Genomic DNA, 144179 nt, shown 5'->3' on the forward strand with positions numbered 1-144179 from the left:
CGACAAAGGTGCCGTCCTTGGTCAATAAGGATTTAAAATGCTTTTATATATTACAGGGGATATTACAACTTTCTGCTAAGTAATTATGTACTACCAAAGAGACGAATTGTTTATTTTATATCTTCAATAAATACATCACATGGTGGAGTTGTTTTTGTTAAATATCGAAAAGCCTAATGAAGACTAACTTACTATTATTTAGAAGTTTTGAAGTCAGAATGAAATATATCGCACACTCCAACCTAAGAAATATAAGAGGGTATTACAGTGTTATAAAAGCCTTATTTTGACTTTCTTAAATCCTAACAAGTAGTTCGAAACGCACGAGTCGTTTTAATATGCACAATAAGGAATTACAAAACTCTTTATAATCAATTAAAAAGACCCTATCGAGACTATCAAATCATGAGGAAATTATAAAAGCTTGTAAGAGTTTATTAAAGTCATATTTAAACTAAATTTGGAGTTTAAGCTCAAATTAGGTATTGAAAAAGAATAATCAGGATATTGTTCATTCAACTATACGTTTTAATATAGTCTTAATAAGATTTCAGTTTCATGATTGGTCTAAGTTGAACCTTCTTACGAGGATTTGTGCTGCTAAGCAGCAATTAACAAATTCAAATTTATTTATAGAATTCTTCATGTCAGTAAAACTTTTTTTAAAGTCAATTTAAATTGTTGAAATACCAAACTGAACAAATAAAAGAATTTTAAAAAATCCTAAGTGATCAAGTAAAGATTCTGGATATTGAGGTTTATTCTTAACAGATATTTCATTTCATTTGTGTGCATTAATAATACAATAAGGAGTTTCCCGAATCCATGGTAATTTTTTTGTACTCAATTATCGTGAAGTATTGAAGTAGTACAAATACTGTTCATTGTGAATTTTGTTTATAATGAACCACAAGTTAATATATTAGGTCTGTTTAGAAAGAATCAAAATGGCAGACATTAATCCCTGCTGTTTTTAAGTGTTTATTGTATTAAAATGTTTAAATGTTGAATCAATTTTTGCAGAGGGCATGCGATAAGTTTTTCAATGTCAGTGATCAAACAGAAAATATCAACTTAATGGAAATGAGATGAAATAGGATATAGCACTTTTATTATATCACTCCTTTTAACTTTTATGATTCATAAACATTCAAAGAGCTGGACAATTTTACAGTTCAAGAGGTACAATTGTATGTATTGTCAATTATAAAATTAAAAATATCATATCTTACTGAGCAGACATATTTAAGAAACCCAATATGTTACCAGTTGGTCCGTATTTTAATAAATGCATGCAACCGTAAACTTATTAATGAATTTAAATTGTTACTGTATACCCAAAGTGCACAGTACGACTGTTTAAGATATTTATCGTGAAACTCATATTTAACAAAAATCAACAAGCTTGTACACTGTATTAAAAACTATAAGAAGCAATTGTCTAAAGAGCAATTTCATTTAGCCACAACGTGCAATAAGACTATAGTTAATACAAAAATGAATTTCTGTTAGAAATGTAAACGAAAATCTGCTTGAAACTTATATAATAAAACATAATTATCATGAACGTTTATTATCATTGCACGATTATTAAGAAGGAAACAAAATGAAATGCACTGACTTTAATGATTTTATTTATTTCTCAAATTTAAGTTTTTTACAACTCCTGCGTTATTGACAATCATCCTGTAATTTTAAAAATAATTTTCATTCAATAATTTAAAAACGCGAATTACTTGCAATACATGTTATTACATTGCAATTGATGCGATATACGATACTCATTCTAATGGTTAAATACATGTGCACATTCAGTTCTATAGAGGTCAACTATAATAAGAACGAATTGAGCATTGTCATTAATTATTATTTCATAATAACGCGAAATCACGTAAAAACACTTTTGTACAGCTTGCTTTGCAAAACCGTCAATATTTAATTTAGCATTTAACATTTGATTTGATAAACAGAAATAACTGAAAATATCACCAAATAAAACTAATGCAAAACCTCGTCTTTTACCTCAAGTATAGATATCCAGCAAAGCGTTTAAAGATGTAGAAATTCTAACCATTGGACGGACACGTCAGTTGTATTCTTCAATATCTGCTTGTTTGCTGGTCGTGAACAGGTATCAGATCCCGACACTGCAAAATATCCGATACACCCTTTATGAAAGGTAAGTCTTAACCTAATGTGCAATATGAAGGTATATTTATCTAGTGAATAATCAAATGTGTCCATTGATTGCCATATCAACAACAAAATTTAAATGCACCAGTAAAAATGCAATACGAAAACAGTTTTCTTTAGAATGTGACGTTTGCATCGCTCATTATTATCCATCGAACACGTTTCTTAAAACTACCTCAAAAATGTGCCAGCAATAAAATGAAATTCAAAGTCGTTGTAATAAATTTATCTTTAAACTAATAAATATAATTCAGGAATCAATCGTTGAACGTTGAATAATCATCATTTATTAATATATGTTTAGTATGTTGCTAATTTGGGCAATGTAACCATGTTGTCTTACGTTCGTATTAGTCTTCGAAAGAGGTCATTTTGTCGTAATTTTGTTGTTTTTTTTCGTCGGGTGCCTACAGGGAGCTTGAGGCTTGCTGTACAATCTTAAAAAGTGAACAGAAACAGGTTTGAAATCAGGCGTCATTCTTGAATTTCAAAATAGAATAGTCTGTAGATTATTTCTTTATGCATTACTAAATAATGGGGCAGATATGATTTCTGTGATTGCTTTGAATAATATTTTGTTCGCAAATAAATTGAACACAGTGCTTATGAACTTATGAACATGGGACAAAGAATGAAAATATATTGCCCAAAAGAAACTGAATCTCAGTGACTTGCATATCCAATATAAATGTTATAATGACAATAGAAGCCAAGAAGGTCGTGTCCAATTGAACGAGTTATACCTTTTATTATTATTCAAAAGTGTCAAAGAATTTATACGAATTAGTATTTTAAGGACAAAAGTGTATTATATCCCGTTATTAGTATTATTATTATAATAATAATAATAATAATAATAATAATAATAATAATAATAATAATGAAACAATAAAATACCCCTCCCACTGTACGCACGGTAAATAAGTTTCATCCCCGCCATGCTTTAAAAGCCTTTAATGTTTCCGATAGTTGGGACAGATACCACACATTTCTGCTATAAAATGATATGTGTCAACAGATGTCACTGAGTCATAAAAGGATATTAGAGTATGTTACCGTATATTGTTACTCCGTTTGGTGTGATATTTGTTTGTTATGCAATAATCTAGCGTAAAACATACGGGTCTGAGAAAAAAAAGCCGATTCATGACACCTCGACATTCCTTTTTTAATAATCTAATAATCAAGGCAGGGAGTTCATTTACCTGTAAGGGACTATTTTTGCTTCATCAGCGGCTTTAAAGAAAAAAAATTTAATTTCGTAACAAGTAAAAAAGTTTCATAAAATGTTTGACGTTACTTTGATTTTTTTTGACATATGATAGACACGTATCTTTAGATATAATGATGAAGTATATATTCCAAAAGTGTATTAACAAAACAAAATATAAGAAAATAATTTGATTTTAATATGCCAATTTTAATTACACCATTTCTGTTCAAAATCAAGTGTTTACAAAGGACTTTTTACAACGGAGATATTATCTCTCAAGATCAAAGACATTTTCAAAGGGTAAATTAAATAGAATAATACAAATATTAATCGCTTAGTTGCTCTCTTTATTTTTTAAGATTTTATTTGTTTTATTTTCTGTCGCTATAATGTGGCAATCAAAAGTGGTATTGTTTACGTCCCATGAAAAATATCAACGCAAAGAATCAACGCAAAATAGTGATTTTTGGCAATTTCGAGATGTCGCCTCGTTGCTATGGTAACAGGAAATATAAGCCTGAACATGTTGTTTCAAAGGCAATGGTCCAGTCAACATTTGTGCTAAGTTTGATTAGTATTGAAGCGGTTTTTATAGTTTTATAGCAATTTGAACTTGTGACGGAAGACTTTTCAATGAAAACAGCCATTTTTCACAAAATGCTCATGAAGTAATGGGTTAAAGAAAAATATAAAAAATTCTACAAAACATCATATTTTTTCTTCAAAAATTATATGTTAGGCCATGTTTACAAATGAGAAAATGCGATTTTGGGTAATTTCAGGTATTTTAATCATTTTCTGTTAACCCATTACCAGATAAACACGTCTTTTAACGCCTTTTCCACCCACCCCTCCCCTTTTTGTTGTCTCAAATGGTGAAAAATGCCTTATTTAGGCCCCCAACACTTGTTTTTCTTTGAGAAATTAATGTTGCTTAAATAAGTGACCACTTTTTCGGCGCAACCCCCAATCCATATTATGATAAGATACATCAGGGGGTTGTCAGAAGAGGGATTTTTTCAACCGCAACAAAATAAAAGCACGAAATGGCAGGAATCTGACACCATAGTTTTGTCAGAACATTATTCACCATCAATTGGCAAAAAAGTACTTGAACTATCTATTCATATAAACGTAGATCTGTAAGGCAAAACAAATAGAAATTTATTAATAATTTGAATTGACATTTTTGTTTGTTAAAGAAACGTTTCGTTCCATTTTCACATGACGATTTATGTAATTTTAAGATGCATATTTACGTTATGCTGATCTTTTTAGTTATCAAGCTTAAATAGAAAATATATATTTCAACAGATTGATTGTTGTAATGGTATTCACCAAAAAAAAATCATAAATCAATTATTTAGTACCAAATTTCTAACGTCACAGAGGAGAACAAGACTGTGTAAAGCTGGTTTAGATAAATAACAATCCGATAAAATAGGGACCTCGTAAAATATATGCAAAAAGCATAGAGAAAAATTACGAATTAAAAATATTTTCTTATGAAAATCTTTTTGTTTCTTTTTGCAAAACAAGAAAACGACAGTCATTTAGTTATTATAGCCTACTGCTTTTAAATCAAATTTTGTAAAAGAGTGTAGACTTTGATACCATCAACTTAATAAAGTGAGGGATGGCAACGAATACCAAAATCAATACTCGAGTACTCGGTCATTTTCCGATCGAGTACTCGGTTACTCGGATGATTTCCAATGATATTTAAAGTTTTATCACACAATATCAACACCGTCTGCATGCTACTTTCGTTTTTAATTTTAATTCATAGAATTCGTAACTATAAATAGGACTGCTAGAAATACATATATAAATATAAACATAAGAAATGTCAATGACACCTACAAATTTTCTCCCTAAAATACAGGATGAACCACTTCAACGCGCAAATACGCTTCAACGGATAGAAAAGTCCGTATTATGTTAGTGACAAATACGGTACCATATATGGCAGTGCCGGACTATTTTTAACATTGGTTCCGATCTGAGCTGTGTATAAAGGTAGCATTTTGAAACGGAAACCAAAATTATAAAAGGCGTGGCCGGTTTTGCAAAATTTACGTATTCATCCGTCGGTCATAAATTTATTTCTTGACAGCTACATTTAATTTTCTGAAATTTCTTATAGAAGTGTAGTATAATGAAAATCATTTTATTTATAATTCAAACAAAAAGATGTATAATAAATGGAAAATTATGTTGTAGTAGCTTTCTAAGCCTATGCATTTTTCTACTCGCAATGTAGGAAAATTGATATTTCGCTCGACCTTCGGTCTCGCGAGATATCAATTTTTCTACCGCTGCTCGTAGCAAATTACAAAGCTACAACATAATATTCCGTATATATTTACGTTTTTATAAGTAACAAGTTTCGGCTACAAACTGTCTGATAATTAAAGGTGATTAAATATTATAAGAGGCCGAATGACATAAACGACACAGGACTGTGTTCAATCCCATACCCGTGTCAAACTGCTGATCGCCTCGTTAAATCTAAGATATCATTTTCACACCTCTGCAAGGATGTTTTGATTGCATTTAACAAGAATTTATACAGATACGTGTACATTTCCGATTTTCTGAACTAATCTTTCTAAATCGCAAAAAAAAGTAGAAAAAAAAATATTTTTCCGAGTAATCGAATATCAATTGTGTAAACCGATATTCGGACGTTCGATCGAGTACTCGGTTAACCGGTTACTCGTTGCCATCCCTTCTGGTTATTCAGTTGATACTTATTTCAAATGCACAACCAATGAAGTTGGTATATATATAAAGGTTATTGACAGTTGATATCTTTCTCTAAACATTGATCAGAGGCTCACATAATATTATTTTATACAATTTTGTCAATAAATGCATTATAAAATCTACACTCATAAGATATCCTCTATAATTATTAAATATGTTATTTGACTTAATTGACTGTCAAGCAGAGAAGAGATCAGAATATTATGTCCTGAATCTCGACAATAAAGCAGGTATCCCTTTAAATCCTTATACCTTAAATAGAGAATATTTGTTACCAAGTTCTACGTACTTTTCACACTGCAACCCCTAGGTAAAAACAACAACAGATTAGGAAGAAAAGTGGTAAACGAACAGTTGTCATTTAAAAAAATCTATTCTTTAAAAGAGCAGTTAAATTAAATAGCACTTACTTCAAGCAATATAATCAGACAGAACTTTGAAATGTTATCACACGATCGTGATGTATTTGTTATCGCAATTTAAAGTTATCCTATTTAATTTTGAGATCACTGTTAAATTAATCCATGGTTTACAAAAGTAACTCTTGTATTCCAGTTTAATTTCATATTTTCCAAAGTCAACAACTATACAGTTTTGAAGGACGTAGACTAACAAACGTGATTAGGAAACACATTATGACAAAAATAATAAATACAAAGGTATATCGTAACAATTGTATGTGATTAAAATGTAATATGATTATTCCTCCCTTTGTCTAAAGCTATAACAAGTGAAAACATATCCCCAACAATACTAGTATATTGTCTTTATGATTGATTTATGGATTTCACATGAACGACCAACGGGTAAATAATCTTAACTTATACTTTTCTGCCATGTCAGAGGTGGGCTATTCATTTCTAAAAATTTTAAATCTGCCAAAATATAAAACATAAATGTGACATAGAGGCCCGTACATTTAATCTTTTAGATCACTTAATATCGTTCAGCTCGACATTATTGCTGTGTGTGCATGTTTATGGTGTTGAAGTTCATTCCAATTGCTCCTTTTTTCTGGATGGGTGGTTCCAATATGTTCTTACATGAGTACTGTTCAATCATCCTTAGGGTTTTTGTTCTTTTTTTAATTTGTCTTGTGAAGATTTATCTGTGATATGCAGGCTTCATAACATCAGATCTTCTTTCAAATTCCATTTTGTTTCGTTCCGCTCATTGTTTTTTCGTTTTGGGAAAGAACATACATGCATTCTTTTACTTGGGGACCATATACGCCGCTTTTCATGGAATGGCACGAAAGTACTACATTGAAAGTACCATGATAACGGCCATATGATCACATGCGAATGTTTTGAAACTAAAATTTTTTCTATTTCCACGTTTAAATATAGAATTCTGCTTTAGCCAGTGCTAGGGGCGTAGACGGTTGCTAGAACGTTCCAGTACAGTTAATGAACATGCTGAATCAAACCGAGCCTGCAATATTTTCAATTTTGTTGTTAATGGTGTTCTTTGGGGATTTTGGTTTTCCCTATTTTAATACATAACGTAACGTGAATGATGTCAAGGATATAACGGGGACTGTGGACAAACAGCTAGTTGCCAAAAGAGATAAAATGGTGTTTTTTTGTCGTCCAGAGGCCGTCTTATATCAGTTTGATATATTGTAAAATTTACAGGAAAAAACTGCATCTAAGTAGAATTCATCTTAATTGATCATTCCAAATTTTTAAAATTAATCTTATCGGCTATGAAAAATTATGAAAATGGTTCCTCTTAAATAATATATACGGCTTATTCTTAGTTAGTCAAAAAGAATTGAGAAAACAAACTTTTTTATGCTTCTCAAAGTTTTGAGTTCTTCCAAATTCTAGTTCAGTTTCCCAGTTTTATAAGTTCTGTTTAACTATGTTTCCTCCTACGAATTATTTTACACTGCTTTTAAAACTTATAATTGAGTCATAAATTTTGTCACAAGTAACGAGACCACCAATGACGTTGACAACCCCGTTAAAGATGAGAATAATAAGCAAGGCCAGGCAACATTAACCGAACGCAGCTCCCGAAACAACTAAACCACAACAGAAGGTCACCCTGAAGGCACCGAACCAAAAACAGAAAAGGATAAATGGGCAGCGATGGAGGGAAGGAACACGTAATAAGTGAAATAATAAGAATTTAAAGAGCTTATACGAGCATAAAAGGGAGAAAGTGTGACGAAAGAAAAAGGGGAGGCACAGAATTGGGCATACGGTGAATAGAAAGGAAACTCATGCGCGTGAAAATATCAAGAAACATCTTAAACGAATTTATCCGGTACTCACAGTTATTTCAAATAAGTGATTTATATGTTCAATCGGTATAAAGTCTATAATTTTTAAATATATTTTGCATATCAATGAAATATACCGCACGATATTGCAGTTTAAAGATTGGATGTCTAAGTTAGAACAACAAATTGTATATTGTTATTTGTGAATGCAAATTACAATTCGGAAATGGTCCAACATGCACAACATGCATTATGCAGTTCATTTCAATAACAAAGAATCGGAGGATACTTTTATTTGGAAGTATCAACACTTATTTATTTATTGAGAAGCTCCTGTGACAATAATTCTTGCTGCTGTTTCACTCGCTTGATACTACCCCGTAAGTAACTACATCATTACCAATACAGCAAAAACATGATATATTCTTTCCTGTCTTTTTTATATGTAAGATGAAATGACTGCATTTAAGCGACAGTGTTTGCAGTCAGAACCAGGCAAATTACAAGGTTAATATAACAAGTACTTTAACTCCAAACATGTTTGGCGGTGTGTATGTATCTAATTCATTCCATGAAAAGCGGAGTATGGTCCCCAAGTAATAAAAGATGTGTGCCTTAAACGAGAAAACAATGGGCGGAACAAAACAAAATGGAGTTTTGAAAGGGGATCAGAGGTTACGAAGCCTGTATATCACAGATAAGACATCAAAAGACAAAGTTAGCAAGCAGGTCACATATCTTATTCCCCTTAAAGTATATATAAAAACAAAAGGACAATACAAGACTTTAGTACAGACTAAAGAAGACACTTTTTGAATACCTTTGCGGGGGTATTAACGTATCAATCAGTAAAGTATCACACATAATTTGATATTATATTTTGATAAAACAAGGTAATGTTACGCGTATTGATTTCTTGTTAACAAAAGTAAATCGTTTTGAATAATAAAGAATTCCTATTTATGTCACTATTAGGTTGTTTTTTTTTTTTTAATTAAAATACAATAAGAAAAATTAATGTCAAACGGACAAACAGTCCGCTCAAATGTTCTTATACCTTGAAATTTAAGCTTTAATAGAAAAACACGCTATAATAATTAACCTTAAAGAATGACATACGGTTATAATACGAATAATTATGACAATTTATTGGCACAGAAAAAAAACTTTTATCAGATATCTTCACATGTCAAATATTTGTATAATTCAGTGAAGACCAGTGTCGGCTAAAGATCTTCGATACACCTTTTGTAGTGGTGAAAAAGTTTCGGTAACAGGAACTCATTTTGGAGGAGTAGGACAACTCCATAATTCTTTTAAACCCTTTTCTAAAAGTACATGTAATGTTTCATAGTAAGCAACCGACGCATACAATATCACAACAATCGATATCCAAACGAACAGAACAATTATAGTTGTTATGATATGGGAGACAAATCAGTTATATTTACATGTGAACATACGTATGAATTACTGTTACCGGGCTTTATATGCAGCCCCTTTGACAATTATGTACGCGTATATGATATTTTCTGAATATACATACAAACCGTACTATTGGTTGGTTAAAACAATATTCATTTCTTCATCGATATTTAAAGACAAAATTATAGTATATACATTGCAATTAGAATTGAGTAGAAAGCTTAAAGCTGATATGTAATGTTCTTCTTTAATATTGGTCGCCATATCTTTTAACACAAAAGAACGGTGTCAGAAGAAAAGGAAACTCACAGTGGATAAAACGATTATAACTTATTTCAAGGAGTTAAAATCGATATGTCAAACTGTATTGATTCTGTGAGACAGGTGTAAAGTGACATTATCTTCCTTTTTTTTCGCCCCCAAGTTAAGTTAAATTATATAATTGTTTCAAAATATCTACTATTATTTTGGTGATTGAACAATGCGTTATGATTAAAATGACTTGAACTACCTTATTTTTAAAAGGACTGTCCTGCACTTTTTTTTGATAAAAAGAACGTTACCATTCATTCGAAACGATATTTATATAATTTTCCGTGGGTCAGGTGGATTATTTATTATTTTTGCATAGTAAACATTATTTGAACACAATTATTTACAGAAGTAAAGTAATTTTGACTTTAACCTGTACAATTACTATTTATTTACACTTTGATAGGCATAATGTCACTTTAAAAAAGGTATTGAGTTACATAACGGATTAAAATCTAGAACGAATTGAGACTTTGCCGAAACAATCAAACGCTTTAAAGGACACGACAGTTTTTGTTTGTGCGATTGATCCAAAACCAAATTTAACAATCGAGATGTTATCATATAAATAGTGTACGAAAACACTAAATATATTATCACGAGGAAATACTTTAAACTCAGGCGTCTGCCTCTTACTCATGGCGACGTCAGTGCACGAAAAAATGCAAAATAGCATAAAACATTTATTATATTAATATAAGCAATAACGTAATGCACAAGTAATATACATGTATTTAGTAAATAAATAAAAAAAAACAAGAAAAATTAAGTCATTTTAATTTTGAATTTATATGAAATAAATAGTTATAATTTAAGAAATAAAACAAGAGAGTAAAAGAAATCACTAACTTGTAACAACAAGAAATACAAGTTCTTCTAGTCCACATTAACTTGTAACTAACCAATGTTGTAACTTTTCTAGTCTGCATACACTAATAACTAATGTTTATGTTTTTCGCCTAAATACTAAAATCTTTCTCCAAATGATTTTCAAATTACTCACAGATATATTACTAATGTGTAATGTTATTTTATTGTTTAAAATATATGAGATATTTATATTAATGATATGTGTTATTGTTTAAGCTTCCCTCGACAGCTGTTAACAAGTTTTATTGTTTTTCATTGTTCAGTTATGTTGACGATGATGTTAATTGATAATGTCATAATGACTTAACCTGCTTTTATTTTAAAATATGAAAAATGGAAAAAATATCCTAAAAAAATGAGTTGCCTGTTTGTACGTGAGGACCTTTATTTGTCACTATGTGACACCTTGACGTATAATTATGTCTTTATTTTTTTAGGTTTATTCGTTGAAAAAGAAGTAAAGACTTTAGTACAGACTAAAGAAGACACTTTTTGAATACCTTTGCGGGGGTATTAACGTATCAACCAGTAAAGTATCACACATAATTTGATATTATATTTTGATAAAACAAGGTAATGTTACGCGTATTGATTTCTTGTTAACAAAAGTAAATCGTTTTGAATAATAAAGAATTCCTATTTATGTCACTATTAGGTTGTTTTTTTTTTTAATTAAAATACAATAAGAAAAATTAATGTCAAACGGACAAACAGTCCGCTCAAATGTTCTTATACCTTGAAATTTAAGCTTTAATAGAAAAACACGCTATAATAATTAACCTTAAAGAATGACATACGGTTATAATACGAATGATTATGACAATTTATTGGCACAGAAAAAAAACTTTTATCAGATATCTTCACATGTCAAATATTTGTATAATTCAGTGAAGACCAGTGTCGGCTAAAGATCTTCGATACACCTTTTGTAGTGGTGAAAAAGTTTCGGTAACAGGAACTCATTTTGGAGGAGTAGGACAACTCCATAATTCTTTTAAACCCTTTTCTAAAAGTACATGTAATGTTTCATAGTAAGCAACCGACGCATACAATATCACAACAATCGATATCCAAACGAACAGAACAATTATAGTTGTTATGATATGGGAGACAAATCAGTTATATTTACATGTGAACATACGTATGAATTACTGTTACCGGGCTTTATATGCAGCCCCTTTGACAATTATGTACGCGTATATGATATTTTCTGAATATACATACAAACCGTACTATTGGTTGGTTAAAACAATATTCATTTCTTCATCGATATTTAAAGACAAAATTATAGTATATACATTGCAATTAGAATTGAGTAGAAAGCTTAAAGCTGATATGTAATGTTCTTCTTTAATATTGGTCGCCATATCTTTTAACACAAAAAGAACGGTGTCAGAAGAAAGGAAACTCACAGTGGATAAAACGATTATAACTTATTTCAAGGAGTTAAAATCGATATGTCAAACTGTATTGATTCTGTGAGACAGGTGTAAAGTGACATTATCTTCCTTTTTTTTCGCCCCCAAGTTAAGTTAAATTATATAATTGTTTCAAAATATCTACTATTATTTTGGTGATTGAACAATGCGTTATGATTAAAATGACTTGAACTACCTTATTTTTAAAAGGACTGTCCTGCACTTTTTTTGATAAAAAGAACGTTACCATTCATTCGAAACGATATTTATATAATTTTCCGTGGGTCAGGTGGATTATTTATTATTTTTGCATAGTAAACATTATTTGAACACAATTATTTACAGAAGTAAAGTAATTTTGACTTTAACCTGTACAATTACTATTTATTTACACTTTGATAGGCATAATGTCACTTTAAAAAAGGTATTGAGTTACATAACGGATTAAAATCTAGAACGAATTGAGACTTGCCGAAACAATCAAACGCTTTAAAGGACACGACAGTTTTTGTTTGTACGATTGATCCAAAACCAAATTTAACAATCGAGATGTTATCATATAAATAGTGTACGAAAACACTAAATATATTATCACGAGGAAATACTTTAAACTCAGGCGTCTGCCTCTTACTCATGGCGATGTCAGAGCACGAAAAAATGCAAAATAGCATAAAACATTTATTATATTAATATAAGCAATAACGTAATGCACAAGTAATATACATGTATTTAGTAAATAAATAAAAAAAAACAAGAAAAATTAAGTCATTTTAATTTTGAATTTATATGAAATAAATAGTTATAATTTAAGAAATAAAACAAGAGAGTAAAAGAAATCACTAACTTGTAACAACAAGAAATACAAGTTCTTCTAGTCCACATTAACTTGTAACTAACCAATGTTGTAACTTTTCTAGTCTGCATACACTAATAACTAATGTTTATGTTTTTCGCCTAAATACTAAAATCTTTCTCCAAATGATTTTCAAATTACTCACAGATATATTACTAATGTGTAATGTTATTTTATTGTTTAAAATATATGAGATATTTATATTAATGATATGTGTTATTGTTTAAGCTTCCCTCGACAGCTGTTAACAAGTTTTATTGTTTTTCATTGTTCAGTTATGTTGACGATGATGTTAATTGATAATGTCATAATGACTTAACCTGCTTTTATTTAAAATATGAAAAATGGAAAAATATCCTAAAAAAATGAGTTGCCTGTTTGTACGTGAGGACCTTTATTTGTCACTATGTGACACCTTGACGTATAATTATGTCTTTATTTTTTTAGGTTTATTCGTTGAAAAAGAAGTAAAGACTTTAGTACAGACTAAAGAAGACACTTTTTGAATACCTTTGCGGGGGTATTAACGTATCAACCAGTAAAGTATCACACATAATTTGATATTATATTTTGATAAAACAAGGTAATGTTACGCGTATTGATTTCTTGTTAACAAAAGTAAATCGTTTTGAATAATAAAGAATTCCTATTTATGTCACTATTAGGTTGTTTTTTTTTTAAATTAAAATACAATAAGAAAAATTAATGTCAAACGGACAAACAGTCCGCTCAAATGTTCTTATACCTTGAAATTTAAGCTTTAATAGAAAAACACGCTGTAATAATTAACCTTAAAGAATGACATACGGTTATAATACGAATAATTATGACAATTTATTGGCACAGAAAAAAAACTTTTATCAGATATCTTCACATGTCAAATATTTGTATAATTCAGTGAAGACCAGTGTCGGCTAAAGATCTTCGATACACCTTTTGTAGTGGTGAAAAAGTTTCGGTAACAGGAACTCATTTTGGAGGAGTAGGACAACTCCATAATTCTTTTAAACCCTTTTCTAAAAGTACATGTAATGTTTCATAGTAAGCAACCGACGCATACAATATCACAACAATCGATATCCAAACGAACAGAACAATTATAGTTGTTATGATATGGGAGACAAATCAGTTATATTTACATGTGAACATACGTATGAATTACTGTTACGCGGCTTTATATGCAGCCCCTTTGACAATTATGTACGCGTATATGATATTTTCTGAATATACATACAAACCGTACTATTGGTTGGTTAAAACAATATTCATTTCTTCATCGATATTTAAAGACAAAATTATAGTATATACATTGCAATTAGAATTGAGTAGAAAGCTTAAAGCTGATATGTAATGTTCTTCTTTAATATTGGTCGCCATATCTTTTAACACAAAAGAACGGTGTCAGAAGAAAAGGAAACTCACAGTGGATAAAACGATTATAACTTATTTCAAGGAGTTAAAATCGATATGTCAAACTGTATTGATTCTGTGAGACAGGTGTAAAGTGACATTATCTTCCTTTTTTTTCGCCCCCAAGTTAAGTTAAATTATATAATTGTTTCAAAATATCTACTATTATTTTGGTGATTGAACAATGCGTTATGATTAAAATGACTTGAACTACCTTATTTTTAAAAGGACTGTCCTGCACTTTTTTTGATAAAAAGAACGTTACCATTCATTCGAAACGATATTTATATAATTTTCCGTGGGTCAGGTGGATTATTTATTATTTTTGCATAGTAAACATTATTTGAACACAATTATTTACAGAAGTAAAGTAATTTTGACTTTAACCTGTACAATTACTATTTATTTACACTTTGATAGGCATAATGTCACTTTAAAAAAGGTATTGAGTTACATAACGGATTAAAATCTAGAACGAATTGAGACTTTGCCGAAACAATCAAACGCTTTAAAGGACACGACAGTTTTTGTTTGTACGATTGATCCAAAACCAAATTTAACAATCGAGATGTTATCATATAAATAGTGTACGAAAACACTAAATATATTATCACGAGGAAATACTTTAAACTCAGGCGTCTGCCTCTTACTCATGGCGATGTCAGTGCACGAAAAAATGCAAAATAGCATAAAACATTTATTATATTAATATAAGCAATAACGTAATGCACAAGTAATATACATGTATTTAGTAAATAAATAAAAAAAAACAAGAAAAATTAAGTCATTTTAATTTTGAATTTATATGAAATAAATAGTTATAATTTAAGAAATAAAACAAGAGAGTAAAAGAAATCACTAACTTGTAACAACAAGAAATACAAGTTCTTCTAGTCCACATTAACTTGTAACTAACCAATGTTGTAACTTTTCTAGTCTGCATACACTAATAACTAATGTTTATGTTTTTCGCCTAAATACTAAAATCTTTCTCCAAATGATTTTCAAATTACTCACAGATATATTACGAATGTGTAATGTTATTTTATTGTTTAAAATATATGAGATATTTATATTAATGATATGTGTTATTGTTTAAGCTTCCCTCGACAGCTGTTAACAAGTTTTATTGTTTTTCATTGTTCAGTTATGTTGACGATGATGTTAATTGATAATGTCATAATGACTTAACCTGCTTTTATTTAAAATATGAAAAATGGAAAAATATCCTAAAAAAATGAGTTGCCTGTTTGTACGTGAGGACCTTTATTTGTCACTATGTGACACTTTGACGTATAATTATGTCTTTATTTTTTTAGGTTTATTCGTTGAAAAAGAAGTAAAGTATCGACGAATAATGCTCTCCTTATAGCATTTCTTTCATAGCCGTATACGACGTAAATTAACTAAAGAGGCAAGCCTTTCTCATAACTTACCACTTATTACATCAAATTAAAAAAAATACTTGAATGTTCTTATCAATATTTATCTGCATAAATTTTAACCCAATGACACTTATGTGAAAATAAAACAAAATTCTTAAGATTAAAGGTCTCAAGTGTTTACAAGATATGAGATATATTTTAAATGAAGTACAACATAAAGTTATTTTCTGAAATGATGTAAACATAGAGACCTACTTTAGATAGTTTATATACATGTATCAGCCAAAATATGCCATTTGAGGGTATCCATGGAAGAAAACTGTATATGACAAAAACGTATAGACTTTAAATAAATATGTGAGAGATTCTTAAAGCTTAAAGGTGTAAAGACATCATAAATATGAAACGTTCAGTTGAATCGTAAGAAGATAACTACTTTAGATTTGCATACGAAATCAACATGTTAAGATTATTCATTCACATTATATACACAGCATGGTGTACGCACATGTATATCATATGCGTATAAACAATCCAAAATGACAATCAACTTACGTCCATGTACAAAAAGATCAATTCAAAGCGGATTGGGTCACAGACATTATAGTATAGTTAAATGTATGCACACTGCTAGTAAAAAGAGAGCAAATAAATGTCGTCAAAACAGAAAAAAGTGAAACTATTTGCTCTGTTTGTAGAGCTTAAGCAAAATCCATATACATTTATATAATATACAATGCATGTATATGATATGGTTAAGATTGAACGAAATTATGTTTACGGTAATAATTGAACAATGCAATTTCGATATTTTTCTATTTGAATGAAACAAAAATGTCCCTTACAACACAAAATAAACATTACGAGCCTTACATAAAACTAATTAGTAACCTTCTTATCAGACACATTCGGAATAACAAAGGAAAAGTAGTTTTGTAGGTTACATAAAAAAAATTCGTGTGAGCACATCTGCGGCTAAAATTCACCATTTTCGTGTTTTAATTCGGCTTAAATCGGGGTAAGAATGTATTGACGGTAGCTTGCAACATCAATTTTGTCCATGAACAGAATCAACTAAACCGAAAAGGCAACATTTCCAATTCTTTTCCGTTTTGGGCAATTTATTGGATTCCTATTTGCTCTATTTATTGGCGTCCGCGCCGAAGCGCGGCGCTCTTATGGAATGAGATCAGATTTTGTGAAAGGGCGACAGCAACTTCTCGAGCCTTTTAGTCGGTCATAATAAAAGCCGAAAATTCCGATCGGTATGAGGGTGCTTGATTATTAAATAAGAATGAAATGTCGCGATATGTTACAATGAATGTTCGCAAAACAAATGAAATAACCTTTTCCGTCAATAAATCGCGCTCTTCGGGATTTTTTATTTATCATTTTGTAGTACACAGTCGGTTATCATGTCATGGTATGTTATTGTTGTACATGTATCATAGAATGATCAGTTGATGACCTAAATATTCCAAAAACCTATTTATAGATATATCTTTTTATCACTCCTATCGGTAAATGCCGGTCTCTCCCGGTCTATTTTGACCAGGATTTACTAGTGACCGGCGAATAGTACCACACGTTTATTGTCCGGTCTCTCCCGGTTTTGGAGTAGATGTTTGATATCGTTACAATTAGAAACGCCAAAAACAACAATAGCATGTTTCATTTTATCTATATGAGATAAAAACAATAAATATGTACACGGATTTATATGTAATATAAATCCGTGATATGTACAATAATTGAGAAAAAGGTACATTTTTTATGGTATTAAAATGACATTATCAACTTTGAAACATTTTATTTAATTATTCAATTTGTTATCCGTGTTTAGTAAAGATGCCGAGGAATTATTCAAAGTTACAAATTAGATTTTATGAATTATTCAATTGATCGATAATTTAAAAAATGATAAAGAAAAATACAATGTACATGTACATGGTTTAAGAATAAACAATATTATATATTGAAAGATAAACCATAATTTACTGACCTTTTCCAGTTAAGCTTTGACTTATAATCGTCGGTCAATATAAAATTTATTTTACAATTTTAATAAAAAAGATTAGTAAAAACTCAGTATTAAAATAGCACATAAAACACAAAAAAGAATAAAAGAAAACAATATTCATAAAATTTGTATTTTTTTTTAAATTAAAATTAATAGATATTACAATTATTGTATAATAAACAATTATGCTCAACATGATCAACATTGTTATATAACCAGTGTCATATTTTTACTAACTTAAAGTGTGAACAGATACCTTAAGGGGGTCTTCGCTAATAGCGATAACATGTACATAATAAGGGACAAATGTGTGGTACGTGTTGATCATGCGTTACACATATGGATTATAAATGATTGCATACATGTATATCCGTTGCTATTAATAACCACGATCATAAAGAAATAACAAGTAATATTCTAATCTCTAGCATGCCAATCAAAGTTCATATTGAACAATGTCTTTCGTCCGCTCATTCATAAGTGGTATACATTTCTGGTAGTTTATAAGAATATCTTGTCATCATATGTGTACTTGTTCATCTTCACTTGCTGCATTTCTTGCTTGGACGCCCTTTGATGCTTTGCATCAATGCTTTTCTTGTTACTTAATGGTATAGCGTTTGTAAATTGTGCTGTAAAATGCCGGTTTAGTCTATTTATAGGCTCCCGCGTAAATTCAATTATTAAATACTTTACTTTGGCAATCAGTATATGAAACAAGCTCGTGGTAAACAGTAATATGTCAGAATGAGAAAATCAAGACAGATTATTTAGTTAGCTGAATTAAATGGGGATTCACTGCATAATATTTCCGTATAACAAAATAAGAAGACAAATGTTTGAACTCCTCAAGAAAGTGTGCATAAACTTTAAGTCATTTACATTTTATTTCAATTTTGAAACACGGGCATGCAATTTTCGTTTGCATTTAGTGGCTAATAAGTTGAAATATATCATCAGTACACTAAGTGGCATTCAACAGGTCCTGAACTTCAGACTCCTTATTTATGAGTCCACCTACCAATGAGCCACAGCTTGTCCTTGAAATAGCTAGGGTACTCATACTCTTTTAAATATATTTTTTTATCAGTTCACGAGCAGAAATAAAATATTTCGGGAAAAAATGATTCATTCGAACAAATGTTTGAAACTAGACTTGTTTTTAGTTTTGAGTTTTTTTTTGTTCAATTACACTATCACTTCTTAACTTAAAATAACTGTTTAGTGATTCGTTTGAATCTTGCTATTTCCGCTAATTTAAGACTAGTTTGCAATTTCAAATCGGTTAACCGCTTGTCATAAAAGAACACACTTTGAGATCAGTTTACAGTCTAAGTGACGTTACCCCTTGGAATTTTTATCGCATTCAAATAAACACGCCACATCCAGGGAGTCGTGTACATTGCTCAAATTAATCAGAAGTACAACTCATTATTGTGTACTGAACACTGAAGGCAAAGTCTGCTCGCATAGCTCAATAAGAAGAGCATCGGACAAATAAAGGGTCGCTTGTTGTGTCCTCGGGCGAGGCAAATTTTCTTGTGACAATTTATTGGGGACATTTAGTCTGACGGGCATTTGTCTCAGGAATCAGGTGAGGTTATTTATCGGTCAGTTGAGAAGAAATTGGAAGAAGATATCAAGAAAAGTCGGCTGGGCGGATCAACCTCCGTGGTATGAGCAAAATTTGTAACCATAGGCTTAAACGTTAGAAGAACAAACAAACTGAACTCAAACTGTCAATTAAGTTGTCAGAAAAAAAAATAAAAAGTAAATTAATGCTACTATAATCGATAACATTTCTAATCACATGGAAGCGATAACAACCTTTTCTTCAAGTTCACTTAGTACATAAACTTGTTAAGAGCATACAATAACATATAAAGGTTATAAACATGTAGATAAATAACAATTACCACATCTATTCACTATGAACTGTGTCTCAATTTCGCGCACTCATCTTTTAATTACATCTTTATATGTTCAGATTAGAAGCGATGTACATATAACAATATAGAAAGGTTAAATATGCTGAATGTCAGTGACCATCTACCACATCATAGTAACCACTTTCACCTTGTTGCAATGGAAGTTGCTCCCGAAGACGTTTTTTCATCAATTCTATTTGCTCATTTATCGGCTTTGCAGCATCTACCTGGACTAGATGCTGTTCTAACATGTTTTTATGAATTTCCAAGTCACTGTTTCTAAAACAATGTTTTCCCATTCTTGATACTTTATCAACTACCGCAAATGTATCATCAACCATGTCTTTCTTTTTCTCAGGCGAGCATCTTATATTTTCTAATTTAACAATCCTTCCTTTACACATTTTGACTATTTCCTTTAGTTTACCAGTCTGGTAGAATTTCTGAAAATCCGCATCAGACCTGAACCTAGCTGCATTCGTTATTACAATAATTGCGTGATTCATGACCTGCTGTCCAAAGATAAGACGAAGCATGTCAACAGTTTGCATTATTCGTTCGTCCGTCTGTGCGTCTGCTTTAAACACAATTAAAAAAGCGTGAGGTTCTTGACACTCTGTAACTGCATTTTGTATTTCCAATGCACGCTCTGCAAGGACACTGTTTGGCTCAAACATTCCTGGAGAATCCACCAGCCAAACATTAACTGACCCCATATGGATAAAGCAGGTTTCACATCGAGCGGTGCGTGCTCTATTCGCTCCGATAAATATTTCTTTTTCAAGAATTGTGTTGCATGTTAAGCTTTTCCCGTTTCCATTTTCCCCAACAACTATAAGTTTTCTTGTGTATCTATCCATTTGAAAATCTACAAAAATGTGTATATCTTTTGACTAAAACAAATGTCAAATGTTGTGTCTGAATCGATACTTTTATAAATAAAATGAATATTAAATATAATTCGAATGTGTATACGAGTGCATGTTATTAGCAAAGTAAAATTAAAATAACTTTATGCACCAAATTAAAAATATTGTAGTAAGATTAATATTTAAAAATTAAATTAGATTTTTTAAAGAACAATTTAATATTAATAAATTGAATTTTACCAAACAATCCAAACGATTTTTTTCAAAAACAACTGTGACTGTCTGATCTTATATCTGTGTCCAAGTGAATTAAGTACATTTTTCTGATATATTCCTTGATACTAAATATATTCTGCCAAATTTAACCTTTATCACAACGTAAACAAAACTTGCCATAAAAGACATTTCATTTTATTTATTCTTTAAGATTAACGTAATTTATGTTTATCAGCAAATATAATAAAAATGAAGGACTTTAATATAAATTTCAATTTAGCTTACCTCATTGATATGAAGTATCTTGTGTGTTTTTGTGAAGAGGGATGTGTTATCCTACTTTTGAATATTTGAAACCATAAATAAAAATACAAAAGCAGATGTTCAATACATGATCAGGCAATGTGTTGATATTTTTTTTAAACTTTACTACAACAATCAATACCGCTACATATGTGCTACACAATTAAACTAATATATGTTGATTAAAAGTATCGGCGAGTCTTAAAGGTAAAAACGCAGTTAAGCAATAAAATAATTTATGTTGAATTTAAATATACTTCTCAATATGTTTTTATGAAGATACATACGAAGTATATCAAGGAAGAATTACGAGTATTATGTGGGGAAACAAAGTAAACTGTTTTACCAAGGTTTCTTTTATTCAATTGGTGCACAAAAATGGAAGAATTGACAAGAGTCAATCAAGAAATTTTGTTCTTAATAGAATCAAAATCTAATTGCATATGCCAAAACAAGCAAAAAAACAATGTACGTTAAATTCAATTATACTTATCACTATGTTTAAAAAAAAGCTTTCTTATATTTTGCTATACAACATGATATGTATTACTTTTTGCGTTTCTTTTACTATACTGATTTTATATATTGTTGGTTTTCATATCTAATGAGGAAATAAATCCTTTCACAAAGGCATATGCTTAAGCAGTGCTTCGAGAAAAACTCAAGTGATTAATACGGAGACGTTACTGACTGAAAAACAGAGTGGTAAAGGTATAATAATGTAATATAAGTCACTTGTAAGGAAACAACTAGCATTATTTTATATAATTAATCAATAATTTAATGCTTATGTCCACGTACATTGATAAGCATGGTACCTATACAACCTGACTTTTTGTGATATCTCTAAATACAAATACAAAATGTATTTGTTATTATAATAATTTCTTATTACTATTTGTATGGGATAAAGTGCAGAGCCGGCAAATTCTAGGGTATTACTCTAGCATACGCCGTAGCATGTTTCTTTGGCAAAATAATTATTTGATTTCGTAAGAGAAATCCGATTTGAAAGGTCTAACTTTTCAACTTGTATTTACTATTGCAGAGTATAATGTTTTACAATAAATTTAGTTGACTTGAAAATGAATAATGAAATATGATTCAAACCATTATTTTAATTTTGTACAATAGGTAAAGGTTCAATTTAAGGAATTTGGTTCTTTCGCCGTCTTATATAAAAGGAAATGTTAACTCAATAATAAATTTTATTGGTTTGAGTACAACGTATATGTATTTAGATCCTTTTTAAAATTTAGTTTAATGTAATGTTCCTTATTTCAACGATCAACAAATGAATGATTTTATGCCAGATAGAAGATTAATCTAGTCTGAACATAGAAAGTGTTGACCATGACATGAAGGGACCTCAAACCCATCAATATAGTATAAAGGCAAGTTATGAAGATACATACTAATCAAGTGTATTAAATAAGGGAAAATATGATTATGTGGGGAAACAAAGTAATTTATTTTCACAAAGGTTTCTTTAACTCAATTGGTGCACAAAAATGTAAAAATTGACAAGAGTCAATCAAGAAATTGTGCTCTTATCTGAATCAAAATCTAATTACATATGCCATAAATTTCAATGCATTGCATCGCTTTTCATTTATAGATCAGTTTGCACATTCGCACATGTTTTTTTTTTTTTTTCTGGAAAACCCGAAGTGAGCGAATGATATGAAAGTATGCTCGAGAATAACATCAGATAGTGCACAAATATCGGACGACAGGTAAAGGGCAATTGATCATTAACGTTCATCATGAAGTGAGCACTATATGTTCACTTTAGCCAAAAGGCTAGTTGTTTTGTTAGCTTCAAATATTGCTTATTAGGCTCCGGTCCACGTGTGCCATTGGTGGTCTAAGGTTTATTTCCGACATTGTTGTTGGAATATAGCTTTCACATGATGTAGACATTGTTTAAGCCTTTAAACAGGCATTGTGGTATCATCAAACTTGAAATTTTTACATGGTAGAACTGGAAAACAGAGACGCATTGGTGTAGCAAGCAAGGTCATCACTGCTCCGCCAAACCCAGCAAATTTGTCTGTTAAGACATATTAAGAGTGTTCTATTTCTATTCAATAACGTGGTGACCGAAAAAATCTCAGGTCGGTATAAACAGGCGATTATGATAGATTTTAATGAAAATTCCAGACAAAGCTTAACGGGTCACTTTTTTAAATAAGTTGCTCTCAGTTTATCTCCCTTTAAAAACATGAGATCGGTAACACATTAACCATTGTGTATATACAAGGGGTTGTTTTATTAGTAATGTGTATAAAGAAAATGCAATAATAGACATTCTTGTGCTGATGATACGTTTGGAAATTCAGACCTACTACCATGTTTAATTTTGTTCCCAATTTTTCTGACTTGTTCAAAATAGTAAACCTTTGTTTAACCACCAGTAACAGTGTTTGCAAATTGTCTTTGATTAGGTTCGGAGCATTTAAACAATTCCTAAGCGGTTTGTACTCGTACCCTTAGTTTGGTCATCTGTCAATAAATGTGAAATTCATCCTCCATAAATGATTTGCACTTTCAAATTACGCTTTAAAATAAAATGAGCCGGCAAAAGCGATATGCAAACAGATTTGGCAATATCACGAATTCTCTACTTTTCATCATTTTTAATAATTTCTTTGACTTTTCTGACGTTTACTTTTGACAGAAAGTCAGACATTCTGTCTCCACAAACGAACTGTCTCACGAATAGTGTTTATCACACACACAATCTTTCCCCACTTCAGTACAGATCTGCATTACCGAATGACCGGGTTTTGATCGAACAATACTATATTCAGTTCTTATTTCTTTAAAATTCCAAATCAGTTTCTCACCCATTGTTATAACACTTGTCAACGACTGGCTCTATTAAAATTGCAAAATTGCGATTAGCTTACACATGTGATAAGCTGAATGGTAGTGTTTAAACTGTTGGAAAAATATTTAATAGAGCAATTCTGCATATCATCCACGAAATCTTGCAAAGTGTCATCTCGTTGCGGTAAAATACCGATTAATAGTGAAAAATCTTCGTAAAGGTATATGACTCACATGGCACATTTTCTTCTTGTATTTTCTGAAATGTTATCTGTTGTAATAGGCCTATCTGTGAAACGTTTCCGACGTTTTTGGACAAACAATATTTCATCAAAATGCAAAATTAATTTAACAGAATATAATTATATCTTTCTTGTGTCAAAGGACTTAACGTAGCTTTAATCAAACAAGGAACATTAAAAATCAACAACATACCTGATAGACTCACCAGAATAAAAAAAATATGACCCATTTTCGTAAACAAATTTCATCTCATATGCCCTTTGCAATTTTTTGTCTGCCTTGGTAAATTTTTATCAAGGTTACAAATGACAAAACCATTCCGATGCAGTATAGAACTTTCGCTTGCACAATGCCTGTGTAATCAAGATCTACACAAAAAAAAGATAAATCTATAATAATCAATTTCATTATTTAAACTTTTCGGTTAGACTTGTCATGTGATACAACACAAGTTTTATGTAAGATATATAGAAATAGTGAAAAACAGAATCCTTAAAGAAAGCCCAACACGGCAAAATTGTAAAATGTTGCACTCGGTTTGATTGAGCCTATTCATGGACGGTAATGGAAATTGCAAGTTACCGTCCACGCTCCCTAGCACCGGCTTAAGCAGAATTCAACATTTAAACGCTAAAATGGTGAAATTTTGAATTTAGAAACAACTGAAGAGATGTATTCATACGGCGGTTATCCTGATTATAATCTCAACCTTTTTTATCAAATTTGTTTTTACTTAACTTAATTCACTTACTCGGGAATTTTACATCTTATCATGGATGAACATACATTTTACATTTATATATTATAGTTTCGTGATTATGTGGAAAAGATTTTTACGTTAGATATACTATTTGGGTTCTCATTTAGGTTCGCACCTGGGCTACCATCTAAATCAACATTTGGGTAAATACTACATCTCTTTTAGTCCTGATTTAGATTTTCTTAAAAAGTATCACATAAGAAACTTATTGTGTTTGTCAGTATTTAGTTGTCGGCAACTCTTTCTTTCCCTCTTGCGCATTAACCTGGCAATAAACTTCAGTTAGTTGAAGGTGGCCAGTATACTGAAAGAAGAAGAAGAAGATCTGGGAGAATTTACATAGGGACATATTCAATCATATAAATATTTGATAACAAACAAATGCTGACCGCTAATGCGTTTTCCATTCCCCAAATATAATGTCCGTCTTATCTTGAATTCAAAACACTTAATTCACATTGCTACCATTTCGGCAACTTAGTTTTAATAGTGAGCTCGATGAGTTAGTCCTAAGGGCCTGCTCCCAAATATTTAAGTGCTTGAAATACAAAGAGACGGTCCCTCTTTTCATCATCTGAACGTGATATATACGTTCAGAAGTATATCTATACAACTGTTTATGAGTAACGCGGGTAACTGTTCAGTTCACGAAGAAGAAAACAAAATTTAAAACAATGGAATACAATTTTAGTGTTATCTGTGAACTCACCACTTGCACTAAGATGGGTGCATTGCCATTTAAAGTCGTGGATAATCGAGTGTGTCAGTTGATTGCTATAAACAACAACATAAACCTATAACATTCTACTTTTGCTAAGCACCATAAGTTAATTTTTATATTATCACAGATATGAAACAGATTTCTTTCCAATTTTTGAAAATTCTGATTCAGCAATATTTTGTGATAGTCCTCTGACGTGAATCCGTGTTGACTAATCCGTTACAACTCGTCTAGGTACCATGGAAAGCATCCACCCCGATGTTTACATGGGGTGTACAATCACATGTCTCTTGTTAAACGGCGACATTGCCGGCTTTTTGTCATACAGTGGCTTTAATTTCTTACATCAGTCTAATCGATATGCCGAATGCTAATATTAGGCAGCATTTGAGAGAAGCAGAGTTATGGAGGGCTTTAGGGATGGTGCAGCAGGTGGCCACCTTCCGCCAGGTTGGTGCGGCGCTTATTGTACTCCACACCGTCATCACCAGAGCCTGGAAGAGATACCGGCTACATGGTACACCCGCCAAGAGGCATGCTGGAGGTCGACAAAGTGTCACAACACCAGCTCAGGATCGGTTTTATTTATTCAGGCACGTCGTGCAAGGTTTTCGACAGCAACTTCTCTTCGAAATGACCTCGTTGTGCTAAATAGAGACACATTGGCAAGTTAGCGATACATAGATGACATCTTAGACAACCAGGTTAGGTTGTATGCTGGAGCAAGCGGCGATCAGTTCATTCTCATGGACGATAATGCTCGCCCCCATAGGACCAGGATGGTCTATGACTACCTAGAGAGGGAGTCTATTAAGCGAATGGACTGGCCAGCTCGCTCACATGACTCAAATCCAATATAACACATCCAGAAACCTAATAAGGAGTTTTCTATTTGAAAGACCCTGTTGTATTATATATAGTTAATTATAACGGTCAATAATTTTTAACCATACAAAGATGCCTCGATAATACGTAGTATATACAATTATCTTAAATCAGAGTAAACAGGAAAAATTAAAGCAAAATGAACAAGACTAGTGGTTGGTATATGAGATCAGATATCTTTAAAAAATACATGTACACTGTATAATAGGACCGCTGTGATGTAAACAATGTCCGCCATGCGGAGCTAAATGCACCATAGAACAATTAATCACAACTTCTGAATGTAAGTTATTTAGTGTCAATAAGAGTTATCTTTTTTTCCAAAATGAAGACTTGGTTAAGTCTGTTATTTTCAATATCTTTCAAATGTTATTGACACGTACATGTATGTAAATAAAATGAAAATAATTATTAACTGCGAAAAAAATCAAAATTAATATCTCAACGCTTGAAACCAGCAAAACATATTCTGTTTGAAAGATCTGCTGTAGATAATATAAAGTCTTAGAAAACAAACATTAATTTTGAACAATCGAATTTATGTCAATGAGTTTAACATCGTGTATATATATATGCTACCCAGCCTTAAAATGATGCTCGAAAAAGCATGTAGTCAAGTCATTTATGCTCGGAATCAAATCTAAAAAAAAGTAACATATACCTTTAATATACCAAAAGAGGTTTCAAGCAAACATTTGATAAAATTATAATTCGGGACGAGGTAAAATCAGAAAATAATATTATATTAAACATGTATAAAATAAACTTTAATTACATTGTAGGTTACAAGTATGTATTTGCTTCTTATAACTTGATTTTAAAGCGGTCAGATTCAGCTGTGCAGACTTAATCAGTCTTTTCATGATTCAGAAAGAATATAAATTTTGAATTTTTATATTGTACCCCCAATTTAGGTGTTATATTTTAAAAGCATGTGAAAACATCTAGCTAATTCTGTAGCAACATGAACATTTACAATGTATGCATGATATAACACATTATAACCGTTACAGAAAGACACGAATGATTTCAAATAGAGAATACTATGATGCCATATGTTATCTTTAAATGAATTCTCTTCAGTTTTGAAGATTTCTGAAGGTTAAATTGTGTCTCTGTGATGTCTGCAGTAGATGTGTTTCGTGCACTCGATATGGAAACTATTTAGTGATGTTCACACTTTACAAAACCGTTCCGAAGATATCCGAATATTAAATTTTCGCGGAAAAAATAATCAAAACAGAAATGTTGGAAAAAGAACTAAAATCTTTACCTTCTGAGACAGTAAGATTAATCGGCAGTTCTCAAGTCATTACTTCAATCTTCAGCGTCGTAAAAGAATTAGTTGAAAACGCGTTTGATGCAGACTGTACAAATTTGGAAATTAAGTTGGTATGTTGAGTTCGGATAATAAAATTTTCGGATAACCTTTTTTTCTAGTGAGTTTATAAAAGCGCAATCTCCAACACAGTGAACGTTGAGCCATGACGTCTGGAGGAATTCAGCCCCTTAAGTCTTCTGGCTGTCTGTCTACCCACAGACACTTGGGGTTTGGAGCTCAAAACGCCATTAAAATCCAAATAAAATGCATATTTGTCAATCCCAGCACATGTACTGATCATATATATCAAAAAAACTTAATATAAGCCGTTTTGAAAAAATTTCATATTTCAACATCTATAATAATACTTATTAAAATATGAAATTTTTTCAAAACGGCTTATATTAAGTTTTTTTGATATATATGATTGTATTATTATAGATGTAAATCATGTTGAAATATGAAATTTTTTTAAAACGGCTTATATTAAGTTTTTTTGATATATATGATCAGTACATGTGCTGGGATTGACAAATATGCATTTTATTTGGATTTTAATGGCGTTTTGAGCTCCAAACCCCAAGTGTCTGTGTGTCTACCTATCTATGTATAGTTGAGTATTGTGCAGGTGTATGATAGGATTTCATCATGTATTGATTTAAAAAAAAATCCATTCCTACATATAAAAATATATAGTTAAGGATTTTTTAATCAAACTTTAGGGCAATTATTGAAAGAATTTCAAGCTCCTGTGATTGATACATACGACCGCCATTACTGTTAATTTATATGATGGCATTAGTTGCTAGACTACAGTATTTGCTGTGTACATAAATGTAATCTAGATTTCAGGTTGTTGTTTTTTTGCTGATTTTAAAGCTGATATATGGTTATATTCTAAATCGAAAATAGTATCTTTTTTCCCAATTCACACGCAAAAATTCCCAATCAAAAGTTAAAAAAATAAATTATTGATCAGAAAAGTTGTTATATATATGTCCTATAAATATGACGTTGCTTTGAGATATTTTTGCTTCTGGGCAAAGCAACGTCATATCGAAATTGCTCTAAAACTCATAGCATGTTCCGCCAGAAAATCAGGCGGAACGAAAAACCTATTTATGAACAAATCTGAAAAATAAATACCTTTTGTCAAAATGATTAAACTGTCACATCCGAAAAATCATGATTAAATCCTCTCATGAATGTAATTAAATTCCTCTTACAGCCAATAAACAAATGGCGGCCATACAGTGCGAGAAATCTGATTGGCTAATTCAAATGCAAACGTTTAACTGAGTCAGAACAATGTAACGGAATATTATTTTAACGAAATAATTGCCCATGCACCGTCAGTGTGTTTGAATATATTTTTCCGTTCAAAAATTTGGATCATCTGTAAAGCACCTTGCTTAACCAGTATGGCTGATAGACAAAAATAGATTGATGTTTATATTTATTTTAAATTAATAAGTGCATTGTTTGAGAGTTTTTGTGTATGATTGAGCATGAAGTTGAAAGAAAAGAAGATAAGCTTTTGAATAAAGCTTGAAAGGCAAGACAATAGACATTTTTTAAATTTTTTATGATGCTATGCGTTTTTGAGCAATAACTATTGGACGTCAGACTCGACCGACATAAACTATAACAAGCCTGTAATGTCTAATATATTGGACTAGTTATATATATGATGATTTCCATGTCATATTCGAATATGGGTCACTTGTGTTTAGAAACGCCTTGTTTACACCTTAGAGCCAGGAATATTTGTCATCTTTTGGCCAGATGATGGTACTTTTGCTGTTGTTTTTTGTTGATGATCCATCAGTATTACCATTTCATTACATATTTTTATGTTTTCAGTGCAGTTTTTGACAAAGTTATTGGGGGCATTGATTGATGCTCTTGCTTCCCCCTAGGCAATGCAGCTAACCGAAAACATTCATGTTTGGTCCGAATTCAACAATGCAAGCTAACATAGCCAGAGTTACAACTTACACATTAACATCAATTTTTCATAAGAAGACAACGGCAGTGTTGCATCTAGAATTTCAAAATTATGGGGGATTGTCCCGACTCAACTGAAAAATGTGGGGGATTTGAAAAAATGTGGGAGATTTGAAAAAATGTGGGGGACAAGCAAATAGGTAACAATATACTTACTGAAAAGAATTTGTTTATCTCACAGTTAGGCATTTTTGACAGCTAACGTAACTATGCTCAACAACGGAAATAGAAAAAATAAAATATTGACTAACACTACAATACACACGCGAGATGACACAGTGGGCTGCTACACATGATTTAGTGTGTATGTTAATAGTTACCGCGGGTGAAAACAAACATGGCTAAAGCATTCAAGATAAAATGAAGATATTAAACTGAATTAAGTTGAAAAGAACGTCAGATGCACGACTTGGCGCGCATTCACTTCATTAAAATTAGTGATCTGTAAAAAAAGTGCACAAATCACGCAATCACGCGACCTAGATGCAACACTGCAACGGATATAAATATTTGCCAACTTAATCCATGTTGTTGGGAAATCTTGTGTTTTGTTTTTGCAATTTTTGACTTGAAAAGGAAAGATTGATGATTGTTCAAGATTTGTGATTTGGTTTGACCAACACAGCTTTCAAGTCTGGTGGTTAATGTCAACATAAAGGGGCAACACAATCTATAATTACCAAGATAGTTTGCAGTTAAATATGGAATATTACTGAACTTCAAGTTGGTCGAAATGAGCCAAAAAACCATTATTGAAATTATATACTTTGGCTTAATATTTTTGTAAAGACATCATAATGAAAATCTAAACAATGATGACAATGTGTAAATATTGTGATTTTTTTTCTTTTTTTCAGGATAATTTTGGGTTGGACAAAGTAGAAGTGAGAGACAATGGGGCAGGGATCCATCAAGACGTCATGCCTATGGTTGCTAAGCGGCACCATACTTCTAAAATCTCTTCTTTCAGTGATTTAGAGAGCCTGGAAACGTATGGATTTAGAGGAGAAGCTCTTGGTTTGTGTGGATTTATAGCTTTTATACATTATGATTAAATATATATACATTTGAAGGGGAAGTTATTATAGATGATCTTGACCTTTAAACCGTCAAGGTCAGATGATTGAATTTTGCTTATATTCTCTAAACTTTGTTAATTATTGATGGAAATTATTCAAACTTAGACAAAACAGCAAGTATATCTTGATAGACCTCTTGAAATAAATAAGGAAAACCTTACATTTATTTTCTTTTAATTTCTTTTTAAAGATTTGTTTGCTTTTAGAAAAAGTAAAAAAAGTTGAGCGTTGCCCCCACATGGTGGTAACTCTTGTTAATTTTTGCATATGAATACAAATCCTTAAATCTTTCATCAGACTGTTACAAGTTTTAAAAAAAAGGTAAAGTCATTACTTAAGAGAAAAGTTTTAAAAACTATGAGTAATTCTCTGTATTTTTAGGTTCTCTTTGTGCTGTGTCATCATTGTCAGTGACTTCTAAAACACAAGATGAGGATGTGAGCTTTACTTACACCTTTGATAAACAAGGCAATATAGTATCAAAGTTGCCGTCTCATTTGGGACAGGGTAATTATCTAAGTTTCTCTTAAAAAGCTCTAATTTGGACCTTTTGTTTTGCTGTCCTGTAAAGCTACAAAATTTGTGTACCCATCAAGGTTCTCGCAGGAATCATAAAGTTGTTACAGAGATTGATATTCTTCCATGAGAAACAGATTATTCAACCTCTTAAGCTGTGAAAAATAAATCATCAAAAGAACATAACAGATTTGATAGGTCTTAAACCTCAATACTCGCCCCTCTTCATATGACTGCGATACAAAATATCCATCAATTACATATGATATATTTGCTTTTTTTAGCTCACCTTGCACAAAGTGCAGGTGAGCTTTTAGGATGGCCAACCAAATGGCGTCCGTCGTCTGTCGTCCGTCCACATTTTAAATATTCTAAGGACATCTGATACCGCAAGGCCAATGTTAATGAAACTTGGCAGGAATACTCTTTGTATGAAGCTCTATCAAGATTGTTCAAAGAATTCCATTTCATGCAGAACTCTGGTTGCCATGGCAACCGAAAGAAAAATCTTTAAATATCTTCTTTTAAAGAACCGTAAGAGCTAGAGCTTAGATATTTGGCATGAAACATCTTCTAATGAGTGTCTACCAAGTTTGTTCAAATAAAAGCCCTAGGGTCAAAATTGGCCCCGCCCCAGGGGGTCATTGATTTTCCCTATATGCATATAGTAAAAACTTAAAAAATCTTCTTTTAAAGAACCCAAAGAGCTAGAGCTAAGATATTTGGCATGAAACATCTTCTAGTGAATGTCTACCAAGTTTGTTCAAATAAAAGCCCTGGGGTCAAAATTGGCCCCGGCCCAGGGGGTCATTGATTTTCCCTATATGCATATAGTAAAAACTTAAAAAATCTTCTTTTAAAGAACTGTAAAAGCAAGAGCTTAGATATTTGGCATGAAACATCTTCTAGTGAATGTCTACCAAGTTTGTTCAAATAAAAGCCCTGGGGTCAAAATTAGTCCTGCCCCAGGGGGTCATTGATTTTCCCTATATGCATATAGTAAAAACTTAAAAAATCTTCTTTTAAAGAACCCAAAGAGCTAGAGCTAAGATATTTAGCATGAAACATCTTCTAATGAGTGTCTACCAAGTTTGTTCAAATAAAAGCCCTGAGGTCAAAATTGGCCCTGCCCCAGGGGGTCATAGATTTTCCCTATATGCATATAGTAAAAACTTAAAAAATCTTCTTTTAAAGAACCCAAAGAGCTAGAGCTAAGATATTTGACATGAAATATCTTCTAGTGAGTGTCTACCAAGTTTGTTCAAATAAAAGCCCTGGGGTCAAAATTGGCCCCGCCCCGGGGGGTCATTGATTTTCCCTATATGCATATAGTAAAAACTTAAAAAATCTTCTTTTAAAGAACTCAAAGAGCTATGGCTAAGATATTTAGCATCAAACATGTTCTTATAGGTGTCTACCAAGTTTGTTCAAATAAAAGCCATGGGGTCAAAATTTGCACCACCCCGGGTGTCATTGATTTTCCTTATATGTGTATAGCAAAAACTTAAAAAATCTTCTTTGAAAAAACCCAAATAGCTAAAGTTAAGATATTAAGCATGAAACATCTTTTAGTGAGTGTCTACAAAGTTTGTTCAAATAAAAGACCTGGGGTCAAAATTGGCCCCGCCCCGGGGGTCATTGATTTTCTTTATCTGTGTATAGCAAAAACTTAAAATCTTCTTTGAAAAAACCCAAATAGCTAGAGTTTAGATATTAAGCATGAAACATCTTCTAGTAAGTGTCTACAAAGTTTGTTCAAATAAAAGCCCTGGGGTCAAAGTTGGCCCTGTCCCAGGGGGTCATAGATTTTCCCTATATGCATTTAGTAAAAACTTAAAAAATCTTCTTTTAAAGAACCCAAAGAGCTAGAGCTAAGATATTTAGCATGAAACATCTTCTAATGAGTGTCTACCAAGTTTGTTCAAATAAAAGCCCTTGGGTCAAAATTGGCCCCGCCCCAGGGGGTCATTGATTTTCCCTATATGCATAAAGTAAAAACTTAAAAAATCTTCTTTTAAAGAACCCAAAGAGCTATGGCTAAGATATTGAGCATCAAACATGTTCTAATAGGTGTCTACCAAGTTTGTTCAAATAAAAGCCCTGGGGTCAAAATTGGCCCCGCCCCAGGGGGTCATTGATTTTCCCTATATGCATATAGTGAAAACTTAAAAAATCTTCTTTTAAAGAACCAAAAGAGTTAGAGCTAAGATATTTAGCATGAAGTGTCTACCAAGTTTGTTCAAATAAAAGCCCTGGGGTCAAAATTGGCCCCGCCCCGGGGGGTCATTGATTTACCCTATATGCATATAGTAAAAACTTAAAAAATCTTCTTTTAAAGAACTCAAAGAGCTATGGCTAAGATATTTAGCATCAAACATGTTCTTATAGGTGTCTACCAAGTTTGTTCAAATAAAAGCCGTGGGGTCAAAATTTGCACCACCCCGGGGGTCATTGGTTTTCCTTATATGTGTATAGCAAAAACTTAAAAAATCTTCTTTGAAAAAACCCAAATAGCTAAAGTTAAGATATTAAGCATGAAACATCTTTTAGTGAGTGTCTACAAAAGTTTGTTCAAATAAAGACCTGGGGTTCAAAATTGGCCCGCCCGGGGGTCATTGATTTTCTTTATCTGTGTATAGCAAAAACTTAAAATCTTCTTTGAAAAAACCCAAATAGCTAGAGTTTAGATATTAAGCATGAAACATCTTTTAGTGAGTGTCTACAAAGTTTGTTCAAATAAAAGCCCTGGGGTCAAAACTGGCCCGCCCCAGGGGTGTCATTGTTTTTAACTATATGTGTATAGTAAAAACTTTAAAAAAATCTTCTTTTAAAAAGCCCAATGAGCTAGAGCTTAGATGTTTAGCATGAAACATGTTCTTATGGGTGTCTACCAAGTTTGTGCAAATAAAAGCCCTTGGTTTAAATTGGCCCTGCAACATTGGGGTTGGGGGGGGGGCTATATACAGGTGAGCGACCTCAGGGCCATCATGGCCCTCTTGTTTCCTCTTGAAATCAAAGATAAACATTTCTTGAAGTAAATGGATAGCTTTGAACATTATTTGATTTAAATTAATCTTCTGATTAGAAACAGGTGCATGTGTAATTGATTGATTTTATTTCCGTTTACAGTACACAAAAATTGAAACATATACTGGGAAGCCTCTATGGTCGAGTGGTTAAAGTCCGTTACTTCAAACCACTTGCCTTCACCACTGTTTAATTGAATCCTGCCAGGGACTTAGGATTCTATCACGTAAAGAAACTATCCAGCTAGCTTCTGAAGATTGGTGGTTCTACTCAGGTGCCCACTTGTGCCTGAAATGATGCATAGAGTAGTACCTTAGGTCTTCTTCCCACTCCTTATGTGCTGGAAAGTTGCTGTATCACCTAGCCTTCCACAACCACCCCCTTCCCCTTTTCCTGGATTTCCCCCCCCCCCCCCCCCCCCCGCAAAAAAATAAATATAAAAAAAAAACATAATTATACTTATGTACTTTTTCAGTTAAATAAAAACACAAAAGTATCATTATGATCAAACATATTTTTATTTGAAGATGACAAAATTTACTGGAAAATTGACTCACTTAGCATATTGTATTCTCAGGAACTACAATTTCTGCTGTGAACATTTTTAAAAACATACCAGTTCGTAGACAGTTCTACAATACGGTGAAGAAGAAGAAAGAGGAATTAAAGAAAGTCGAGGATCTGTTGATGGCATATGGGATGATCAGACCAGATGTGCGTATTGTGTTGCGAAACAACAAAGATATTGTATGGCAGAAAACTGTTCAGGCGGAGATAAGAAGCGTGTTTCTGGGAGTGTTTGGAAGAAATGCCACGGCACAAATGGTGTCAAAGACTGCAACATGTCATGAAACCAAGGTTTGTTAAATTGTCATTCTCATTTATATCAGTCTGATGCAACCAATGCATACAAAGATCCATGTAAGACAAGTCGCCTGCTTAAATGACATCATTGCCCCGCATTTTATGAATGAATTGCGTTCTTAAGATGACATCATTTTACCGTTAAAAAATTTGTAAATTCATACACAACTATAAAAAAGAGTGCAATGAGAATATCAGTTTTCGTAATTTCTGTTATGAAAATAATTGATATGTCTAGCTCTCGGGTACTGTAACCCAATTTATATTCGCAAATACAAATTTTCGCGTTTTGCCGAGGTTGGACATATTCGCGAATATTAATTTCCGCGTTTTCTTGATTGCCAAAAAAAAAAATTCGCGGATTGGAAAGTCCGATGGTGCCGTAAAATCGATTAGCCAACTATTAATCTTCAATAATTGAGGTCATTATTGGTGTCTTAAATGGGATTAATAATACGCTAGCCTTATATTGTATTGGTAAATGAATTGTGATCACAATTCAGCAAAACATTTCATTAGTATGAAACCATCTTGTATTTCACTGTTTGTAATTATGTACACCCAATACCCTTTTGTGATGCTCGATCGGTTTATACCACCTTTGTCTTAACATTTCACTCAAACAATTATTTTATAGGATCCAAAAAACAATAGCCTTTTGTGATGCTCGATAGTTTTCCCACTTTTGTCAAACGATTTATTCAAACATTTATTTTATAGGGTCCAAACAGGTCGAGGTAACTGGACTTTAGGACAAAATTCGAATATATCCGGTCAGGTAGCTTTGCATGAACAACGTCTAAAATAAAAATTTCTCCTCAATTTATTCGCGAAATCGTGCGGACTTATTCGCGCAAACAAATATTCGCGCTTCGTGGCCATCCGCGAATAAAGCGAATATTAATTGGTCGCGAATATTCGTTGGGTTACAGTAACTGTTAAGCGGAAACTCGGCAGAGCCTCATTACCGCCGTAAACAGTTGCCCTCGAGCTTGATATTTTGATCTGTACCGGCAGCCAGTGTAAGATTCTTAAAGTCTGTACTGCTGGCTGTTCTGTCATAACACATTTTGAAATTTCCCCTAGAAATAATGGATGGTATTGTCCACATTGCAAGATGGATGAGTCCATTTAAGGTATTTTTGGTGGTAAAAGTTTAGATATAAAAGACTATTCGTAAATTTTATCTAAATGTAATTGCAGTTATTTTTGTACAGTCAGTTTATGTGGTATGTCAGTTTTAGTTTATTTCATAAATAATCATACAAGTTAGATGGTAAAGTATTCTACATGTACTTATAACATAAATATTTAACAATTAGATCATTTATAATCATGTACTCACCACTGTGGGTTCGAATCCCGGCAGGGACTTTGAATTCTTTTATGTGAGGAAGCTATCCTGCTAGCTCACGGAACGTCGGTGGTTCTACTCAGGTACCCGTTTGTGCCTGAAATAATGCACGGAAGGGCACCTGAGGTCTTCCTCCACCAGTAAAGCTAGAACGTCGCCATATGACCTATACTGTGTCGGTGTGACGTAAAACCCAATAAAACAAACAAAATAATCATGTACTTTAACAAATAGATCATTTATAATATCACACAGGTGCAGTTAGATGCATTTCTGCCCAAGACAAACTGTGAAGTCAATGTAACAAGTAGATCAACCAATGACAGGTGTTTTCTTGCTGTCAATAAACGTCCAGTTCAGTTGAAAGACTTTGAAAAGGTATGCTATAGGAACCCTCTTCTTTAATATGATTTGAGTGCAAGGGTCTTAACCTATACATACAGGAGATAAATAAATTTTTTCAATAAATACAGGATTTATTTTGATCAAGTGGTATGAAAATAAACATTTCATGAATGTCTAGCCAAGAATGAAATATGATAATTTTCATACCACCAGATTCTGTATTTTTAGAAAGAACTTGAACTTTCTGTTTATTATATACATTTTTCTATTTTTTGACATTACAATTGAAACACTTCCACTTAAACTTTGTGTATTGACTGAATTTAGAAGAGAGTAGTCTGGCAAGACAACAGTGCAAATACTGAAAATATGTTTCACTGCAGTGAAAAATAAACTTAAACTGAAAATACGTAAAATGAAAATACACATTTTATTTCATCAATATTTCATGTATAGATATATAATAAAGATTAGTATTATCATTTTGTTTGTTTTAGGTTGTAAAACAACATTATTGTCACCACATGAAGTGTGACGGTAGACATCCAATGTTCTACATAAGTATTACTGTACCATCCCGAGATTTAGATGTAAATGTTGACCCCAACAAGACAAAGGTCATGTTACATGAACAAGTAAGTGTTATCTTAACTGTAACAGTTAAGATGCTTTTAGAATGCAGCGAGTTTTTGTCTGTTATTTAAATAAAATAAATTTGCTGAAGGCCATTTGAGCCGTGCCATGACAAAACCAACATAGTGCAATTGCGACCATCTACACAGTCTGATCAGGATCCATGCTGTTAGTTATCAGTTTCTCTACTTGTTATAGAGTTTGTAAGCTAACAGCATGGATCCTGATCAGACTGCGTAGATGGTCTGGATTCATGCTGGTAGCAAACTCACTTAATGTTTGTTTTGTCATGGCGCGGCTCATTTAGTGTTTCTGTATCTGAAAACCTTACAGTATGAGCAGAAACAAGTGATAAATGGAGCCAGGAATGGGAAAGATCTTTTTCAGATAGACATTTAGATAAAATTTAGATAAAGAGTGACAGAATTTATTTGTGTCTTTGTTGTTAAGTTCTGCATAAATATGCCACTTTTCCAAATTGGATAAATGCGGAACTGTAGAATTGGTTTTATTTGCTTTAGATTATTTAAGGGAATTGATTTTGTAGTGGATTTATAGTAATAATGAATAAGTATGTTAGCCTGAACTAGTCTTTGAATATCATATTTAATCAGCAAGACTTTATCTTTTAGATTTGATAATACCTCAATTTCATTAAAACACTTATGAAGAAAAATACTCTTTTTTGACAATGGCAAAATTATGACAACACAAATTTAATGCATTCAAATATATCTTACTACATACATTTTCAGACATTAGTTTTCATTTGCTTAGTCAGATGTCTGTAATACACAGGATGATTTAAGTTATATAGTACAGAAACAAAAAGAAACTTTAAACATTTTGTAATCAGATTCAAATTAACTTCTTGATAACTCCATTTCAACATAAGAAGATCTGAACATTATAAGTCTTGTTGTTGCTGGAAGTACCCTTACATTTGAGATTTTTTTTCCTTGAATTTTATTTAGGCCTCGGCTTTGAAACTGATGACATCAGTGTTAGAGGAACTTTATGGTCCCATTATAAAACCACAGGAGACAGAGAAAAGAGGTACAGCAGATAAGTTTAATGACTCTAGTTTATCAGATAGCTCTCTAGATTCAAGTTTAGATACATCTGTGTCTGATAAAGTAGACTTTAGAGGGAGACCATGCCTTAAAGAGAGGACAAACAATGTTGATGAAAACAGAGCATGTGCTAGAAATAAATTCAATATAGTTGAACATGTACAGAATAAAGATACTGGCCAAGCACATGATGGTAGTTCTTTGGTGAAGAAAGATGCCGATAATGTAGTTCAAGATGTGGAAGAATTGAAAGAAGATTCAGGTAATGAACCAGAAATTCTTCTTGGTAATAGAGTTGTAGTTCATCATACTGAAAATGGGGTAAGAGATGGAGTAGATGGTCCTAACGAGGCAGATGCTGAAAATATCGCTCATACATCCAAGGATTTGAACTCAAATTCTGAAAAGTTGGATTCTTGCTCAAATTCAGTAAACATATCTAGTGATACAGATCATGTTGCAGTTACACATACTCAGGTTGACAATGGAAGTTTTGCTATTTTAGATGATGATCTGGAAATATTGTTAAGAACTCAGAGTAATTTTAGTAAGACTGGTGATATAGGTAAATCATTAAACGATACAGATGGTTTGTTAGCAGATATTGATATTACAATGATTGGTGATATTGGTGAACTAGGTAAAAAGGTTGATAATATTTGTAATAAAAATGGTGGCGATATGGAAAACGTAGAAAGAAACCAGTCTGACAATGTTCTTGATTGGAGTAAAGGAACTGCAGAAAAAAGTGATAAGGATGGCACAGTTTTGCAACCAGTGCAGCTATTGGCTGGTGGAAGTCATGTGACAAGAAAGAGACCACCCTCACCCAATCAGGATCGAGAGCTGGCTGCTGTAACACCTCCTGTTAAGAGAAAATCTTCAGACTTTAACTCATCAGTATGTATATCTAATAATCCTTTGAATAATGTAATAAGAATTATTATATTGATCGAGAAGGCCAATAAAGCAATGATTAATTTGATTAAAGTGCATTTATGCTCAGAAATCTTGATAATTGCATTGGCTTATAAGTAAAGGGAAAAGATTGTTGCAAATTGAACCATATAAGTATTGCTATAGAAACAAAATTAGTCATACAACCATATAGTTATTGTCAGATCGTTTGCTTCCAAGAAAACATATTTTCTAAAGATTCATGTATATAATGATTGTCAACTGATGAAATATTGACATGCCACATGCATGTATGAATTTGATATCAGAATAATATTAATATGTTGTTTGTTCCCCAAAATTTTGATGCTGTATTAAACCACTTTGAAGAGTACTTCATTATAATGTATGTGTAATTATTTTTTTATCTTGCTTTTATGTCTGGTTAAATTCTCCTTTAAGTGTTAAACAAAATGTAATAAATAAAATTTTTTTTCTATATTTTCAGTTTGACCAGCCTAAATTATATGATATTGTTGGGAAGAGTCCGGCTGAAAAATTCTCTCTTGGATTCCTGGCCTTTTCTAAAGAAATGAGACCAACAGGTAAATACTAAAGAAATTAGACCCACAGGTAATTGTGCTAAAGAAAAGAGACCCACAGGTAAATGTGCTATAGAAAAGAGACCCACAGGTAAATGTGCTATAGAAATGTGACCAACAGGTTAATTTGCTAAAGAAATGTGACCAACAGGTAAATGTGCTAAAGAAATGAGACCAACAGGTAAATGTGCTAAAGAAATGAGACCAACAGGTAAATGTGCTAAAGAAATGAGACCCACAGGTAAATGTGCTAAAGAAATGTGACCAACAGGTAAATGTGCTAAAGAAATGAGACCAATAGGTAACTATGCTAAAGAATTGAGACCCACAGGTAAATGTGCTTAAGAAATGAGACCAATAGGTAACTATGCTAAAGAAATGAGACCAATAGGTAAATTTGGTATGATGATATGATAAAGCTGCACTTACCTATTGTATTTATTCCATGGTCACTTCCATATAATACAGTAAACAATTATGCTTTCTGAACAACATTAACAATTAAGCCAATAGACTATGATAATGTTCATCCATTAGCTATTTACTCAGTTTCACCCTCATATTTGTATATTGGACTCACCTTACTTTGTATTTGGAAGAGTCTACTGTTGTTCTAAGGGGTTTATTTTGTTAGAAAGTCTAACTATCTAGCAATTAACAGTATTAGTAATAGAAAGAGCATCAAAACATGAGACTATCTGATTTGTACTAGCGGGAGTATATATCAGATAGCGGAGTGTTTTGATGTTCTTTCTCTTTTTTATCATAGACAAAAAAAAGATATACAAGAAAAAAGTAACCAATGAACAAGCATCTAAATATGATATTTCTATCGCTATTCCTTTCTCTGCAGTCACAAAAAGTAAACCCCAGAAAAAATGAGCCAATCAATGGCTAAATGCTCTGGAGGGCGAGTAAGTAATACCTGCACTCTAGTTGACACACTGTGCATGCATATGTATATCATTTTAACTCTGACACATTTTCAACAGAAAGATCCCCAAACTGTGATATAATTATTGTTTTAATGAAGGGCTGTCCTAAAAATGACCTGAATATCGCAACATCAATATAACATTGATATTCAACATAAAATGTAAATTCACAGTTTAAAATATTAATACATACAATTAAAATTAAAACCCCATTTAATAAGGTGTAAACATAAAAGTTAATAAAGGTAAACATACAACTTATTTTATAATTTTGCAGTTCTGGAGGATAACCCAGATTTGAATTATGATGAAATTACCAGCAAAGTTAGACAACTATGGCAACAGTTACCTGATGTAGATAAGAAACGTTATGTGGATGTTGGTAAAGTACAGGTTCAAGACCTCAAGAAGAAAGTCTCCGAAAAGAAGAAGCTTGCACAGAAATTAGATAGAAGGCTACAGCCAGTAAGTATTTGAACGAACAATTTTTCTGAAGAACAATATATCTGAATATATTATGATTTTATGGTATCTAATTGTCCATGTGTCTGTGGTCAACGTGAAAAGTTGCATGGAAAGACTTTGAGGGTCTCAGGGATTTGATTCAGATTGGGTATGAAAGTGTATATTTCAAATAAATGTTTGATCCATTAATTTGAAATAGAGTTATTCAACCTTTTTTTATGATTATTTAAATGTTTACCATTAAAACACAAATTCATATGTTAATATTCACCTATTTGCAAAAAAGTTATGCGGCCATTTCAGGTAAATTGGGTATCTTTCAATAAAATAGTGTTTGTTTTGAAATTTAAAATAATAAGGATTCTAATTTGATTTACAAATCAATTTGAAAAACAACACAAAACCCTCTTGCTTTATGACGGATATAAAATCAACTAATTTCTTGTTTTTCTTGAAAATGAAGTTATCTTTGGAATAATACTTTTATAATTATGATCTGATTTGTCCCTCACAACTGTGAGATAGAATCCCACCAGACAATGATAACTAGTTAAGAAGCTATCCCTATCCAGCTAGCTTACGGAACATTGGTGGTTTTACTCAGGTGCCTGTTTGTACCTGAAAAAATAAGGTCCACCAGTAAACCTGAAAAGTTGCCAAATGACCTATACTGTATTGGTGTGACATACATGACATAAAACCCAACCAAAACAAAAAAGAAAGTTAGCTATCCAGTTAGCTTAAAGAAAATCAGCTCTCTTGGCCACTACTTAATGTGTCTAAAACTATATGACTGCTGCAATTTTTTTTTTTTAAATTTTGAATTATGAGAAAAAATAATGTAGAATACCTGTGTGAAAGAAATATGCTTTTATATTCCTTTGAAGCTAATGGCACATGCATGAAGATATTGCTAAGCTGTTAAAACCTTACTTAAAATAGCAGCATAATATTTTGTTCCAGAACATTTAATTCTGTTTACGTACAATATTCATGCGTGTTAAAAATCAGAGACATTTAATGTTACAATTCTTTCAAGAATCTACCAAAATGTCATGAGAACAACATTGTCTTTCTCTTTATGAAAATAAAAAAAAAATTCATCAGAGATAGATTTATACCCTTTAAGTTCAAAAAGTTCCATATAACTTTTTAAAGTGAATTGTTAAATTTTTGAGAAATAACACAAGTACGCACATAATCGAAGTATCAACATAGTTCCTAATATATCATTAAATAAATCAGTTATATTAGTTAATTCAGAATCGTTTTTAGTTCCATTGTATAGGAAGCTATAAGCTTATAGACACAATCTGAGCAATGAGTGTTAAGTTCCTTGTTCAAGCAAACAAAAGCTTAAAAGGTTAAACACACATCAATAGTGATCATGCATCCAAATCACTTATATTTTAAAGTGTATAAAGCTATATATCTGCTGCAAAAATCATTGTTTGAAATTTGAAAAAGAATTCTTCCAAAATGCTTGTATGAAATAAATATGGTACTCTTAATTGCCTTAAAAATGGTGTGGCACATGCACAAATCAATGCTAAACGGAATAAAACCTAATTAAAATAGCAAAATAATATTTTGCTCCGGAACATTTTATTCTGTTAACGTACAATAAATAACAGAGACATTCTATGAATCAACCATATAATAATGGAACCAACATAAATTTACTGTTTATAAATTTTATAAAAATATTTCATTCTATATAGACTTATACCCTTTAAATAAGCTGTAAGCAAAACATAAGCAAGAAACAGAGTAGGGGGAATCTGATGAAAAAAAATATAATGACTCATCAATATTCTAGGTGACTGGTACACCTAGTATCAAAGATCAACTCCTTGCTTCAAGTAAAATATCAGCTGTCCAGTCTGTACCAGTAAAGTCAATGAAGCTATCATTCTGTCTTCAAAACATGAAACAGCTGTATATGGCAGGTCTTAGACAAACGTAAGTAGACATTTCATATGATATTGAGTACTCTTCTTGATAAAGAAATGTTAGATATGGATTATTGGATGGGGGGTGTAGAGGGGGGTGGTGGTGGTTCACCAAAAATTGGTAGCTGTATGTCTTCAGAATGGTAAATATTTTTTTTTTAATCAAACTTTGAAGGAAAATAATATATAGATGTTAAGAAATACATGTAATATATTATTGAAATATTCACGAAGAGCATGATACTATATTATTATTTTTGACTAAACATCATTACAGTACTAAGATTTATTGACCTACAGATGACCCATATTTTTTTTAGGTCAGAAGGTCAAAGGTCTCATTGATCTTGACCCAAACAGTGTGTTGTATCTATAAGTAGAGATTCCTTTGGCTTTAGTTGGGAGGTTTAATGAAAATCCTTACCACCCTCTATTAACTTAAACTGTAATGTTGAAAAGATCACATATGATTTAAATGGCAGAAAAAAAGACTGACACAAGCTTTGATATTTGAATAATTTTCAGACAAACTCAACAAGACAGTAAAATGAGGCTTGTTGGTGCATTAAAGTATTATAATAGCTGGGTCTGTTGCCATGGTAACGAGATCAAGGTTGTAAATCCACATCGGATTGAGGAGACGCTACTGCACCAGGAGTTGATGGAGAATCATATAATTCCAGCTACAAAGCTTGAAAACACCATTGGGCTGAATGAGAAGTTAGTCAATACTTGTTATACCCCCAAAAACGAAGTTTGGGGGGGTATATAGGAGTCACCCGGTGGTCGGTTGGTCGGTTGGTTGGTCGGTCGGTCGGTCGGTCCAGACGTCCGTTGCATTTTCCTTGTCCGGAGCATAACTTGAAAACTAATGGTTGGAATTCAATATAACTACATACAATGGTCAAGCACATTGAGAGGAAGTGCAGTGCATAAGAACCATAACTCTATCTTGACTAATTACAGAGTTATTGCCCTTTGTTACTTTTCCTTGTCCGGGGCATAACTTGAAAACTACTGGTTGGAATTAAAAACAACTTCATACAATTGTCAAACACAATAAGGGGAAGTGCAGTGCACAAGAACCATAACTCTATCTAATGTAATTTAAGAGTTATTGCCCTTTGTTACTTTTCCATTGCTTTCTTTTGTCCGAACCATAACTTGAAGACTAATTGTTGGAATTCATTATAACTTCATACAATGGTCAAGCTTATTGAGAGGAAGTGCAATGCACAAGAACCATAACTCTATCTTGATTAATTACAGAGTTATTGCCCTTTGTTACTTTTCCTTGTCCGGGGCATAACTTGAAAACTACTGGTTGAAATTAAAAACAACTTCATACAATTATCAAACACAATAAGGAAAAGTGCAGTGCACAAGAACCATAACTCTATCTAAAGTAATTACGGAGTTATTGCCCTTTGTTACTTTTCCATTGCTTTCTTTTGTCCACACCATAACTTGAAGACTAATTGTTGGAATTCATTATAACTTCATACAATGGTCAAGTACATTGAGAGGAAGTGCAGTGCACAAGAACCATAACTCTATCTTGATTAATTTCAGAGTTATTGCCCTTTTTTACTTTTCCTTGTCTGGGGCATAACTTGAAAACTACTGGTTGGAATTAAAAACAACTTCATACAATTATCAAACACAATAAGGGGAAGTGCAGTGCACAAGAACCATAACTCTATCTAAAGTAATTACAGAATTATTGCCCTTTGTTACTTTTCCATTGCTTTCTTGTGTCCGGACCATAACTTGAAGACTAATTGTTGGAATTCATTATAACTTCATACAATGGTCAAGCTTATTGAGAGGAAGTTCAGTGTTCATGAACCATAACTCCATCTTGACTAATTACAGAGTTATTGCCCTTTGTTACTTTTCCTTTTCCAGAGAATAACTTAAAAACTACTGTTTTGAATTCAGTACAACTTCATACAGTTGTCAAGGACATTAAAAGGAAGTGCAGTGCACAAGAGCCATAACTCCATTTTGACAAAATACAGAGTTACTGCCCTTTGATACTTTTCCTTGTCTGGAGCATAACTTAAAACGTACTGGTTGGAATTCAAAACAACTTCATACAATGGTCAAGCACAATAAGAGGAAGTGCAGTGCACAAGAACTATAACTCAATCTACAGTATTTATAGAGTTATTGCCCTCTTTTCGTTGTCTTTCTGGACTTATTACAGCATAATTCAATAAAACTTCATCAATTGCCAACCACATTGAAAACAAGAACCACAACTATCTTTAATTGCCACAACCATAACTCTATATTTCAATTCTTTTACAAGGTGTTCTGTTACTAGTAACATCCTCATTTCCGAAGCAGTCTTGTGGGGGTATTAATCACATTTAGTGATAGTTCTAGTTTTGAATGTAGTGTTTTATACTGGTATTTGTACCTGTGTTTTATACTGCATGGTGTAAATAAAAATATTCTCCTTAATATATATTACATGTATTTAACTGTGTTAAGAGTCAGGCATTGTATTGTTCTACCTTAACAAATGCAACAAGGAATGTTTTTGCACATGCACTGTTTCAGATACAAATATGAACTGTATGATATCAGTTTGAGTTTTAGATTTTATATCTGATTTCACTTATAGTTTACAATACTACTTTTTCTTGACTTTTCATATGTAAATGATACAGGAAAACAGGGCTCCTGGCCATTCATATTTTTTGGAAATCCAGGTTTTACATAATTTCCTGTCACTTGTTTTCAAATTTGATTGGTATGTTCAATGATGCAGGTCTTTTGGGAAGAGAGAGTTGTTTGAGAAATTGCTTGAAATGGTCCCATCTAACAGAGGACAAACGTATGTTTATATTGAAGATAAACAATTAAAGGCAAATGGAATAGAGGTATGTATTGTTGAAACATATGGATAGTAATAAGCTATTTAACCACCAGTTGCATGTAGAGCTAGATCAGAATTTGCCTCATCTTATTTGTCATTGATATTGAAAACCTGTTTAACCTGTTAAGATTTTGTAATACATTTATAGACTTTGCCCTGTTCTGAAATTGGAACAGTCCATTTGCAGTCATAGGGATTTTGAATCACAAAATACAAACATTCAAAACAAACAGTGCATTATTTAGAGCTTGGTCAGTCTGCTCTATACTGATGAGAAAAGCTTATCACTTTCATCTCTGTCAGGTTAAGAATTACAATGTACAATGGACAGTTCTAAACCAAAACACGGATAGTCCCTTATTCTGTAATTAGATAAAAGTGACACATTTGTTATTGTATATTAAGTGATTTATCATAGAATGTTTAGAGATTTATGATTGAATATTAAATGATTTATGATTGAATATCAATAAACAATATATCCCAAACAGTGATTCTATCACTCAATTAAATCACTGTTTAGTTTTGGATCAAATTTTACAAGCATATTTCTTAAAAAGTTACTTTGATGATTTTCAAAAAAAAAAAGGAATTTTTATTATCTTAATCCAATCATGTGTATTTTTAGATACTTGTAAATTACGAATATTTATCATTTAGAGCAAATAATTGATAAATTATTGATATGAACTTTGACCATAATCTTTTATACCTTGAACAGGAAAAGGTATTGACAAAGTTAGGCAGCAATCTAAGTTAGGCAGCCAGCAACCTAAGTTAGGCAACCAGCAACTTATTTTAGGCAGCCACCTAAGTTAGGCAGCAATCTAAGTTTAACAACAACCTAACTTTTATGCACCAGTAGTTAATAAAAGCTCTTGAGTTGTTTATATTTTAAGTGAAATATTTATAACATATTCTAGATACGATGTCACATGGACCAGGATAGCCAGCCTGTACTAGAGATAGTGGGTCTAGCCACGTGTATGCCCATGTATGGTGTGAAGGATCTACAAGAAATTCTGGAACAAATCACACACTCGGAAGCTACAACTGTTGGTCTAGTCAGACCCCTCAAAGTCTCTTTCTATTTACAGGTAAGGTCTTGGTTTACATTCAGTGCTCTTAGACTTGCTCTTGTGTGGTGGTGATGGTATTGGTAGTTTTCACTCCAGATCACGGCAGTAGGCCACGTTGAATCAACCAGAACACAGGTCGGCCACCGCACCATTCCTGGGGAAGATGTCAAGCAGTTAACCAGTACTAGTTGCCTTCACATTTGCAAGGAACTGAAACTTCTGTACCTGCCAGAACAGAGGTACAGTGTGAATGACCAATGAATTGAGAATCAAACTCGGGTTGCCCGATTCACAGTCCAACACTCTACCTATTGAGCTAAATGGACGGATTCTTGTTCTTGTGTGTCAGATATGAAGTTATTTAAGCCTTGTACATTTTGTGACCTATACTGTGTCGATGTGACGTAAAACCCAAAACAAACAAACAAAACATTGTGTAAACATTCTTATTGCTAGTCCTGAAAAACCATGATGATGTGTGCTGTATATTTCTTTAATAGTTGTGAAGTGGCAAAAAATGAATGATTAGAAGGAAAGCTTTGCCTTGTGGCGGTCTTCCTGGATTACAGACCAATTCACATTTTTCTTAAATATTTAAGGACAGGTGGCCTGTGTAATTGATTTTTGAATCTGCTCAGATTTTTAGGAGTTATTTCCCCTGAAAAGATTGAAGATACTGAAGAATGTTTGTTTGGGTCAATAGCTTGGAGATAATGGATAATGTATTTGTTTCACAAGTATATGACAAGTATATATATTTCAGGAGTTATTGCCCCTGCACTAATAGTAAATAACTTTCATTATGAGATTGGGTTTCTATATTTCTGGAGTTTTACTTTAAAATTGTGACATGGTTAATAAAATGTAGGTCCAAGGGGCCTCTGTTTTGCCGAGTGGTTAAGGTCATCAGCGGCTTCAAATCCCTTTCCTCTCACAGTTATGGGTCCTAATTCTGTAAGGGACTTTGGATTCTTTCATTTTAGGATGCTAACCAGCTAGCTTATTGATGGTCAGTGGTTCTACTAAGGTGCCCATTCATGCCTGAAATAATGCAAGAAATGGAGACCTGAAGTCATCCTGCACTAGTAAAAAGTTGCCATATGACCTTCACAGTTCATTTGTCACTTGAGGTCCAACAAAACCAATAGAAAAAATCAACATATGAGCCGCGTCATGACAAAACCAACATAATTTGTTTCAGACCAGCCTGCGCTGATCAGGATCCATGCTGTTCGCTATCAGTTTCTCTACTTGTTATAGGGTTTGTAAGCGAACAGCATGGATCCTGATCAGACTGCGCGGATGCACAGGCTGATGCACATGTCTGGATCCATGCTGGTCGCAAACCCATTATGTTTGTTTTGTCATGGAGCGGCTCATATGTCTTCTTTTTGTGTGTTTCAGGGAGAAGCAGTTAGAATGATAAGACAGAGACCTGTTCATAGATCCAGGGAAGATATGCTAGAACTACTTCAACAATTTGGGGACAGTCTACCAGCAGACTGTGTCACCTGTTTACATAATAAACCATTTATACAGACTGTGTACAATCTTAATGACATACCAGCATCGCAAAATATGTGATCATTAAATAAGCTGGATATATTTTTATATTGTATTTTTTTTTTACCTATCGAATAGCATGTACCTGGTATCATGAGAAAATAATAATAAGTATATGATTATATAGTTACTGTTTTCTTGTGTTATTTATTTTTTTAGCTGCTGAGTATGGTTTTGACTTGTTAAAGTGACATTATGGTCATTTAGGTGTAAATGAACAGTGGATAGGCAATAATAAAAGTAACTCGGCAATTTGAGATAACTGTTCAAGTTTGAAATTTACATAGAAAATATAATCAATAATCCACCTGACCAACGAAAATTTCTATAAAATTAATATAATTCAGAATGTATAGATAATATGCACTTCTTGGGGCAGTCTTTTCATAATATGGGTTGCTTTTATATTGTATCTTAAACATTTTTCATTCTCAATTATTTGTTAATCACAATTGAAATATCCAATGTTTTGAAATATATTACTAATTAAACTCACAATGACGGCAAACATTGAGCATAATGTCACTTTAATATCTCTACGTAATATAACGATCACAAGCCACCTGGATTCAAACCCTTGACAGGCACATGCTGTTGTTTCCTCGAGGAAGAAATTTTCCACTCATTGCTCAGTACTTGTTAATTCCAGGATCAGAATCAAGAGTATGTCTAAAAGCTTGTAGCTTCGTACACAATCACACAAAAGCAAATTCTGTATAAGCTAAAGAACATTATGAAATTAGAAAATTTGCATGATTCTTTTTGCCATAAAAAGGTTGTCATATGAACCTTCACTCGTTTTCAGGATCGTAAGGTTTGTTGTTGACTTTGTAACAAAGGACTATATAAACTCTAGAACGAATTTTCATAAAGTAAATCTGCCAGCATGGCTTTTTTTTACTATGTAGGTCTGACGAGTTGTCCACACTGTGCATAACAGCTGGACATTATTTGCTTTTGGTTAAAACATATTTATTTAAGCGAGATTGCAAGACAAGTTCTTGCAACTTATATTAATAACTTTCGAGTCCGTTTCTGGAACCAACCAGTACTGGTGTCATATGAAGAAAAATGGCCGTGACCCGAGTAGGGCTCGAACCTATGATCTCTGGGTTGACATGCAGACACCTTTACCACTAAGCCACCGCTCCCCTATTTGCTTTTAAGGAAGAAAGTGAGACAAACCTTTTGATAACTTTAATCGCATTTCAAAATAACCCATATATAACAAACAAACAAAATTGCTAGAATAAAAGCTAATGACTTAGATATGCATGTAGCAACAATATAAACAAGCCATTCTGGCAGTATAAAGATTGGTCCATTATGCCTCAAAAATGAGTTGATATGTATTTTTCAAATGTTTATTTTTTTAGTGTGATCTGGGACATAAGATATCTTATGTCCCAGGTGTGATATAGTTTTTGAAAAACCACTCAAATTACTGTGGCAAATTATCTAAACCATCTTTTGCTTCTGCTCGTGCATGAAACATTCATTTTATCTGTTTGACTGTGATGAATACACATTTCTTTTAACACAAGACCATGGCCTAAAATGTTAAAAATCCTCTCGAAAATGTCGCATTTGTATATGAAGTGTCCAATTTTGTTTTGCAATGTTTATTTGTGACGTCCATCTACTTGTCTATGCGCCTTTCCATAGATTTAAGTCGACACCAACCATATTTTCACATGATACAAGAGGTGAAAATTGATCCCTGTAAAAATAAAAGAAAGAGGAGAGTCACACTGGCCCTAGACCGCTCACCTGAAACCAATTATTTATAAAAAAAAAAAATCATAATTCTGTCGGGCAGTAGCTGATAAGGCCACATGGCTAAGCTCATTTTTTACCCCAGTCACATGATTTACAGAAATTGTATAGAAATCCACAGGGAATTGCAAAATGCCGAAGAAACTCAGTTCAATGTAATGAATTCTCTAAGTAGGTGATTTTTAAAGTTATTTTCGTATATACAAGAAGTACGTATAAAAGTACCTAAATATGGGACGTCTTTGGTCACAGGGACATGAGTCAAATATTAAACTTGTAGAGGCTCACTAGGCAATGTAACAAGCCGAATATCCACACTATTGGCATTATAGTTTGACATAGGTGGGCATGAGTGTAGTTTCCTATATAAGTCTATATAAACTTTCTCAAGCTTCCTACTCAATCCGTGTCAATAATTATGTAAATGAAATGTTTATAAATAAAATATTGTTTGAACACAACTAAGTGACCCCAGGTCCGGGCAAAATATTTATACCTATGGCAGAAAATTGCACAAGATGCAAACCTCCAAGTATGTATGGTTGGGGCATTGAAGATTCAAAGGAGATTTTCGAGACATACTCGCCTACAAGACTATGTAAACTAAGTGACTCTAAGGTTATAACCATTTTTGAGCCCCTGATTATGATTTAGTTACCTTTGTTGGTAATATCGCAAGCTGAACCTACATGACGAATATCGTGTCATGAATATCGTACGAGTACTATGCGTTACGGTTTTAATAGAGCAAAAATTTTATGGTATAAGTGTATTAACTTTGTGTCACATTTCGATCCCATTGTCATGATATATATGAGCCGCGTCACGACAAAACCAACATAATGGGTTTGCGACCAGCATTGATCCAGACCAGCCTGCGCATCCGCGCACTCTGATGAGGATCCATGCTGTTTGCTTACCAACTCTATTACAAGTAGAGAAATTGATAGCGAACAGCATGGATCCTGATCAGACTGCGCGGATGCGCAGGCTGGTCTGGATCCATGCTGGTCGCAAACCCGTTATGTTGGTTTTGTCATGACGCGGCTCATATAAAGTTTGGAACACCACAAGATGCTGCTGCTACCTGCCAAATATTTTGGCCCTTGGTATGATTTAGTTTCTAAGAAGAAGATATTCAAGATTTCGTTTTTAAAGTGTTTTTTTTTTTTTTGCCCCTATGCCATGACTGGTCATAGGCTAGCTTTATGTTGAATCTTTGGCCGTATGTTGAATTTTAGCTGGTCACCTAAACATCATTCCTGTGAAGTTTGGTAAAAATCAACTAAGTTGTTAGGGAGGAGATGTTGTATTAAAACAATTGTGGATAACAACGGGCAACTTGCCATCACAAAAGCTCACTTCTAAGCACTTAGTGCTCCAGTGAGCTTTAAAGAAGAAACTTTTACGATTAATTAAACAATTACATGGACATAAATGGTCTGAACCATTAATATTTAGAAAAGTGTGTTTTTAAAAACTTGTCAGTATAGATGTAATATTTTTTTTAATTTTAAAGAACACAATTGAGCCGCGTCATGACAAAAGCAACATAATGGGTTTGCGATCAGCATGGATCCAGACCAGCCTGCGCATCCGCGCAGTCTGATCAGGATCCATGCTGTTCGCTTACAAACTCTATAACAAGTAGAAACAGCATGGATCCTGATCAGACTGCGCGGGTGCGCAGGCTGGTCTGGATCCATGCTGGTCGCAAACCCAATATGTTGGTTTTGTCGTGACGCGGCTCATTTAATGAAATTGTTGCAGACTCGGTCTTATCAGAGACGTTAAAATACATATGTATTTATTTATATGTCTCTGTCTTATAAGATGGGTGCGATAATAAAAATCTAGATTCCTAAATCTAGCCTGAAAATTATATATGTTAAGTATATAGAAAAACATCTTAATAAATCTCGTTTTTTATGCAAAAACTTGATGCTCTACAATGTACGGAGAAATACATCATTTCAAGATGACGGCTGTAAATGTCAACAAGGGCAATAACTTTTGTCGTCACAAAAAGTTTGTTTAAAATGTTGAAATCCTTTTTGTTAGATAAAAGTGAAAATTTGATAAAATTTTGTAATTATATGGAGAAAAAGAGATATCAAATTATTCAGCAGCCATTTTTAGAAAAAAAATAGCCCTCATGTAACTGTTCTTATCCAATGAAAATGCGAGTTTTACCTATGACATGATCCACGCCTTCCATCATTTCGGTCTATCCTAAGGAACATATTTTCTTGAATTTTTGTCGCCTTTGAATTTAAGCAAAACAACGTCGACATGCGAACTTTCTTTATTTCATTTAGCTGAGCTGAAATAAAAACAGCAATAACGCATTAACCCTTAACGATCCTGTAACACAATTTTTTCATGGTTTTATGTCATAAATATGATGCTCAAATTAAGATTTGTCAATATTGTAAGTTCCAATAAGCATTATTTATAAAGATATTACCCAATTTAACATTTCATGTAAATAAAGGGAGGTAATTAGAAATTTATTTTCTATAAATTCTATGCCAAAGTTTCAATAAGAAATGAATGCATGTAATTTATTGATTAAAAATAATGTGACTGTACAAATATTTGCAGTACACATTTTACATATTCTTCGATGTTTGAAAATTGTTTTTTTTTTGCATAATTATATACATATATAATTTTTTGCAAGTATGGTATACACACAGTAACAATATCAATCACAAAACATACAGGATCTTTAAAGATTGTATAGATGAAAATTATGTTATTTATTTAAAAGTGAACGTAACTAGAATGGAATCTTTTCTTGGTGTTGTTTTGCGTATGTTTTGGGATTATGTATTGTTAGCTTTAAGCAGTGCTTGATATTGTCAATGCGTGTGTGTATCAACCCGCCAGGCTCCATCGATCCAAGCCTTGCTCAAGCAATAACATTGTACGTTTTTCTGACTTTTATGCAGGTTTAAACACGTTTTGATCATATATCGGTGATCGATTCTCCTTACTGGTTTTCCTGGTTCACAAGCTAGTAATTAACAACTTCCCCGCCAGTGACATATTGCTAATCTCACATGATTTCTGAATAAGCGGGGAGAGATAAATAAATGACCATTATACTCAATGTTACGCCTCATCCGAGGATTGAACCAGAGACCCCTGGATTACTAACCCGATGCTCTCCCTATTGTACTTAGCGACAAGACAACATTGTTTGTTTGCCGGTCACGGATAATGGTTAGTCCATTAAAAGGACTATAAAGATACCCGTAAAAAGAACTTCAGTGTTACAAATGTAAGCTATCGGTTTGCTTCACACAGGACCTTTACACTCAATGATTTCATTCGCATATGCTCACAACAATGCGACATTAGAGTATACTCGTTTTTTTCACTGATTTAGTTTTGTTCAAATATATGTAATTATTGACTATCATTCAGCTTACGATAAGCAGTCACCTGCATAGAAACGGGCTTGAAAACACAAACAACCGGACGGACGGACGTACATGCTTGGGTTTATACCGTAGGAAAAGACAAGGCCTTCCCGCCGCTGGAGATTATCCAGTTGAAAAGGTTAACACATACAGTGTTTCTTAAAGTTTAAAGAACCACAAACCTTCACTAAAACTTATTTCAACGTCATTCCTCTCGTAAAAGAACTTATCTCCATTTTTAAGCCTCTGAAACTGTGTTGCCAATAGACACTGGGTTGTGGGACCGACCTGACTTCCTGGAGCTGGTCTTTCGCTTACCAAGCCGGTGAAAAGGTCAATATCATCAATGCAACTGAAAAAGACATACCAAGCGTAGTAAGGTTCTTCCGGTAGAAATGGCTCTTGGAAAAGACGAGTGCCGAACCATGTGGAAAATATCCACCAAAATAATGTGTAAATGACAGATTGATTTATAACTACATTCACAGGGTCCGAAGGCATAACAGACGTGATGTGACGTGTCATTAGACATAAATATACATGTTTTTGCTATAACATGTTAAAACAACAAATCCAGCAAAAAAACAAACAAACAAAGCAAAACAAAATGCAAGCGTCATAAATGTATATGTGCGTAAAATGTCATAAAAGAATGCATTTGCGTTAAAAATACACTAATTTATGCATTTGTGTTGAAAATGTTTTTTTTTTAAAGTTGCTGGTTGTTATTTGTTGTGTTGTGTTTCTTTTTATTTCTTTTTTTTCGAGGGGGGGGGGGGTGTCGAGGAAAATAAAACATGATCCCGAAATAAACATGATGTAGACGCACATGTATCTGACTCAAACGTCGTCCATGTTTTACTTGTATGTGTGTGTATAGTTTTTGTTTTGTTATTTTGCGACAAACGATGTACATATATTTTTTAAGTTTTTCACTCACTCTTTATATGCCTCTTTGAGCAGTTTTGCGACTTCCGGCGAATGGTCAACAAGTCCACCAGTGTTAGTGTCAAATGTGGTTGCCTTTGGTAACCCGCAGAATTCACGGTAATCATTGTAACCTGGAAGTCCGTGATCTCGCCCTCTGTCACGTGATTATGTGTGTAAAGAAAAATGCATAATAATTAATGAACTATATTCAGTTAAAAGAGTTTGACCGATCAAACTGAAATTAAAGTGAACATTTATATGATGAATAATAATATTATTTGTAGAACATTTTTTAATCTTTTTAATCTGCTATGAAATATATGTAACGTCGGATCGCATCTCTCGCACTTTCCAATAACTTCCATATATAATTATTTATGTCTGATACTAAGTGCATTCAACGTAATTATTTATTGTAATTTACAATTCACTTTAATGAAAGAAATTGTCATTAAAAATCTCGAAATTGCTAAGGCTGTTTTATAGGAAGTCTAATACCCATTATTTTGTAAACGGCTTCAAGAATGAACATGGTTTACGTAACTTAATGAAGATACCTTTGAATATTCATTGCTGGCAGATCTATTGCGTCCGTGACGTCATTTTCATTTAGGAAGAGGTTATTACGTACACTGTCTTCAAATTTTCTGAAATTTTATAATTCTATAATAAAATAACAATACACACACAATTACAACAAAGCCGGTGTTATTCAAGCCGGTGTTACTCTCAAAAGTCAATTGCAACCCGGTCAACACTGCAGTCTGGAATAGTCTAAGTATCTCTAAATGTAAGTTAAACCCAACGACAACATAAAACAAGGAAGGCACCTAAAACATATGATTTTTATCCGGAAATCCGTATGTTATAAAGAATAAATGTCGTTAAACATTTTCAAAAATGTCTTTAAGATCCTTTCTTCGACTGTCAAGCTATAGAGACATCATACGACCCACTACAGTTTCCGTGTGACATATGACCTCGTAAACTCAGAGGAAAAACATTCTGACAATTATAATATTCAGTTACTTATATTTAACTTTGGAAATTCGCACAAACCTGTCAAATCGTGGGCACGAGGCGTCTGCCATTCCCATGAGCATATAATCAATCGCTAACTTTTCATAATCATGGTATAACTGTGGCTTAAAAAAGTGTTTTTTCAAATCTTCTCTCTGCTTACGACGGAAATCGAAGTCCACAAGGGTAAAGCTATCGGGTATCAGGGAATGTCCGAACCGAAATGCGGCCGTTGAGAATGCATTGAAGACTGTCGCGTCCGTGTTAGGGAAGTACGTATCGTGGAACCCCTGTGGCTGAAACAAATATGAAAGTCCGCCATTAATTCTTGAACAATCGGTAGTTTTTGTAACTTTCCGTAAGAACAAGTAAGTTGTCGGTTTGACAAATCTTGACACTCACCATTTTCAATACATAAATAGACGCTTTGGTAGAATTCATTCGGCATAGTGATCAGAAGATTATATAAAAAAAATGCAAGCATTTAGCATTGGACTGAACGTATAAATTTGAAGTCAATTACAAATAATTAATGCATTGTTAAACAAAAGAAAGCCGAGCCATGTACCGAAGTTTGATACGTAAATTTGCAGGGTCCATGCCTTCACTGTCAGCTATTCAGTCAGTAAATATTTTGAAAATTTCCAAAACAAATGAAAGGTTTTGCCTAGAATGAAAGATAGGCAACTCTATTAATGATAATTAATGTAGCAAGGGTTAATGCCAATGCCAGTATAAACATTGATTTTGTTTAAATTATTTGATAAAATGGCCATTAACTTGAAAATCGAGTGGATCTAAAAAAAATGGAAATTAAGCGTTATCGCCTTAACGCCAATATATATATGTTAATAAAATAATTCTATTTGTTAAAATAACTGAAACGTAAAAAACAAGGGCATTTATAAAGCTAAACTGTTCTATATAGAGCTTCCTTATAAAGTTCTTTCACACACAAGGAAGATCCTAAGAACCGGTTTATGTTGACTGTTGGCCTTTCTTCATGACATATTTTTATTTAATACAGTTCAAATCACAATAAATATTGAAAAACGGAAATAAGATTGTGGCATTTTAAATACAGGTGGTCGGACAGATGGTCATTGGAAATGGTTTTTGTATTTTCTGATCGCAGATCAGGAAATACAATGCTGACATTCAATATCTGGAACGGCGCTTCCCGGCAAACCTAACAACACAAAGTAGTTCTCAAAACAGCTTATTTAAAGATGCACTGGTTGTTAAGATAACACAAACCTTAACATCGATTTTGTATTCTTTCATAATAGATAGGCCTATAGTTGCTGGCAGGTATTCATTGTACACGATATGCTGCCATTGACCAATGTTTATTTTTCTTGCGGTCTGGAACACCTTTTCCGGGCTCCAAGTTGGATTCAGGCGAGCAAGTTCGTCTGCCAGCCGGTTGTGCTCTCTGTGAATGATGGTGTGGAGCGAGGCAAGGACTGGAGTTTCGTTGGTTCTTGGATCACCTGTTGTACATGGTTATATTTCATAAATAATGTTCTTACCAAGGTTTTTGAAGAAATAAAATGTCGTGGTATTTCATTCGCCCGGGGGTAGAGGTGTTTACTAGCCCGAAATTGTTATTTCAAACACGAAGTGATATATGTTCCGATATGGCACAGACTAATTTATTTCAATTATAACATTTTTGCTTAAGGAGCACTAAAAATACACCTGAATGACGAATTAAAAAACATCTACAGGAACAAACTTAGTAAATGTCAGTCCATGAAACAACTAATAAGTAAATCCTATAAATAAATCTTTAGATACACATTTATGTATAGTTATCCATGTAGGGGTTTACATAAAGTAAATAATGGATATGTCATGTTACCTGATACTGGACAATAGAACTTGGGAGGAAAGTCTGTGACTTTTGGTTCACAAAGATTATCGGCATTGATGCCAGTTAGTGTTTCATCTGGCAAGGCGTCTCCGTAATTGTGTAATGTCCCTGTTAAAAACAGTAATAAGTCAATTCAATGTGCTTAACCTTTACTCTGATGGAACAAAAAGTGATAAGCTTTTGCCAAAACTAAATAACTTAGAAAAAATCGCATGATAAAAATTCCTCGATCGTACGAACGTTGAAAAGACATGGCCTATAATGTAGGTCATTCTGCACATACACGCTGTGTAAACAAGTCTCTCAATACAGTTGACTGACTATTCTTAGCTTCTTATTTTGATATTCCTGAAACAACGATATAATGAGAAGTCCATCTGAAATAATCCGAGGGAAATTAAAAGGCTTAAAGCAGCAAAGGTATAGCTTCTTCACGTGTATCTAAATAAAACGTTGATGGTAAAATACCTGACCGTTATTAATTCTGATGAATTTATCATCATCATCATCAATATAATCATCGTCGTCGTCATCGTCGTTATCATCATCATCATCATCGTTATCATAACTTTATACTGTAATATTGTTTCAACTTGAAATCAAAGACCTAAACAGCAGTCGTGCTACCTACCCCAATGTCAGGGTAGTCCAAAAAAGATAGTGAGTTGAATATATGTTATACCTAATAGCGCGGAACCCGAATCATAGTAGTTACCGCAGTTCAAACCCATTTTTAATGTTGTAGATATCTTTAAGATTCGTTCCATTACATAATAGCTACTATTGTTATAGTTAGTGAGGGCTCACCGTATATCCTGTATATTGGCAATAATGTTCCGCACTCATGGTCCGGCTATAATATAAAATCGAATATATACACCCTTTTACCATTGTATTTCTACAACTCTCAAGCTACTCTGATTTCTTGAACTACATACGACATTGAAAGGTCAAGGTAGGACGACTGCATGTTTAGCTGTTGTCGAACACCTGTACAAAAAACATTTTCAATTTTGTTAGTTAAGCAATTCACTCAGAACATAGCATTTCCTCCTAACGAAGGGCATGGTGATTTTGTGATAATATTATCGTATCATTAAACATGTATTCTATGAATAAGTTTATAGTGTCTATAATAATCCGTCAACTACATGTATATACAGTCTTTATATATACAGCTGTGTATTAAAGGCCCATTAAGCCGCAAAAATGCACATTTCTTAGAAGCTTTTTATTTTTAGATTCCTACTAAAGTTTCAAAATTAAAAAAAACTTGTTGGCTATTTAGCCGAAGCATTTTTTGTACTTTTGCTTCGTCAAAATTCATAAGTATTTGTATGGAAGTGAAATTTCCCCTTTCTTTATATTTTATAATTTTGTAATGTGATAAGCAACGTGATAAGCATCAACACATTTCAAAACACACGAATGCACATTCTAACAAATATTACTGAAGCTAAATATGTTTTAATAGAAAAAAATGGCAGTAATTAACTAGGCTTAAACCAGCCGCCAAAAATATTTACCATTACAGTCGTGTTGCCCAACTGATCTTGAAAACGGCATACAAGTTCTTGGACTAAATCTCTTATCGTCTGCTGGGATAGAAATCGGATGACACTCCTTACTGTAAAATTTTAATGACTTTAACATAAAATTATAGATATTATTCATTATGATTAATATTCCTAGTGACAGTATCATATTAAAACAACAACAACAGGACAGTTTCGTGTTTAGAATTTAGTATTTATCATGTGAGCACAATCTGATTAAAATCAGCTCTAAATAAACATAAAGCCGACAGGTAAACTGGCAAAACAATCTTGCCCATAAATTTTGACTATTATTTCAAGTTAATTTGTTATAAATTACTTCAAATTTGTTTTCTAACAAACATCAACAATTTGTTTAACCCCAAAAGATAACGGTATGTGATACTTCTTCCAATGCTTGTTTGATAGCATGGCTTAAAACAACTTTCTCGGGAAATACAAATTATTAAGAAAGCGAAACATATACGGTCGTCAGAAGAAATAAGTAGATTTGAACTTTTGTCAGATTGCAGGTGAGCATTACTTGAACTGTCATCTGTTGGTCAAAGTAAAAACGGTAAAATGGAGAAATTTGGCGACTGGATAGTTTATGTCGATGGCTGTAAATCACTTGCAGCCCACACTGACCATTGAGTCACGATGTTTGTTTGTTTTTTCATCTCTGTAATTTACGCATGATTTTATCACATTGGTGCTTGAGCTACCTAACCGCCTTTCCTGCATAACTCACCAGTAATTAACAATTCTGCAAGTGATAGTCTGTCTACCAATCCGACCATAATTTATGAATCAGCGGTGAGACACAAACAACCATTACACTCAATGATCTCGTCCAAGGAATAAACTAGCGTATCCATTGGGTAAGGTGGGCGGACCAATCGCAACTTTTCGGCGCTTTCCGTCAATCTTCGGATAAGATTTTATTTGATTGTAGGCTGTGGGCGAACTAGAGGCACTGAATTCTTCAATGTGAGGAGGCTATTTAATAAGCTTACAATCTTTTGGTAAGTGATTGTACATAATTTCTTAACTGTCCCTGAAATAAGAATCATCTTCATAAAGAGTTAAATGTCGAAAATTTGCCGCCATAAGTGTTATTCGGTTTTCGTTATGAATAAGAGCCTGACACCAATAAACCGTAGAAGGGAAGTATACATACTCGTTCTTGTTGACACCACAACAGTCCAAATTTTTTCCAGTCTCATCTGAAACAAAACGAAAAGAAAAGTTGAAAAATAGTATAACGGTGTTTCATGAATATAAAGTTATTTTTCATATAGTCAACAGAACAGAGAACGCCGCCCCAAATATTTCAAACCACGCCAATGTCTTTGGCCGATGAAGTGACCCCTTTTAATATTGATCTCCACCTCTAGTAATTATTTGTGATCCCTTTTTTCTGAAACGTATGCATATTTCGATTTCCTTTATTTTGATCAAAATATATCACAGTCTTGTATCATAGCATTTTCTTGACAGAAACTGATCTTCATTGATTAAAGGCCCATTAAGCCTTAAATACTACCATTTATTAAATCAAAGGCTTTTTATTTTGATGCCCTGTTCACCGGTGCCCTGTTACAAATTTCATACCACTTGTCCCTCACCACAGTAGGTTCGAATTCCGACAGGGACTTTGGATTCTTTCATGTGAGGAAGCTACACATGGTCGGTGGTTCTACACATGTGTCCGTTCGTGTCTGAAATAATGCACGGAATGACACCTGTGGTCTTCCTCCACCAGTAAAGCTGGATCGTCGCAATATGACATATACTGTGTCGAGTGACGTAAAACCCAATAAACAAACAAATTCCATATAGTTAATCGTTGGCCGTATCGCTGTACTATCCTTTACGCTTGTGTATTTTGGGGAATCAATACAGTAATACTGATTTGGGATGTTTTAATGGGAGACAAAATATTAATACTTTGTTTACATTTTGATACCTTTATCACAAATCATTTCATATTCAGCAATATTTTCTTCAGGTGATAAGTATCTCACATAAATGTATAAAGGATTACTTTAAATTACTTTAATCATAGCGCTCGGGCGCTGTGGTGCAGTCATTAAAATGTTTGACAAATCATGTGTTGTAAGTCCTACCCAATCACGTACTCAGCGAAGCAAAGGGGCACCACTGTGTCGGAGTTTGGAAATAATGCGGCGCTTGAATGTTTGCAAGATAGTCGCAAAATGTTATTCTGTCTGCAAGTGACATCTATACATATAATTATATGTACTTGCCTTTTATCACTGGTGTGCGATCCATATCGTGGGCCAGAAATTGCCCAAATGTCATGATAAATTGGGACCGTTTCATGTCAATATCGCTTGTCTCCCCTGCCGCGTGAACGATGTTACTTATCTCTCGAGCACTTGGCAAAGTTCCACTGCACCCTTTGCTTTTCGGCTCGTCCTTTCCTGGAGTTAATATATACAGGCAGTTAACAGATCCTGTAACTCAATTTTTTTATGGTTTTATGGTTTTATATCATAAATATGATACTCACTTGAAGATTTATCAATACTGTAAGTTCCATAAAGCATTATTTGTAAAGATATTTCTAAAATTTACATTTCATGTAAATAAAAGGAGGTAATTAGAAAATAAATTTCGATAAAATCTAAGCCAAATTGTTCAATAACAAATGAATGTATATATCTAAAGGATTAATTATTATGCGTATAAGCATTTGCAGTACATATTTAACATATTTTTGGATGTTTGGAAATTGTTTTAGAAGAAGAATTTTATACAGATATAAAATTCCACCTAAGTGTTGTAACACCGTTAATTAATTACAACATACAGGATCTTTAAGGAACTCCACTGAGGTTTAGTGACATGACATGATTTTTTTAGATGTGTGTACAATTTGATGAAGATCTAGACCAATAACTTGTTGTACAAATTTTCAGGGCATACTTTATCTCATTTTTCCAGAATGATTATTCTAATTGCAAACAAAATTCTCAAAAATGCATATATTTTAAACGCTTTTAAATCAAATCAGGCTAAGAATATCGCCGAAAAAAAATCTACTTTCAATTTAATTCAGGGTATATTTTTTGATTTTCGTTCGCATGTATTTTTTATTTGCCCCAGTTGATGTACTCCCTATTTTCAGATGTCATTTTTTTATCGCAGAGATCTTTTAAGTAAAAGAATGTAAAAGCCTTGCAAAAAGATAAATGGGGAAACGTTGTATACGAGGTCAGTAATATAAAGGAATCTTCAAGTGAAAACATTCATATTATTTCAGGTATTTGAAATAAATAGAACATGCTCACTCTGTAACCAGCAAACAACAGGCGATGTATTTCGTAGCTATTTTACTCATTAAAGACACAAGTATATCAGTAATTATTATTCAAGGTTTACTAGTATTTTAAATTTTCAGGCTTTAATGTGAGTACAGAAATACTTTATTTAGTCTAGCAGTGTTTGCTAAAGTAATTATGCTGCAATTTCACTAAGTCATCTTCCTTGTTTACTTATTTACTTCTATGCCATGTTTGTATTATTACTAGTATTTGTTGAATTGTTTGTTTATTCACTCATATGCCCTTAAGGGCCATGAGTTTTTGTTCATAAATAAAAAAATACGCAAGCTTTGACATTGTCTGTATTTCTAGAATCTTCTAAACTATTTTAGATGAAATAGTTATTCTATTGCCTTTATTTACATTTAAATAAATGAAAATAATAATGCTATAAATTGATACCGTCGTTGTATTGACTGTTTAACAATCTGCTCTGAACTCTGTTAGACATCCCCCAAGATGGATGTTCCACATTGTTGCACGAGCCGTCCATTGTTCTATATATAGCTTCCTCGGAGCATTCGAGTTTATCCTCGGTGCAATCCGGAACCGTTTCAAACCGTTTTGACCGGTTTTGTTTTACTGACAAATAAAGACAGCCTTTGACCTTTCCAAGGCACTCTTCACTTGCACTGGTAAAATATTTTGTGTTAAAATGTTTGATATACAAAATGCATCAACAATAATTGGAAAACAAACAAAAATATTGGTTCCTTTGTATATTATATTCTTAGTACGCACTCTGAGATAATTAATGTCAAAATTTGTTTTATTGAAAGGACTGGACGGTCAACATCATTAGTGGAAAATTTGAATCGATGAATATCGACGATATATTGATATATCGTATTCAAAAGCTTGTACATATGAATATATGTAATAAACTGATCTCATGGTTTATGCAAGCAAGTTTCATACATCGCAAACACAGAATACCAAAACAAAAGAAAGTATTTTTCTTGCTATCATATCTTACAGACCTCTGAAAAGTATTTATTTATTTATTTATTTATTTATTCATGTCAGTTTCGAAATTAATTACTTGATAAATCCAGCAATAAAATTGCATCTTCTCGAAGCCATTCCTTCATCCGAAACTTTGGTCTTTTGGCTAAATTTTAACACAGCTTCTTCTGAAATAGTCATTTGAAAATAATGTGTTGATTTTTAAGTTAAGCTTTCAGAAGAGAGAAAAACACATTCTAATTTTACAATAATTCGCAAACAAATTTAAACATTATATTTCGACTCATTGAAAACATAAACAAAATTGCTTTGCTTAATATCAACGTTCGCAAACAATGATATCGATGCATTCATATCAATACTCGACGTCTACAAAATGGAGCACTGGCCTTTTAGTTAAGCTTTTGACCTTTTACTAATCACAAGGACCATGGGTTCAAGCCCTACTCGGGACACAACCATACATGTATTTCCTCACACGAAACCAGGGCATGATTATTTCAAGAGAAAGTCGTAACAACGGTATGACATAAGTTTCAAGAACTTGATAATTGTTTGAGGACATATATGCTGATTAATAAACAACAGTAAGGAAATTAATTTTCCTTATATGTTAGCGATTTTAGTCAAATGTTCCAGAAAAAAAACTAGAAAGTATTTCTCATAAAGTTCTTCTGTTATTCAGTTAAACATGGGTAAGTTTCTACCATTTAGATAAAATAAGCTAATGATATAGAATGTGATAAACAAATTAAATTTATAATTCGTTTGTTGGATTTTAAGTTGCACGGACACTATGTCGGTGATATGGTCATATTTTCCAGCTGTACTGGTGAAGGAAGACTTTGCCATAATAGATGAAACAGTAAGCGACATAAAACACTTTGATATTGATAACTACAATTACCTTTATAAAACTGATCATTTGCTCTCGTTATTAACTCCTGGCATTCGTCAGACGAATGTAATACCGGAAACGAAATTAGACCGAAGCAGACGGTAAAAATTACTGGAACCGAGGGAGTCCAAATGTTGCAAATGGTCCGCATATTTCGACACCTGGAACACATAGTGAAACAAGTGAGAAAATTCGTTTACTGTTAACAAATTAAATTGTTATTTGTTATGCTCTTGGTTTGCAGAGGCTTATTGCAGACTTGCTTAAGTTATGGACATTTATTATGTTCTATAATGTTCAAGTATTAACGTGACTCTATTTGACTTTTTTTCTCATAATTTTCACTTGTCGGTCCTTTCATTAAGACAAAGCTCTAGGCTGGTTCAGTCTTGTAATTCAGGTATAAGTAAGTTTATGTGTTTTGTACGCCTACTATGCTAATGGAAAACACACAAAAGAATTATCAAAAAGAACAAAAGTAAAATGATTAGGATATCATAAATGTAAGCTATCTTTTATCAAATTGCCATTCGAAAATAGCTTAGAATGAACCTATAAAAGTCAATCTATCCATTATTATTGATTTATTTTAGCTAGAACAAAATGTTTTTAAGCAATTGTGCATTATCCTTTTTCCAAAGCAACTCAAAAGAAAACTTCTCGATTTGGTAAATTTTAATTGTTTTAAATAAAGAATGTTTCATTTTAACAAATATAATTTCGATTTTTATTTTTATAAAGGTTATTTAAGGTATTGAATCCATGGCAAATTCAATTTAAATTCCTTATTATTTCCTTAATGGTGTGCAGACTTTTTAATGTGGCAATATGCTCATTCAAAGTTTAAATGGTCAGTGAACAGGTAAAATGACATTTAGCTATAGCTGTGTTTAATCATATACTTTATACTATGAAAAAAAATCAATTATCCATGTGACCAACGGACAAAAAATTTAATATAGTTCAAGATGTATCTGTTACGGTCAATTCTTAAAAGAGTGGGCAGCCTTTATATGATATAGGTCGTTTTTATATTGTTTTATCTTTTTCATTATCAATTATTGCTCATTTACCATTTCAATATTCAGTCTTTTGAAATAAATTACTAATTCAATTCAATATGACAGCGAAAACAAATGAGCATAATGTCACTTAAATGACAGTTACAACATTGTTTTAAATCATAACTACGTAGACCCATATATGTGAGATAGCCAGCCCTTCTGCACTTTTACACATCTGTTATTATGGATATGTTTTTTGCTCTGTTATTCAATTGTCAAATATTTTGCAAATATATTGCATACATGCATGTAATGGCATTACAACAATTTATAGCTTTGTAACTATGTCATGTATGTGTTTGATGCCCTGTCAATATAGATACCTAGATATAAAACCCTAACCCTGTTGGAATCAAAAGTAATTTTGAGTAGCCTTTGAAACCAGCATAAAGCTAGGCTAGTTTGCACACATCACTCTCGGTAGCTGCTCTTTGTATGTTGATATTGAAATCACTTTAAGCGGCCTTCAGCTTTTCTAAAGGTTAACTTGTTTTAAAAATCGTTTTTATATGATTGTCAAATTATAAGAATAAAGGTGTAAAGTGAAAGTTGTCGTCGGTAAAATACATAAACAAGGAAACCCCCGATACCTCTAATCTACCTGTCTCTTCTTTATATGTAAATAAGTCAAACTTAGAAACGAACGTCACTGCCCGCTATAAATAGATCTCGTACGTGGCGCTGTGTTGATGCACTATATCTAGGTAATGTTACTGAAATACTTCGTTTGAAATTGCACCGAATTATTTTTAACAAAACAAACAAATAAACAAAAACTACTGAAGGCCGCTTTGAGCATGCAGTGGAAAATTCTATGAAATTTATACAAAAAAATCTTGACAACATTACATTAAGAAGAAGGTTTTTTTTCTAATAAATGACTCGAATTTCAATCTGGAAAAGACATCAAACTAATTACATTTCTCTCTCGTCAAACATTTTACACATATTTCATAATGATCCTAATCACTTATTTTATAATGGACTTGACATGCAGTCAACATTAACATGTTTTCAATTTTCTTTTACAAAAAAAAAACAAACTCAATTTATATATTATCTAGACTTGATCCTTTACTCGAATGGAAAGAGAGTCTGGGCATTCATGATTCTAATCGCCTGACAGATCTACCGCCATACAAAATTTCCTCATTAACGTGCCAAGAACCAATTTAAATATCAAACATTTTCATTGAATAATGAAAGCAACCAACAAGTTATAGTGTAAATGAATAGAATACAAAAAGCACATGTAATGAAACGAAAGATAACACATTCACAAATGACCAAGTATTCATTTAATCACATTACAGATCCTGTACCTCAAACTTTTTATGGTTTTATATCATACATTTTGTGCTCAAATGAAGATTTATCAATATTGTAAGTTCCAAAAAGCATAATTTGTAAAAATATTACCGAATTTACATTTCATGTTAATAAAGGAAGGTAATTCGAAATTTATTTTCTGTAAAGTCTACTAAGCCAAATTGTTCAATAAAAAATGAATGCATATATTTCAATGATTACATATATAATGGGATTAAACATTTGCAGGATATATATTTAACATATTCTTAGATATTTGAAAATTGTTTTAGAAGAATAATTCTATACATATATAAAATTTCACTTCAGTGTTGTTACATCCTTAAGTACAACATATAGGGTCTGTAAGTATTGAAAAGGCTGGTTCGGACGTGAGAGATGTTACACTTCACCTTAATTTAGATATAGAAGATGAATATCATTTTATATTATAAGCAGGTTAAATTCGGAATAAAGAAAAAAAGTACATAAAGGACATTTACATCAAAAGACCATTTGTTTATAAATGTATCAAACTTTTGAATTCTTGTGATAAAACTGAGCTCGTACAATTATCACTGTTCATCAAAAATGCTCTTGCTTTAAGAAATTCAGTATTAACTGTAGAAAGACTACTCTGATACTTGTTCTATCTCCTTACACATGATAAATTGTAAATCTCATGTAAAGGCTCAATCAAACCGAGGGTGCGATTTTCATGTAATTTTGTTGTGTTCAGTCCTTCCGAAGGATATTCCTTTTTCCAGACTTTTCATATAAAAACTAAATACAATTATCATAATTTAGTGAAGCATATTTTCCTTAAACTTAATTTCAAAACATTTTACACATTAATATAAAGGATGTAAATAAATTTGACCGTAATTCATTGCAAGTTTTTTTTGCATCATTAACCCAGCACCGAAAGTTATTGGTATTTGCCACCGGTATAGAGCCAAGTGAGCCTGCACGTCCGTGCAGTTTAAATTTGGTCTGGTACTTTACTACAGGTCAATTTGAATTTTGATATTGAAACCCATTGATTTGACTGTTTCAACATCCGAAGCAAGGAAATCCATTTCGCAAATTTAAGTCCGAGTCACCTGCATCAATAAATATTTTACTTCTCATCTCACTTGGAACAAGACATGGCACTTTATTACAAAAGATTTCATATGAGTAAAACGTCAAATTATCTATAATAATTATTTACTTTATATCATCACATATGTAAACATGACGACACGCGAATAAAGTAAGAATTCATTTCCCTGCTGTAGCTATGCATTGTTGTGCTTTGGAAGATTCTTTCGGAAGCTGCTATGGCAAAAAATACATAATAGGAACATATTTTTCAACGCAAAAACTATGCCACGTATGTTCGATAGTTATGAAAAACATGGAAAACAATATCAAAACATATATACGCGTTACTTTGGTACTCCATGGTATCTGTCTGATGTCTTTCTCTTTTTTTTTGCGAAACAGTCATTCGAATTATTGCACTATTTTAGAACATTTTACATGTAGCATTTAATGTTCAGACGTCATTACAACTTGAGAATGTAGCAATATGATTTATTTCATCAATGAAATATATTTTATATATCATTTTATAAATACAGGATATTGAATGAGTGCAAGTTCAATACTGAATTTATTGAACGAGTTCAATAGTGTTAATTTCTAACACATGAATCATCTTATTGTCATTATCAATATGAAACTATTATATTCGATCATAAATCTTTTAGAGTTTAAAAACAGACATGTCTACTTGGTACGTACCAGTTTAGCAACCTTTTATCTGATAACGTTTAAACTTTTTAAATTTTCATAAAACGTGTGGGGTAAACATTTTGAAGTGAGTGAAAGGGCTATAATCATAAAATCTTATTATGTTGATATAATTAAAGTGTAAAGGGAATGAAATTAGTAACAAAAAAATCAAATATGTTAAGATATGTCTCGTACCGGTAGTAAGATTAAAAATAAAATACGTAATTAAACTTTATTAGATAAGCTTTTTGAAATTCAAATAAAAAAGATGAAGCTCTCATTTAATTGAGTATACATGTATGTGGTATGTGTACTGAAATTATGATCCGTGATCTTGGTTTGCAGAGGCTTATTGCAGACTTACATAAGTTATGAACATTTAATGTATATTGTTTAAGTAATAACGTGACTCTATTTGACTATTGTTCTCATAATTTTCACTTGTCGGTCCTTCCATAAATACAAAGCTCTAGGCTGGTTCAGTCTTGTACTTCAGGTATAAGAAAGTTTATGTGTTTTGTACGCCTATCATGCTAAGGAAAACACACAAACGAATTATCAAAAAGAACAAAAGTAAAATTATCAGGATATCATAAATGTAAGCTATCTTTTATCAAATTGCTATTCTAACATATCTTAGAATGAACCTATTAAAGTCAATCTATCTATTATTATTGATTTATTTTAGCTAGAACAAAATGTTTTTAAGCCAATGGCATTGTCCATTTCCCAAAGTAACCCAAAAGAACACTTTTCAGTTTGATAAAATTTAACTGGATTTTAAAAAGGATGTTGCATTTTAACTGATATACTTTCATTTTTTTTAAAAAGATCATTTAAGGCATTGCGTCCATGGCAAATTCATTTCGTTTTCATTTTTATTTCCTAAATGGTCTGCAGACTCGTTTATTTAATGTGGCATTAATTATAAGTTTAAATGGTCAGCGAACACGTAAAACTACATTTTGCTATACGTAACTGTGTTCAATTATATATTTTACTATGAAAAAATCAATTAACCATAAGACCAACGGACGTTTCAACTAATATATTTTAGAATGTATCCGTAACGGTCAATTCTTTAAAAAAAAAGAGTGGGCAGCCTTTTAATAATATAGGTCGTTTTTATATTTTTAAATTATAAATAATTAGTCATTCGCTATTGCAATTGTTAATCTTTTGAAATCAATTACTAATTAAATTCAATGTGAGCGAAAGAAATGAGCATAATGTTAAAGTTATAACATTGATTTACAACTGCGTTGAACCTTATATGTGAGATTGTCAGCCCATCTGCACTTTTGTACTTTGTTGTTATGGATATGGTTTTTTTTTTTTTTTTTTTTTTGTTTTGTTTTTTTTTTCTCTGTTTTTCAATTGACAAATATCTTGCAAAGATATTGCATACATGCATGTAATGACATTACAGCAATTTTTTGCTTTGTAAATATGTCATGTCTGTGTGCCATGCTCTGTCAATATAGATACATAAATATAAAACCCTAGCCCTGCTGGGTTTAGCCTTTGAAACCAGAATAAAGCTAGACTAGTTTGCATACATCTCTCTCGGTAGCTGTTCTTTGTATGCTGATATTGAAATCACTTAAAGCGGCCTTCAGCTTTTCTAAAGATAAAATATGATATTTTAAGATAAATCGTTTCATATAATTGTCAAATCATAATTGTAAAATGAAAGTTGGCGTCGATAAAATACATAAACAATAGGGAAATCCCCGATACTTCTTATCTGTCTGTCTGTCTAATCGCATGACAGATCTACCGCCATACAAAATTTCCTCATAAACGTGTCAAGAACCAATTTAAATACCAAATATTTTCTTTGAATAATGAAAGCAAGCAAGAATTTATAGTGTCAGTGAAAAGAATACACAACCACATGTAAACCATCACATGAAACGAAAGAAATAAACTTTTTCAATGATCAATCATTCATTTCATCACACCAGGTGTTGAAGATTGAATGATGCTTAGTCTGATTGGGGCGTGAGAGATGTTACACTTTACCTTTATTTAGATATAGAGGATGAATATCATTTTATATGTATATGCAGCTTTTATTCAGAAATAAGAAAAACGCTTCATATCAATGAATTGCAACTTTTTTTAATTGCCTGAGTATTGTACATGGGGTTATCGTATTATAGATTTGCAATGTTATGACATAATATGTCTTCTTTAATTCTTGATATGTATATTATTAAATATTAAGTGAATTAATTTATTGCCATTATCAGTTTAAAACTTTATATTAGATCATACTTTAAAACAGACATGTCTACTTGGTACGTACCATTTGTGCAACCTTTCATCTGACCTGATCATGTTTAAACTTTTTAAATTTTCATAAAACGTGTGGGGTAAAACATTTGGAAGTGAGTGAAATGGGCCATAATCTTAAAATTTTATTATGTATATATAATTAAAGTGTAAAGAGAAATGCAATTAGTAACAAAAAATCAAATTTGTTGAGACATTTCCGTACTGATTGTAAGATTTACCAAAAAAAATACAACAATCTCATCTTAATTAGCTAAGCTTTTTAAAATTCAAATAAAAAAAGAAATGAAGTTCTCGTTTTAATTGAGTATATGTGGTATGTGTACTGAAATTATGATCCGTGAAACAGAAAAAAAAGAATATAAACAATCTTCTATCAGTATTATCTGATTTTACAACAATTTTGTGCAACTTGTACAAGGAAGAAAAAAAAAGATATTTTATGATTTTTTTATTTTTAAAAAGTATTTTTCCACTCATGCAATGCTGGCATATCCGTTTAGATTTACCTACATTAATTGACTAAGCGAATAAAAATTTTACGATCTTTTGAAAATATACGTAACCTTGCATCAAAATAAACCACCCGAAACCATCTACAGTAGATATGAGCTAGTTAGATAATAATGATAGATAGATACTTTATAAACTTAAACTTATACAAGTTTTTCGTTTTAACAAATAATAAATAATACAAATTAACAATCACATAACAATGGCATATATAGAAATATTGAAAATATTTCATTAATATTTTGCCCTAAAACTTTTTTTTGTTTTTGACAAAAGCTCCTTTTAGATATTAAATATCATTTATACAATTTTCATTTACAAATATTTTACCAAATATACATGCATAATAAGTATTGTAACATAACGGGATAATGACAGAGTTATGAAGATATTTAATTGATCTGTAAGATATGTTTTTATACTTATTTCTAAAAGATAATTTGAAGAACGTATATAAGATGGCATTCTATTCCAAGTCTTTTTACAATAGTTTGTGCGTGTTTGGGTATAATTATGTCATTACGTGACCACCAAAGTTCTTTCAGTATATCTTGATTTGTGATGTTTTGTTTAAACTAATCCTTGCAGCTCTTATTTGTATTTTACCTATTTTATTCAAATACCTTAAATTTCCTTTGCTTCACACAGTACAGCAATTATGTAAATTCGACATTATATATGCATTACAAAATAACTGTTTAATTTCATCTGTCAAAAAGTAAGATATACACCTCAATAATGCTATTTTTGAGTTAATTTTTGAACTAAGTGCTTCTATTTGGTAATTCCGTGACAAGTTATTATCAATATAAACACCTAATAATTTTTGAATTAATTTTTTACATTTTCTATTTTTGTTTTGCTTTTGTTTGTTTGTTTGTTTCATTGTACGCCTTTTCCCAACAGTATCTCAGTCATATAGGCAGGTAGTTTCTGGAGAGTTACACCAGTACTAGACTATCTTCCTCCGCGCTAAACTACCAAAGCACCTCCCGGGGATCGAACCCACGCCAGAGAGGTAACTGGATTAGAAGTCATCGACTCTAACCCCTCGACCACGGAGGCAGTTTTTAGTTTGCAATACATATGCAATAAATATAGTAAGTTCATTACAATAATTACTTTTTGTTTCGTACATAATATCATGCATTTTGTTTTATTTGGTTGGATTAACATAATTATTGTTTAAATTGCACCATTTATCTATGGCATCCAAATTTTGTTAAAGTTTACTTTCTGTTACATTCAAATCATGATCAGACACATATATGGTAGAATCGTCAGCATAAAGATCTATATTACCATTTGTAGTAGCTAGAGCAATATCATTTATGTATAATAAGAATAACATGGGGCCCAGAATAGATCACTGAGGGATTCAGAAGTTACAAGCCTGCTATTGGACATGGTACGTCCAATCTTAACAACTTGCGTTATTTTTGTCAGATAAGATTTGAAAAGATGGACACTTTTATCTGAAAAATGATAAAGTTTTAACTTATGCAATTAAAATTCATGGTGGACAAGATCAAATACTTTTCATAGATCTAAGAAATACACTAAATATAATAGGTAAACATTTTCTTCGGGCAATAACTAGTGTAAATGTAGAAAACAATGATGTATGGGTATGGGTATTTTTTGTCCACATATCATTATGAAAGATGATGACTTATAATTTTTATTAACCTTTTCATTTTGAAAAATTAGAGAAATATAGCAGTTTTCTAGTTTCAAGGACATATAGATCACATGACAGTTAATAATTTTTCATCGATAGATTAAAAATGTCTTCTTACATATTGCAAATAGAGAGGTTGGTAGATGGACATACAGAACACCGGTCGATTAAAGAAAATGTGCTCGTATATGTAATATGTTAGAAGACGAATATTATTTTATTTTTGGATGTTGTTCCTTGTGCACTGATTTAAGGGAAATATGTATACCTAAAAGATATTCGAAACATTCAAACATGGTTAAATTTGTTGAATTGTTAACAATAGAAAATGACTGTGAAAATTGTAAGGAAACTTGGAATTTATGTATTTCAGTGTAATGTTTTGTACGGAAGGACTTATGCATAGATACAATTATGTGCATACAGACTATTATGGATTTGTTTTTGTTGTTATTGTTGTTGTTGTTGTTTTTGCTACTATCGATTATTTTTAAGATTACATTATTATTAAATGAGAAGTATCATTATTTTAATAGATGTAATAAAACGAAATATTTACCATGCATCCATAAAAATTGGTCTTGAATTACCAATAGCTCAATATGGGCGTCTTTACCGACAGAATTACTGAGACGGATTTAAATTATCAAATATGTATGAAGATATCAATAAGATCTGCGTATTGCATCCGTAAGGCGTGAATGTATGTATATATGTGTTTATGTATATTAAAAAACTATATTTGTTAGCAATATTTCTGTTCGAACTTCTTCGAATATTGATGTTTTAGGAGCAGCTATGTTTGTTTTTGTTCGCCATTTATACTATGCTTGTAATTCCATCATGGGCATCTTGTATGTGACGATAACACGAAATGTTTTACAATATTTTTCACATCTTCTTATTTTATCATAATTATATATCTAAGAGCATTAGCAGTAAATTAATGAATACGTAAATCAATGCCAAAAATACAGACCAAATGTCGTTTGGGAGATTCATCAAGAACAAATTGAATCAAACTTCAAGCTAAAATTTAAAGACACATTATTCATCAGAAACAAATGAAAAAGCAAACATAAGTTTTAAAACGTTGAAATGGTTTTAGACCATGTTAGATGCTTGTTTCCTTGAGAATGTAGTGCTAAACGTAAAATTATTTTTCATAAGAGTAGCAAAATGTAAACAAAGCAGTTTTTTTTCTTCCATACTAAATACTGAATCATAATAACTATACAGTCTATACAAACTGCCAAGAAGCAACTGAAGAAAATGAAGGTTTAGGTAATTGGACCAATAAGTAACTTTTTGGTCGCTATAAACTTAGGCCATAAACTATATAGCCTAAGGGCTTGATGGGCCATTGATATTTTGAACCTAGAAATCAACGATCGTCATATGCAATTAGAAACCTCAACAAATGGAGACACTTTCAACTAAGTATTAGTATAATTATTCATCAATTTAATTTAATAAATAATGATAAATATATTAAATATAAAATCAATTGCTGGCTTGGGACGACCATCATGATAATAAATAGGCAAAATTAATGTTTACAAACTTTTTGGTTGTCTGTCATTAGTATATCATTAAAAATGAAAGGTTTAATAAATACTTAACTTTTTATATGATATTTTATTTGCTTAAAATGATAGTGTTTGCATCTTCTTTAAGACAAGTGTCCCAAAAATATAATTTCATAACCATTTTATTTATACATTATTTAACTTAAAATGTACTTACTAGTATTAGGAACAACAAATATGCTTTTATCTTTTAATTTGCACTTATATTACCATTACATCGTTTGTTAGGCCAAATGTTTTTCTTTTCTTTTCTCGAAAAAAAAAGTTTGAAAAGAAAAAAAAAGCTTAAGATCAATGCACAAAATATATTCGTGAAAATTACGTACTAGTTTAATTAATATAATTATTGAATATAGTCACGAGAGGTATGAAATATCTTGTAAGTCGTTCATATGAACATAAATTATTACATTTTCAGATTAAATTATTGCATGATTATCCGTTATAATTCAGTATTGTACTCAACACTGAATAATAACCTCAATATATATATTTAATATACGCATAAGTAATTGTTAAAGTACGTAAAAAAGTTATGCATAGTATTTACAGACACGGCGAGAGAGCGTAGGGATCGATGTTTTTAAAAGGCCACTCTGGTCTGTAGATACTATGAAGACTAATTTTGAGTGCTGTAAATATCTTACATACATACCTTTGTGTTTCTTTTTCTAAAAAGACATGAATTCTTATTCAGCGCATTTATTAATATTGATTACAATTTTCAATTCAAATTCAATTCAATATTTACATGTTCATAGCCAATACATTGTTATACTGCAAACATTTTTTTTCTTACAAAAATCAACAATTTGTTTAACTTCAACGGATACTGGTATTTTAATATATACTTCTTCTAATGTCTATCTGTAAAAACCGGTTTGATTGCATGGCCAAAAATAGCTTCTCGGAAAATCCGAATTATAGAGAAGGCGAAACATGTACGGTCGACATCAGATCTACATAGAAGAAATAAGTAGATCTGAACTTTAGCGAGATTGAATATAAAGCACCTTATAACAAATAGACTTCCTAGTCAACACAAAATAGAAGGATTTCCCGAAGAAATCATAAAAAAGAAAGTCGTTTGTCTGAATAACAGTACACAATGTGTCGTAGATTTAATAGGGGAAAAAAGAAGAAAAAAAGGTTTGCGTCACACTTGTGTTGTTTCAATGTAACTTTACAGTTGATAAAGTTTGCGTCTGTAGTGTCAAATTTCTTTTTCGAATTTAGTTTGTTAAATGTTTATAATGATAAACAAACACTGCCTATAACACTTAATGTTTATTTACTAGATATAGTTCAGCAAGTCTTATTACATGTATGAAACTATATTCAGTAAGCTTAACACTACATGCACTATGTCAATGATTGCACTGTCTTTCAAAATTTAGGGCTAAATTTGAAAGCTTGGCCTTCAAATGATATCTAAAAAATATAGTAGTACAATATTACGTATAAACTTATTGATACTTTCCAATAAACCAGAATTGTTTACTTCGTAAAGCGCAAGATAACGTTTGTTTTTTAATGTAAAATAAAATTGATTGATATTTTATTTATAATTTATATTTCAAATTTAAATTTTGAAATACAATATCAAATTTAAATTTTGAAATACAATAACTGTCTTACCTTATGATTTAATGTTTATATTCCAGCAGATCTATTTTAACTGGTTAATAATATTAATGAATGCACGACTTATATCATTGTATATCTTATTATATAACAGCTGATGTGTATCATAGAGCACGGTGTAATTATAGGTACATCCTGCTCTGATTTATAAATAGCAATTTAAAGACGTGAACTTCGTACCATTATTGGACTGATAGAAGGGATCTTTTTTTATTTCGTCCGTATTTCTTCTATTGTAAACATTAGCCTTTGTAATATCATCTGTGGATTTAAACAAACCTTCACTGAATATACATATATCATTTTATCATACTTCCTCTTTTTATCATGATAAACTTAACATTGATTCGACTCAACAAAACTGTTTTGGTAAAGGAAGGTATAGTTCAAAATAATTAGGTTAACTTTGGCTTTAAAAACTTTGTACAGTGATTGTGTTCCTTTTTTACAAATGTAAGTAATATTATGGCAAGATTATTATTTTTGGCGCGAAAATGTTTCGTTCAACTATTACTTGTCTTGATTTAACTGAGTTATTGCAAATATAATTATCATTTATGTAATACATTCAGTTAAATATATGGACACTTACCTCATTCGTTCTTAAACATGCTATTCTTTTACATCCAAACTGACGATTGGTAGCGTATATTTTAATCATTTTCGTTTAAAACATATCACGTGACACACTATAATTACAATGCATTGGAATAGGAAAAAAACAAGCAAGAAAACCCAAAACGGTAATTAGTCTTGCGTTAGCCTGTTCATGGCAGAGATAAATTGAAATTAAACACGTAATAAATAATCATTAAAAAAGAAAAACACACTATACCAATGACTACACTGTCTTTCAAACTGTAGGGCTAATTTGATATGATATTTAATAGATAAATGTAGTATTATATTACATATGCATCAAGCTATTCAAAAGATTTCTTTTCAAATATCTGCAATTGTTTAACTTGACTATCATATTACAAAACATTCATGGGCAAGTAACATAGGATATCTTAAAGTCGGGTTATGCTTGTTAACATTTATGATACCAATAAATAAATTATATTTTTCTCAATAATTGAAGCACGTGAGAATCATACTCTGAACGTGGTTAAAGTCAAATGGGTTCCAGTGAGGGTGCTGTGACAGATATATATTTGTTTGATATAATGTTTAAATTTATAATCTGTATGCTTGCTTAATTCATTTACTTACAATCAATATATCCTGTAACCGGATGGTTCCGGTTTATTACTATTTCATAAATGCATTTAAAAATACTAAGGTAGTATGGGAATAGTATTATCTTTTCTTCATTAACGTGAGATAAGATAAATGGGTTGAGTTGGTGTCATGACTTTTTAAGTGAACACCTACTATTTTTGCTCTATAAGATATGATGGTAAATTGAGAAACTTCTTAAAAACGAAAATATGTTTCTGTCAAAATACATTTATTATATACTACCGTATTTGTTTACATTTTGCTACTCTTATGACAAATATTAAAATATGTTCTTGAAAGACTATCCATATATACAAATGAGCTAATGATTATTTTCAACAACATTTTTTTTTCGAGTTTAACAAGCTGTTTAACTTTTATAAATGTGATTTGATGAAAGTGACAGCATTTTTGTTTTGTTTTTTGGTACAATTGTTTAATCTCCAGCACTGTCAAGAAAATTAAACGCTCTTTGGTGTCACATAATATAATTTGTATAGTGAATATTGTTTTACCTCGTTAGCAAAAAGATCAGATTAGCTTTTTCAAAATATGTTACAAAACATTATCATCTTAAAACCTATGTCATGCTATGATGCATTCCTTTCAGTTGCTGAAACTTTTGTTAATATCTAACATTAAACGATTTACTTCATATAAAATATTATGATATAAGAGTCGTAGTTTAAGTTTTGTAACTTGTGTCATTTTAAACAATTTAAAATATACATTATTATATATTAACCAATTCATGTCTTATTGTTGCTTATGATATTGATGTATATATTGTTGTTGTTGTTTTTAAAAAAAATTTTGTTGATGTTGTTGTCGTTTCTTTTTTGGTTTGTGTTTTCTGTTGTAAATTGATTTAAATCATATTTTATTCATATTGGATTACGTATATACATATTTATATTGTCTTGGTCATCTTATTTATAATAATTGTAGATCATCAATAGCATATCAAATGCCGATTTTACCAAATAAACTTGTAAACATGTTGATGTACAATAAAGGGAAAGAACAGAACAGAACATATCTCTTTATTTTTTCCCAAGGTACATGGGGACGTGGTGTATATTCCATACATGAACGGACTCAGTCAACCGAGTTTGCAATTTTCTCCGTTTTCTTTGTTTTCGTTGCCCCCGAGGGTTATCCCCTTTTCGTGAGTTTAACAATTCGTTTTATATAAAAGTAAATGCTTAAATGATATTAATCTTCTTACCGTAATTTCCAACTGTTTTAGTCCATTTAATATTTTAAATCATTCATCGTAATAAAAGCTTTTTCACTTACTAAGTTTTTTTTTTTTAAAAAAAAACCAGATAATATATATATACAATGTACATCTAGATGATGAAGATGATACTCTGTGAAACCAAATCCTTGCTAGATTGGTACTGATCAATTTTCACGAACATAAAACATTTTCATTGTCGGATTATGAATCAGGTGTAACATAAATCTTGAACTGTTTAAAAACGGATTTATGTACTTGGTAAGTTTAAAAGTTATTCTTATCTGTTTAAAAACAGATATATGTACTTGGTACGTTTAAAAGTTATTATTTGGGGCATGTTTCATGTCTCATTTTTTGTTACATCATTGCTTGCAAATATTATTGTATCTTTTGAGAAATCTTGCATAAAGTTGATATTTTCGGATTAAAATCTTCGCGGGATATCAAATTCTGACAACGTAGGTGCAACAGGTGATCACGCGTCATAAGTCATTTACATACATCATAATCTTCATAGGATGATAAAATTGTGAAATAAATCGCAAAATGAGAATTACAAACAAAGCTAAACAAAAAACTATCAAGACAGTTTTAGTACATTACTTATTATGGTGCATGTTAGGTATTTGTAATTGTTTATAAATAAATAAAAAAACAAAAAAACAACTCATATATTTGATCTTTACAAGGTTATAGCTTTTATAAACCTTAAAATTAAAGTTTACTTCACTCATATGATCAAGGTTAAAATTTACTGTTATAATGGTATGTCGTTATACAAAAAAAGAAATTATAAAAGTACGATAGTCAAAATAATCAGATTAAGTTCATAAAGATGTTACAACTTGGGACGGCGAATTTCATAAAATATATGTACCATGACAGTCCAGGAACTAACTTTTTGATACAAATATTGATATTTCAATTCTAAAGTAAAATTGCTGTTTAAACAATATTCCGGTTTGTGTAAATTATGCCATGATTACGTAACATGTCTACATTGCGTTAGTCAAGTAGGCTTAAAGTCGCATGCAATGCATTTAATAAGAATTAAGTTGAGACCGGTTTGATGTTTATTATCACAAGATGATCTCAATAAACAAAACGTTTTATTGTATTTTTTTTTCCTTACGTACCTAAAAATAATAAAGATTTAAATTTATGCAACTGACCAATGATATTGCTCCATGGTACAATTAATAGCATACTTAGGTATGGTATAAATTTCGTCCATTGAAAATAACGCTTGTAGTGTCTTACATAAGAAACACTAGGTTAAACATATATTGATATTATTTATTAATAGCGCCTCTTTCATAAAATTCAAAAAAAGTTTCTCATTAAACAGAGTATAGGTTGCCCGATACAAATTATAATATACATGTATTTAAAATAATGTCTAATATAATCAGATTTTTAAACAATTTTGAAAAAAATTGTGTACAACTGCGCACCAGGAAGATTGACATATTTTAAAATGAATAACATTTGTATATAATACTCGATAAAAAAAAGTTATCTGATTTACCGATTGAATAAGGGGATAAACAGTTTATTAAACTCAATAGAAAATCCTCTTTACATTGCATTTATTGTATGTAACGAGATAGTATGTGCAAGTTTTTCTTTTTCAAATTTAAATTTGCACCGCTCGTATCACTCTGGTGACGATCCTATTAAGATAATAACACAAATTTATATATTTTTGTTCTGCACATTCGCTATTAAATGATTGTATCTTCAGTTGTGTATTTAAGAACTTATACAGCTGCTTAACAAAAAATATGATATATTATAAAATAATGATTCGTTTAACATTTAAATTACAAAACTTGGCGTATTTTTTTAATTATTTGAAAAGTGTGTTACGGTTAGGAAATATTACGATGATTTCATTTGCAAATAAAGTAATAGATAAGTAAATAAATAAATGAATAATAAATAAAAACCTTGCTCCTTTTAAATGTATATCTGTATATTTTAGAGGACACAACAAGCTTAACTATGACTGTATTATGTCGGAAAATATAGATATGCAATATATACTTTTGAAGAAATGCAATCTGTTTAAATCTTTGTAAACCATTCATGACGATGATTCCCTAATTTTGCATGTTGTAAGTACGAAGCATGCAGCTGAAATGCAATAAAATCATAAAACCTCGAAATGAGATCAATGAAAAACAAGAAGTATCTTTGAAATAAATACCGGTCAAGGTAGATCTGGTTAACTTGCCTATGTTATTTCTAAATTGTCCATGCATGTGGAAATGTTAGCAATACATAACAATGACATAAATAATTGTCGTGGCTGACACATTATGTATCAGAAACAAATGATTTTTTTACTTTTTTAGAAAAAGCAAACATAAGTTTTTAAACGCTGAAATGGCTTTAGAGGAGCATGTTATATTTATAGATGCTTGTTTCCTGGAGAATGTAGTGCTAAATGTAAAATTATTTGTCATAAGGGTAGCAAAATGTAAACGAAGTAGTATTTTTACTTCCATACTAAATACCGAATCACTGTAACTATTCTTACTGCCGAGAAGCAACAAAAGATAATGAAGGTTTAGGTAATTGGACAAATGAGTAACTTTTCGATCACTATAGATTAAGACCAGAATCAAAAAGCTTTTGAAAAAATAAATAATGTATAAATAATTTTAGAGATTATTGGACCATTGATATTTTCAAACTGGAAATAAACGATCACTTCATATGCAATAAGAAACCTCAACGAATATAGAAACTATAGGACACATCAATTGTTCTGAAATTATGTTTTATTCTTTATTATTGTTATTATCATTATAAAAGAAAGAAAAAGGAAAGTGAAATATGTTTTCAATCTCACATTTTTGCATGCTTTTTATACATATTTAGCTGGTAATAAAGCATTTCATACATTACATATATTATAAGATTGTTCATCGATTGATGTACATTTGTATAATTATCGATAACAAATAGGTATTAGTATAATGATTTATCAATTTAAAATAATAAATAATGATAAATATAAAATCAATTGCTGGCTTGGGACGACCATGATTATAGATGGGCAAAATTAATGTTTCCAAACTTGTTGGTTGTCATTAATATATCATTAAAGATGAAAGGTTTAATAAATAATAAGTGTTTATATGATATTTTATTAAATTAAAATGATAGTGTTTTTCTCTTATTTATGATAAGTGTTCAAAACTTATAATTTCATAAACATTTTATTTATACAAGTCATGTGTTCACTTAATATGTACTAACCATTATTAAGATCAACGAAAATTAAAAGCTTTCATGTTCAATTTGCATTGATACTATCATGACATCGTTCGTTATGCCAAATGCTATTTCTCGAAAAGAAAAGTTTAAAAAGAAAAAAATACCTTAAGATCAATGCACAAAAAATATATTCGCTAAAATTACGTACTATTTTAATTTATATAATGAATCTATTCACGAGAAGAATGAAGTATCTTGTAAGTCGTTCATATGATATGAACATAAATAATTATATTCACAGGTTAAATAAATTAGTGCGTGCTTGTCCAGTATAATTCAGTATTGTACTCAACAATAATAATAACCTCATACTATATTTAATATACGTACCATAAGTAATTTTTAACGTACGAGGAATAATTATGAATAGTATTTACAGAACCGGTGGCGATTTGTAAACCGAAAGATCGAGGTTTTTAAAAGGCCACTCGGGTCTGTAAATACTATGAAGACCAATGTCGAGTTCGGTAACTATCTTACATACATGTTTTTGAGTTTCTTTTTCTAACCAGACATAAGTTTTTAATTCAGCGTTAATTAATATTGATTACAATTTTAAATTCAAATTTAATTCAATATTTCACATGGCACAAACATGTATACATGTTCATCGCCAATACGTTGTAACAATGTATGATGGTAAAGATTAACAACATACATGAGAAAAGTATGACATCACATCAATATAACATCATAACACATTTAATGAAATGTAATTAATCACTCTTTGACAGAACGAAATTTTCAAATAAGATCATTGTCTTCTGATTTCACGTGATCTCATACCCCAAGACGGCATATCCTATATAATATTTATCTGCTTTTTGAAATAATTAGTTCTAAGGTTATTATGTCATTAAAGCAAACATAATTTTGCTCTAATCTAAATTTGCTCCAGATTGTATAAATCTACGGTCCATTTTGTTTTCGCGAATGATAGAAAATTATGTTTCACATAATTACTATTTAGATTTTGTGTTAATATAAAGCAATCTGATTTAGAGCTGACCATGACCAAATACAAAGTAATTTTATGTGACCTTTCACACAGTCAATCATTGACGAGCTTAAAGCGATGTGGTTTCTAATTTAACCCTGGAAGAAACCAATACTGAGTAGGTTATTTTCACGATTTCGGGAGTCCATATAGCCGACAGGCAAACTAGTAAAACAAACTTGCCCATTAAAAATTGACACTATTATTTCAAGTTAATTTGTTAAAAATTACTTCAAACATTTTTTTATAAATCAACAATTTGTCTAACTTTCACGGATATTGTTATTTTAATACTTCTTCTAATGCCTATGTAAAAACCGGTTTGAATGCATGGCTAAAAATAGCTTTCTCGAGAAATCAGAATTATAAAGAAGGCGAAGCATGTACGGTCGTCCTCAGATCAACATCAAAGAAAAAAGTAGATCTGCATTTCAGTCAGATTGAATTTAAAGCACCTTATAATAAATAGATTTCCTAGTCAGATTTCCCGATGAAGTTATAAAAAAGGAAGTCGTTTGTCTGATTAGTAGTACACTTGCAATGTGTCTTGAGAAAGAAGAAGAAAGATTTGCGTCACACGTGGGTTGTTTGGCTGTTAGTTTACAGTTATTGAAGTTTGCTTCTGTATTGTCAAATTTCTTTTTCGAATTTAGTTAATTTACTGTTTATAATGATAAACAAACACTTTCTATAACACTTAATGTTTATTAACTAGATAATAGTTCAGCAAGTTTTATTACAAACTGTATTCAGTAATGTTATACACTATGTCAATGATTGCACTTTCTTTCAAAATGTAGGGCTAAATTTAAAAGCTAAGCCTTCAAATTATATTTAGTAAAAAAGCAATAGTAGTACAACATTACGAATAAACTTATTAATATTTTATACTTTCCAATAAACCAGAATTAGTTACTTCGTAAAGCGCAAGATAATGCTTGTTTTTTTAATGTTACATGAAATTTACTATTTTATTTATAATTTAAATTTAAATTTTGAAGTACAATAACTGTCTTACCTTATGATTTAATGTTTATATTCCAGCAGATCTATTTTAACTGATGTAATGATATTAATGCATGCATGACTTATATTATAATATATCTTATTACAAAACAGCTGATGTTTATCATATAGATCATGTCGTGTTTTATTGGTACATCCTGCTCTGATTTATCAATCGCAATTCAAAGAATTTTGTACCATTATATGATTGGTAGCAGGGATTTTTTTATTTCGTCCGTATTTCTTCTATTGTCAACATTAGCCTTTGTAATATCATCTGTGGATCTAGACCAACCTGCACCAAATATACATGCATATATATCATTTACTTCCTCATATTATCGCGAACATTGATTTGAGCCAACAAAAATATTTAATAAAGGAAGGTATAGTTCAAAATAAGTAGGTAAATTTTGACTTGTAAACTTCGTACAGTAATTGTGCTCTTATGTTAAGTAATATTATGGCCAGGTTATATATCTGGTGCGAAATTGTTTTGCTAAACATTTATTTGCCTTGATTTAACTGAGTTCTTAGAATATAATTAACATTCTTGTAATACATCCAGCTAAATATATGGACACATACCTCAATCATTCTTAAACATGCTATTCTTTTACATTCAAACTGACGATTGGTATCGTATATTTTGATCATTTCTGTTTAAAATACATCATTAGGCACACTATATTTACTGTGATATTTCAGTAATGCATTGAAATATAAAAAAAATCAAGAGTCCCTAAGGGAAATCTAAAACGGTATTATTGAAAAAGTTGCGTGAGCCTGTTCATTGTACAGATAAATTGAAATCAAACACGTAATTTATAATCATAAAAAACATTAACACATAGACAATGATTGTACTGCCTTTCAAACTGTAGGTCTTAATTTGATATCTAGGCCTCCAAATGATATTTAATAGATAAAAGTAGTATTCTATTGCATATGCATTAAGCTATTCAAAAATTGTTTTTCAATCAGCACTTGTTTAACTTGACAATCATATAACAAAGCATTCATGGGCAAGAGAAATAGGATAACTTAGAGTCGGGTTATACTTGTTTACGTTTATGATACTAATTATGATATTTTCTTTAATAAATGAAGCAAGTGAAAATCGTATAATGTCAAATGGGTGCCGGTGAGGGTGTAGTGCAAGATGGATATCTGTTTGATATACTATTTAAACTTAAAATCTGTGTGCTTGATTTTTTTATTTACGTACAATATATCCTATAACCGGATGTTTCCGGTTTACAACTCTAATTACATAAATGCATTTAAAAGTACGAATGTAGTATGGGAATAGTAAACCTTTTCTTCGTAAACTTAAGATAATATAAATGGTTTGAGTTGGTGTCATGACTTGTTAAGTGAACACTACTACTTTCTCTTTTTATGATATGGTTAATTGATAAACTTCTTAAAAACGAAAATATATTTTCTGTCAAAATAATCTATACACAAATTAGCTAATGATTATTTTCTTAAAAATGTTCGAACTTCACAAGCTGATTTTTCTTGTAAAAATGTGATTAGAAAGTGAATTCAACAATTTTGTTTTGTTTTGGGGTAAAATCTGTTAATCTCCAGAACTGTCACATAAAATTAAACGCTCTGAAGTCACAAAGCATAATTTGTATAAATGTTTTCCCTCGTTCGAACAAAAAATCAGATTTGCTTTTCAAAAACATTTATCATTTGAAAAATATATTTCATGCTAGGATGCATTGCTTTCAGTTGCTGAATCTTTTGTTAATATTTAACATCAAACGATCTACTTCAGTAAATATTATGATGTAAGAATCCTATTTCTAATTCATATCACTTGTTAGATAACAAAAAAATAGTGAAAGAAGACTTTTCAACACAATTATGTTCTTTATAAATACAGCTGCTCCTTAAAATTTGTAACTTGTGTCAAAATACATAATTATAGATTTACCAATTCAATTCAATTCAATTCAATTGTATATTTACCGATTCATGTCTTATCGTTGCATATGGTATTGATGTATTGATGTTGTTTTGTTGTTGTTGTTGTTTTGCTGTTGCTTTTTGTTTGTTTTGTTTTTGTTTTTTATATATGTTTGTGTTTTGTGTTGTATATTGCTTTATTTTTGTAAATATCTTTCATATTGGATTATATACATATTTATATTGTCTTGGTTATCTTATTTATAATAATTGTAAATGGTCAAAAGCATATCAAATGCCGATTGTACCAAATAAACTTGTAAACATGTTGATGTACAATAAAACCGTTGAAAGGGAAAAACAGAACAGATCTCTTGATTTCATTCAAAGACACATAGGGACGTGGTGTATATTACACACGAACGTACTCAATCAAATCGAGTTTGTAATTTGCCCCCTTTTCTTTGTTTTCGTTGAAATATGTTATATATGTATTACTGATTAAAAACATTTTCATTGTCGTGTAACATAAATCTTGAAATGTTAAAAAAACAGACTTAATATGTACTTGGTACGTTTAAGTGTTATTCTTATCTGTTTAAAAACACATATATGTACTTGGTACGTTTAAAAGTTATTATTTGGGCATGTTTTATGTCTCATGTTTTTGTGACATTATTGCTTGCAAATGTAGGTGTAACTTTTTTAGAAAACGAGCATCACCTTGATATTTTCAGATAAAAATCTGCGCGGGATATCAAATTCTGACGACGGAAGTGCAACAGGTGAAAAGTCATTTACTTACATCATAATCTTCATAAGTTGATAAAGTTTTGAAATAAACGCAAAATAAAAATAAATAATTATTAACCAAGAAAGTTTTGGTATTTATTTATTATCTTGCACTTTAGTTGATTGTTACTGTTTATTAAACAAAAACCTCCTCTATTTGATCGTTACAAGGTTATAGCAAAACTTTCATAAACCTCAAAATAAAAGTTTGCTTTACTCTCATAAGATCCAGTTTATGTTTTACTGTTATAATACATGTAGTATGTCTTGATACAAATCAAATTAGAAACTAGTCTGCTAGTCAAATAATCAGATTGATAACAACTGGGTGGGACGGTGCGGGGGCGGCGAATTTCGTACTGATTTAATTTTTATGATCAGTAATATATTATCTGTTTCACCATTTATCAAATTATATCATTGATTTAAGATTTTTGTCATCAAAGTGTTTCTTCAAGTGTAATTATATAAATCAACAGAGCGAATAATAATTGACGTTCCCATTAAAAGAGCACAGCACATAAAGTGCTATGCATCTAAATACATTTTGCACAAATTCGATTTAAATTATCAAGTATGAAAATAATGTACCTTTATGATGTTTTTCTGTACTTTTGCATCATTTCTCTTCAGTGGTTTTTTGTTAACATTATAAAGATAAACATGATATACGATACCTCATAATACAATTTAAAATGGTGACATGCAGTTTCAAGCACATAAGCCACTCCCTTGCCGAATTATTAATATGACAGCTGTATATTCATCACATTTCTTGAAGGGTTGAACATGGATATGTGTTTATCAATAATATTATTATGTATAAGTTTTAATCAAGCAACTTGTTGAAATCCTTTTTTATTTTTTTACAAATATTTGTATGTATCTACATATTAAAAGAACGTTAATTATTATTTTCAATACACCTGAGCAAGATCGTCTCAAATGTTTCGTAAACTTTGCATTATAATCATAATTAGGTAATGAAACTTTGAAAAGAAAAAGGCAAATGATTGAAAATAGATATGCATTTATAGATAACTGTGCGTCATTTAATCAACTTTCGTGTTGTTTTTTTCTTCCTCTTCTTATTATTATTATTTACTCAAATTATTTCGTACCTACAGAAGCAGAGATGTTACATGCGGTGAAGTAAAATATATTTGAATAACTTTGAAAATAGATAAAGAAAAGCATAGTACATTTTGAAAAAGATGTTAAAAATAAGGACATTGAAAGACAAAACATGCATAAGTTGAATCATGTTCAACTCAATTAACATAAAACAGTAACCTTGGCGGATCATTAATATGAACATGGTTTGATGAATAGATTAATAACTAATTAAATTAATTAATTTATTAATTAATCTATTTTTTGCGTTTATACTTTTTATCTTGAGTCTTTCGCTGCTCCCCATTACTTTATTCCAGGTACAGACAGACACCTTCCGTAAGCTTTCTCACATGAAAAAATCGAACCCACAGCGATGAAAGGCAATAGGTTTGGTGTCAGGGATGTTAACCACTCGGCCACGGAGTGACAATATCAATATATGTACCATGACAGTTTAGGAACTTATATTTTGATACAAATATTGATATTTGCATTTCTGAAGTAACAGAAAAATACATTGCTGTTTTAACAATATTACGGTTTGTGTAAATTATGCCATGATTACGTAACATGTCTACATTGCGTTAGTCAAGTAGGCCTAAAGTCGCATGCAATGCATTTAATAAGAATTTAGTTAAGAAATGTTAGATGTTTATTATCATAAGATGATCTCAATAAACAAAACGTTTTATTGTAATATTTCATTTTTCCTTCCTTACCTCAAAATTAATTAAGATTAAAATTGATGCAACTGACCAATGATATTGCTCCATGGTACAATTTAATAGCATACTTAGGTATGGTATAAATTTCGTCCAATTGAAATAACGCTTGTAGTGTCTTACATGAGAAACACTAGGTTTAAACATTTGTAATATATTGATAGTAATTATTAATAGCGCCTCTTTCATAAAATTCAAAAACATTTCTTTCATTAAACTGAGGTATAGTGTTTCCCGATAACAAATTAAATATACATGTATGTAAAAAAATGTCTATATATCAAATTTTTAAACAATTTTTGAACAAAATTGGGGTATACAACTGTGCAAACAGGAACGATTGACATATTTTAAAATGAATAACCTTTTGTTAATACTCGATAAAAAATGTTAGATGTTTATTATCATAAGATGATCTCAATAAACAAAACGTTTTATTGTAATATTTCATTTTTCCTTCCTTACCTCAAAATTAATTAAGATTAAAATTGATGCAACTGTACAAGTTTTTCTTTTTCAAATTTAAATTTGCACCGCTCGTATCACTTTGGTGACGATCTTATTAAGATAATAACACACAAATTTATATATTGTTTTCACTTTCGCAATTAACTGATTGTATCTTCAGTTGTGTATTTAAATACTTATACTGCTGCGTAACAAAAAGTATGATATTATAAAATAATGATTCGTTCAAATTTGGCGTTTTTTTTTTAATTATTTGAAAACTGTGTTACGGTTAGACAATATTACGATTATTTTATTTGCAAATAAATAAATAAAAACCGTGCTCCTTTTATCGTATATCTGTATGTTTTAAAGGATACAACAAGCGTAACTATTGTATGCATTATATAGAAAAAATAATGGATCTGCAATATATGCTGTTTAGGAAATGCAATCTGTTTAAATCTTGGCGATGATTCCCTTATTTTGCATGTTGTAATTACAAAACAGTAAGCTGAAATGCAATGAAATTATATACCCTCGAAATAAGATCAACGAAAAACAAGAAGTATCTTTAAAATAGAAACAAGAAGTATCTTTAAAATAGACACTCGGCTAAGGTAAACCTGATTAACTTACAAGTGTTTTTTCTAAGTTCTCCATACATATAGAAATGTTAGCAATGCTTGCATAACAATGACATAATAAATTTTGTAAACATAAAAATTATATAATTAAATTATAAGCATATTGAAATTGACATCTATTCAAAACGGGAAAACTTCTTTTTACAGTTTTTATTTAGGTGTCCCTATTAGTTGATTTTACGTTTTACTTTATGATTTATGTAATCACATGCAATATCGGCAGTATTATTAAAAGAAGTACATATGAAATATTGTAAATAGAAATAAAAAGGTCATAATGGATAGTATGAATTAACAAACTACTTATAAACGTTTTATCTTTGACTCCATGCATACACCTAAGGTAAAAAGGAACATTGTTTTCACAAGAGGTTCATAATCCTACCCACATCATTGTGTGAAAGTTTTGTTGTCTCAATACATAAGTTAACTCCACATACAAATAGAACAATTTAGCTTGTAGCCCATAATTTCGTTACAGTTCATTTTAACTCTCATTGGTAATTGTTTATTTTTTATATACTGAATGTCATTTTAGATTTACGTTCCATGTTTTTGTAACATAATTGCTTGCAAATTAGGTGTTACTTTTGAGTGAGCGAGCATAGACTTGATATTTTCGGGAACAAATCTGCGCGGGATATCAAATTCTGACGACGTAAGTGCTTCAGGTGATCACGTGTCAATGTTTCTTCAAGTGCAATGCTAAAAAGCGAATAAACACCGACTTGTAAGTTTCCTTTAAAACAGCACATAACTATGCATGTAAATGCATTTTGCAAATATATATTTAAATTATCAAGTATGAAAATAATGTACTTTTGTGATGTTTTTTCTGTAATTTTCTGTAATTTTGCAGTTGTTCGTTTATTTTATTTTTTTTTTTTGTTAAAATCAGAACATAAACATGTTATACGATACCTCACAACAGCATTTTATATATGACGCAGTTTCATGCACATAAGCCACTCCCTTGCCGAATTATTAATATGACAGTTGTATATCCATCACATTTCTTAAAAGGTTGAAAATGGATATGTGTTTATCAATAATATTATTATGTATAAGTTTTAATAAAAACAGTATGTTTTGCTACTTGTTAAATTCCTTTTTTTTTAAATATTTGTATGTATCTACATATTAAAAGAACGTTAATATTACCAAAACACCTGAGCAAGATCGTCTAAAATATTTTGTAAACTTTGCATTATATACATGATAAGGCTATGAAACTTTGAAAAAGAATATGCACGCAGTTGAAAATAGATATGCATTTATTAATGACATTGTGTCATTTAATCAACTTTCATGTTTTTTTACAAAGATGATTTCGTACCTACAGACGCAAAGATGTTACATGCGGGAAATAATGAAAAGCATAGAACATTTTGAAAAAGATGACCCAAATAAGAACATTTAAAAACAAAACATGCATAAGTTGAAACATGTTTTTAATATTAATAACATAAAACATAAAGCAGTAACCTTTGCGGATCATTAATATGAACCTGGTTTAATGAATGAATTAAAAAAACTAATTATTAATGAAGGAATAAATTAAATTATCTATTTCTTTTTTATTTTTATTTTTTATCTTGAGTCTATGGCTGCTCACCTTTACTTTATTCCAGGTACAGACGAACACCTTCCGTAAGCTGTCTCACATGAAAGAATCGAACCCACAGCGATGAAAGGCAAGTGGTTCGATGTCAGGGATGTTAACCACGCAGCCACGGAGTGACAATATCAATATATGTACCGTGACAGTCCAGTACTTAACATTTTGATACATGTAATGACATTGCATTTCCTAATAACAGAAAAAGACATTGCTGTTTAAACAATAATCCTGTTTGTGTAAATTATGCCATGATAACCTATCCTTTCCACATTGCGAGACGTTAGTCAAGTTGGCTTAAGGTCGTATGCGGTGCCCTTAATTAAAATTTAGTTGAGAACGGTTAGATGTTTATTATCTCAAGATGATCTCAATAAACAAAACGTTTTATTGTAATATTTTATTTTTCCTTCCTTACCTAAAAATTAAGATTAAAATTTATGCAACTGACCAATGATATTGCTTCATGGTACAATTTAATAGCATACTTAGGTATGGTATAATTTCCGGTCATTGAAAAGTACACTTGAAGTTTCTTACGAAAGCTGTTGGTTAACATAAAATATATTGATATTATTGGTTAATAGCGGCTTTTTCATAAAAATCAAAAATAAGAAAAAATTCTCTCTCATTAAACTGAATATATGTTGCCCGATACAAAAAAAATATATAGCAATGAATGTTTAATATAATCAGATATTTAAACAATTTTGTACAAAATAGTGTACAACTGCGCACCAGGAAGATAAATATTTCTTAAAATGAATAACATTTGTATATAATACTCGTGAAAAATGTTATCTGAATTAATGAATTGAATATTGGCAGTATTATTAAAAGAACCACATATGGAATATTGTAAATAGAAATAAAAGAATGATAATGGATAGTATTAATCAACAAACTACATATAAACGTTTTATCTTTTCTCAGTGCAGCTAAGATAAAAAAGAAATTCTGTAAAAAACATTGTTTTCACAAGAGGTTAGTAACCCTACCACTACATGTTGTGAAAGTTTTGGTGTCTCTATCCAAATGTTGATTCCACATATAAATAGAACAATTTAGTTTGTAGTCCATAATTTCGTTACAGTTCAATTTAACTTTCAATGTAAATTGTTTATTTTTTTATATTCTAAACCTTCAATGTGACATTTGATAAAAAGCAACGAATTAAAAAGTCACGTGATTAAATGGCGGTGAAAGCAAATAAATTTTATCTTGATAAAAATTCGTCATCATGGACTTTCTCAGAAATATGAATAAAAAAACCCAAATGGACCAAAGGTTGAGTAAACTTGATGTTTTGGAAGAAAATGTTGAGACTGAACAAGTGAAAGTCTGGAATTATGTGCAAGATAGCAATGTTTAAATATTGAGAAAACAAACAAAATTAAAGATAAGATGGATAACTTGGAGATGGCACTGGCACAGGCTAATAGTCAAATTTCACAATGACAAAATGATAAAAAGAGCATGCAAAGTACTGTTAATTATGTTCATTTACAAACTATGAGGAACAATCTGATTCTTTATGGGATGGAAAGAGATGCTGATGAAAAACCCGAGCAAACGGAAGCAATTCTACGTACGCTTTTAACGAAAGAAATGAAAATGGCACAAGACTTGGTCGATTCGTTAAAACTTGAGCGAGTGCATCGCATGGGAGAACGGTCTTCTAATCATCCTGGTGTAAGAGTTCAAAGATTTCGGAATATAGTGGCAAAATTTATCTAATATAAAGACCGCAAAATGATTAGACGTGCAAGCCCAGCATTGAAAAAAACTCGATATTACATTAACGAGCAATTTCTTTAGGAGGTAGCAGACCGACGAAAGGCACTATTACCAAAGCTTCGCGAAGCACATGCTGTCGATAAGAAGGCCTGATTCAGCTACGATATTCATAGATAGGAAGCCTGTCCGCTTAACCGAGTTAGTCCAAAACGGAACCGGAAGTACTTACACAGATAATTTGTCTGCATACTAGGACATATCGGAGGCTGAAATCAAGGTGCTCTCATGGAACATTAATGGTCTGTCAATACATAAGATCGGGGACATTGTAAAATATATGTTTAATTATGATATAATTTTAATTTTCTTGTATGAGTCTTGGGCAAACGAGCACACATAAAAACACAAAATGGCCCGAATGTCGCTGCAACAAAGAGGAATTGCCATTGGGCTATTACAGGGCGGCAAATAAGATATAAAAGTTTTCAATCTAAGGGAAAGGTATTCTTGATAGGTGACTGGAATGCGTGTGTAGGGTTAAAAAGGGACTATATCGTGTGTGATCATATGATGGACTTTTTGAACGATGACAGTTATATGACTAATACACCGTGTGAGCGAAAACCAATGGATAGAGTTAACAGTACACACGGTTCAAAACTAATTGACTTGTGCAAGTCTATGTCTATGTTAATAATAGATTAGCGAGCGATTATGAAGACTCTTTTACATTTATCAAAAGCTTTGGCTCAAGTTTAATAGACTATCTATTGTTAAGTGATCAAGAGTTCCGTAGTATTGATAATTTTTGTGTTGCACCATTAACTGAATGGTCTGATCATTGTGCTATGTCATTTAATATTCTGTGTTGTTATAATAAGCAAGCTATAAAACATTCATAAGAAAACTAGTATTAATTGGTCTGAAAAAAAAGTAAAAATGAATTTAGAAGACATTTAATTGCAGAATTGCCTGTGTAAAACCGTATTGTTGATGCCTGTTCTAGCAATTCTATTAATTGTGACGGTGAAACTATAGACTCTTGTGTTCAAAGGTTTACAGAAGGTTTACAGATGTTATTAATGATATAGCATTGCCACTTTTTTTTTAGAAAACTACCATTATTGACCCAAATAGAGTAAAATGTGATAATAGAATATGTAAAAGGGCTGAGTGGTTCGATGATGAATGTCGACAAGCTTTTTTCGATTCACTTTCTGTTTATAATAGACACAAAACCGAAGAAAATAGGACTGAAATTTTGCGTTTAAAACATGTTTAAAATGTAAGTTAAACGTAAAAGAAAAAAATTTGAAAGTAAAAAAATTCATTCAAAAAGACTTTTGGAAGTTTTTCGTAGAAAAAATGAGAAAGGAAGTTGCACAATAACTGTAGATGATTTTTTGAAATATTTTTCTAGTTTACAAAATGAATTTCAAACCCCTGTGAATAATGAAGCTGGGGAATTTTGTTCAGAATATGATTTTGATGCAAATAAGTGTAGTTTTCAGGAGTTAGATAAGCCAACCACAACTATTGAAGTCGAATTTATTGTTAAAATCTAGAAAGAAATAAAGCTTGTGGTAGTGATCATTTATTAAATTAATACTTTATAGAATATTTTGATATACTTCCGGCACATTTGGTAGATATTTTTAATACAGTTTTGAACTCTGGATATTTTCCATCTGATTGGTCTAACGGTATTATAGTGCCTATTTTCAAAAAGAACGACCCATGCGATGTACGAAATTATAGAGGCATCACACTTGTTAGTTGTCTATCGATACATTTTTACTGGAATTCTAAATAAACGACTGAATGATTGGTCCGAACAAAATGATATCATAAGCGATGCTCAATTTGGTTTTCGCAATGGTCGTTCTACGGTAGATACAGCATTTGAAATGAAAAGAAACGTTTGTATTGTTGTATGGTTGATATGAAAAGAGTATTTAATAGTGTGTATTTAAACGACCTATGGCTGAAATTGCATAAGTTAGGTATTGATGGAAAATTATTTAGAATATTAAGGGACATGTATTCACAAGTTAAAGTTTGTATCAAAGGTAGTAACTCATATTCGGACTACTTTGAGTGTGCTGTAGGTTTAAAACAAGGAGAGGTTATGTTCCTTTTATTGTTCTCATTATTTGTTGATGATCTTGATCTATTGTTACAAAGAGGGCATGACAGTGGTTTAACCTTAGATGCTATTACTTTTATTTTAATGTTGTTTTGCAGACGACATAGTTATTTTAAGTGACACTGTTTACGAACTTCGAAATAGTCTAGATTTATTATATACACACTGTAATAAATGGGGCCTAGAAGTAAATACCCTCAAAACAAAAATATTTGTTTTTAGGAAACGAGGTCCCATAAAGTAAAATGAGCATTGGACATATAATAATAAAAAAATAGAAAAAGTTGATAATTTTAATTACCTTGGGATTGTTTTCTACTATACGGGTACATTCATATTAAACCAAGAAACATTGGCTGGCAAAGGTGTTAAGGCCCTTAATATTTTGATGCATAATATTAATCTTAAACCTAGTGTTATATGCCAACTTTTTGATACTTTTGTTTCAGCTACTCTTAATTATGGCTACGAAATTTGGGGATTCAGTAAGTCAAAAGAAATTAAACAGATCTATCTGAAGTTTTGCAAAATGTTATTAAATGTTAAATCTTGTTGTACAAATATGGGTGTGTATGGTGAATAAGGGCGCTATCCGCTTTACATTAACAGATATATACGCATTATTAAATTCTGGTGTAAAATTGTATCGTCTACAAATATATTATTTAACAGATTATATGATAACTTTTGTAAATGTAATGTTAACAAAAATAACTGGGCATATCAAGTTAAAAGTATGTTGGACTGATATGGTTTTCCATATGTTTGGAACAACCCATCCTGTGTTGATCTATGTAAATTTCATCTACTTTTTAAAGCTCGGCTAATGGATACTTTTAAGCAAAACTGGTCCCAACGATTGCAAGAATGTGGAACATTATTTATGTATAAGCAATTTAAAACAGAATTTAGATTTGAACCATACTTAGATTTATTGCCATTCAATTTTCGAAATGCTTTATTAAAACTAAGATTATCTTCACATAAACTGGCTATTGAAACTGGACGCTATTCTAAAAATAGAGTTGAACGAAATGAGCTTCTTGTATTTTTTGTCAAAACAGAGATATTGAAGATGAATACCATTTTGTTATATCATGTCCGTTGTACGAACATTTTAGAAAACAATATATCAGAGCCTATTGTTATAGAAGACCAAATGTTATTTAATTTACAGAGCTTTTTAAGAGTGATAATCAAGCTACAATAAGAAATATTTCCAAATTTGTTTACAATGTTTTCATACTTAGGAAGTCATTGCTTTGTTAACTTTGCCAATTTTATGGAAGGCATTTACTCCACTTTGATTTTGTTTATGATATTGATTCATATATATGTAAACATCTTATTCATCCTCCACAAACAACATGTTGACAATGTTAATTGTGTTCACTGTTTGTTAAATCACATGATAAAATTATGATATTTATGTATATGCAATTGTATGACAAAAATGTACTGTTTACGTCAATAAAATTATCTATCTGTCTATCTATTCAAAAAGAGGGATATAATAATCACAAAATTATAAATGGAAATACTATGGTGTTGTCAAATGAAATAGACATATTTATCTATTTGTTATTTGAGCAATTTATTCAAAATAGACTGGTGAAAATTACAGGCTCGGGTTAAGCCTATTCATGAAAAATAATGAAAAGTGCATATGAATATGTGAAATGCTTAATGACATATCATTATTCATGCCTCATAAATTAAGTATATTTATTTAAACAGTATGATAAACTACTTATGCTTCAACGCTGAAGACTGATATTTGTAAAGCATATTTTAATAACAGAATGCATACATCATTTATATCAATGCTATGATTATAACATATGTGTAGGTTGTAAAAGGCTTGTCATCAAAAACTGTATGTAGAGTACATCAACTAAACTTGCTGCATTGCTCACATCTTCCCAATTGATATTGATAGAAACAATTCATTCATTCTTTTTTACAATTTCATGTTATTGTTATAAATGATTGCTAAAATTCTGCGTCCAAATTATGATTGTATTGTCTTGCTATGAGCGAAAATTCGCAATCGCATTCATTGTGATTGATTTGATATGGTGTCCAAATATATCATCATCTATTGTTTTGATTTGTCTCATCTTCTTTTAAAGTAAGTTATAATGTTTCAATGATAATTCAATTTACAAAACGTGTATTCTTGATTGTCTTTGTTTCCTCACGAACAGTTTCGGAAGATTTGTTTTCAAATGATTGTCAATGTAATGTTTGATCCTCAAACTTATTAATGTTTGTATTAAAAGCCACTGACCATCACATTTAACATACTAGGTAAAATACACAAATAACCTGACTTTACTCTAGAGATTTGTCAGTCCTATTTGCAATATCTTACATTGAAAAGAAATAATAATAATAATATTAATAATAATCTTTAAAGAAGGTAACACATGAAGATATACCATCGTAGAAAACAAATAACATATCTTTACTTTTAATGTGGCATTCCAGGCAGTATAAACACAAACACAAAACATAATAAAGCAATAACAACTATTCCATTAAGAGTTTTAACTGTAACTTTTTGGTCAAACGCTCCTGTTAGATATTAAATATCATTTATACTATTTTCATTTAAAAATAAATTAATAAATGTAAAGGCATAATCAGTATTTTAACATAATGACATAATGTTATAATTAACCCATTACTTCAGGAGCATTTGTGGAAAATGGCTGTTTTCATTGAAAAGTCTCCCGTTACAAGTTCAAATTGCTATAAAACTATAAAAACTGCTTGAATACTAATCAAAATTGGCACAAATGTTGACTGGACCATTGCCAACGTGCTCAGGCTTAAATTTCCTGTTACCATGGCAACGAGGGGACATCTCAAAATTGCCAAAAATCACAATTTTCCGTTAATTTTTCCATCAAAATTGATTTCAAAGTGCTGCAACTTCTCAATGAATTGAGATAGAGTCAAATGCTTTTCAGCGTTGGTTACACGTTACCTTATGATCGATCTGTGGTCATTTTTAGCCTCTCACAAGTCCAAACTTTTCTTGGCGACTGCCGCCCCCTTCAAACCCCCAAAACAGAAGGGGCACATCCCCTTCTGGCAATCCCCTGATGTACATTGTGGATGGTGGCGACGCCGTAAAAAATTGATCACTTTTTTATCAACATTTCTGAACGAAAACTTGTCTTTAGGGCCCAAACAGAACATTTTTTTATTATTTGAGGCCTAAAAGAGGGGGTGATCGAAACGCGTTGTTTCACTTATATATGAGGCAAAGGGCTAAAAAGATATCTAATCGATTCGCAAGATATGTTTTTAAAAATACTTCTTTTTAAATGCATTTTATCAGTCTTTTGTAGTGATAAAGTAACTCAAAACTTTTTTGTTAGGTCATATTTAACGTAAGTTAAATACGAACGTATGTATGTGACACATGTTACTAATATTCGTGTACTGGTTATAATTGTATTATTAAGAAATAACTGGCTACAGAATTTGTATTCACAGAAATAAAACTGCTCAGTGTTCTTATATTTTTCTTGTCCTTCTAGAACATTGTTTTCAGCATATTAAGTGTCTTGAATATTGAATACCGCTTAGGCAAATGACACAGGGCCTGAGGTATGTTGTACTTTTACATTATGTCCTATGAACAGACCCAATCAAACCAAGAGTTTGCAATTTTCATATGACTTTGTTGATTTTTATTGCTCCAGAGGGATCTCTTCTTTCTTTCAAGAATTTATTTTCAATCGTTATAATTCATCATAATCATCTTATTTACTTAGTTATAAAATAATCAATTTAAATGTGAATCATATTCTCTTCTTGACATTAATCATTACTAATATATTGATATTTGTCAATCTATGGTGACTTTTAGGGCCATTGTATTTGTTGGAACTTTCACATCGCATTATTTTAAAAACGTCATAATAATTTGTATTTTTTTTTATCTTATTTTAGTTTATATTGTTATATATTATTATAAACCTATTGCACCTATATATACGTAGAAGCAATAGGTTTATTATGATATAAAGATACGTATAAGGTAAATAAGATACATAACATATTATCGTGAATGTATGATTTATTTCATTTTAAAGAAAACTTTCAGTTTATCTCCTATCGGATCAACGTTGGAAACTTATTAAAGTTTCCTCATAACTCTTTATTCGTTTTTTTTCTCTCGTAAAAATAAGGATAATTTATTTGTTCATGAAATAGATCTTTTGTAATACAAATGAATATGATTTATAATGAATTTTCTAAACTTTTAATTGTTGTTTTAGAGTCTTAGAAAGGAAATGTCCATACCTTGCATTCACTGTAATGTTTATTCCAATAGTCTGGATTTTAATGAAATAAACGCTCGCATGAGCAAATATTAATATCACATTACATAATAATCAGTGTAATATCAAGATAATATTGTACGATTTTCTTGTTAAATCCAGAATATGCTAATTTTCCGAATTCAAACCTATTGATATCGTGTATTTAGATTTGTATGTATATGCGTGCGTGCGCGCGCGCGTTGGTGCGTGCGTGTGTGCGTGTGAAATATAATAAGATGTTTTCTATATTCATATGATAATTATATGATAATTTAGTTGTCTTTGAAAATTGCGTAATATAAACAAACATCATATAGATACATATTAGTTATAAAATATTATATAAATAACACATGGGTTTGTGGGTAACAGTAAAAATATCATCCCGAGGAAAATACTGTTACCCGAGGCGTAGCCGAGGGTAACAGTATTTTTACGAGGGATGATATTTTTACTGTTACTCACAAACCCATGTGTTATTTATTTTATTACCCCGAACAAAAATACTGAGATGATCTGAAATTGTCAACTTAATCTAACTGTAACAAAAATAAACCAGGACATGCAGGAGTAGCAATAACTAAACTGTCCTTACCTTTTAAGTTTTAAGTGTACTTTACTGTAGGCTACTTGAGAAGTTTTCTTTTTCTTTTATTCTTTAAGCAAGTGATGATATCTACAAATCATAAACATACAAAAAGCTAGGTTTTATTTAGGAAACAAAACATTAACCCATTTACACGGTTATGATCTGTGAAATCGGATCCTTCTGTTTCCAGAATATTCTTAGCATGGTTTTTGACGAAATAACGATTATATCCTATGTCCACCATATCTGTAACGTTTCACTGATTAAATTTGTTAAATAATCCTTTGTTGCATGCTTAAATCTTCTGCATTTTTCAGTTTGACACATAATTATATACATTGCAATCACTTCCGTTGAAAACGGATGTTCACTTTTTGACTATTGAGCAAAAAGATATTTTATACGCGAAAAGAACACCAGGGTACAAACAACTAATTTTTACGAGTGTCATAGGGACTCCAGAGGAGAAATTGATATCATATCGGGGTTTAACGTTGAAAATAAGAATGAATCGAGAAAAAAATGGCGGCCATTTTATGTCATTTTATTTAGGAAATAGACCACGTGACCGCTTAAAAAATACTGTTACCTATGTAACAGTACAAAATTTTTAGTCACGTGGTACACTTGCATTAACAGTAAAAATAACAACCAGAGGCCTATGGGAAATTAGCATTACGAAAAAAGTGAGGGGTAATAAAATATTATGTCCTCTATTGCACTATCTTTCATACATGATTCTTGGATTGAATTTCATTTAAGAATAAACAGCATTTAAAACAAGATTACATGCCTTTCATTTAAAATATTATTAATAATTTAATTTCATATATTGGCAAATCGGCATAATAAATGCCTTTGACCATTTACACATACTAATATACATATGGTCAAGACATACAGTATACATAAAAGATACACAAATAACTACACATTTAATCTTTACATAATAAGTAATCACCAAATATCAAACATTATGAAAATTCTTAACTCACAAAGGAAATAAGTCCTACGAAGCAGCATTATTTATTATTAATCTGCACCGGTTAAACGTGAATGAAATAATTTGGCTGCCGGAAATATTTGAGAAGAACTGCTATTTGATATTTATAAAAGTGATATTATGATCATTTTTCATTGTCAAGTTAAGATGAATTGACTTTATATATTTTAAAAGATTGACTGTTATAATGGTGAGTGGCTGTTATAGTCGTTGATAATGGAAAATGTTTTGGATAAAATATAAACCTGCCTTAATTAATTATAGATAGACTGTCCACACTTTTTATAAATTGAATATTTTAGGTAATATCCGATGGATATTTATAGAAATTTCCTGAAAGCAATGCAAGTATTTTATCGTTTTTTATCGTTTATACAAAGTACAATGTAATTTTTAAAAAAAAATGGCAAGAAATATGGCAAAATGTAAACTTATTTTTATTTACTCCTATTCACTCACTATATACCCTTGGTTGGGCATAATGTCTCCTTAAACATGTGGTATTTTTACTCCAATTAAATGATCATTATTTATGCAACATTTTACTTGCGTTTCATAATTGACAGTGGCTGGTTACAAAATTACAAAAAAAGTATATAATGTATAAATGTATTGCAAAACGAACGTACGTATAAAAGCAATAACTGGTACTGCTTTCTCGATACATCTATTAAGTGGCTTGATTGGTATCAGTTTAACTAACACCCATTGTATTCCCTGTATAAGGTTTTTTTTTTTAACTCATTGATAAATCTTAAATGAAAACGTGTTTATAGTTAAGAATAACAAAGGCAATATGAAATTGCAAAAGCTGTCCATGTTACGAATAGATTGGCGACTGCATTTTTGTTTGTTTTGTTTTACCAAGAGAGATGTTGGTGTTTTTAAGAGGCAGAAAGTCCTCGTATCCGCCCATTCCCGAGCCTCGTCTCCATTATTTCTTGGGAATGAGCATAAACTCCTTGCTCCCTTACAAAATTTAGAACAGGATTTATGTTTTTCCACTTTTACATAAATATCGTATTTTGCATTTTTGAAGTTTCTTTGAACTTTTTACATAACTGAAATATGTATTCACTAAACGTTTATATTTATCCTAATTGTTCTATTCATTTTATAAATATTCTAAGCATTTTATTTACAGCGTACGATACCGTAAGCTTTGTACTTAATTTCCCGCTTAATGGATTTCAGCCAGTTTGGACGCTAATTTGACTTTTCAGAATGGGTCAAGGGTAACAGCGTGGCACCCACCAGTTATTATACATGCATCATCTCATCTTGCAAAAAAAAAAACAACATTAAAATATTTTCTGTGCTATATTAAATTTGCGACTCTCGTGCAAAGCAGATAGCCCAGTGTTTTGCTAACATGGTATAGTTTATTATTCTTAATTAAATGGTTCTCATCGTCAAATTATGAATCATCTGAAATTGTGACTAGGTGGTACATTTAAAAGTTAACATTTAATAAATTTGTCGTACATCTACTTACGTATGCTTATGTTGTACCCGTTATTTTCAAACTTGGGATTATCTGTTCAAAATCTTTGTAGGACATCACAAAATGACGTAGGAATTCATGTGTCATAAGTTTTTTTTCAACTTTAACTTAATCTTGAATTTCCGTTCATGTAACTGAAGATTTAAACTGAAATAAAACAAAAACTATGTAACAAAATAATAATGATAATTATAGATGTATAAGGGGGATCCAGGTACTGATCTTTTGATGCTTCTTGATAATTTATATTTGTTAAAAAAATCCTACTATATTTGAACCCTTGGGCCGGATATATATGAGTTTGTGACAGTTGGTACAAAAAAAACTTGAAATATTGTTTTGATATTTTTATCAGATTTTTACACAAATTTTGTACAAATGAGTAGGACAAATAGATGAAAATACTACACAATTTAAATACATGTGTCAATACATGTTTCGCTTCATCTGTTGATACAAAACGAAATTAGTACAAAGAAGAGGGGTGGTGGTATATGTAAATGAATTTCATTTCTACATATATCAGTTAAAATACACCAGTTATACTAGTTTCTACATATAAACATTCTTAAATTCGCCATTCTTTCAATCATGAGATATTTTATTTCTGTATAATAACATGAATTACCTTACTGAGAAATCATTAAGCTTCTCAGAAAATTAACTTTTCCTTGCAGTTTAACACATCATTCTCTAGCGACGATCTGATTAAAATGATAAAGCAAATTCTAATAAAATCTAAAAAAGATTTATTTTACAAATAAAAGCTTTTTATTTTGATGACCTAATACAATTTTTTTAAAGTGATTTGCCTTATAGCGGAGCCATCATTAGCTTCTATGGCGTTTCGAAGTACAGAGATGTCAGAATAGAGAAAATAAGAATCCCTAAAAAGGTCCAAAACGGCAAAATTAAAACTGTTGCACATTGTTTTGAATGAGGCTGTACATAGACGGTACTGTCAAGGGCAAACTACTGTCCCTGCTCCCTGGCACCGCTTCAAGCAGAATTGAACATTTAAACATCAAATGGTAATCGATTTTCAATTTATTTTCGAGTAATTAGATAATTATCATTTTTATAATTTTCCGTTTGAATTGCCCAACGTGATCTATTTTAGATTTTCAGGCATTATAGTTTTAACATTTTGAACCTCAAGCCAAGAACAATTTCAAAATATTTATATCAGGACATGAAGGGTTGTGTGAGGGTGGGGCGGAGTTATGGTGTTGCAAAAAAGACAACTATTTGTCGTAATGAAAATGGTTTTCTTTTATTGCGTTATAAAACAAGTATCTATTCAATAAATATCCGGGAATATCATTGTAAAGTTTTATTTATTTCCTTCACTTCCGTCTCAAAACAATATACCAGAGTATTCTTGCTATAAGTCCGATGACTATTATCACAATAACGTCATCAAAGACTGACCACGTGATATTTTGCGCAATCAATACGAATTTAGACGGGAAATGTGTCACTGTTTGATTTGTTTCTGGGATCGTCATGTTACAAACTGGCACCATGCTGGCAGAACCGCACCTGTAAATAAAAATATACTTGTCAAATACAGACGTGATTTACCAAACAAATAGTGTGAAATTATTTATTTCAATCACTAAAAGATTTACACTAAAAATAATGTTGAAATGTTTATTTCCGTCAATAAAGGATTTACTCTAGAAATTGTGTTGAAATATTTATTTCTATCCCTAAAAAATTTACAATAAAAATGTGTTTAAAGTTATACTTTACTCAATCTTAATATTAAGAAATATTGATAATAGCTACACAGTCTCTTTGTAAATATAAAATAAACATGTACTGACTTCACACAAAACTGATGTGTTCCGTGAGATTATAGTTGGTCACAATATAAATAAAAAGTTAAACTGCCAGTTTTTTTTAAAGAAAGAACCAACTTCACTTGACCAGTAATAGGGAATGCAGCTTTCCAATCATACATTATTCTTTTTTTTTTTCAAATAAGACATATCAAGCAAGAATATTAAGGATTTCAATAAATCTTTGCGATTGAGATATTTTACTCGAGGATGAGCATAGTATATTAATTTCCATCACTAAAGAATCGACACTAAAATAGTGTTGAAATATTTATTTCCATAGCTAAAATGTTGTCACCAATGCGTTACACATCAATCAAAGAACAAGAATATGTAAAATTAATTAACATCCTTATTTTTTGCAGTTAATGATTAAAATACTTTTTTCAAAAGATAGATGAATCAGTATGGTTTTTAATTCATATGTAACAAACAGTTTTATGCATGCATATCAATAAAAAAAAATTCAAAGTTTTATTAAAACTTTGTATTTGTGGCCAACAAATATATTCTTTTTTTCCATAAAAAGGCATCTTTTCAAGTTTAACTACATATATTTTAACAAAACAGTAAAGCATTTATTGTACATTGTAGCATAATTACAACGTATTTCACCAAAGAGTACTTGTCTCACGACAAACTCTTAACTTTGCTAACTAAATACGTACTTGATCGGCTCAGCATTTTGGAATTCCAGTGTAATAAGAGCATTCAGTCCGTATGTGAAATAGGACGCAAATTTTCCCCATCTTAACCATGGAGGAGGTGTACAAAATGCCCCACCTGATTTATAAATAAATACGAATAAAATCACAATCAATATAGCATAAAGCACAATTTCTAACAAGATAACATTGGTATTTCAACGAAAAATAAAAATTGTTAAACATTTTCTGAATATCATTTAAAGTCCCGTCTTGTTAAAAAAACTCAATGGAAGTCCCTTGTTTAAATGGAAGAAATGGGAATATAAGCATTAGTATTACGTAATGAAACAACATTGGATCGAAGCAATATATGTAAATGCATAATTTAACGATGTTTAAAAACAGATGAAACCTAGGTGATATAATTATATCTATTGGTAATTTGCAGCGTTGATTAATGCATTAAAGTGTCATATAAAACTGCATCATCTAGAGCAGTCATTCATATAAAATATATCTTAAAATTAAATTTACATAAAATATATTTCAAAATCAAATGTTCATAAAATTTATCTTAAAATTAAATATACATGAACTATAATTCATCAAAGTCCTGTTAAGTTAAAAAAAACATCTTCAAAATCTTAATAGCTTGATATAATTTGTATAGTAATTGGGCTGTAAAACAGGTGGTACATTTTAAATAAAAGGGAAAAACAGAGTAAACCATTTGAGTTTAACTTATTACATTACTTGCATGCATCTGATAAAAAAAGTATTTTCATTTAAAGTTTATAATATCACGCACACATCCTAAAAACAGAGAATCACATTTCAACGTTTCTTTTTTTCTGCTTTTATTTTTTTTATTGATGATAATTTTGAAAAATATTTATAAACACCCTACCCCAAAGCATCATTGACAAAAGTCCAAGTGAGACAACACTGATAGTCCAAGGTGGATTCAGAGCTGCGCCGACAAATAGTCCTATACTCTAATAATACAAGAAAAAAAGGCTGTTAGTTATTTAGTATAAGGAATGTCAAATTCCGGGATAATACAGAAGCTATTTATTTAAGAACAAAGTTTTCTTTTTTTGGGGTTTATGATCAAATTCCTCAGGACTAATTTATATTTGAAACTACCTTAATATTTACTGTATATTCATTGTTTTAAAACAATCATATAATATTGCATTTACATTTTTGTGTCTTAGTTTGTGATCAGACAATTCTAACAATGACAATTTATTTTGAGGTTTGCTTTCGACAACAAGACACCATCCGACACATTGTTAAGAAAGAAAACGGAAAAACGATACAAATTGTCAGGAATATAATGTATACAGAGCAAAATTAAATAGTTAATGAGGATTCTTTTTTACATTCACTGATTATACCTGAGCTGTGACAACGTCAACTATAAGTACACCAAGTGAGGCCAGGAAAGCAGAGACGCTGTTCAGATTTGCCACCCAGTAAATTACAATCATATAAACACATGGCTGTATTATGGCCAAGGGAATCTCGCTGATCGTTTTAGACAAACAGTATGCAGACGTTCTGTATAATTTATTCTGCATTTCTGAAAGTATCACTCTCATCTCCTTTGGGACTGAAAATATACGTGTATTATGTATTGATATGTGGCACTGAATTATACATTCAATTTGTTAAAGGCAAACATGAATATTTCTATTTTGTCTAAAAAGCCTGAATTTTACGTACAATAGGTATATGGTTTGGGTTAAAATCTTTGTTCTCTTCTAAAATAGATTTTCTATAAGATTGATTATTGTTATTCAAGACAAAATTGAATTAAAGCTAAATTTCTATTAGTATTTAGTGATTTACTTTTACCTTGGCGATAAGCATGCATTTACATATGAAATTGAACTACAAGATAGGTAAATACAAAAAATAAACCGGGTTTCCTGATGCACTTGTATATGAACTTGAAATAAAATAAAGATAAAAAGAAAAATCAAATCACATTAACTCGTTTGGCATTTTTCTGTTGATCAAACGCGTCATGGGTTAAATAATTTCCTTGTACTCAATATTTGTGTTTGTTTATCTTTTACAAAACATGTCTTGACTGGCTTTGCACCAGATAGCCTATCACGGACCTAATTATGGTAAAAAGGTCACATTGAAAGTCTACTTACATGTCAATATTGCATCAAGCAGTGCAAAGAAAGCCCATTGCACAACGGTGAAAAAGAACTAAAAGAAAAAGCAATATTTTTGAATATGTGAATTGCATATTTACCTACAATGATTTCAAGAATTTATTAAGTTATTATCTAAAAAGTATTGTATGGTTTACAGCATTTCTTTAAAAAAACTTAATTTTATTTATCAGGACAAACATATTTCGACAACGTTGCGTATTATAACATAAAGGCTAAAGATTAAACACTAAGTGTTGATTCTATCATATAAACTTTTTATTATAAAAACAATGAGTATAATGACAAATGGATTTACAAACCAATCCCATTCTGTCTTTGATTGTTTCTTCTGTCCGTTCCGGCTGCCACCAAATCAAAACACAAATGACCAAAATATAAAGATTCTGTATAACACTGAAAATATGAATAAATTAGAATAATGTGCGGTTTTTGTTTGATATTTCATTTACGTTAAAACGGGACGTCACAATAAGTTAATTTTAATATAGGCTTGCAAGTGCAGAAAAATTACGGGACCAAAAGCATACTTTAAGCACCACAAAATGACACATATCATATCATACCATATAATACAATATAATTATATCGATGATATCAAATAAAAGGTAATGTTTGATGTGGTTGGAAAAGCTTGCACACATCGGTTATATTGTAAACAAATCTTTATTTATATATGTGAAATATGTTACTATGATATACCTCCAAAGAGTTTTTGTAAAATGTAAACATATGCTGTTGCACAATATTGTAATATTGTACTTAAAAATATAAACAGATGTATGATAGTTAATATAAACAGTTGAGACGTAATTTTTGCCCAACTATCACTAATATATATGTATGAAAATATCCAAGCAGAGATTACCATATAATTGTTGCGTAAATCCTCTATGTTTTCAAGATCATTTTTCTCGTTAATATTAACATGAAAGTAATGTTGTCAGACATACCTTACAGGAAACAAAATTCTTCTTCTGGAATTGTAGAAGTTTCTTGAAGTCAACACCTTCATCTGATTCCAGAACGATGTTCTGCAAGATGATGTGGCATCTTCTAAAGTCATCTTTTCCATTTGTAAAGAAAATGTTTGTTTCTCCAAATTTACTTTCATTTGATCTGCATAATGACATGAATTGAAAGGTTTAACAAATTGTTGCTTGTTTTTTTTATAAAGCAAGCCCTTTATTGAAATTGCCAAGGACAGCTAATATGAACTAAACTTTTTTGAAATATAAGTATCTTATAGTTAAAAGGTTGTTGAGATAACAATTTAATTTATTCCAATCTAGTAGTTGATAACGTTAAATTTTTTATTTAAGATATAATTTTACATTTTTTACCTTGATCGTTTAGTGAATCGCAGAGAAGGTCTGTTTCTCGTATCTTGTCTACATCGTGATCGTGTTCATTCCCCAGCAAACCATTGGGAACCCATATGTCGTCATGAGCAGATATATATGTCCTTAAATGTAAAAGATCGAATATGATTTTTAACCTCGGGCCGTTTCTCTCCATAGTGGTATATCTTGGCGTATATCCTTATATGCATAACGAGGAAATTTACATGTTTTTCGCCGTCTGGGGCTTGAAAATAATGTTTCGCTTTAGTCGAAAATTCATTTTAAGCGAGTTCGTATAAAGCTATGTGATTTAATATAAAATAAAGAAGGAATCAACGATAATTCGTTATAAGCGAGTTCGTTATCAGTGGAGTCGACTGTATTAGTTTTCTTAGGCGTCTTGCTTGGCTCCTTGCCGGGGGTAGTGTTGCTAGGTCGTGTTGGGGGATGTGTTCATTGAATGCTACGCTTCCTTGTTGATCTTGTTTTTTCATATTGTATAGAAAAAAAGGAAATAGGCTTCACAGTACAATTTACACTTTTAACTGTAGATCAATTGGTTGTGCTTAAATCGTATAGGCAAATGTTTTAGTACATATTTTCCATGACAGTGGATTGGAATGTCAAAAATTATGTACGGTTAAAATGCTTTGATGTTTTTTGTCTTTCCTTATTGTTGCTTTTCTGTTGGTGCTATTTATATTTAGAAATCAACATGCATAACAAAGTATTCATCCTCAGAGCACGTAAAACTAATAAAAATGGGAACCCAAGATGTCTTGCTACAAGGTATTACATGCAGAAAGATAACGCATATTTGGCTCTATAATCGTTTATTTTTTCTTATGTAACAGGGTAACATAGGATATATCTGTTTATAAAACCGATACGAGTAATGCAAAAAGAGTATCTGTGTTTAACTTACCCATTTTTTCTTATCCTAGTAAGTAGAGAGTTTTGTATACTGGTCGTGTGATTGATCCCGCTTCCCAAAATACTCACTTAAATAATAATAATTATAATAATGATAATGATAAAATTAGATAAAAGAAATAGCAAAACTCACTTAAACAATAATAATAATTGATAAAATTAAATTAGAGAAATAGCAATGCTCGCTTAAATAATAATGATTGACAAAATAAGATAAGAAAAAAAAGCAATAATCAATTAAACAATAATTATAATTGATAAAATTAGATTAGAAAAATAGCAATACTCACCGAAACAATAATAATAATTGATAAAATTAGATTAGAAAAATAGCAATATTCACTTAAACAATAATTACAATAATTGATGAAATAAGATTAGAAAAATAGCAATATTATTCAAATTAAGAGTCAAATTAATATTTAAGCTTTTTTTGTACTTTGGAAGACATAAGATCATATCATTGAAAATATTAGCATTTAATCTTCCGCTCGGTTTTGTCAAAGATATATGACATTAAAGCAGCACAAGCATAAATTTTCAAGAACTGATCATCAAGATGTTTAATAGTTGTGCATTTAAAAGAATAAAATGCTTCAAAATTAAATAGAACAAGTATGATACCTGCACGACACGGAGTTCTAAACATTTAAAAATAAATATGTTGTGCGCAGTTTGTAGGTTTTATCTCAAATGCCAAACGCAATGATTTTAGATATCGGAAGTAAACATCCATCACCAAAGGTCAAAAGCACTGAACTTTTAAAGTATATCATATTTGTTTAGCATAATTATCACTCAATTATATGTCGGAAAATTAATATTTTATGTTATCTGATTATGCTAACATTAAAATGAATGATGTTGAAACAGCTTTACTTTAAAATAACACACAGAGAGTGGCCATATGAAAACTCAGTAGTAGATTCAATAAACAAACTTGTAAAATTACATAACAAATATTATGTTTATATTGCTGGTAAAATTATGCTGGAAAAAAAGATATGCTCTTACTAAGATGTTCAGCGGGACTATCATGTAATGATGTTGGACAACCAGCTGCTCTTAGGAACGCCTCCAACATCGCTGGATTTCCTTGATAAATAGCCTATAAAAAACGACACTCAAAATAAAATAAAATAAATGGAGAGGTTTCTAGACAGTTGATTAAATAAAGTATAAAGGTTAAAAATTGCACAATCGGTATGAAGAATTCAATCTTCTATAGTTAATTGAAGCTGCAGTCAATCATTGACATAATTTAATGTTAAACTCAAGTATCCCGATTTGATTTTGTAATCCTTTGTTCTTTAATTAGACTGTTCCAAATTCAAAGCAGAGCAAATCAATTACAAAATATCCAGAAGGGTAGTTGTTAATTGTAAAAAAACAAGATAAAATAAAGTTACCTGTCCTTGATTAACAAATAGAACTTTCGAGCATCGGTTGATGAAATAGTTTAAAGGACTAGATAAGCTAACGATGATAGCTTTATTAGTCTGCTGGCAGATTTTTGTCAAAATATCTGTCATTTTGTAACAGTCATTGCATGACATACCCGATAATGGTTCCTGAAACAAACATTTTTTAAAAAATGTATTGTATTTTGGGTAAAAAACCAACAACAAAAACAACAACAACAAACAGAAAGAAAACAAACACACACGAACAAAACACCCAGGAAACATGTACTTTAAAATCCACAGCTATTCAATGGTGTTAGAAATAAGAAAGGTGTAATAACTTTTGTTTTACCCGAAAAAACACGGCTTCCTGAAACGGCAAACTATGATAAATGACCAAACATGACATTGTGATTGAGCAAGTCCCTTAAGTTGAAAAGAAGTAAGAAATATTATTATACGTTGACAAACTGGTGTGATGATGTCTTGGTTGGTTTATATCATTTAAAGTAAAAACTCTGAAAACCGGACCCTTCGAAAACGGAATCCTCTGAAATCCAACCATTTTTAAAAGCCCGTATTTTCTTCCTATATGTTCATTGAAAAAAAATCCTCTGAATACCGGAACCTCAGAATTCCGAAAACCGGACGATTTTCTATGGCTTCTTATGCTTAACATGCATTAAAAATCCTCTGAAAACCAGACAGCAATTTAAAGTGTCAACTTTCTGTGTACTTTACTGTAGATCTAAACATAATCTCAACTGGTGACATGTTCAATTACTTGGTAATGGTCATCTCCTTTTATATATGCCGCTATGATGTATGTTAATTTCTTATATAGCTGTTTCATCATATTTGTGTCTTTCCTCGTATAGATATGATTTTTCAAAAAATCATTTAATGTGTTATGGTTTTTTTTAATGTAAAATGTCTAAAAGAATTGGAAAACTTTTTTCAATGATTCCTGTTTTGCTTTAAATTTTATCTTAATGTTATATTTGTTTTGATATCAATTACAAGTATATGCAGAAATAGTATTACTATAAAGTAGTATTAATTCCATTAATTACATATTTCAAAGCTAATGAAAAAGATATTATGATATATTTCATACAATGTGGTGTTTTAATTTCTGATTTTCTGAATTATATTCATGGATTTGCATAATACAATAACTTAAGACATTTATTGCAAAAAGAAATAAAACTATGACTTAGACAAAAGTGTAAAAAAGTAAATACAAAATGATTGAACAAAGTCATTGTTTAAACACAGCATAATTATCAATGAATGTATAAAACCTCTGAAAATCGGAATCATCTGAAAACCGGACTTTTGTTAAAGTCCGGACAGAGGTTAGTTTTCAGAGATTTTACTGTACAAACTAATGTCTCAATATCATCAAAGAATTGAAAAGCTTACATCAATTACTAGAACACCTGTACACTGTAACAATTCACATGCTATCCCTAGACAAACTTGTTGAAGCTTTGAACAAAGTTGTGCGGCTGGAATTAAAAATATATCTCTAATCAGATTTGATAATCGTTACGAAACATTTTTTTCCAACAATTTTAAATAGTGAACACATTAGATAAGATGACAGTTGGTCTTAATTTCAGTTTCGAAAACTTTATAACATACATGTAGTAATGAATAAGAATATAAAAAGATATTTTGCTTGGTCTCTTTAAGGATTTAACATACTCAATAAAACCCAGTCTGTAATTGTCAACTATTTGCTTTGATTTAATTTCTCTCAAGGATCGACTTTTATACGGGAATATAAGAAGTTTTAGTTACGTAATGTTGCACAGTCTGTTAGTCCCGTAATTGTCTGAGCCGTCTTGATTTGGTCCAGCTTCTCGGAGCGTGAAATATCCTTGTCTAGTCGTAAATAGCCAGCATACTGAAAAAAAAGTTCTAACTGCATTAACCCTTAAACATACTAGAATAAAATATAATTGGCATTGTCACCATCAAAGACCCAGTAAAAGTAGCACGGATATGTTATGCTGTTGGTAGTTCACTTATTGTATGAATTAATTGAAATTCATTGTCCTTTGTACCGGCTGTTTCAATTACAAAGCAATGCATATTTGTCAATTACAAAACAATTACTTGCTCACCATAGGGTCGAAAGACTTCTAATGCAAAGAAGTGAAGAGCACTAATTTGACTGCAATGGCTGTTCATTTTGACTGTTCACTAGGTTGAAACATATCATATAAATAGTTATATTACATGGCCGAAACATATTTTAATAGTATAAAAACACCGTTTTTTTAAATTTTATTTGGATAGAATCATTTTTGTTTTGTTACTAAAGTGATATTATGTTAAGCATATCAGAAAAAAAGTTGATAAAACATCTTAGTCTTGACCATTCCGTTTGTATTTTGTACAAATGCGTTTTATTAATTTACAACTATAACATTTTATTTGGCTTGACAACAAGATTACACCCTGTTGGCTCATACATGTACGCTCGTATGAGTATATCAACATTGTAGATGGTCAGAAAAATACAAACATCGTGCTGCAAGGTCACAAAATAAATATTGAAACCTCATTTTTAAAACATGTGTATTATAATAATAATAATAATAATAATAATAATAGATCTAATAATAATAATAATAATAATAATATAGGAAAATATTCAAAGTTTGAATCATCATATAACATATTGGCTTTGCACTTGTCCATGGCTAAATGCTGAGTTACCTTAGCACTTGAAAATATCCCTCCTTCAACTATTTGTGCTTCAATATTAGATTTTATATCATATAACCGAGGATATCATAAAGTCAACAACTTATAAAATGTGCGAAAATGTCAATTTTATAGTGCACTATATAATTTGCTGCTTGCTATCAATATTTTATTTGTAGACCTTTTCAAAAGTTATAGACTACGAAATACAATGTCAGTTTTATTGATATCTACAGCTAATCAGATAAATCTGGCAATAAAACTGTCAGACGGATGTACAACAAGGTTATAATCTAGATTTTACCAAAAATAGTCTAAACTTCTGTATTTATTGTCAAACAAAAGTGCTTGAAACAAACTTTTTTATGTTCTGTATGGGCTATAAACTATTATAAGATATACCTGTATACCTTAATATACATATAGAGGCCGATTATGTAAAATATTTGTGTTTATTACATGCTTTTCGGTGGTTTATAGAAATATATCAGTGATATAAAAATGATAATTTCACTGTTTGAAACAGTGAAATAACCACTTTGATAATTTCACTGTTTTGAATTTAAACCCCTTACGTTGTTTTAGTGAAATACCAGCATGCACAATACTGGGTACCAACTTAATGACGTGACTTCGTAAATGACGTCACGTTGTATTATTACTTGGCGCACTTTTCATTCATTATTAGGTTTAATGTCTTTTTAAAACGTGTCTTTGCATGTTATAAAAAGAAAATTTGTTTAGTTTAGTGTAAGATTGAAATATATTTCACCTTGTGAACACCAAAAGTTCAAATATACATTTTGATGCTCACTCAGTGAAATATATTCCGATCTTACACTGAACTAAACAAATATCCTCTATGTCTAGCGCTTGTGTTTGCAAATAGCATGTCTATATTAGACGATATTTTATTTTACCTCTACGGTCTCACGAATTGTCAGCGTTGGAAGAAAAAGCGGATGTGATGTCACAAATGCCACTTGCTTAGACAATGCATCATACTTCTGCTCCACCCCGTTGAAACAGATTGTTCCCTCGTACAGCGGATAGCGTCCAGATAGTACTGACAAAAGAGCAGTCTTTCCACAAGCTGAAAAAAAGTTCATATATAAAATGTGTTTATGTTATTTAAAATATGTAGGTTTATACATATATATTTTTGCTAAATCACATTTATAAAAATTTGGTTTGAAAAAAGTACAGCTCAAAGAAACAACAGTTCGTTTACTTTTCTTTCTTAAAATGTCCATTTATTTATTATATCGATGTTTTCTTTCCTTCCTTTAATAGGATTGGTATACATTTCGTTTATGTTCCGTCTGTCCGTGTGTCTGTAACAACGTTAATCTTGGTCACACTAATTTAATTTTACCTTAAAGCTGCATGCCTCCAGATAATCCAAAATATTTCAAGAAAATTAACTTGGAAAAAACATACTAAAATTTTGAGAAAAGTAAACAAATTAAAGATTCAAGTGATAATTTATATCTTATGTGCAATTAGTGACTGTATTTTGTATTATTTATCACCATATTTCTACTGCGTTACTAACGCAGTAGGGGCTATTTATGCATATTTTGACCTCTTTTTGATAATTTACGTGGATTTTAAGAGCCAATTGTAATGTGTCAAGTACTTTCTTTATTCATTTCACAATATGTTTACCTTTAAATACATTTTCAAAATTTTCATGAAAATTAGGATGAATCTGGGGGCGTGCTGCTTTAAACTTGCCAAAAGTAATAAGGGTTAAGTCTAAATGATAACCATAAGTTAATACTTGAAAAAGTACTTATAACATTGTTTATTTAAACGCTATTTAAATATTTTGATGTAGGCCTACTGCAGTGCATATATTAATTTTGAAGTCGGGATTGGGAATGAGCGTTAGCGCATAAATTATGTATAGTAACTGGCCATGATGGGCATATATACATGTATAGACACATACCAGAACTCGTATATGTTTACAATATAACACTGCTAGATTGCTTCATGTTGTAACCATCAAGTGCATTTAAACATGTATCAATATTGAACAAATATACACTATGGAAATGAAATAATTTTGTGTAGCTGAATAGGCTTAAGTTTTAAAAAAAAAATTCAATGAACTACATTACCGGGAGAGTTGCTTTTATTGCATGTAATGAAATAGGAAAAAAATATCTTTAAATTGCTGTGTTCTATAGACTACCTAATTTCTTTGAAAAATAAAAATATCGATATATAGTCTTATATAATAATGATTTGTATTTATGGGGAAAATAGCTGCAAATATGGCACCATTTATGTGTTTCTTTTAATTCAGACTTTGTGGAGAGGAAAATGATGTCAGAAATTTGACGTAATAAAACGTAGACACTGTATGAAAATGTCAACCTGGCTTATGATGTAGTTTTTGTCATATTATGTCGTATTTGTCCGATGCGCTAGTAGTTATCAATAATTTGTTATTGTGCTATATAGTTCTATTGTTTGTCATAAATAATTACCATAACTAAAAAAAAGAATGTTTCACTATAGTAAAATCTGGAAGAAGGGCGATCCCTTGGAAGCATTAATCATAACAAAATTACATTAAAATTGCATACTTCGATTGAGTCCCTAAATGAGTTTTAATGACATAAATGCCACATTCCCAACGCCCCCTAGCACCGGCTCAAACGTTACTTAATTTTCAACACATAAAAGTGATGGAATCAATGATACCGAGGGACCAGAAAAAATTAACACTGAAGCGAAGTATGGGACAACTTTTTACAACTGCCAGACGGCACATGACACCTGCTCTTGCGAAAGTATGTTTTTATGTGGAATTAAACTGTAGACATTCACTTTAATTAAATGCAAATATTTCCATCTAGGTCTGTACAACCGATAGAATGTAAGAATACCTTTTTTAAAACCATATGAATCTGAGTGTCGAAAGATGTTTTTCAATTTTATGCTCAAACAAATTCGCATGTGTATATGCATGAAACACGTTTTCGTTGTAAACTGACTTTTTGGAAGCAAGTAAGGTATGTAATATCAACAACTATGGCGATACCGAAGCTAGCATTCGGCATGATACCGGATGACATGCATTAAAATTACGTCACAGACCGATTTGATGCGTAATCGGAGAAAAAGCAACATTTGCGACATTCTGCAGCATGGAAGCCTTTTACTAATTGCGCAATTGTTTTTACGCTGTTTTGTCAGGGCAGTGCGGAATAGACAGCTGACGTCAGCTTGGAATTCATCCGTGGAGTCCTGCTGTGCAACATTTGACCCTTAGTGATAAGAACATATAATTTACAGGAATCATGCTTCCATCATAATTGACATCCAAAATTATTCTTAAGAAATCATAGAGTGTTGAAAAAACAGCATGCAAATAAAGTCAATTTATATCATCACACATTTTTATCTGGTCTCTGTCCTTCATTATTTTGGCAGGAACGTATCTGCTCTGAAAAAAAAATTGTTCGCGTTAAACACCACCTGTACAATTTAATAAGTAATCTACGGAATCCAAAAGGTACCATCTTCGTGTTTTTATTTTTTATTAGGCTATTAGGTTAAAAGGATATATGAATTTATTTTCCTATTATGCAGTAATAAAAAAACATTTGATCAGTGAATGACACAAATAGAAATCGAAAAAAGAGAGAAGGAAAAAAGGGAGAGATGACATGTGAGATATTTTCAAAGGAAAAAGTAACTACCTTCGTGTCCAATAACTGCCAATATTTCACCACCATTTACTGATAATTCAATGTCCTGTAAAATGCGCTCACTTTTTTGAAAAATTGACAGATTTTTACAACTTAACTCCATGTTTTATTCTTTCAATTTATCCGTTCATACTAAATTCTTATTTCAGCTCATTATTTTTGTCTTTCTATAGCATGTCAGTCTAACAGATTGTACATCGTTAAAGAAAGGCTGACCATTGTCTTCAACCCTCTTTTTGATTGATGGTTATAAATTCATAAATCAGGCATTAAATACTATTTGTAAACACTCAATATTTATTTTGTAATTATTCAACAAACAATTAAGGTTAACCTCGAAAGGCCAAAAATTAGATTCTACATATATTGGGCTCGGACAATAAATATCAAATTGTTTATTGAGCACTTGATGTTAAAATGCTAATTGAAAAATCGACTGGACATTAATAACCCCGGTCATCTATGCCATAAAATGTTTCATGAAAATAAATTATGCGAAGCTGCATTGCTTCAGACAAACGTGTACACGTGTGTTTGAAAGCGTCTCTTTAAAGGTGATGATATTTAAACTTTACTTGAGAATTATTTTGACAGATATGAACTCTTGTTTAGAAACAATTTGCGAGTTTTCACGAAACCATATTTTATCATTTATCAAATGCAACTTTTTTCATGAAATTAATAATGATTTTTTGCTTTTCCTTTGTCGTTATTGTATATAAAAAAGTATATATTTTAGATTTATCAGACAAAATGTTTTAAAAAAAATAATAAAAAATAAGAAATAAATAGATAAATAAATAAATAAAAAATTAAATAAATAAATAAAATGCCGCTCTTTTATACTCTTGTTTTTGTTGTACAATGTATTAAATGCACTAACTTACTTGTGTGTGCACGTAGGGATAAAGTTATTCAATGGACAGTATACATTATAATTTTGTTTAAACATATTTTATTCGATATATTTACATTATGATGAACAATATTTACACAATAGATTTTGGGATTGGACAGAAAGCTATGAAAGCTTATGAGTGTCCTGTCTCATTTTGTAAAATCACTTCCAGGAAGACCTTATATTTCAGTTAAAAGCAGAGTAGAACCATCAGTACCAAGTCTAGTTGTGCATAATATCGGCATTTTTTGGTTCAACGATTTTTGTCAGAGTTATGGCCCATCAATGATTTTTTATTTTTAAAGTTTGTCCAGACTACTCTTATATCACTATAGCAATTTCAATGAAACTTTACAGGATTGATCGGTAGCTAAAGTGCTTGCGCTAGTTACACAGGTTTTCCGGTTCAATGATTTTGGTACAGTTATGGCCCTTGAATAAAAAGGTGTTATTAAAGTTTGTCCGGACTACATCTCTTATACCACTTATGCCATTTCAATAAAATTTCACAGGATTGATTGGTAACTCAAGAACTTGCGCATATATCACAGGTTTTCTGCTTGAGATACTTTTGGCCGAGTTATGGCCCTTGAATAAAAAAGGTAATTTTGTGTAACCATCTTCACAGAAGCATGTCTGCACTACCCCTCAGAAACTTCTAGTGTAATTTCATCCAAACTTTACAGGAATGATCAATACCAAGTTTAGTTGTGCATATCATCAGCATTTTGGGTTCAAAGATTTGTCATGTAAAGCATGGTAAATGTTGAGGAGAAGTTTTTAAAAATCTATTTTCAGCTCTTGTGACATACTAATACATCAGACTGGCTTTTGAATAGACCTCCTAAGGATCATTTCTGTGAAGTTTGGTTAAAATCTATTGGTGAATAGGGAGAGATAATGTATAAAGGAATTGTAAATATGAGGTACAATTGACACTTCCATCACAAAAGATGACCTCTAGGTACAAAATGCGCTGATGAGCTAAAGGTGAATTACTTTCCCAGTTGAAGAGTTTGTAAGAACAGTTGGGAGCTTTTAAAGTCTGGACAAAAAGGCTTAGATCAGATACAACTTGCTCTAATACAGTATCAATCATTTCTTACATGTATTTCTTTTATTTCATATGTCATGAAAAACAGCAATAGGAGAAACTAGCACGAAGAAGTGACAACTAGAAAGGGTTTTTTGTCACAAAATCATATGGCTTCCATGTATGTACTCTAGATGGAACAGCGGCATGTAAATCCAACCAACAGTTTGACCTGTGAAAGTCAGACAAGTTTTTTTCTGTTCTAAGCGCTGGCAGCCATCTTTAACAGTGAAACAGTATGTGCCAGCGATATGCACAACAAAGATTGGTACTGATCACTCCTGTAAAGTTCCATAAAATTCCCCCAAAGCAGTTTGATCTGTAAAAGCCAGACGTTCAGCTATGATGGCAAATTTTTGCAAAGGAGCAAAAAAAGCCTTCGATTTGCAGGACAAGGGTTGGTCCTGATCACACCTGTGAAGTTTCATTAAAATCCAAACTGCTATTTAACATGTGAAAGCCGGACAGTGATTTTTATTTTTAGTTCTGGCTGCCATTTTTATCAGCGAAGCAGAACGTGCATGCGATACCCACAACTAAGGTTGGTACTAATCAATCCTGTAAAGTTTCGTTGAATTCCCGCCCGCAGTTTGCCCTGTGAAAGCCAGACAAGTGTTTTCCTTTTTTTAGCTCTGTCAGGCAAAAACTGTCTCCAAACAAATTTCGGAGACATAATTCCTAATTTCCTACATTTATTCATGAATACAGATAACTTTATTGGTTCTACTTCCATTTCTGCACAAGTAATCTTATACAATAAACTGAAGACAGGCAGACAGACATCCAAATATTCCTCCGAATATTCTTCCTCTTTACCTTTCATGGCAATATATGACATTAAACAACTAAACACAGCATGAAATATTTATACTTTTATTTATATATATATAATTTTATTTATAACTGAACACAGTAACATTATATACATAACTAATAACATAAATGAGCTAAAATTAAAACAGGTCAACATTTCTTTGTGTTACTAATACATAATATAATGTCACTTTTTTCCTGTTGTGCATACGCTGATATAAAAACATAATTATAACATATATACGCATGATCACTGTAAAAAATAAACTTGTTTTTGATAAAGAGTAAATATCTTATAAAGTACATTCCTGGTTTGCTAAAATATGTATAAGACATTGCGTTAACCCTTGAATGCTTGAATCATTATTGAAGAATTTTGCCACTTAAAGTATCAAGTCAAACCATGCCGACCATGGTATACAATGCTGGCTGACTAACTTCAAAAGTCCAGTTCATCCTGGACATAATGGACTATTCCAAATAATGGAAGCTTAGGACAAGTCTTTTTCAGAATTTTCAATATACTAGGATTAAAGTACAAATAAGAAGTAAGAAGAATAATGATTTTCTTGATTGATGATTTACTTTCTTTGGCAAATATTCAGTTGTTTTTTTTAAACCTAACAATTCCTATTAAACGCCCTCCCCTAATTAAGGCCCCATCAAGCTTTTTGATATGGAAAAAATCTAGTCACCAGTGCTAACATCCCTAATTTTATTCAAATCCTTCAGAATCCATTTTATTTTATAGTAAACACAAAAATGTATAAACTTTAAAACCTTAACATTTTTAATGTTAATACAATATGTATTTACAATGATTTTTGGATTTAGGAAAAATTGTGTTGTAATAATAGCCCCCCTCCCCCTTTGGAATATATTTAGCCCCCCAGGGCATTTGATAGGATTTATATTTATATTATATGTGAGTTACATAGTTGTAACATTCAATCAAGCAGCTGACAATACAGAGCCCTGGTCTAACTAACTACACAAAGTGTATATGGGATGTCATGACTCTACTCTATACCACTTGTATAGAAGGTATAATGGTATTGCAATCAGCATTCAAAGATAACGACAATGCCTTCCTCATGTCAAAGACACCCTAATATCATAAATTAATCAAGTCATTAAATTCATCGAAACAACAGTATTAATTTTCTATTAATAGATTTTTAATCACAATTGCCCATATCTATTCATCACAATTAAAATTCTGACCACTCATATAATGACAAACATGATCATGTATGCATGTATAACACAATGGCACAAGGAAAATAATGAAGACACTTACTGAATAAATTACTGTAGAATAAATTACGCTTTGGATTTCATCAATAAACTTCTCTCATTAACAATTAAATACATTAATAACTACACGTATATACGTGTATATAATCATTATTAGACAACTTACTGACATATCTGCATTATATGTGGGCAGATACATGTAAATACATCAATATATGAGCAGTGCCGACAAAACCAACATAATGCGATTGCCACCAGCATGGATCCAGACCAGCCTGCACATCCGCACAGTCTGATCAGGATCCACAAACCATTTAACAACTAGAGAAACTGAAAGCGAACAGCATGGATCCTGATCAGACTGCACGGATGTGCAGGCTGATCTGGATCCATCCTGGTAGCAAACGCATTATATTGGTTTTGTCATGGCACGGCTGTTATTAATAATTCATCATCAATTTGACTGTAGTGAATTAATACCTAGATACTTAAATTTCTCTAGGATTTCTGTCATTAACTCAAAATGTCAAAAATTTACAAAATTATAACCAAATCCTGCTCACATGAATTATCTGGCCCTTTAACACAATACACACACATATACAGGCAACCAATCAAGGTAAAATTTAAACTCTAAAAATTAAAATACGAAAAAATATGTTTTTTAATAAACACCGACTCCACATGATGCTGTATTTTTCTAATTACCTAAAATTAAAAAAATGTGAGAGATCAATGACTTATATTTTTTTTGTATTTTTTGTTTAATTGCTAATCTTTTATTCCAATAACAGGAGAATGATTGACCAAAAAGGTTAGTTTTTTTAAGAACATATTTTAGGTCATATGGCGCCGAAACACTCTGGAAGAATGATTTTGGCTACCTCCGGTGCAACAAAAAGATTACTATAATTAAGACATTCCAACTATCATTATAAAAGAGGTGGCTTGACAATAGTTTTGTTGATCATATTGGTCTTTTGATACCTTTACATTTTATAATTATTTACTTGTAATGCTCAATATGTTTATATTTTATATGTAGAGACAATTACCACCTGGTGTGTGTATTTACATAATCATTACATACAAGATATTCTTGCATATCAGACAGGATTATCTATTGTTTACACCAGTGCTAGGAAAAAAACATGTGTTACAATGTAAGACAAGTATAAGACAAGTCTTTTGCTTTATATGATGTCATTCCCATGCACATTTTATAAATGAATTGCCATTCTTTGGATGACATCAATGTGCCATTATGAATGAAGTTGTAAATTTATATGCTTCTATAAGAAAATAAGTGCAAAATCAAAATATCAGTTTTCCTAATTATTTTCAAAATATCATTTATATGTAAAATACTAGAAAAAAGAAACTAACACTGGCTGTTGTTACAGACAGGAATATCTATCTCTTGGGTAACTGTATACTGGAAGAAACTCAGCAGAGCTTTGTTACCCTCGAGCTAGATATTCCATAAAAAGCTGTTGTAAAATCCTTAAAGGAATTTACTTCAGTCTAGTAACAGTCAAATAAAAAGTCAAGATGGTTAGTTATAATCAAAAAGAGGATATCAAAAATAGCAATTTATCATAAATTCAATGTGAGTCTACGTAATTATGAGATACGTGAACAATCTCTGGGATAAATTTCCATTTATCATATCTACTCAAACATTAGACAATAAAACATTTGCCTATAAAAAAGTATATATTTTAAATCAGCAGTACTTTGTTTTGTCTCTTAACAACCATTTCAAATGAAGATTAAACAAGAGGGCCATGATGGCCCTGAAATCGCTCACCTGTATATGGGCCAATTTTAACCCAGGGGCTTTTATTTGAACAAACTTGGTAGATACCCACTAGAAAATGTTTCATGCTTAATATCTAAGCTCTAGCTATTTGGGCTTTTTAAAAGAAGATTTTTAAGTTTTTACTATATACAAATAAGGAAAGTCAATGACCCCCGAGGCGGGGCCAATTTTGACCCCAGGGCACTTTATTTGAACAAACTTGGTAGACACTGACTAGATGATGTTTCATGCCAAATATTTAAGCTCTAGCTCTTCGGTTTTCTAAAAGCAGATATTTTAATGTTTTTTCTTTTTGATGCCATGGCAGTCCTGAGATGTTCTGCTTGGAAACTAACTCTTTTTTGAACAATTTTTACAGTTGACTACCAAAGGAACATTCCTGTGTGAAGTTTGGATGAAATTGGCTAAGCCGCTTTCTTGAGGAGATGTTTGTTTAAAGTAAAGTTTTTACGGTCTACGGACGAAAAAGCGATCACAAAAGATCACCATGTCACTTGTGACAGGTGAGCTAAAAAAGTACAAGTCTTGTGAGCTGAGTAGAATACAATTATTCTATTTATATATGAAAACAAAGTGTATAATACTGAGACAGAGTAGAAGAAATATACTTGTAAATTTGTTGTATTACCTTTTTTTAATTTTATTATGTACAAATAATTATGTCCAAATGGGATTTTAAGGTAAAATATATAAAAAATATATTGTTAGTAACAAGTAAGCATCACAAATCGGCAAAATACACAGCAAAATGACTAGTTAAATGTGCTAAAATATAACCTTTGTTAATACTCCTTTACAAATCTTATGTTAAATGAATCTTTAACATTTATAACTTAATTTAAATACTTAACAGTTACTGTTAACCATTATTATTCTGAATGCATTGAAAAATATAAGATACAATTTTCATTTTTTTTCCAAGATTCTGGCTGATGAAAATATATTATATAAAGTAAAACCTGTGAATAAAGGACATCCAAAGATGAGACCATACATGGTCTTTATAGACAAGTGGTCTGTATTCAGAGTTTAATCTGTTATGTTTTTATCAATGACAGTTTGTCAGAGCAATCTTAATTTACAGGGTGTCTGTATATGTAGGTGGTCTTTAACACAGGGTATGACTGGAGGCAAGATAATGGCCAGAAAAGCAAATGCATCCTTATTCACTTCTATACTGTTTGGTCAAGGAATTCCAAGGCATAAACAAACATAGTATACATAAATATTTCATATCACATTTAAAACAACAAAGACAAAACTATACATTATAAATTTTTTCTCAATTACTCTGAACAAATGAAAAATAATTATGATTAAAGCTTTGAAATTATAATATGGCAGCCTTTATATATATCATCATTATATTTAACTAAGAAATGCGTGGCTTTGTGGTCTAAAGTACAAAAAATACTTTTTACTTTCATAATTAAAGCATTTTAAATATTCAACTTTCAGATACATTATGGAAATGCTTTTTTATTCTAACAGTTGTTTGGAAACAACATTTGTAAAACATATATTTCCTTAATAAGGTTCAGTCAATAGGAAAACAGTTGTCATTATAATTACCAAATACCATCATTCTTTGAATCTATGTGAACTGAGATCTTGTCTCATATCTGTTGACAGAGTGAACGACAATGTGACTGACCTTAACCTTTCCCTTTCTACATTGTGCTTTGAAAATGACATGTCATCCTTAAGGCAAAAGATGTGCTCCCTTGATATATGGCAAAGAAAACCTAAAAACAACACTTCACAGGCTCAGAGCTGTCCTGTCTACCATTAACTTACTTACTAGTTTGCTCTCTAAGAATTAAGCACCAATTTTTGACCAAAAAAAGCTATAAAATGCTAATATTAACAAAACAAATATTTTAATCACCAAACTGTTAACATACTATAACACTTCAATACTACACCCATGACTAGAAAAACTTCTTATCATTTTCATTGATTACCACCCCATTAACTTTTTTATATACATCATTAATAAAAAATATATGTCACAAGCCTATAAAAACTGTGCAAATAGAAAATCCACTGTTTCAATTATACTTCTTGATTTTTACTTTTCTAAACCTTTCCCTTGTTTATAATCTCTCTACAATACTTTGCTTTTTCACAATAATGAATTTTCAAACAAATCGCCAGTTTCAGATAGTAAAAGTAGCAATTTATGCAAATCAAATTTATAACTCATTAAGGTGGATATTAAAGTATATAATATAGTATTTTTTCTTAAAATTGAAATCTAACCTGAATTAGCAGAGTTAAAAGTTGTCAACAAGCAAATCTAAAAACAAAACATGGTCCATTTCTTAAGTGACTAGACTTTAAAAATAAAACAAGAACATTAAAAGTTTATTAAAATATTCAAAAATACTTTGGTACATTCTAATGGAAGCAAAACAATACAGGCATACATAAAAAATCTATATATTAAATAAACACAGAAATTTAAAGAAAAATAAAATGTGATCTCTTTTTCACACATGTGTTTGTATCCACATGATTTATGTCATAATTTATGTGTATTCCATGTGATTTATATTTGTCTATATACACAAGTTCCATGGAATTTGTTATACATAAACTTTGAATACATTGCTTATGTTACAGAAACTGTATCCCTCACATAGTTTACATGATACATTTTGCTATTCTAAAACTAAACTAACCTTATCTAAACTAAGCTGCCTGGGTTATGCTAAATAAATGTGCTATTATGTAATTATGTGAAAACTGCAAACAAGGGCAGGTAACTCCACACTGATAGTAGAAAGTAATCCAAGAAATACCCCTAGATCAGATGAGCATACACTTATGTAAAATTGCATTCATGAAAACAAAAATGTTTTCACTAGAAATTTGTTTTTAATATAAAAGAAAACAGAACTTCAATATGTTATGAAAATTGCAGCGAAATTATCATAAACTCTAAGATCTGTATGGCATTGTATTACATGAATTTTGTTAATAAAGTATTAAAATAAGAAGCCTTGAGTATGCCTTTATTGCTCATCTGAAGTAAACTGAAATGTAGGCAAGAATTTCCAAGGATGGAGCCATCTTTGCTGCTTCTACTAGACCTAGGACCATGATGTAAAATGTTTTTTTAATTTTGCAGTATGAATAATTATAGTTTAAGGTGTCCATTTTATATAACTTTTGTACGCATCGAGCATGATTTATATAACTTTCGTTAAGGTTAACAAAACAATGCCACACATTAAAAATCAAAACTGGTAAAAAGTTTAACCATTGTTTCTCCAGAATTTTTATATGCTTTTCAAAGGTATTTCTCTTGGATCTTCAAATCAATTCTAGTGTAATATCTATATATACTGATTTAAGCATTAAAGGTTGCACTGAAATTCAAACATGTGTATTAGTAAAAGTAAAATGCCCAGTTTGTTTTACCATTATCTAGCAGATAAAGTACCATCCAAACTGTCCTAATCTGTTTTAGCATGCACTTCTGGAAAATAGTGAAAACACAAATCAGAAATAAAGTGCATAATGCTACATATAAAAAAAGAGATAAAATAAAATAACATGACAATTCTAGCATAATGTAAACGTCTTTTGCATTCTAATAACTTATTAAGGAACATAAAAAAAGCTGTCAACATAAAATAACAAGACAATTCTAACAAACTGGAAACATCTTGTGCATTCATTAGTATGGTTCATTAATTAGACACAATATTGTCAGTAGGACTATTCTTGCATACAGCAGAGATGTGATGGGATACATACTTTGTAGCTCAAAACTGTATAAAATTGCCCTATTTATTACATTAAATAACCCAGGTTGAAAAAAATTTTTAAAAGATATATCAATATTTCACCAAACAAACAAGCAATCAACACAACTGGCAATACAGCACTTGAGTATGAAACTGGATTTCTGATTCATGGCACAAAAATTGTAATTGAAATCATTTATATATAAAACAATTAAAGAGATTTCACTGATGTGTTTTGACCTGATGGGACTGAAAATATTGAGTTTTTTGGGGTTTTTTGGATTGTGCAACATCCCCTTGATGAAATTCTCGATCAAATTACAATGTAACATGTGTGTAAAATTTCAGATTATTCTTTTACTGTGTTTCTCCAGAATAATCCTTCTTTATTGTTTATAATGACTAAGAAATGAAAAGCAATTTTTAACACTTTTAACACAAATCCGGCTATTGCTCACAAAAAAAAATCAATTTTTCTTTTTCCATGCAATACTGAGCATATTTCTTTATTATCTTTTGCATATTTTCCATTTAAAGTGCCCAACTTGCTTTTTGTTAGAATGAATTTCAAATTTTATATTTAAGGTTTTGCACCTCAGTCGAGTTCCTTTAATGCATTTAGAGTCTTCCTTTAAATTGATTATTTTATTACAAGTTATGTCAAACTTTTCTTAAATAGCACTCTAATATGTTCAAACAACAATTCAAACACACAAAAATTGTTTATTTCTCTATACAGTAAACAAATATTACTTTTTCTTTTTCTTACTTTTAAAAGCAGTCACAGCAAAATTTAGAATTGGTTAGCAGACAAATATGAAAAAATATATATGATGCTCTTTCGTTTTTATAACCTTATTAAAACTGTCTATCTATTAAAAATAATTGACAAGTGCTGAAAAACTTCAATTGAAATAATACTACTTAAAGAAAATGCCAATACATAAATATATATACCTCACAAGCCAAAAATAAAGAAATGGTCCAAATTAACCATAGAATTAGAAATACTAGAAGCATAAAATGAAAATTATCAAATAAATAGAAATAATAAAAACTTTGCAATAAAACAAAAATGATTGCAAAATTTCGGCACTGAGTGTTTTCCATTAAACCACAAGTGAAAGTTTTAACATTGAGTAATTCAAATAAAACAACTGACAGGGCCGGCAGAATCAACTGTCCATATTACCCAGGTTGTCCAACAGCCTGTACGGACAAGTGGAAATTTACACAGAATTAACTATGTAAATATCATACAAACTAGTTAAAAAATGCTCCAGATGAAACGGACAAGTAAATCAAAATAAAATTTTGCCGGTCCTGAACTGATAATGCAAGAGTATGTGCTTTAACTGATAAACAATTGAAAGTTTTAGCAAAGAGTACTTTACACAAAATAATCAGACATTGTGAAAAACAGTACCTTCTATAAGATAATCCTATTTTTGTCAGCAGTACTGAATAACCATTATTTTTTTTATAAACAAACATTATAATTATATTGACTAACAAAAAATTTAATGACTACCATGAAATATTAGCACCCAAAAATTGTATACATGTATATTAAAGGAAAAAAAACAAAACAATCTTATAACATCTAGCATCAAAACAATCACGTCTGAACACAAAAGTGATATGTTAAATAAAAACAAATTTAACTCAAGTTTGAAAAAAATCTTGAATGTTATTTTTTATTAACAATTTTAAGAACACTTTAACATTCTTTGCAAAATTGTGCTTAAAAAAAAAGCTATATAAGTTTGTAAAAACAAGAGCACCACAAAGATGGGGCAATATATGTCTGAATGCAAATATATTTTTGTGTACAAAGCTATACATCTGCCACTTGTAGTTTATAAAATTATAGTTTCAACTTTGAAAATAAATACTGTATAAAAGAAATATGTTTGTACATTTCTTAAAGTATGACACATGCACAAAATCATGGCTTAATAGTTAAAACAGTTCTATAAACTGCAGCATCATATTTTGTTTTAAAATATTTCGATTATTTACACACAATAATTATGCCAGTTAAAAAACAGACACTATATGATTATGGATGCAACATTAATTTACTCTTTATAAAGTTTATGTAAACATTTCCCAAGATAAAGCTTTATACCCTTTTAATTCAGGTCCAAGTTTAAACAAACAAAAAAAACTTGAATTCAGGTCCAAGCTTAAACAAAAAAAAACTTGAATGTTAAGTTTCTTTCAGAAGAATAAATTTAAGAATTTGCAAAATAAAGTTAAAAAAAAAGAAACAAGTTATTAATAATTTGATTAAAAAAAGAATAAAGAAGAAGAAATATCTCAAAAGGTGATAATAAATAAAAACCCGTTATAACCCAAAACTATAGGCAACTGGTCCCAATAAATCACTATTAAAAATAGTAAAAATAATCCTTTAGCAATGAAATTTGCATTTTATGTTGACAAAATACATAATTAGCAATTTATCTTTAAAAAAAAAGGAGAGAAGAAAATATGAAAAATTTTAATGCTTAAATGAGCAAGGAAGCCAAAGTCCTATATGTACACAGATTATTCAATGCTGAGTAATTTTATGTAATAATCATGTACAATGTACAAGTACAAGATAAGCAAAACTTGAAAACTCTATGCCTCCAGAGGAGAAGAAAAATATTTTGAATGTTACATTTTTGTACAAATATTCATAATCTACAGAACTCCATATATTTCAATATGGAACACATATCCACATATGGATCACAATATGATTTTTGACCATTACTCTTTCCATTGGTTATTGATTTCCAACCATTTTATCAACAATTGGTTTTATGGGAATGTTTTATATGTTATATGTTTAAAATGTTGTCCTCATATGAGAGTTTAACCAACATATGTTTTACTGGAAATGAAACCAACATATGTTTTACTGGAAATGAAACCCATGAACATTTTTGTGGACCATTGAAGGTTAATACCCAGTGTTTATAAGCCTCTTTTGACATATTATAATTAATTTTTGTAAATAGTTTATTTATAAGACTAGAATTAATCACTTTCCATCAGTATTTTGAAATTACTTTGACTTTGTTTTCTTTAACAGTCTAACATTTCATGAAAATTAGCATAACATCACCTTAATGCTGTAATGGGTTAACTGTTTATATAATTGAATAGGAGTGAACTTGTAACTTCACTAAGGTGAGTAATTAAATCAGAGCCGCAGTAATTTTAGGCAAAATTACCTTACAATAAAATGCAATATTTTAAAGCTATGAAAGAAATAGAAAAAATGATCTTGTCATGCAATGTAACAAATGTAACAGATAAATACGAAACATACTGGTATCAAATGATTTTCAAAGTTTCAATGCTCGACAAACAATAAAATAAAACAATGGCAAGTTTTTGTTTTAAAGCAGTCAACGGTAACAGAACATAACAGGCAAATTTGCTGTAGTTAAATAATTGATACATGCTTTATTTTTACATAAATGAAACAATGGCAAGTTTTGTTTTTTTTAACAAGTGAATGGTAACAATACATAATAGGCTACTTTGCTGTAAATTTATATACATGTCTATGCTATATTGCTGAAGTTAAATAATTGATACATGCTTTATTTCTACATATACAACAGTACACAGGTGATTTATTTATCACAGAACACATAATGACTAATATGAGAGTGGTTCAAGGAAACAGCCCATATTTCAAACAAGTTTCAAACTCCCATGAAACTTTTTTAATCAGAGACAAAATGTTAAAACTTGTGACATTAAAGATTTATTTATCTTTTGACATTTCATACCATTTGTCATTTCTGAATGGTTTTAACCCTTTGCCCACAGGAATTATAAAATGGATTTGCCCTAATCTAGGAACAGTTCATTCAAAGGTGAAGGGATAACCTTCTTCACAGAGAACACAATCTTCTTATGAAAGCATTGTTTCACCCTATTTTCCTGAACCACTCACTTGTAAAACATATAAATATAGATGCGATGATTTGATTGTCTGCAAAAATAGAAGAATATTAAATAAAGTTTCATGATGAATACATTTGAAAGATCTCGCTGAATTTTTTTCTCTTCAGTAAATGCAAATAATTAAGTTGATATCTTTATTAATAAAAACATAGGATGCCTTTTTCCAGTATTTTTAAAATATGCCAAAATTTCATATTTACATTTAACTAAAGAAAATAATCAAAATTTAGTCATAAACAGTATAATCTAATTCTTAACAAGTTAAAATATTGCACATACAGTTTTCCATAATTTTCCCCCCATTTTTGTAAAAGTGGTGAAACTTTTCCCAAATTTGTACATATGCTTTTCCTTAACTTTCTAAAGAAAAAGGCATTCAACTTTAATCTAATGAATATTTCATTAGATATAAATTGACACTAATATGAATACCAAGGTATTTCTTTGGTTATTTACTGAAAAATTTAAATCTGATTATTTTAAAAATAAAACTGTCATGTTGGTTTTTTATGAAAATGATTGATCAAGAAAGAAACAAAAATCTAAACTTTCAAACCCTGATAAAAGACAAAAATTTGATGGATATTTAAATATTTATGAAATCAAATGTCTGAATCACATTTTTTCAAAAATAAATATATATAATATATATATATATGCATCATATCATAATAAGTAATATCACATATAATATTGAGTGCTAGAGAAAGTACGTTATTGTTTCTGCAGATGTACTAACTGTGAATGATCTTACTTTTCAGTTGCGATGGTGGATAGATGATGAAAAGTGACAACTGCATTAAAGCTAAAACACCTCCTAGAATGTTTGGTGCCTGAAATATACAAAAAAGTATTATTATATTATGTATTTAAATATATAATGTTACTTTTTACAAGATTATTATCAGAATTCTCTTTACATTAACTTAAATAATAACCATGCTACAAAACAGTAGAGAAAATTACTTTTCATTAAAATATTACAGACTTTCTTACATCATAATCATGTCACACTTACATTTACATATCTATGGATCATATCAAATGATACCAATTTTATGCAACTACCTAGAGAAAAGCTTAAGCAACATGATGGCAAAGTAACATTTATGCAACAGGATGGCAGAAAACATCTATGTAACAGGATGGTAATGTAACATATACATTGTATGCAACATGATGCCAATGTAACATCTATGTAACAGGATGGCAATGCAACATGATGGCAAAGTAACAGCTATACAACATGATGGCAATATAACATCTATGTAACAGGATGGCAATGCAACACGATGGCAATGTAACAGCTATGCAATATGATGGTAATGTAACATCTATGTTACAGAATGACAATGTAACATCTATGCAACATGATGGCAATGTAACAGCTATTCAACATGATGGTAATGTAACATCTATGCAACAGGATGACAGTGTAACATCTACGCAACATGATTACATACGAAACATGATGACAGTGTAACACAACAGCAGAGTAAGTAGCTGACATTCTGTTTACATTGCATGTTATATGTATAAAAATGTACAACAGAAAAAATATTAAAGTTGCTTGTCCTGGATGAGAACTACAAAATTCTACTAGCAGTCTCCAACTATCCACTCGCTTCCCTGCAAGTTCTACTCATACAAAGTAGCTGAAAACTCTTCAATCTCGTGAGAGCAGGTAGAAAAGGAAAAATATGTGGGCCTGGACATATTTTATTCATTGATCATTGCCCTCCATACCACTTGGTCCACATCCATCGCTACATGAAGTTGGCAAATATTAGCACAAATGATTAAACCTGGCTGTACTGTCTCCTGTGCTATGCGACCCACATCATGTCTGTAAAAACTCTTAACATTATCAAAATTTCTCACACATCCTTTGTACTTATGTGCAATTATGGTATAATTAAAATAAAGCAATTATTTAAAGCGTATATGCATGTATTGGTTGTTTGCAAGAAATAGCCGGCTAACAGAATTTCTTTCAGCTGCTGTAGGACAGTCATTCCGAGTCATTACAAGCAGATTTTCTCCTTCAATTAAACATTAAAAGTATCTTACTTCATATACCTATTGCCCTGACCTTACCGAAATAGTGGAATACAAAACAATACCCAAGTAGTAGAATACAAAATAATCTGTGCATTCCTTTTAGTTTAAGATCAGGCTGGTAAACTACATTCATTACTTCTATTTAAGACACATCAACACTTTTAAAGGTAATATGGGCACTTTCCAGCCTTACTGGTGAAGTTTTGTTTGTTTGATTGGGTTTTACGTCACACAGATACTGTATAGATCATATGGCAACAGTCCAGATTTAATGGTGGAGGAAGACCTAGGGTGCCCTTCTTTACTTTATTTTAGGAACAAACAGGCACCTCAGTAGATCCACCAATGTTCTGTTTTATAAGCTAGCTGAATAGCTTCCTCATATTACAGAATCTAAAACCCCTGTCGGGATTCAAACCCACAGCGGTGAGGGGCAAGTGGTTTGAAGTCAACCACTAGGTCATGCATGCCCCTATTGGTGAAGAAAGAACTAAAGTTCCTCCATTATGCACTTTTTCAGGCAAAGCAGGCACCTGAGTAGAACCAGTGACATTCCAAAATCTAGCTTCCTCACATGAAAGAATTTCAAGTCCCTTGCTGGATTGGAACCTACAGCAGTAAGGGGCAAATGGTTTGTCGTTTTTTTTATTTTAAGTTATAAGGACACTTTTAAATGGTCATATTAAAACTTTGCAGCTTTATTTCAGGTACAAGCATGCACCTGAGTAGAATGGTAGAACCAACAATGTTTACGATGATATCAAATGCTGGGATATCCTTCCTCAACATTGAAAAGAAAATCCAAAAAGGGGGGCCCCTGGCATTATTTCTAACCAGAAATGTGGTCAGGGGAAAAGTAGTTCAAAGCCAATCCTAAATTTCCACTGGGGCCATAAACCCCCCCCAAATGCCCTTTAAACTAGTCGGGACCCCTAAAAACCCATAGAAATCTTTTTGTAAAAAGTATTTTATTTCCCCTGTTTTCGGGCTTTTTTTTTTTTTTTTTCCCCAAAGCAAAGGGACATATTTTATTTCCCAAAATTTTAAAACTAAATGGAGCACCGTAACCTATCATGTAAATAAGAACCCCCAAAATGTTTCCCGATTTTTCCATGGGCAATTTTAAACCCATTTTGTCTGGTAAAAATCTTAAAATACATAAACCCGGAAAACCAGCTCGCTACTCCCAAAAATATAAATCTATGAAAACTGTGACTGAAATTATATATAATGTTATACATCTTTTTTAAATAGAAAAATAAATAAATGACTATTTTCTCGGCTCTTTAATTGAAAATTTACTATATTTCCTATTATGTATACAACAGGTATTATCTTATATATTTTTATCTTCCAAAAGCGGGTTGTCTTTGAAGGATCTGTATGTTGAAAAGATGAAAAAAAAATTTCATCAAATTTGGAAAACAAAATTAAATGATCTTAAAGCAGTAAGCCGCCATCATGGTATCTTTTTTTTTATCTTATCATTAATTAACATTTAACTTAGCCCTAACTCCAACTACATGTACTTATCAACCATAGAAATTGAAATGGTCAAATTAAAGGTCAAAATATGAAAAATTCCAATTGTCTACATTGGTATGAAGTTAGAAATATGGTGATTGAAACAGTTTATGTTAAAATACATGTTGTATCTTTGACTAACTACAAATGAGCCGCGTCATGACAAAACCAACATAATGGGTTTGTGATCAGCATGGATCCAGACCAGCCTGCGCTTCCGCGCAGTCTGATCAGGATCCATGCTGCGCAACAGTTTCTCTACATGTAATAGGGTTTGTAAGCAAACAGCATGGATCCTGATCAGACTGCACGGATGTGCAGGCTGGTCTGAATCCATGCTGGTTGCAAACCCATTATGTTGGTTTTGTCATGACACGGCTCACATGATTTTTGTTTTACTTCACATTGATTCAAGTGATCAACTACATGTACAAGCAGCTTTAACATGCATTGGATCAACTTGTCAAAAATGAAATGATTCATTAAGCCCCCTGTATTTTATTGGCCAATTTCAAAAACACAAGGCTAGCTGCTGTAATGTGATCATATTAAAATAAACCAGTAACATACCTTTTTTGTACTATATTTGTAAAAGATGATTGTATATATAAAGTTGAGTATAGCACCATACGCATTTACAGCTATAACCACGGGTAACTTTTGTATTAATGCGTATTTCAACCACATAGTACACCTGAAAATAAAGTTTGTCTAAAGATCATATAATGCTATAGGCTTATTTTAAGAGTAAATTAATCTCGAGTCTGTATTCTGTTTTAAAAATAAATAACATGAGATACAAATGTGATCCCGCCTAATAAAATACTCCTGTTTCTGCAAATATAACACATATCTTTGATTCAGCCTAATAAAATACATGTGATCAAGCCTAGTACCTGTGATCCTGCTTTAACAAAATACATGTTATTCTGCCTAATAGAATACATGTTATTCTGCCTAATAAAATACATGTTATCCTGCCTAATAAAATACATGTTACTAGTATTCTGCCTAATAAAATACATGTTATCCTGCCTAATAAAATACATGTTATTCTGCCTAATAAAATACATGTTATCCTGCCTAATAAAATATATGTGATCCTGCATAATAAAATACATGTGATCCTGCTTAACAGAAAACATGATGTGATCCAATATAACAAAATACATGTGATCCAATATAACAAAATACATGTGATCAAGTGTAACAAAATGCAATGTATATAAAATGAAGCCTTATAAAATACATGTTCAGCTTGACTAAATATATTTGACCTAGCCCAACAAAAATTAACACAAGCAAATGAAACTCTTCAAGGTCATTATCCAGTACAAAAATGAATTTATTATGACCCTTTTTTTTACTGCATTTATATCATGCTCGTCTTTAGAACAATGTAAATTAAAAAGCCCAACATTTAAAACCTTTAAATTTTTAAATTTTGAATTTTTTTCCTTTTTCTTTGTTTCATAAAGCTGAAAGTTAAGACTTTGGAGGTTTTTTTTTCAGGTCCCCCTTTTTTTCTAAATAAAACCCTAGACTTTTCTTTTAAAAGCTATTTAATATTTTAAAAATTGCTAAGGGGGAAACAAACTCTTTGCACACAGCTTTATAAAGTAAACTTTCTAAAAGAAATTACAGAACCATGCATTTATTTAAAATTGTTTTACCTTTTGCAATAAAAATGACTAAATGCTATTAAATTTTGGGAAAGGGCTTATTTTTTTGGGTTTTTTGCACTACATCAAGAGAAAAGAATCATAAGACCATTACAGTGCTGAATTTTATATAAACTCACCCAATAATAAACTAAAATGCTACACAGTGCAAATGTTAAAGTGAAAATCACGAGTCAGTAAATAAAAATGGGTCATTGCACACCAAAAAATAAACTGAAAAGCTACATAATGTGTACTTACGCAACAAAATATGATATAAAAGTGAATGGTGACATATCCCCTGTTCCTCCTTTCTTTATTATATTATAACATATTTGCCTGAAAATAAAGTAAAATGTTATTCTGTATATAATAATAAGTGATATACTGTGATGTTTAATACCCATGAGGTTGCCTATGAGGGTGATTATAAGGGTGACCATGAGGGTGTAAGCAAATATGTGTACAAAGACAGACCATCTATGAAACCCATGATATGCCAAAGTTACACTATTTCTATTATGATGTTTGTGCAGTGTTCTGTGTACTGTACAAAGAAAGCACTATTTTTTAGCACCCTATTTTAATCTTACAATATATTAGGCTACATTTTCTGGAATATATCTTTTTTACTGCAGAAAATTAATGCAATATGAGAACATTCCCTTGGAACTTATGGACCCTAAATTTCATATTTTGGGAGTCCAATGTAGTTTATCAGGGTTCTTATGTCAAAAAAAAATTTCAGCAACTGAAATTGGTCAAACTGGTCATTTATTGTTCCTACGTTTTAGTACACTAAGCTTCCATTTCCAGGACAGCTACTAATATTGTAATAGACTTGAAATTATGTTATTTATCTGTGAAAAAAGGTGATACTTACATGCCTACCAGCTGAAAGCAGAATGATGAACATGTACACAGCGCTCCAAACATGTACACCAACTCCATACTTAACGATAAACTTTGGTAACTTTAACAGTTTTGCCTTTTGCTACCCTTGAGTCTTTAACAAGAGGGAAAAAAAACCTGGAAAAGAACAAAAAAACAATTTCATAAAACTCATGAGGAATCTCGACTGACTATAACTGAGACGCAAGAAACAAAGGGTAGTAAAACATCTGTGAATAAATATAATTCGAATGAAAGAAATGCTTTTGGAAAAAAATGAAAAGCTTGCTGATAAGGCCAAAATAAAAAATATGTCTGGTTCAGGGAACCCGACCGACCCTATTTTTTTACCGCCGACCCTAAACTTTTTTTTTTGATTTTCGGTACGAAAATTTTCGGGTACGAAAATTACTAAAGTGAAAATTTGTTTTACGATGCCTTTTGAAATAGCCGATGAGTAACAATCTTAAAATAATCAAAAAATATTTAATCTTATATGATTTAACTCAACAACAAGTAGAATTGTGAATTTTTCTGCAGGAAACAGACAAATTTTCAATTGTCACATATTTTCGCGATGCCGCTTTTTATAATTAAAAAAAATCGAAACCAAAGGGAAGATATGTTTTGTTAAAATGTGTGTAATAACACTGAAAATATAGTTTAGGAATTAGATTAACTATAAGTTGAGATGGAGCCATTACCAGTATTTGTTTGTAACATACAATGAATATTTTCTTTTTAAAGGGAAGGGGGGGGGGGTGTAAGAAAACAGCATAATGATCTGATGATGTATGTTTTTTAAATTATATTTTAAATCTTTTCAATCACTTTTATGGTACAGTGTTTTCCATTTGGGACATACTACCATTTTCCTGAATAAGCTTTTTCTCTGTTCAAACTCTAACTCCCCAACCCCGTACTCTGCTTTACATCATATTTGTCAACTGTTTATAAGTGCAGCAAAGATAGCTTAACATATATATATATTCAATGTGATCTGGAACTCCTACTTTTTGTGCTTGGGAGTTTCAAGGCTCCTTCTTTGTGAGAACCCTGCAACTGTTGGTACCAGTTGCAAATATATATCTATATATAGACTTGCGCCCCCTGAAGACCATTTGAATATGTTTAATATTAAAATTATATATAGCTGTGTTATTTTGGTCCCCAGAATAGTGCATGTCAGATGCTCTAAGCTTATAATACAGCATTATTATTAACTTGTTACAGAGGTGACCCTTGATCTTTTAATTGTCAGACCTGTCAGATGCAGGTTAGCAATAGTACAGCGGGTGATTCAAAGGGAAAGGGAACATAATAAGCAGAATAGAAAGCAAATTAGTATGAATACAGGTGCTACATGGTTAAATGACTACATACAAGAAATAAACAACACAATATCACATGCTGATAGTTTATTACAAAAATGGTGTTTGCATTGATTGATTACAATCTTTGTTTAAGTATGTTAAGCAAGCAACACATCTATCTATATATATGGAAAATAAGACATTCTCTCCAACGCAAAAAAAAAAAAAAAAAAAAAAAAAAAAAAAAAAAAATCCCTACCCTCCTAATTTTTTGGACCAATGTTTCCTGAACCAGACATATTTTTTTTTTTTGGCCTAAAAGGAGTGGGTGAAACCATGGATATATTTACACAGTCAATGTGACTAGTGATGTTGCTTGTACATTGCTTTTTTTCCTTCTATAGCAGGGGCCGGTATAGGGCTGCTTCTCCAAAGGAAATCTCTTTAAAAATTGAATTTACATAAAGTTTTTCCTTCCCCTTTTGCAAATATACTGTGTAATTTTTCCCCAAAATTAAGGGCATGGTTGCTTCCCCAACCTGTGAAAAAAAAGCCCTGGTGTAGTTACTGTCAAATATGATTTTCATGACCGATTCAGGGTGTAAACTAATTTAACATGATGATTGAAAAGTGGCAGGTGTCTTATATATTATGCCCAAATAATTGTGATGTTTCCATCAGAGAATTACAGGGGTATTACGTCAAATGGAGTGGCAAGTCATGTCATATACATGTAGATGTGTTATCACAAGTTTTTTTCAAGTTAGGCCTGGAGGCGAGGATTAAACTTATTAACAGGTGCTATGAAACACATAAAGATTTGTACAGATTGATAGAAATCGTCCAGTGTTTTGAGTGAAACAGAAGCGGTGCATGACATACCGAATGACACATTTAAAACAGAAAAATGAATTATTTTATTACAGACTTTCACATTCATACTCCTTGACTAATTTCATATTATTTATAAATTATAGCTTCTTAAACAAATAATAATCATATACAAGATTTATTCGGCATCATTTAATTACGGGCTAAATCCAAAACCAGGATATGTTTAAAGGCTTATATCATCCAATAAGCGTCTGGCGAACATGATGAAAACTTTCGTTCATTTCCCCAGATTTTCAATTATTTTAAGCAAATTATGCCATGAAAACATGTAATTTGAATACTTTCCACATTTTCTACAGGGATGAAAATTATTTCCCGAGATCAATCGTCGAATCAAATAAAAATACAATACAATACCTCCAGTTTCTTCTACGTAGACACTTCTATGCAATCGTTTTAGTGATAACCACGAGCTAGTAAATAAAATGGCACACGGTTTTTTGGTTGAACATCGCTAAAACCAAACTCACACAGTGATTACCTCCCTTTGTAGATTGTACTAATAAGGGGTGATCACTGCGTAGGAAAATGCGCTATTTATCATTGATAGACCCCTACTTTGACCTTTTATTTGAATACTACATACCAATACATGTATTCATTTGTAAACAAAAAGGTTGTGGTGAAATTCCGTATGCGATACACTTATCTGATCATTTGAATGAGCTAGTAGGTTAGGGCCATAGGGATATATCAATTGTTTACAAGTGTCTCTTTTATTTTAAAGTTAAAGTTCAGCAAGGTTATGATTAATTTAGATTTGTAAGATATACAATGTATGTGATTTAATACTGACTGGAATACTGATCAATATGTGATGAAGATAAATTAATATTCGTGGAAAAAAATAATACACCATTGAATCGAATTATTTCACTTTTGGACTAGACTGTAGAATACAGTATTCCTGCAGCTATTTTTAACATTTTACACAATTTTTTTTATAAAATTTTATCGCCGAGAAAAAGACGGTAAAGGAAACTTTGGAATGTTACTGTAACAGACTCTTTTTTCATTAAGAAATATTGACTCATATTTGATTTGTTTCAATGACAAAAGCAAATAAGGCCCTAACAAAAAAGAAAAAAAAGTCTTTAAGAGTTTTCTGGATTTTGAAAATGTTATCAAAGAATGGTAGCTATATTTTGTGATATTTGTGTAAAAGTTTCCACTTCGATTACTGTGCCTAATTATTACATGTTATAGGTTATGTAACAATATGAACGAAATTACCAAAACACAAGCAGAAATAAAAAATTTTATTCAACAATAATCAACTATAGCACCAAAAATTCTAAAAGCATATATGCACAATTTGTTCATTTAAATGTTTTAATAAATGATAAATAAAACTGTTATCCTGCAAAAAATGTCTATTGTCATGTGTGATATTTACTCTCAACTTTGTATTAAATTGGATAAAAAAATTGTATAAATCTAACATTTATTCTACCGATCATTTCCAGCAAAAATGTAGCTTTCTACTTTTTTATTAAAGCAAAAAATAAATAAATAGAATAATGATAATAAATATCAAATTATTAAAGTAATTTGATTTCATATGATAAGCACAGTATTGTCTCAAAACCCTTCAGTCTGTGACAAAACAAGGAATATTCTCGTATGGATCGGTTTTCGAATAACGCGCAGGTAAATCAAACACAGGTGTCCTGTCAAAGTAATTGAACGGTTTTAAAGTGAATCCTGCTTCCGCCGGAAGTGTCATTGGCACGTCTTCGGACGTCGGCAGGTGATAAAACTTTTCACTAATCCAAAGAACAATGTCTTCATTTTGAACTGGATCATCGTCTAATTTCATTACATTACTCCCTTGTTGCATTGTTAATGGATGCGTGATGACGTATAAAGAGTTAGTAGAGTACTGTTCGGATTCCTTCCTTTTAGTAACAGCAAGTTGATACTTTAAATGGTCCCAAACATGTAGCATCATGTGACTGTCAAAGTTTTCGGCGTATTTTGAATGGGGAATGACCCGATAACCTTTCTTTGCGCCCCACGCATTTATTTTATTTTCATTAACAACCGCCCACACTTTTGGATTTTTCGTATCTAAAATAAAACTGTTTTCGTGTTTAAGTATTTCACTGTTGACATACCGTGTTTGATTGAATAAAATATAACCAGGCTTTCGGCTAATATTGCTCTCCGATCGAAAGGCATCTGTAGTGCTTCCTGCCTTCCATTTTACAGTTTCAAAACTATTTTTAGTTCCGAATATATCTAAATCAATCTTGAAGGAGAATGTATGATCGTGAATCGGTCCGAGCAAATATTCAGCAAGTCTATATCCAAAAGGAGTGAAACTTTTATCGACTGCTACCATTGGGTCATCTGGGTCGTAAAACGCTCCAAAAAGATATCCAGACGCTGTCAATTTAGTCTTCAGACGACCGTCAAGATGGAAATTCCATTCAAAAACATAATCATAGTTACCTACACTTATCGGTGCCCGGACCACGAGGTAATGATCTGCTAAACCACGTGACCCGTGCCGCCATAATGGTCTCTGACCATCTGCCTCAAAAACACAAATCGCGTTCATATCTATTGGCGATCCTGCAAAAAATGTAGTTGCATTTAGAATACTACTTCGTTTAGGACAATCGACATCGTAAATTGGCCTATTATAATCCCCTATCAAAAAGAATGTATCACTTAAAACTGGGGGCCCGTGACCATTTGTTTGAGATGAATACAGAAGTGTAATATCTTGGGAAAGTTGATAATTTCGTAAGGCATTTCCTCCCTTTTTAAAAATCTGAATCGAAAAATAGCGGTTCCTCTTACAGGATTAGAAAGGGAAAACTTTCAACTGCCACCCCTCCACCGTTAATTGTTGATTCCTGTTTATCGAATTATACCCGGGGGCCTTCCGGCTCATAAGTTCTTGGAGGAGGAATGTCGGATAGATCACGTGATGGTAAAGATGTATTTCTGACTCGTAGAAAATCGCCTTTGTGAGATTCACGATGCATTTTCGGGAAATGGATTTTACGCAGTATCATTTGATCAAACGCTTCTTGCATATCAGATGCAGTTTTTTGAAAGGGAAACCTTTGTTTAAATTTAATACCGGGTCGTAGTTTTACCATTTTAAAATTTTCAGTCCCCGGATGTTTGAATGGTGCATGAAACCGGAAGTAGACGAAGTGTATCCGGTCTTCCTGTATTTGAAACTAACACCATACCGGAAGTACGGTCGTTTATGTCTAGTGTAGGCTGATAAGAAAGTTCCTGCGAAGTGTCTTTAGATACATTCATTCCATCAAAGCTTTCATACAACAGTGATGCGATAGCTTTTATTTCTACCTTAATCTTTTCATAGAGCTTGCTAGATTCCAACACGTCGTAAGGTCGTCTGTTAAAGTGGACATCTCCGTCATTTAGTAGCTTTTTGACTGTCATATCTTGAAATGAAACATTAAGCGGTCCAACTTTGTACTCCATAACATCCGGTGGATCATGTGTCGGGCGATAAACATGAACTTTTGCAAATCTTCCGGGGAATGGCATTTTCTTATCAAGATGATTAAGTGCTTCAGCTTTTATCACAGGATAAAGGTACATATGCGAAAGTCTGTCATCACCGAACTTTGGATCGTTTGACACGTAATTTTTAGTTATCATTGCTATGGAGACAGCCTTCATCTCGTTGGTTGTCATTGGTGCGAAAAGAGACGCGCTTGGGTCATGAACTCCAGACTCAAAAGGATTGCGGGATTTGCATGATTTACAAGACTTAGTGACTGTCGAACTGTGTGTTTGTGTAACTACCGTCGAATGTGTTGTTGTTTTTCTCGTCGTTTTCTCGGGAGTAACGTTCACAACATCTTTGCTATCTTCCGTTGTCGACAAAATAATGTGAGGTGAATTAAATGAACAATTACAAGAACTATTATGTGACATCATTGGGTGTTTGATTTTTGAGTCTTCTGATTGGTTAAAATTGTGGATC

The 144179-nt window shown here is 31.2% G+C and overlaps 4 protein-coding genes and 1 long non-coding RNA gene across 5 annotated transcripts in view; 1 reads left to right on the plus strand and 4 right to left on the minus strand.

Moving 5' to 3' along the window:
- The first annotated feature begins 28040 nt into the window (after window positions 1-28040).
- LOC132729622 (PMS1 protein homolog 1-like) lies at window positions 28041-49544 on the plus strand. Its single transcript, XM_060715429.1, has 14 exons — window positions 28041-28247; window positions 31041-31200; window positions 31644-31769; window positions 35383-35663; window positions 37279-37401; window positions 37866-38003; window positions 38976-39974; window positions 40480-40576; window positions 41786-41973; window positions 43793-43935; window positions 44451-44645; window positions 46705-46816; window positions 47736-47909; window positions 49296-49544. Exons 1-14 carry the CDS (start codon window positions 28101-28103, stop codon window positions 49473-49475), a joined length of 3063 nt encoding a protein of 1020 aa, XP_060571412.1. The 5' UTR covers window positions 28041-28100; the 3' UTR covers window positions 49476-49544.
- Window positions 49545-50636: 1092 nt separating this feature from the next.
- Window positions 50637-77773, minus strand: LOC132729624 (peroxidase-like protein). The gene is made up of 16 exons (XM_060715430.1): window positions 77702-77773; window positions 65243-65394; window positions 64412-64502; window positions 63772-64001; window positions 62290-62466; window positions 61200-61245; window positions 60011-60111; window positions 59401-59474; window positions 58473-58608; window positions 57866-58101; window positions 56648-56904; window positions 56146-56235; window positions 55599-55742; window positions 54841-55010; window positions 53424-53553; window positions 50637-51174 (listed from the first exon to the last, which is right to left on the minus strand). Exons 1-16 carry the CDS (start codon window positions 77704-77706, stop codon window positions 51102-51104), a joined length of 2112 nt encoding a protein of 703 aa, XP_060571413.1. The 5' UTR covers window positions 77707-77773; the 3' UTR covers window positions 50637-51101.
- Window positions 77774-104698: 26925 nt separating this feature from the next.
- Window positions 104699-118446, minus strand: LOC132729625 (uncharacterized). The gene is made up of 15 exons (XM_060715431.1): window positions 118241-118446; window positions 115445-115617; window positions 113613-113718; window positions 113232-113317; window positions 111813-111974; window positions 111418-111511; window positions 110396-110471; window positions 109471-109592; window positions 109081-109246; window positions 108430-108523; window positions 108104-108161; window positions 107336-107550; window positions 106843-106930; window positions 105957-106071; window positions 104699-104986 (listed from the first exon to the last, which is right to left on the minus strand). The coding sequence occupies exons 1-15, from the start codon at window positions 118350-118352 to the stop codon at window positions 104791-104793; spliced, it is 1863 nt and encodes a 620-aa protein (XP_060571414.1). The 5' UTR covers window positions 118353-118446; the 3' UTR covers window positions 104699-104790.
- A 17561-nt stretch (window positions 118447-136007) lies between these two features.
- LOC132729623 (uncharacterized) lies at window positions 136008-140627 on the minus strand. The gene is made up of 4 exons (XR_009625645.1): window positions 140561-140627; window positions 137989-138134; window positions 137367-137444; window positions 136008-136138 (listed from the first exon to the last, which is right to left on the minus strand). It is a non-coding gene; the product is annotated as an uncharacterized LOC132729623 (long non-coding RNA).
- A 1130-nt stretch (window positions 140628-141757) lies between these two features.
- The window catches only part of LOC132729626 (retina-specific copper amine oxidase-like), a 5796-nt gene continuing 3374 nt past the window's right edge, over window positions 141758-144179 (minus strand). Inside the window, exons 2-4 of the mRNA XM_060715433.1 lie at window positions 143328-144179; window positions 143086-143278; window positions 141758-142982 (exon numbers count right to left, since the gene is read on the minus strand). The exon at window positions 143328-144179 is cut by the window's right edge and continues 291 nt beyond it. Of these exons, the coding sequence (XP_060571416.1) occupies window positions 141795-142982; window positions 143086-143278; window positions 143328-144179 (2233 nt within the window). The 3' untranslated portion in view covers window positions 141758-141794. The remainder of the gene's footprint in view (window positions 142983-143085; window positions 143279-143327) is intronic.

Source organism: Ruditapes philippinarum, unplaced genomic scaffold (genome assembly GCF_026571515.1).
Source record: "Ruditapes philippinarum isolate M1 unplaced genomic scaffold, ASM2657151v2 ctg1931_1_1_1_1, whole genome shotgun sequence".
NCBI lineage: Eukaryota > Metazoa > Mollusca > Bivalvia > Venerida > Veneridae > Ruditapes > Ruditapes philippinarum.

Coding starts and splice junctions, on each gene's coding strand:
- LOC132729625 (XM_060715431.1), bottom strand. CDS start 118,352: ATGGAGTTAAGTTGTAAAAATCTGTCAATTTTTCAAAAAAGTGAGCGC. Junction 107,551..108,103: donor GCTTGATGCAATATTGACAT/GTAAGTAGACTT, acceptor GTATATTTTCAG/TCCCAAAGGAGATGAGAGTG. Junction 104,987..105,956: donor CAAAATGCTGAGCCGATCAA/GTACGTATTTAG, acceptor TTTTATTTACAG/GTGCGGTTCTGCCAGCATGG.
- LOC132729624 (XM_060715430.1), bottom strand. Junction 59,475..60,010: donor TGGGCAACACGACTGTAATG/GTAAATATTTTT, acceptor TTTTTTGTACAG/GTGTTCGACAACAGCTAAAC. Junction 58,609..59,400: donor ATGTAGTTCAAGAAATCAGA/GTAGCTTGAGAG, acceptor TGAATTGACTTA/TTACTGTTTTTAACAGGGAC.
- LOC132729622 (XM_060715429.1), top strand. CDS start 28,101: ATGTTGGAAAAAGAACTAAAATCTTTACCTTCTGAGACAGTAAGATTA. Junction 31,201..31,643: donor ATTTAGAGGAGAAGCTCTTG/GTTTGTGTGGAT, acceptor CTGTATTTTTAG/GTTCTCTTTGTGCTGTGTCA. Junction 46,817..47,735: donor TAAAGGCAAATGGAATAGAG/GTATGTATTGTT, acceptor AACATATTCTAG/ATACGATGTCACATGGACCA.